Below are 142,193 nucleotides of genomic sequence, written 5' to 3' on the forward strand. Positions count from 1 at the left end.
TATTTTTGATTTTATTTATGTCTTATTGAAACAGTGTCTGGTGACTGATTTGGCCAGAGGAGGGCACCAAACATGTCTTTCACGCCGACAATAATGGATCTTTCAGAATCTACTGGCAAATACACAGTACATTCTCTCTATAACACCCTTTTTTATTGACATTAAATATATAGCAAATTGTTAACTGAATATAGATATTGAAACAATAAATGAAGGATAAATATTTGTTCAAATATGGATTATGCATGTTACTGTAGTAAGAAATCTCCACGCTATGAATTAGGCTACCCATGTTAACTTACTCTGTATCAAATGTCAAAGCGCTTGGAAACAAAGCACTTGAACATCTTCAGAGGGCCAAGTAAAAAAGATGACTGTCTTCTAATAGTATTCATACATGCACATGCATACATATTCATCACATATTTAATCAGAATAGTCAGAACCTGATGCCATGCTATGGAATAATTACTGTAACCATAGCCTACTCAATAATGCAATACATGAATGTTCCATTTTTACTTTCCTTCAGATTTATGATACTGAAAATAAAAAGCTTTCTTTGCCTGAAACATATGGCTTAGTCGAATTCACACAGAGTGCATAATGGCTGTCCTCCATGCAGAATGCCCATGCGACTGTTTGAGTGGATTAATCCACTTAATGACAAAGAATTATCAAACAAGCTCTGATTCCGACTGAGTCATTTCACGCACCTAGATATGACATATTCCATTTACAGTCTGTCTTGCAGAGCAAGGAGAGTAGTTCGTGTTGTGCCGAACTTTCCTCTAGTAAGTCACAAGACGGATCTGCAACTGCAATCGATGCACGAGCAGTTGATAAATAACATTCGTAATTTGCAATGGGGTACGCTGAGTGAAATCAATGTAAAGTAAAAATCGAAATATAGCTTTAGAAGCGCTCAACGCCAATCAGAAGACAGAGAGTATCTCCTGAGCCAATGGGAAGTAATTCTCCGCCCCATATAGGATGCATATTAATAAGCCCCAAACAAATAACGTAGGTGTTCGGGAAAACGCTCAGACTCACGGCACCATCAGTATTAACTTTACCTCAGTTCTCTTATTGCACGGTCCTCTAACTCTTCATCATGGTTGATGCCTTCTGTGCCACCTGGAAACTGGTCGACAGTGAAAACTTCGATGACTACATGAAAGCACTTGGTGAGTTTTTATAACTTTAAAAGTATAACCTAATAATAAGACAGTTTATTTATGACTTATATTTTATAAATGACATGATGTATGGTAGTTCGCATGATCACACCTCTTATTTCCTTTTCCCCTTCATTTCGCAGGTGTTGGTTTTGCAACAAGGCAGGTCGGAAATGTGACCAAACCAACCGTTATCATCTCAAAAGAGGGGGACAAAGTGGTCGTAAAAACCCAGAGTACTTTCAAGAACACTGAAATATCCTTCGAACTGGGGGAGGAGTTTGACGAGGCCACTGCAGATGACAGAAACTGTAAAGTAAGTGCTACAATGTGGGATTTATGGTCAAAATTGAGGATGTATGCACTGGACCCTACTTAGCTATAGGCTTTGGCAGTTGAAACAGCTCATATTTTTCACTGGGTTTGAGAAGCCTGTTACAGAGCCCAGTCCGAATTTGTAAGAGTAATATGATCTGGATTATGTTTTGGATGTTGTATGATTGTATGTATTGTATCTCTTGCTTGATAGAATAGCATTGCAATTATATGTAACTAGTTGGTGAGAGCAATATTCTGACCTATTTTGCCCGTCTGTTTGTAGTCCACTGTGAGCTTGGATGGCGATAAGCTTGAGCACGTTCAGAAGTGGGACGGCAAGGAGACCAAGTTTGTGAGAGAAATCAAGGATGGAAAATTGGTCATGGTAAGAGCCTTACTAAGTCAATTATGAAATGTGAATTCCTGGGTCATATGGATGATGAAACAAGGCGGTGGGGAAGCAAGCCCACTAGTACTAGTACTGGTGGAGAGGGTATTTCTATGCTGAAAGCCTTTATTCTGAAGAATAGTAGTATAGTTGTCAATGTGGAGACTGAAAATGAGTAAAGAACATTTTCATTGTCCTCATCAGTTCAGCATGATGACTGTAGTTATATATCTATTTTTTTTATGCAAGTTTGCAGGCTTACCTCTAATTGTCCATATTATGCATTTATCATATTACACAATTATCATATTAAATGATCATTTCTGGTGTGACCTGGTGGCATGTATTTAGCTAATAGAAACTGGAGTCTTATTTTTATCACCATAAAACAAGCAATATCTTACTTTGAATAATGATGAATGTTTATTTCCACTCTATTTCCTGTTTGATTTGCTCATTTCACAGTGATTTATTTGTTATTTGATCTGATCCACAGACTCTCACATTTGAAGACATTGTGGCGGTGCGTACCTATGAGAAGGCATGAGCTGGGAGACATCACTATTTAAATCATTTGAGTCCATTTTACTGGAAGACAGCCAATGTTATTATGATTTTTTTTTTACTGTATGCTGACCGTTGCACTTCATCCTTCCAAATGTTTTATGACATGGGCTGGAAATCTTTTTTTTTTAAAGACATTTTTATATACATTTCTTTCATGATAGATCATCCTTTTGTAAACATGTGTGAAACATGCTGAAATAAAAAATTAACTCAAAAAGTATATATTTTTTTACTCTATTATTTAAATGACTATTTGATACTCATTGACTACGCAATTTCCTCAAACTCAACATATTCACTCAGTCATCATATTCACTCACTCAAGGATTGAGCAAGTCTGTCCTGCATTGCTGGATGTTGTTCTCGTAGGTAAGATCCTATGTCGTAAGTGTCTGCCACAATGTATTCATTTTATGACTATTCGATGCAATGTATCAGCAGAAATCAAGCTCACATCCCTTGGAAGTCCATGTTGAAACAATGTTACAAAAAGGGCTTTGGCGTGTGTATGCCTGTGCCAAAGTCAAATATCATTTTAGTAGATCTGCGCCGAGGGACCTCCGCTTGACACTCTGAAATGTAAGCTATCTAAAGTGCTCCCGTGACCGCACTGTTTTCACATCCACGGAGCGAATAAAGCAGTCACATGACCGCCATACTTCCTGTTTGTATCTGCTGAGAGAACTTCGACGCATTTTCGCACACATTTTATGAGCTTAATGTGAGAGTATGGGCGTCGTGTCCCTTCTGGTTGGGCTGCTGTTCAACGGGCTGCTGATTTACGCAGCGCCTCTTGCACCTGTAAATAGCATTCACCTGCCAAGCATAGGTACATTGTTTATATGCGGTGATTGCACCAATGATTTATTTTTTAAGGTGATTGTTGAGCTGTCAACCATTATTGCATGTAAAATGAAAACAGTAAATGCGTTTTCAAAATGTGGTTGCCTTCTCAAAACATAAATAAACTCACCAGAAAAAGAAACATCTCTTTTTCAGGACCCTGTCTTTCAAAGATAATTCTTAAAAATCCAAATAACTTCACAGATCTTCATTGTAAAGGGTTGAACACTGTTTCCCATGCTTGTTCAATGAACCTTAAACAATTAATGAACATGCACCTGTGGAATGGTCTTTAAGACACTAACAGCTTACAGATGGTAGGCAATTAAGGTCACAATTATGAAAACTTAGGACACTAAAGAGGCCTTTCTACTGACTCTGAAAAACACAAAAAGAAAGATGCCCAGGGTCCCTGCTCATCTGCATGAACATGCAGAGGAGGCATTCTGCAGGAGGCATGAGGACTGCAGATGTGGCCAGGGCAATAAATTGCAATGTCCGTACTGTGAGACGCTTAAGACAGCGCTACAGGGAAACAGGACGGACAGCTGATCATCCTCGCAGTGGCAGACCACGTGTAACAACACCTGCACAAGATCAGTAGATCTGAACATCACACCTGCGGGACAGGTACAGGATGGCAACAACAACTGCCAGAATTACACCAGGAACGCACAATCCCTCCATCAGTGCTCAGACTGTCCGCAATAGGCTGAGCGAGGCTGGACTGAGGGCTTGTAGGCCTGTTGTAAGGCAGATCCTCACCAGACATCACCGGCAACAACGTCGCCTATGGGCACAAACCCACCATCGCTGGACCAGACAGAACTGGCAAAAAGTGCTCTTCACTGACGAGTCACGGTTTTGTCTCACCAGGGGTGATGGTCGGATTCACGTTTATCATCGAAGGAATGAGCATTACACCGAGGCCTGTACTCTGGAGTGGGGTCGATTTGGAGGGTCCGTCATGGTCTGGGGCGGTGTGTCACAGCATCATCGGACTGAGCTTGTTGTCATTGCAGGCAATCTCAACGCTGTGCGTTACAGGGAAGACATCATCCTCCCTCATGTGATACCCTTCCTGCAGGCTCATCCTGACATGACCCTCCAGCATGACAATGCCACCAGCCATACTGCTCGTTCTGTGCGTGATTTCCTGCAAGACAGGAATGTCAATGTTCTGCCATGGCCAGCAAAGAGCCTGGATCTCAATCCCATTGAGCACATCTGGGACCTGTTGGATTGGAGGGTGAGAGCTAGGGCCGTTCCCCCCAGAAATGTCTGGGAACTTGCAGGTGCCTCGGTGGAAGAGTGGGGTAACATCTCACAGCAAGAACTGGCAAATCTGGTGCAGTCCATGAGGTGAAGTACTTAATGCAGCTGGTGGCCAAACCAGATAGTGACTGTTACTTTTGATTTTGAACCCCCCTTTGTTCAGGGAAACATTATTCCATTTCTGTTAGTCACATGTCTGTGGAACTTGTTCAGTTTATGTCTCAGTTGTTGAACCTTATGTTCATACACTGTAAAAAATATTGTGCCTCTTTTACTCAAACAAATGTAGGTAACTATTTGCATCAGCTTTTTAAATAAATCCAACAAGGAGGATCTTTTAAGTATAATATACTTCGCTATTAGTGTATTACAAACTCAAATATGTTAAGTGCAAACAACTAACTGGATCTCAAAAATTCCTTTCATTCAACTTAATTTGATCAATTTCAGAACAGTTTTTTTTGTTTGACCTGCTTAAATCCTTCAAGTTCCCGAACTAATGTTATAAGTTTGATAAACTAAATGCAATCCGTTACAGAGCTAATATTGTACGTTTAATTTGCTGAATTTACTCACTATAGTAATTTATATTCTGTTTTATCTACAAATATTTTTGCTGACTTAAGGTACTCAGGTTAGTAAAATATATTTCATTTGGGTTCCTACTACTCAAATATGTACATTTGAAGTCGGAAGTTTACATGCACTAAGGTTGGAGTCTTTAAAACTCGTTTTTCAACCACTTCACAAATGTCTTGTTAACAAACAATAGTTTTGGCAAGTCGGTTAGGACATCTACTTTGTGCATGACACAAGTCATTTTTCCAACAATTGTTTACAGACTGATTATTTCACTTATAATTCACTGTATCACAATTCCAGTGGGTCAGCAGATTACATACACTAAGTTGACTGTGCCTTTAAACAGCTTGGAAAACTCCAGAAAATTATGTCATGGCGTTAGAAGCTTCTGATAGGCTAATTGACATCATTTGAGTCAATTGGAGGTGTACCTGTGAATGTATTTCAAGGCCCACCTTCAAACTCAGTGCCTCTTTGCTTGACATCATGGGAAAATCAAAAGAAATCAGCCAAGACCTCAGAAAAAAAATTGTAGACCTCCACAAGTCTGGTTCATCCTATTTCCAAACGCCTGAAGGTACCACGTTCATCTGTACAAACAATGGTACACAAGTATAAACACCATGGGACCACGTAGCCGTCATACTGCTCCTAGAGATGAACATACTTTGGTGCTAAAAGTGCAAATCAATCCCAGAACAAGAGCAAAGGACCTTGTGAAGATTCTGGAGGAAACAGGTACAAAAGTATCTATTTCCACAGTAAAACGAGTCCTATATCGACATAACCTGAAAGGCCGCTCAGCAAAGAAGAAGCCACTGCTCCAAAACCGCCATAAAAAAGCCAGACTATGCTTTGCAACTGCACATGGGGACAAAGATCGTACTTTTTGGAGAAATGTCCTCTGGTCTGATGAAACAAAAATAGAACTGTTTGGCCATAATGACCATTGTTATGTTTGGAGGAAAAGGGGAGGCTTGCAAGCCGAAGAGCACCATCCCAACCGTGAAGCACGGGGGTGTCAGCATCATGTTGTGGGGGTGCTTTGCTACAGGAAGTACTGGTGCACTCCACAAAATAGATGGCTTCATGAAGAAGAAAAATGTTGGATATATTGAAGCAACATCTCAAGACATCAGTCAGGAAGTTAAAGCTTGGTCACAAATGGGTCTTCCAAATGGACAATAACCCCAAGCATACTTCCAAAGTTGTGGCAAAATGGCTTAAGGACAACAGAGTCAAGGTATTGGAGTGGCCATCACAAAGCCCTGATCTCAATCCTATATAACATTTGTGGGCAGAACTGAAAAAGCGTGTGCGAGCAAGGAGGCCTACAAACCTGACTCAGTTCCACCAGCTCTCTCAGGAGGAATGGGCCAAAATTCACCCAACTTATTGTGGGAAGCTTATGGAAGGCTACCCAAAATGTTTGACCCAAGTTAAACAATTTAAAGGCAATGCTACCAAATACTAATTGAGTGTATGTAAACTTCTGTCCCACTGGGAATGTGATGAAAGAAATAAAAGCTGAAATAAATCATTCTCTCTGCAATTATTCTGACATTTCACATTTTTAAAATAAAGTGGTGATCCTAACTGACCTAAGACAGGGTTTTTTTACTAGGATTAAATGTCAGGAATTGTGAAAAACTGAGTTTAAATGTATTTGGCTAAAGTGTATGTAAACGTCCGACTTCAACTGTATTCACAAATATTCTTAAAAAGCTGATGCAAATAGTTACCTCAATATACTTGGGATAATTTACAAAAAATTCTTATTTCTATTCAAGGGAATTTGCATAAAGAAACAGTGTTCAACTTCGAACTTCCACACATTTATTTTGAATAAAATAAATGTTATCATTTTATCATTTCTTCAAACTTCAATCTCAAATTGCCCTTTAAACCCTACTTCTTAGACATTCATATTTTGTCATCTGTAAGCATTCTGGGTATAACTACACCTTGCCTCCTTAGGTAAAGTTACATCCGATAGCTTGCACCTGACTACAAATAATTATAGATCTTCACAACTGCATAAAGTTTAGGTGATAGTTTGGGATTAGCACTTTGACCTCACATCTTGTACAGTTTGGCAAATATTTTCTAGTGGTCTGTGTGCCCCTTAACAACAAAGCAATATTTTAACAGAAACGTAAATTAAAGATGTGTCTTAATAGACTTTACACAAAGCACAATATGAACTTTAGCTCAAATACAACCTCATTCAAACTGTTTTAGATTAATCAAAACATGGGTTTTCAAAACATACATGGAGTAAGTTGTTACAAAATATATGCCAAATTCTCCCTTAAAACCTGACTCCATATGCACATATTGTTTTGACAGGTGTAAGCATTCTGGGTATAGCTCCACCTTGCACCTGACAAATAATCTCAGATATCCACTAGTGCACATGGAGTAAATTTTAAAACAAAGCTGTTTTTTAAACAGGAATGAACAATGTCTCTTATGACTTCACCTGACAAAGAGCATCATGTAAACTGTAGCTCCTATACCACCTAGCAACTAGCTTTTCAGCTTACTGAGTAGGGTTTAGACCACAGTTTGTGAGTGGCCCTTTGAGAGTTCTACATTTACATTTACATTTTAGTCATTTAGCAGACGCTTTTATCCAGTGCAGTTTTTTTTTTTTTTGTACTGGCCCCCCGTGGGAATCGAACCCACAACCCTGGCGTTGCACACACCATGCTGGCGTTGCAAACACCATGCTCTAGATATCTCATAGATATCTTTAGATATCTCTGAAAACAAGTAACTTCATCTTTAGAGCTTGGACCCGTGGGGAGGTCCTGAGATCATCAAGTTCCAAGAATACTTTTTGTATAAATGTATATTTCAGTTCTTTGGGTACCTCAGATTTAAGCCATAGATGAGGCCCATAAGCAACGTGCAGGACTGTGTAACACTGGGAATACCAGCCAGGACCTCTGCTCCTTCGATGCAGATCCCATGCTCTATATTCTGGTGCAGATCCTTCACAGTGAACACATTCATCACATGCTGAACGAGGTCCTCTCGTATCATGGTGTTGTCAGCATCCTGAGTGAAACAATGAAGAAATAACAGACCTGCTATTACATTAACTGTGCAACTTGAGAGGAGAGGGAAACAAATGAAGATACCTGATTTAGAGATAAATAAGGATACAAAAATAAAAACCTTTACCTTGTATTCTGTGATAAGATCTTCAACCCTCTCACCGAGGTATATGATCAGGCCACGGATCACACTGTCTCTTCTTTCCTGGATGGTGTTGCACTGTAATATAATATTATACAAATAATTGCATTTAATACCGGCAACTAAATACATACAGTATAACCTATATACTGTTGTGAAGGTGTTACTGTGCATACCCTGTACAGAACTTCAAGGATTTTCTGCATGTCCGCCTTTACAGCACCTCCTTTTGGCTTAAACAAGTCAAAAAGTTTTGGTGTATATTCGTCCAGCTTCTGCATAAAGGTGGACTCAAGAGCAACAGTTGTAATTCTTCTGAACTCTTCCTTAATATGAGAGAGAGAGAGAAAACATCTTCTGAACAGATAAGTACTAAAGATGATCTGAGAGACAGATGCTATTGGGAAACCCCTCCCAAAGCATGTGCAGAGTGAGAATGTTCAGACTAATCTTTAATGCATATTGAATTGTAGGTTATAATATTAGGTCAAGACAGCAAAATATTTAAATCAATTTTTTACCTACATTGACTATTTTCATTCAGCTGTATTTTGTACCTGAGTGGGTTCAAACCGGGTTGGCCATCTTTCATTGAAGTCCTTCACAGGAAGGGCCTGAACAACATCTTGTCTTCGATATGAGAAGGTCTTTGCCATTTTGGCACTCACAATGTTGTGGTTGTCACGTATTTGTACTTGAATGCAGAAAAACTGCAGATCTTACATTGCATGTGCTGCCTGATCCCTACGGAATGAAGATAAAATCAATAATTTTTTTGTGTATACATAAGCACTACAAACGCTTTAAACATTATTACTTACACATCCCATATGCTATCTCGTTCTAAAATAAGGAAGACACACATTGTCAATACCTGCCTGGGTGACAACGCGTTATGTAAAACACTAATAGGACCCTATGAAATCCTTGTTCTTTTTTTCCCCAAATGCCGTTTTATTTTCCTGAATTCCATGTTAACTTTTTGTTGCCTAATGTGTTCAATCCATTTGGGTGATAAAAAAATACAGTATATATCTAATACCTATTATTCACACTAATGTTGGGTTACTGTAATAAAAATATCCTGTCTGAGGGGTACCGTGTATTCTGTTTACATTTCTGGATTCCGTCAGAGATTTCGGCATTGCGGAAATCATAGGGCCTTACAAGCCCTAATGTGAGCTACAATGACAACACAAAGACATTTGAATATATTTACATACCATGTCAATGTATTCTGGAAAATATGGCCATTCCAGAGGAGAAAGATCAAGACGAGGTCCATTGAGCTGTTCCAAGCACAATATAAGTTCAGAACTTGATCTAGCATGTCAGTCCAACATAATATGATATTATGAATATCATATTTTTAAGTTGATGGTTGTTACTTAGAAATATTTGTTCAAATTTAGCAGCATATTACCTTGGATTTTTATTTGTAAATGCCAGTCTTTTACAACACATATAAATTAAGTACTATATTCAAAAATGTAAGTAAAACCAGAAACCTATTATTTTAAGTAAAAATCATTGATTTTCTTTTGCAATATTTACTAAGCCCGTGGGTAATTTTTTAAAGTGTACAAATATTTACACCTCTACGGGCCACGGGGGCAGTATTGAGAATTTTGAAAGAAATATGTGCCCATTTTTAACTGCCTCCTACACCAACTCAGAAGCTAGGATATGCATATTATTAACACATTCGGATAGAAAACACTCTGAATTTTCTAAAACAGTTTGAATGGTGTCTGTAAGTATAACAAAACTCATATTGCAGGCAAAAACCTGTGAAAAATAGATTAAAAAAAAAGAGAATTTTGTGACTGTACTATTTAGTGTCATTGTTTTAAAGATACCACAGTGAGAAAGGATTCAGTTCGCAACTCCTACTGCTTCCACTAGATGTCAACGATCTTTAGAAAGTTGTTTGAAGCATCTGTGATAAATACACACCGAATTAGAAAGCTTACAAGTTGACACGTCATCACTTCATTTTTTGCGCCTGCGCATGAATCTGAGAAGAGTGCCTTTGTCATTATCGTTTATTCTAGACACTTGATAGGTTGTGTGAAAATATTACTGATGTCTACTGATGTTTCACGTTAAAAATGGAACAAAAGATTAGTGCTAAACAACGTTTGACATGTTTAAACAAACGTAAATAGATTATTTACTAGGTTTTCTTTAGTTTTTCGACGTGACTTTACACTGCCCACCTCATTTTGTGGGAGCCTACTGAACGCTAACTATTTGGACATAAATTATGAACTTTGTCAAAAGAAACCACATTTGTTCTGGACCTGGGATCTCTGGCAGCGCCTTCTGATGGAGATAATCAAAGGTAAGGGGATATTTAGAATGTTATTATCGATATTAGATGATGCTAATGCTAACGGTATAGCTTAGCTTAGCTTAGCATATAGCTTATTGTTGTTAGCATAGTACCCAGTTTATACAAAATGTGATTTCCCAGTAAAGTTATTTTGAGATCTGGCCCTTCGGTAGCAATTACGAGATGATAATATATTATTCTTTGAATGACAATATTATAATTTACCAATGTTTTCGAATAGTAATTCCGTGATTTGTAATGCTGGATTCACTGGGTGCATTCGAGCCGAAAAAAATTCTGAATTTCACCGCGACTGTAAATGCTGTTTTTGGATATAAATATGAACTTGATGGAACTAAAAATGCATGTATTGTATAACATAATGTCCTATGAGTGTCATCTGATGCAGATTGTCAAAGGTAAGTGCATAATTCTAGCTAGTTTTCTGTCTGTTGATGCCCTTCTTTGAATTGGCTAAACATTACACGCAGCTATTGTCAATGTACTCTCCTCACATAACCTAACTTTATGCATTCTCCGTAATGCCTCTGAAAATCGGACAGCGTGGTTAGATTTAGGAGATATATCTTTCAAATGGAGGAAAATAGTTGATTATTTGATTTTTTGAAATGATTACTCTTGCAGTTTTGAATTCCCCGCCATGGTCACATGACAATGAATCCCAATACCGGGATAAGATCGGGATAAGATCCTCAACAGGTGTTTAAGTTTGCTGAAAATAAACACACGCAGTTGACAGTGAGAGGATGTTTCTTTTTTTGCTGATTTTATATTTATCGAAACTATATTATACCATCAAAATTTCAAATACATTAACAAAAGAACATAACTGCCTGCAAAAAGATTAAGGCAAGCATAGGCTTGAGTCCAAGCAGACAGAACAGAATGTTTAAAAAAAATAAAATCCCAGTAGATCAACACATTTTATTTACAGTCGCTAAATCATGATGATCAAAATTGGAAGTACAAGTATTCAAATGTACAGAATTATGGGTAATTACAAAAATGTTAAGCATATTTTACCAAACTATTTAATATACATTCCAGCAGCATACCACCATGCATCCCACTGTGGGCTTGCTTCTGAAGCTAAGTAGGTTGTGTCCTGGTCAGTCCCTGGGTGGGAGACCAGATGCTGCTGGAAGGGGTTTTGGAGGGTCAGTAGGAGGCACCCTTTCCTCTGGTCTAAAAATGATAATTTCCCAATGCCCCAGTGCAGTGATTGGGGACATTGCCCTGTGTAGGGTGCTGTCTTTCAGATGGGACTTAAACGGGTGTCCTGACTCTCTGTGGTCACTAATGATCCCATGGCACTTATTGTATGAGTAGGGTTGTTAACCCTGGTGTACTGGCTAAATTCCCAATCTGGCCCTCATACCATCACGGTCACCTAATCATCCCCAGCTTACAATTGGCTCATTTATTCCCCAGGTTCTTGCTGTAAATGATCATGTGTTCTCAGTCAACTTAGCTGGTAAAATAAGGGGACTTTAATCAGTGTCATCACAATTTCATGTATTCAACACAAAGGCTGGTTTGCTTATAGTTTTGTAGACTTTCCATTGGTCCACAGAAACACCATCCACAATATAAATAAGGAAATGTCAATAGAATGGAGAAACCAATGATTTGAATGTATAGGCCTCAATCCACACACAAGCAAAGTTCTGTAATAGAAGGTAACAATGTTGAAGATAATGACTTAGGACTAACCCAACTTCATTCTCTACATCTCTGCCTGTCCGCAATATTGTAAAACATCATAACACAATTAGACAGCCCCCATTGCCTAGATCTATCCATGTATTGTACATGGTATGACACTGATATATCCTGATATATCCGGCCTGTTTGGCCCTGTCCGGGGGTATCATCGGATGGGGCCACAGTGTCTTCTGATCCCTCCTGTCTCAGCCTCCAGTATTTATGCTGCAGTAGTTTATGTGTCGGGGGGCTAGGGTCAGTCTGTTACATCTGGAGTATTCTCTTGTCTTATCCGGTGTCCTGTGTGAATGTAAATATGCTCTCTCTAATTCTCTTTCTTTCTTTCTCTCGGAGGACCTGAGCCCTAGGACTACCTGGCATGATGACTCCTTGCTGTCCCCAGTCCACCTGGCCATGCTGCTGCTCCAGTTTCAACTGTTCTGCCTGCGGCTACGGAACCCTGACCTGTTCACCGGACGTGCTTGTTGCACCCTCGACAATTACTATGATTATTATTATTTGACCATGCTGGTCATTTACGAACATTTTAACATCTTGACTATGTTCTGTTATAATATCCACCCGGCACAGCCAGAAGAGGACTGGCCACCCCTCATAGCCTGGTTCCTCTCTAGGTTTCTTCCTAGGTTTTTGGCCTTTCTCAGGAGTTTTTCCTAGGGAGTTTTTCCCAGCCACCGTGCTTCTTTCACATGCATTGCTTGCTGTTTGGGGTTTTAGGCTGGGTTTCTGTACAGCACTTTGAGATTTCAGCTGATGTACGAAGGGCTATATAAATAAATTTGATTTGATAGTGTGATTTAGAATTTTGTGTATTTGGCTTAAGCAGCAGGAGTCGCATGTCCCCATCCTGCCTGGTGTCAACGGTACAAGCTGGTGGCGGTGGTGTAATGGTGTGGGGAATGTTTCTGGTTAGGTCCCTTGATACCAATGAAGCAATGTTTGAACGCCACGCCTTGTAGAATCCATGCCCCAAATAATTCAGGATGTTCTGGAGTTAAAGGGGGGTCCGACCCGGTACTTGATGGGTTTACCTAATAAACTGGCCACTGAGTTGTGTTACCTATAGTTAATAAATCCTGACTAGCATGAATTACATAATCCCCTACATGTAATACAATAGATTGATATAACATGCCCAATAATATTTCAATTTCAGGGAGATTCAGGCACATCTTTGACCTGCATTTTGACCCCACCTACCATGTGACTGATGAATACACCAAAGTGTGTTTCTCCTCTAAGGGTGTCCCAGCCTCAAACCCTGGTCTTTTTGGAAACTTCATGTGTGACTCTACCAGCTCATCCTGTCAGCTTTCCAGCACATGAGACAAGTTGCCCCACAGCCAGAGTTTATGATCTGGACAAGGTTTGTAGCTTTCTATGGTATGGAAAACAACATGTGGTGTTAATGTGGATTTGTTTTCCTGTTTCATATACAACACTAATGGAGGAGTACCCTGTGCAACTTTTGAGAGGTTAAACAACTAACAAAAACATATTGCTTCCTCCTTCCTGTTATTGGATAACTAACAATGATATTGCCACTGATGGAATTGTTGTAAAATAAGCAACCAATCAGTGATTTGCTCACTGAAGTATGAACAATGTCTGTATAGTGTATCATCTTGAAACGGCTCTAGGCTGTGTCTCGACCCGAAATGCAATAAGCAATTTGCACAGCAGCCAAATAGGCCATAAATCATCCATACAATAACTTCTGCTGATATTAAAACCAAGTGCTATAAAGTCATTATGCCAACGTTCAACCAGTGGGGACAACTCCGCATCAGATAGGTGTGCATATGAATAAAGAGCAATGCATAGCAAAGGCTACTAAAAATGGACTAAATGCTATGCTAAGGCCTGAAAATGTGAATCACACATAACACGAAAGGACTTGTACTGCATGTGTATGGTGCTAAGCTAGTTTATTTCACAAATCTTCAGTTAATCGGTTAAGCCTGACATTTTATTGGCATGTATAATGCTTGTTAAGCATAATTAAGATGCTTTGGTGAAAGGCCCTGCCACTGCACCTAGATTCAAATGTGAAAAAAGACAACTCCTGGATTACAGGGATTTATGGGTAACACATTAGCAGATCTTTGTTTTATTTCATTAATTCTGCCCTGGGCTCTCTGTAATAAGTTATTGGAATGAGCTTATTCCTCTCTCCAGAGACAGCCCTCCACATGTCCCATCAGGGGAGCTGTCCACGGACGTGGTGATCCAAGTCATCAGCAACATGACTCAAACCATCAGGGAGTTCCTCCTAGACATGCCGGTGTACCCCGCCCTCGGGAACCACGACTACTGGCCCCAGGTATTCTATTTATTTGATGGGGTGGAGATGACCTGTGATGGATAGACATCTGGTTAAATGCTGACAGTGGTAGACACCCTGGTTCAAACCAGAGATTGTATCGGCATGTCTGAAAGATAAAGTTTCCTTCATGCATTTTTAGTGTGGGCAGCAGTTGATTGCCTATTTTACCTCTATAAGAATGTTTCTGTATATGAATGTTTTTTGTATATGTACTGTATTTTCAAGATCGTGTTAAACATTACTTTCAGGATCAACTTCTGACCTCCACCAATGATATTTACCAGGCTGCAGCCAAATTGTGAGAGCCTCGCTTGAACCCAGAAGCCCTTGTAACTCTGAGAGAAGGTAAGTTGCTTGTGTCATTACATGTTAGAACCACCTTTGGCAGCGATTACAGCTGTGAGTCTTTCTGGGTAAGTCTCTAAGAGCTTTCCACACCTGGATTGTGCAACATTTGACCATTTGTCACGTCTGTGTGTAGGAACGGACCAAGGCGCAGCGTGAATATCGTTCCACATCTTTTATTTAAATGTGAAACTTCGCAATACAAACAATAAACTATAAACAAACAACAAACAACAAACCGTGACGACAGAGGTGCAACATGCACTAACTCAAAATAATCTCCCACAAACAAAGGTGGGAAAAACAACTACTTAAATATGATCCCCAATTAGAGACAACGATGACCAGCTGCCTCTAATTGGGGATCATCCAACAAAAAAACCCATAGAAAAACAGAAACTAGAACCAAACAACATAGAAAAATTAAACTAGAATAAACCCCTCCAGTTACGCCCTGACCTACTCTACCATAGAAATTAAGAGCTCTCTATGGTCAGGACGTGACACCATTATTCTGTTCAAAATTCTTCAAGCTCTGTCATATTGGTTGTTGGTCATTGCTAGAAAAACTTTTTCAGGTCTTGCCATATATTTTCAAGCAGATTTCAGTCAAAACTGTGACTCGGCCATTAAGGAACATTCACTGTCTTCTTGGTAAGCAACTCCAGTGTAGATTTGGCCTTGTGTTTTAGGTTATTGTCCTACTGAAAGGTGAATTCATCTCCCAGTGTCTGGTGGAAAGCAGACTGAACCAGGTTTTCCTCTAGGATTTTGCCTGTGTTTAGCTCCATTCCGTTTCTTTTTTATCCTGAAAAACTCCCCAGTCCTTAACGATTACAAGCATACCCATAACATGATGCAGCCACCACTATGCTTGAAAATAAGGAGAGTGGTACTCAGGGATGTGTTGTGTTGGATTTGCCCCAAACATAACACTTTGTATTTAGGACAAGAAGTTAATTGCTTTGCCATATGTTTTGCAGTATTACTTTATTGCCTTGTTGCAGAAAACATGTATTCTGTACAGGCTTTCTTCTTCTCACTCTGTCAATTAGTTGAGTATTGTGGACTTACTACAATGTTGTTGATCCATCTGCAGTTTTCTCCTATCGCAGCCTTTAAACTCAAACTGTTTAAAAGTAACCATTGGCCTCATGGTGAAATCCCTGAGCGGTTTCCTTCCTCTCCAGCAACTGAGTTAGGAAAGACGCCAGTATCTTTGTAGTAACTCGGTGTATTGATACACCATCCAAAGTGTAATTAATAACTTCACCATGACCAAAGGGATATTCAATGTCTGCTTTTTAAATTTTTACCCATCTACCAATAGGTACCCTTCTTTGCGAGGCATTGGAAAAGCTCCCTGGTCTTTGTGGTTGAATCTGTGTTTAAAATTATCTGCTTGACTGAGGGATCTTACAGATAATTGTATGTGTGGGGTACAGAGATGAGTTAGTCAATCAAAGATCATATTAAACACTATTATTGCACACAGAGTGAGTCCATGCAACTTACTACGTGACTTGTTAAACACAATTTTACTCATGAACTTATTTAGGCTTGCCATAACAAAGGGGTTGAATACTTATTGACTCAAGACATTTTCAGCGTTTCATTTTTTTATAATAAAAAAAAGAAAAACATAATTACACTTTGACATTAAAGGGTATTGTGTGTAAGCCAGTGACAAAAAAATCTCAATTTAATCATTTTTAAATTTGGGCTGTAACACAATAAAATTTGGGAAAAAGTCAAGGGGTGTGAATACTTTCTGAATGCACTGTTTGACCTCTTGACCTTCTCCATTCTCTATGAGGATATTTCCAGGGTGTCCTGCAGCCAATGGAACTGTCCTGCTGGGTCACTCATATTCACCGTCACTTTATTGGGGATATAGTTTAGGATTGTGTTCAGGCTTATCAGTCGCACCTTGGGCTACACCAACTGAGAGTTCCTTCACAAAATGTATGTTTTAGTCATTTAGCAGATGCTCTTATCCAGAGCGAATTAAAGTAGTGAGTGTATACATTTTAATTTGTACTGGTCCCCCGTGGGAACTGAACACACAACCCTGGTGTTGCAAGTGTCATGCTCTGCCAACTGAGCCACACAGGACAATAAGTTGAAGATCAGGTAAGGTTATTGTGTGCTGGGTCAAGTTATTGTGAGTTTTACAATGGTTATCAATATGTAATGTTTATGGACATTAAAAACAATGCAAAAAATAATTGCAAAGTACCAAGAGGCCTGATCAGCAGGCCTAAAATGAGTTCTCTCATGCTTTAGCCAGACTCAGGGGGTTGAATACTTATCTAATCAAGATATATTAGCATTTTATTTTTCATTATTTTTTTAAATATTTTTTTACAAATGTTAGAATTTTTCTTCCGCTTTCACATTAGAGTATTTTGTGTAGATTGTTGACAAAAAAATGACAAATCAATTTTAATCCTACTTTGTAACACAACAAAATGTGGAAAAACTCAAGGGTTGTGAATACTTTCTGTAGGCACTGTAGCTACATGACTTAGTAGAAGGAATATGTCTAGCCAGGTGCTGAGGGCTTCCGAATAGTCCTGCATGGATTCTAAGCACCAGATGTCTGCTTATACAGGATATAACATGTAAGTATTTTTTAAAGTAAGGTTTGACTCCAAACCAGTCCCATCATGCCTAAGCATGCTGTTTCTCCTGTCATCCCTCCGTAGGTTGTCATTGCTCATGTTCCAGTGGGTTACTTGCCCTATGCCAGGAACACCACGGCCGTCAGAGAACTCTACAGTGAGAGACTTGTGAAGATAATTCGCAACTACAGGGAGATCATCTCAGGGTATTTCTATGGCCACACTCATAGAGACAGCGTAATGGTCTTGCAGGATCAGCAAGGTGAGTCACTGGATAGCGTCAAGACTCTGCGTTGGATAAGTGACTGTCATCAAGGAGTAACTAGTATTGATTAACTTATAGTATTGATAGCATTCGATAGTATTCAATAGATCATATGCTGTTAACTTAATCATAGCCTCTTTTGCAAAAGTGAATTTTTGTCTGGTAAGTGACTGGGTCATGATGAGGTTTGAACATTATTTTTATCTGTCATCAAATTCTGAACTCTACTTCCTACATACCGTATCATTGTGTGAAGGAGGCATCATACTCTAAGTGACCTTTTTTTTACCTTTCCAACTATAATGACGCGTTTAGATCGTGTTCAATTCCACCTCAAATTACTCAGACAATCGGCATCGACCAATGTGACTCATACACCTCCTGTGGGTTCAGTGTTATCCTGACTGTCGGTGTTGGCTAGAATCCCCACAGCCACAAAATTGCGTGTTTGTATAATTAGCTAGCTTAATGCAATGGAGGAGGAACTAAGGAATTAATGCCTTTAGCCATGTATTTATTTACCCAAATTATCATTTGTTTGCTTTGAAGGGGAGCCGGTTAATTCCCTGTTTGTCACACCGGCTGTTACTCCAATCAAAAGTGCAGAAGAGCCGTACTCCAACAACAGAGCCTTCCACATGTAGCACTATGACCCATAGGACTACGGGCTGCTGGTAAGTAGGGAATTCAGTTAACTTGTGAACCACCATTATCCAGGGGTTTGGGACAATCTACTTTCATTTGGAAATATCCATTCATTATGTATTATCATCCTTATGTCTAACATTAACCCTCTCAAGGTGATGTAGTTAAGCTGAACTTATTTCATGATTACCATGCAGAGACTGATTTCAGTTCTGCATTTTCACTTTCCCTCCTATTATTTTCACGAGGTCAGCACTGATCTGTCCTTGGCTTGGTTTATTAAAGTACAGTTTCAACAGAGCAATCCCAATGTGATTCTCGCTCATACAGCATAGAGCTCAGAGTAGCTTACATGTGATTTCAGCGTGCCCCAAAGACGGGAGCTCAAACATGTAACCGCCACAGTCAACAGTGGGAAGGCCCCAGCCTTTGAAAATTACTGTTAGTCTCTTTGTAGCTCTACTTCCTGGGGTAATCTGTTAAGAAAAGCAATGTGGAAAATACGAACGAATCAGAGACATCTTGACAACACTTTTTCAAATGGGGAGCATTCAGTCTCAACAACTTAACAAATCCCTAGACCAGGGTTCCCCAACTGGCGGTCATTTTGGGGGGAGGGAGCGGGGGGATTTTCATTGTTGGACATAAAAGACTGTAAAAAGCCCTTGAAATCAGCTCCAAATGATTATACATTTTGGAAGTCTATTCTCTAGTATTTCCACGCATAATAGAGAGAGAAACACGTGATCATATACAAATGCAAGCAAGGCTTGAAATCATTATGTTTTAGTCAAATATTATATTGGTTTGGGCTTCTTGCTGTCAATTTGCAGTCTACAAATGATTTGTAATTATGTTCCGGCCCCCCGACCATCCGCTCAAGAAAAAAATCGGCCCGCAGCTGAATCTAGTTGATGATCCCTGCCCTAGCAATGCTGTTCCTTCATGATTAATGGTGCTGTCATTCATAACAAATCTACTTCTAATCAAGGTACTCTCTCAGATCAAGGTTTTGGCTTTTCATGCTTTTGAAATAGTATTTTTTCTCTCTCTGAAGGATATTTGGCAGTACTACTTGAATCTCATCGAAGCCAACCAAGAAAAAAGATCTGACTGGAAACTTGAATACGTAATCACTGAACCATTTGGATTAAAGGATATTCAACCACACAGCTTGTTACAACTTGCCCTGAGTTTTGAAATGGGGCAAAGTGAAGCGTTTCAGAAGTATTTTGCCATTTTATGGTGAGCTATGATGATAACATTGTGTGTGATGGGGCCTGCAAGCTGACTCAGGTCTTTGCGGTGCAGTCCTTGGACTATACATCCTATTTCAAATGTATTGAAAAGGGACACTAAAACAGGGATATTTTTATTGTGAGCTACTGTAATGGAAAAATTCATGGATTTCATTAATGCTGTAGAGATATTTCATATGTTTTCACATGACCATGAAATATAAATGTATAATGTAATACTTTCAATTAAATGATGACAATTTAAGCATCTCTGAGGTCGAAATACGGACACGATACCAGATGATAATGTTGATGATTATATAATCGCAAAAGGCCAAATATTGTGTACAACATTTTTTGACCTCTTATTGATTTCTCTGTGACATGTTCAAATCAAAGAGAAATAGATCCCTAATTGCTAAGTACACTGTATGGTTATTGCTTTTAAAATGTCTGGCAGTTATTGAATAAACTGTAAACTGTGAATTGCTTTGCTTGCAGAATAAAGCAAATTGCCTCTAAGTGGAACTGTTGCACAAAAGGGGAGGGCATTTATGAGAAAAATGTTTTTTTATATTTCAATGCACTTGTTTATTTCCCAAAAATAAAAGATGGCACAACAATTTTCTCTACATTTGTAAGTTGTGATATTTTGTTCTCTGCGACACCATCAGTTTCTCATGTGCAGAGATCAAACTCTCTGGATCAAAGTGGCCCTAGTTGGGAGATTGTTTTTCCAGCTGTCATGCTACAGTTCTCCTCTTCACCTGCTCCCCAGTCCCCTCAATAGCTGTACTGTGAGAGAGGTTAACTCATGACCTCGCTGGAGAAAATGAAAAGCTAGCAAATGCCACTCTAGACCAAACCACTCCGCGGGGGATGGGAGATCAGACAGCCCCAACCCTATTCGGCCCTCTCCTCCTCTCCCCTTGTTCCCCGCTTCTCTCCCCCTCTCCCCACAGTCCAGAAGGACTATCTGCCCTTGCCTTTTGGATTTGGGGACGAAATCTTTTCACTCATATGCCCTCAACTGGGTTTAACATTGCATTCAGGGGCTGAGAGAGTCTGGGAGAGTCACAATGCCTGGTGGAAGGGACTGTGGAAATGAGGTTAGTGGTTGACATGGTGATAAAGACGACTCCGGGGTAACTGCAGCAGAACTCTGGCAGGCCTCACTAATGACTCTGTGATGCACTAATAAGCGTGAATTACTGGACTGCCAATCAGACGGGCTGGTTCCCCTCAAAGGACCAGCCACTGATGGAGCAAGCGAGAGAGAGCTGGGTCAATATTTGCCCTGTCGATGTGACTCTGTTTGAGACTAGAATGGGTCTCTTGCTCTTCAGTCTTCACTACCCGCAAGCCTCCCTGAGTTGTCCTGGGTTCAGGCCAGGCTTTAAACAACAGTATAAATCTATCAGGAGACTGTGATCTACCTGCAGTGGGCAGTAGAAGTGAATGCCTGGATTGGCCTCCTCCACACCACTTCTTATACATGGCCTTCAGAAAGTATTCACCCCACTTGACCTTTTCAACATTTTATTGTTACAATGTGGGATTAAAATGGATTTCATTCAAAAAAAAATGTCAATGAACTACACAAAATACTCCAATGTCAAAGTGGAAGAAAAATTCTAACATTTGTAAAAAAAAAAATAAAACATAACAAAAAAAACCTATCTTGATTACATAGGTATTCAACCCCCTATATCAATACATGTTAGCAACACGTTTGGTAGCGATTACAGCTGTGAGTCTTTTGGGGTAAGTCTCTTAAAAGCGTTCCACACCTGGATTGTGCAACATTTTCCCATTATTCTTTTAAACATTTTTCAAGCTCTGTCAAGTTGGTAGTTGATAATTGCTAAACAGCCATGTTCAAGTCTTGACAAAAGTTTTTCAAGCCGATTTAAATCAAAACTGTAACTAGGCCACTCAGGAAGATTTCATGTCGACTTGGTAATCAACTCCAGTGTATGTTTGGCCTTGTGTTTTAGGTTATTGTCCTGCTGAAAGGTGAATTTGTCTCCCAGTGTCTGTTGGAAAGCAGACAAAACCAGGTTTTCCTCTAGGATTTTGCCTGTGCTTAGCTCTATTCCATACATTTTTTCCCCCTAACAAACTCCCTAGTCCTTGCTGATGACAAGCATACCCACTCTATCAATTAGGTGAGTATTGTGGAGTAACTACAATGCTGTTGATCCATCCTCAGTTTTCTCCTGTCACAGCCATTAAACTCGCTAACTTTTTTAAAGTCACCATTGGGCTCATGGTGAAATCCCTGAGCGGTTCCTTCCTCTCCAGCAACTGAGTTAGGAAGGACGCCTGTATCTTTGTAGTGACTGGGTGTATTCATACACCATCCAAAGTGTAATTAATAACTTCACCATGCTCAAAGTGATATTCAATGTCTACTTTTTATTTGTACCCATCTACCTATTGGTTCTCTTCTTTGTGAGGCGTTGGAAAACCTCCCTGGTCTTTGTGGTTGAATCTGTGTTTAAAATGCACTGCTCGACTGAGGGGCATTACAGATAATTGTATGTGTGGGGTACGTACAGAGATTAGGTAGTCATTCAAAAATCATGTTAAACACTATTATTGTACACAGAGTGAGTCTATATACATTATTATGTGACTTGTTAAGTCAATTTTGAACTTATTTAGGATTGCCATAATAAAGGGGTTGAAAAATAAACAGAATTCCACTTTGACATTATGGGGTATTGTGTGTAGGCCAGTGTCCCAAAAAAATCTCAATTGAGTTATTTTTCAATTCAGGCTGTAACCCAACAATACGTGAAAAAAGTCAAAGGGTGTGAATTATTTCTGAAGGCACTGTAGACCCTCTGAAAAAATGCTTTGGGTAGGGTGGAACTGAGGTGAGAGAGGGATGTGGCTAAGCCCATTAAAGACACTTTCCTAACTATCAGCAGTATTCTAGGCATCTTATGAGAAGCGAGGCACATTTTCTCAGAAAGCCACCAAGCCTCTACATTTCAAACCAATAATCCACACAGACAATAATGACAGAAGGCCAAGCTCTTAAGCCTTAGTGGACTTAATACCATTATATACCCCCTCTGCCCTTTGTATCACCTTACAGAGTGATCTAGGGCGATACTAGGAACTCAACAGCCTGCCTTGCTTATGTAATGGAGAGTATTGCTATATATCTTTGTGATATCCGTGATGTAACATAAACAATCTATGTTTTAAGATGTAAAAACTCAGAACACAAGCTCGACATGTCCATGTTTCTCTGTCTGAATAGGATTTTGTTGAATTCCTTTTATCTGTACTGAGCTGTAGCCAATTAAGTGGGTAATAAGGCACGGTTAATGCTGTCACGTATGCTTAGGCCCTCTCTGCTTCCTGAAAACCTTAAGAGCTGTAGTTATGAGGTCAATGCGAGGGACCCCAGTAGGTCAAGTCTACGCTAAACACCAGCCCTCATTATGGTCAAGCAGACTGTGATCAGTCGCCGCTCCTCACAGCGCTTTTGTTCCTGCTGGCTGGGTTGATGCCGCAAAACATTCAATCTGTGGATTACTGTCAAGATTTTGTAACTGGGCAGGCCCCTGGGGAACTGGAATCTGTGGAATATGACTGTTAAATTCAAGGGATGGCGGCAGAGCAGAGAACACACACATGGCACAGCAAAAGTAGAGATTACAATTTCTTACTTTGATCAGGGAGGCTTTTATTCAACATGGAGAGCAAGGACACTATGTTAGCTAATAAGGGAGTGATACCTAGTCTTACTATCCCTAGGCTTAGAGCATCTGTTCGGTTACTTAGATTATCCAAGTCTTATCCAAGGCTTTGTTTAAAACGTTTTTAACAGCCAAACATCCTCTTTTCTGCCTCTTAAATTACTTTACCGTGCCCACACAGTCTTTCCATCTATGGCCATGGTGTTATGTGTTAGAGGCAGCTGTGCATTGTTTGTTGTCCCGTTTATCTTGGCTGTGTCTCTAAGACACTACAGGGTTGCGTTGTGGAGGAAAAGAGGGGTAGTAGCCAGTAATGAACATGTTCAGCCATTAAAAAGGGTCCTTTAGCTCAGATGGTAGAGCATGACACTTGTAACGCTAGGGTAGTGGGTTTGACTCCCAGGACCACCCCTATGTAAAATGTATGCAAGCATGACTGTAAGTCACTTTAGATAAAAGCATCTGCTAAATAGCATATGAATTATATATTATAATAATATATATATACATTACCAGTCAAAAGTTTGGACACACCTACTCAAAGACACGGCGGTTGGAACCAAAAATCTAAAATTTGGGCTCATCAGACCAAAGGACAGATTTCCACCGCTCTAATGTCCATTGTGTTTCTTGGCCCAAGCAAGTCTCTTCTTCTTATTGGTGTCTTTAAGTAGTCGTTTCTTTGCAGCAATTCGACTCTGAAGGCCTGATTCACACAGTTTCTTCTGAACAGTTGATGTTGAGATGTGTCTGTTACTTGAACTCTGTGAAGCATTTATTTGAGCTGCAATCTGTGGTGCAGTTACTTGACAATTTCTGAGGCTGGTAACTCTAATGAACTTATCCACTGCAGCAGAGGTAACTCTGGGTCTTCCATTCCTGTGGCGATCCTCATGAGAGCCAGTTTCATCACAGCGCTTGATGGTTTTTGCGACTGCACTTTAAGAAACTTTCAAAGTTCTTGAAATTTTCCGCACTGACTGACCTTCATGTCTTAAAGTAATGATTGACTGTCATTTCTCTTTGCTTATTTGAGCTGTTCTTGCCATAATATGGACTTGGTCTTTTACCAAATAGGGCTATCTTCTGTTTACCAACCCTACCTTGTCACAACACAACTGATTGGCTCAAACGCATTAAGAAGGAAAGAAATTCTCCAAATTAACTTTTAAAAGACACACATGTTCATTTAAATGCATTCCATGTGACTACCTCATGAAGCTGGTTTAGAGAATGCCAAGAGTGTGCAAAGTTGTCAAGGTAAAGGGTGGCTACTTTGAAGAATCTCAAATATAAAATATATTTGAATTTGTTTAACACTTTTTGGTTACTACATGATTCCATATGTGTTGTTTCATAGTTTTGATGTCTTCACTATTATTCTACAATGTAGAAAATAGTAAAATAAAGAAAAACCCTTGAATGAGTAGGTGTGTTATCTTTTGACTGGTACTGTATTTATATATTTTAAAAACTGTCCAGTAACAGTTGTGGTGCATGGTTGTAGTGTGCATGATAATTATGTGGAGGTGGTGTGTGAATGAGTCTCATACCCTAGGTGAATATTTCACACCTTCAGTCTAATGAAGAGACAAGTCGTCAGCCATTTTGGTGAAGAGTAGTGTGTATCAATGATACCTGTCCTCACACCCTCCTCTCTGTCACTTGATTTCAATGTCAGAATATCTGACATCGGGGCCTTACCTACTTTTTAAAAGGACTTTGGATGCGGCAACTAAAACCTAAAAGGATGCCATTTACATCACAGAATAGCCTAAATACCAGTGGGTCTATTCCTGCAACAAGTAATTTGTGCGTGTAGACAATGAATGATGTAACATTGTTGGATGATGTCAGTGTACATTGCAGACTCAGCTAAAATACAGCCACTTCCATTTAACTGTGCAGTAGGCCTATAGGCTCCTATTATAGCTAGTATAGCTTCAGGGCTGGGCAAGACCTATACAAACCCTTCAACCCTATGAGTCATGAGAAGTATTGTATTATATAAAGAGTAGATGATCCGGAGAGATACTTTTCAGTCACACCTCTCAATTGTGGGTCATCTTTAGGTTCTCCTTCCTCAATGCAAGGCCTTGGTGCTGAATCTGTGTCAACAAGGAGAGGAGTCATCTGGCCTGTTACTTCTAGTAACCCATCTCCCTAACCTAGCCCTGTAATCCTCCTGGGGGAAATGCCCTTGGTCTGTAAATATTGCTTACTGTAACTTCTGCTGACTGGCCAGTTCACTCTGTCTCACTCCCAGCTTTGTGTTTTTTCCCCCCAGAATGTAATTGAGAGTAATATTGTTGGCTTACAACAAGGCTCAACGCTGTTTTTCCTTCATCAAGTATGGACTTTGATTAATCCCTTTGTAACTTAACTCACAGAGAGGTTAAACGAAAAGACGCATGGGCATATAGTCCTTTTTTACATTAAAGGAGATTAGACATTTAAATTCAAATGTTCAGCGCTGTAAATTCACAGGAACAGCGTGTTTTACATTGTTTATATGTGGTGAAATGAAAGATAGCCATTGCTACTTCATCAAGCACTTAGTAAATCAAAAACCCTGTATAAAGTTTAATATCACTTTTGGCATGGCCAGATTCCCTTGTAGACAAACACGATGTTCTATTCATAGAGCGAACCTCATGTGGTGCTAGCTCTCACACCCTACTCCTTCTCATACAGAATATAAAGAGAGTGAGTGGCACAGATTTTCAAAGCCAAACTTATCACAGACAGCCATTGAGGGAGGCTTGGTGATTGTGCAATTCAGCCTGTTTCCCCAATATGGTGGTAAGAGAGGGTGTCTTGAAGGGGGAAAGGGGGGGGTGTCCTTTCGTCTCATGCTTCAGTGGCAATTTGTCAGCCAGCATGAATGGCCACCTTTATGAAGTCGGGGTTCAGATCTGATTGTACCCTGTCCTTTGTGGGCCGAGCATAGCCTGATCCCCATCAGCCAATGGGTATGCAGCTAGGGTATTACCTCACAGTCAGATGATGTCTATGGCAAGCACACTAAAAACTCCCTCTTTTCCCATTTGAGAGGAAGAAAGGCACTCTGGGAAAAGAATGGAACTCCATCAGGCCTTCCATGAGAACTTCTCTCTAGGAATACACAACAGAGTGTAGAGAGAACAAAAGACCCATTTCTGCAGGGACATATTTTACAAAGTGGCTTGTAGTAGTGAATGAGGGAGTGTTTAGAAGTGGGCCAAACATACAGGGAAAATCACCATTATGGTGACTACTGCCAATTAAAATGTACCCCACTGTGCTGGGGCTGGAGATTCTCTTATTACACTAGGGTTAACGTATTGTCTGCAGACACAGAGCTCTGATTGTGGAAGTGGGAAGTGTACTGTATGCGTGCAAGAGACAGTGGTCAGCAGAAATATACAAAACGAAAATAATGTAAATTAAGTTGTCATTTGGAAAGAATACAACTGACAGGATTTTTGCTTGACAGAGAGTGCGAATAGTTATTGAACCAATTTGTGCATTGTTATTGCTTCAATGGATTTAGACAAAAGTGAAGAACTGACACGATGTGATCATGACACTTTGTTTCCCCCAAAACATTTTGTGAGACTACGGACAGTAGCTGCATAGTTTTCAGCCTAACATCATCTGTGAACAAGATGATTGATATTAATTAATAATGACCTACAAACCATAGTAGAAATGACCAAATCCCTGATGAATGTGTATTGTCTTCTTGTGATTTGCATCCGTCTGGCATCCTATGTTTCCTTTCATAAATAACAGACTCAAATCTTAGGATCACGTTCCATCTACCCCCGCCCTGTGGCTTCATCTAAATATGTGAACAGAAGGACATTTTTGATTGATTGAAGGACAGTCAGTAATGACTTTCTAAAGACAGCCCGAAGCCAATTGTGTCTTTGCTGCACGTTTTCTCCCTTGGGGTTTATTCTTGGTTTGTGCTGGGCCTCAGTAGGCAGACTAGTTCAGGGTCAATGGGTTTGCCCAGGATGGAACAGGTTGGCCAAGGTCTTTGATCATAGTGGAGCCTGGGGGTCATGACCCCTTTTATTCCACATGATGACAACGGTACTGACCCATGATACTATGAATGCATCCCAAATGGTACCCTATTTCCTAATATGTGCACTACTTTTAACCAGGGCACACAGTAGTGCACTATGTAGGGACTAAGGTGCCATTTGGAAACACACATAGGCCAACAGATGACCCTTCCTGCAGCTTAGTGCACTGTCGGGCACAGCGCTGGTTAATTTCTAAAGGCAGGTTTGCTCATTGCATTTAGGCCCTGCTAACTGCCTTTTGAATTCTTGATGTTCACCTTTGTTACATGCATTAACCAGGCTAGTTCGATATGGATACGAACCATTGCTCTGAGAAACACTGTACAAATAGTACTTGAAATAATTCACAGTAGAAATCAGCGGCGGTCAGTTCCGTTTCAGATGAGGGAGGATGATTTTTTTCTTCATGAGGATGGCCTTATTTCTATTATAGCATATTGGATGACTGTCATTCATATTCCATTCACCCAGATAAATGTAACAGCGATAGGTTTAGGCTACTATATGATTCTCAAATTTTCCCTATACCCATCATGAGGTTGCTGCAACCTAGCCTATGAATGAAAGTTTACAACGTAGGTGCACACAGGTTGAGAGACAAATTTGATGTGACAGACAATGACACATGGACAGACCGGGACATTCAATACCGCCTTGCACACTCTTGCCTGCATCTAGCTGATATTGGGTGTAATCATTAGTCCAACAGTTCAAACGAGAGTTTCTATTGGACAAATTACGGTATGTTTATCCCCGTTTTGTTCCATTTGCTTCTGTTTAAGAAACACTTTTCAACAGAATCGGTGGAATGAATACACCCCTGATCCCTCGTAAACACAGTTCACAGTTTCATAGCAGCCACGTTGTATTCCTTCTCACATCTACAGTACGTTATGCACTCTCCTCCTTTCACCTCTTCCCTTTGCTTGTGGACTTCAGCTGTATGTGACCAGGCGAAAAAACCTTTCCAAGCCAAGCCGCTGCACACAGCCTACATCGTTGTCACCATATTAGCTAGTAAAGTAACGTCATAGTCAGCATAGCTAATAGAGCTAACGCGTTATGCAGTAACGTTACGGTGATGTAGTAACGTTACAGTGTACAGTCAGTAAGCAGTTACACCAGCGGGACACAGTGGCATTAAATTAGTCGAACCAAAAGCTTACCTTGACTTGGAAGAGTTCCAGTGTTGTATTGGATAGTCATAGCCAGCTAGCTAACATAGCATCCCTCTGTTTGAGCAGGGTGATTCAGTAGGATAAACTAGCTAGCTGCATTTGCTAGCTAAGTAAGTGAAACTGAAAGTTGAAAAGAAATTATGAAATCTATCTCTCTCTATTTCTGTCTTGCTTCTCCTTCATTTAGGAAGACATTAATTTGTTCAAAACTGTTCAATTATTTTCTTTCTCTCTCTTTTAGTCAACTACTCACCACATTTTATGCACTGCAGTGCTAGCTAGATGTAGCTTATGCTTTCAGTACTAGATTAATTTGATTGGGTGGACAACATGTCAGTTCATGCTACAAGAGCTCTAATAGGTTGGAGAACGTCCTCCGGAAATTGTCATAATTACTGTGTAAGTCCATGGAAGGACGTGAGAACCATGAGCCTCCTAGGTTTTATATTGAAGTCAATGTATCTAGAGGAGGATGAAAGCTAGTTGTCCTCCGGCTACATCATGGTGCTACCCTACAGAGTGCTGTTAAGGCTACTGTAGACCTTCTTTGCAAAATAGTGTGTTTTAATCAATTATTTGGTGACGTGATTAAATTTAGTATAATTTTATCTAAAAATTATACGTTTTTAAATGTTTTAACATTTTACATTTTTAGGAAATTCACTGAGGAGGATGGTCCTCCATTTCCTCATCTGGGGAGCCTCCACTGGTATAAATACTATTCTGATAACCTCAATATTATCCGGTTGACTTTCAATTCCTGAGATACTTTTTTACCCCACACTTACTTTACACTGTTGGATGCATGATACACTATATTGCCATCTTCATTGCTATGGCGTGATGAGCTAAATCTTGAATATGGGATTGTGCTGTTTATTGGAGAGGAAATGATGTGTGAAGGTTACCAGGGCATACTTTAACACAATCAGACCTGCCCCATGCATTCTGCTCATGTGGAAAATGGATGTCTGCTGACACCTCAGTTTTGACACAGACAATCAATATGATCTGACTATGACCTTACAGTCATTTGACCACTGTATTGACTGCACATATTACCGATACAGGCCAACAAAACTAAGATTCATGTAGTTTTCTACAATCAACCCACAGGCTAGGTTTAGTTTTAAACTGGCTATTAAAACCTTCATTATGATCATCTTTGGTGTTATCATATTATCATTCAAACTATGCAAACTATCCGTAGCTTCTGACCCAAAATGCAATAGGCTATGCACCTATGGCAAAGTGTGGTAGACTGTAAGATTAACTGCTACAACAGTGCCATCCTCTGGCATTGTATGTGCATTGCATCCTTCTGAAGAAAATCCTGCCAAAATGTTGCACTGATTGTGGAGTGCATGGGTAATCTGTTTATATGGTGGTGGTGTGCTTTTTACTTAATTACATAATTTGCTGTTGGAAACGTGTGATGTGACCAGACTGACATTTTAAATCAATTATAAGAATAACAATGTCAGGATGGTATGTGTATAGCTTGATGGAATTGAATGTCATTCCTCATATCATACCTAATGGCGATGTTCCCTCCAGCAAGGATTTTAACCCCTCTAATCTGCTCATTGGGCTCTGCACTGCGGCAGCCCTCTGCTCCAGCCTCTCCAACCTAGTGTGTGTGTGTGTGTGTGTGTGTGTGTGTGTGTGTGTGTGTGTGTGTGTGTGTGTGTGTGTGCTTCATTGAAAGAGCACCTTCCTAACAATAGCATACGTGATTCTGAGATAAATGTAGATATATTGACATATAACCTAAAAAAATAAAATCATAATGTTCCACAGAGATAACCATGGTGTACAAACAGATGTTTAGGCCTATAAGTTGTAACATAATCAGTGAACATAGCATTATTGGTCTCCTGGACCTGAGCCCAGTTATGACAAAATCCCTCAATTCGCAGATTATTAATTGAACCTGTTGCCACTGCTAACACCGTGAAGGCTGCGTTTGACCAGATGTAAAATAGTGAGATTGGGTCAGTCCTAAACCACGGGCCGGCTCGCCATATGGCGTGTAATTTATCATGACTTATACAGCAGTTCAAGCATATTGCTCCATCTGAACATTAGTGCACACGCAACGACCATATTAGCGACGCCCCTGGGCAAGCCTCCGATAAACCAACAACACGAGTCCATTAAGTGCCATCTGAATCACTGTCTGTCTGGACGAGCGAACACATCCGGCCTACTCCGCACTGGGAGCCAGCCATGTTGAACCCACTCACCCGTTTCTCCGAGCTTGCTGGAACAGGGAACTGGAAGGCTAAGAAGAAAAAAAAATGTTTTAAAGAAAATAATTCATGACAATTATCGAGATTCTTTAAACGGCACTTCTGGTAATTTGCTCCATTTTCAGTTGAAGGCTACGTGCTCCCATAACTTATTCAGAGATGGTTTTCTCTCTAACATCTGGCTATTGAGATAAGCTCTTGGGCATTGCCTTGATGGGCGCTCACCCGGTCTAATATTGAAGCAACACCAGACCAGTGGTTTTCACACAAACACGCCTGTGGACCAGCCAAGGTCAGAGGCTGAAGCCCCGGGCCTATGATGAATTTATGTAATTCATTAGCTTGACTGTAGAAAAATCACAACTCAAACCGAGAGCACTGTCTTTGCATTCAGACGTGCAATTGAATCACGCCACCACTTGATATTCGAGGTGAATAGCCTTACACTATGTATTTGTTTAAATCGTGTAGTTCACAAAATAGGCTAGTTTGCAACTCGTGGCATCTTGCCATGCAGGGGTGGTGTGCTTCACTCACACGTACATTTAGGTATGGAGAGTTCACAGCATGCCAAAGAGCGTCCATTGTCAAAATCTGACTGTGTTCAGGCCTAATGGTGCTGTGCTGTTTACTAAGTAGCCTGTTTCGTCTCACTACTGTATATTTGGGATGCTTTGATCTTTACATCTACACCCCAATGTAAACAACTAAAATAGTGTATGAGTTATCTTACATCGCCCTCATTTATACCAGTGAAACCAGTAGTTTCCAAATACCCGGCAGCGCTACTGCTGAGTCAACAAAGGCGCTGTCCGCTCACATGGTGCTGAAACCGCCATGGGCAGCACAAGAGTTCGGTCGCCGTGGTGACTAATTTAATGACACCTTTGCGATCACGCTCTGTAATATGTGTCTTCTTCCCCATTAAGAATGGTGTAAATATCTAACTTGTTTTAACTGAGAACTGCTCAAGACAAATAAAAAAAATTGGGGGGGGGAGATGGGGGTAATTTTATTCAAGCATAGCCTAATGTCATTCTGAATGCCATGCACCAATACAAATACTGCAAACTGAGTTTAACGTCATCTTAGGCTACCCATTTTCTAATCATGGAATCAACCGTCGAAAGATCAAATGACATTTTCACAGTGCGTGAGCGAGCTCCTCAAAATGACAGCTGCACCTTCGCAACAAAGGTCATTTCCTATGCAGGTCCGTCCATTCATTTGATTTCCTCCACACACCCGTCAGAACAGAATGTAATTATCGGCTGCCCATTTCCACCTCCCGCGGGAGTCTGTTTTTCCTCCCTTTCACGGTGCTCAGCAGTCAGTCAGTCAGTCCCCCTGCTCTCTCTGGCCCCTCGCGCTACATGACATTATGATCCACGCGCTGCGCCTTATCTCCCGCCACTTAGTCACCAGTGGCGGCTCGAGCTTGGGAGCAACTGAGTGACCGTCCCGCATACCCGATTGCTAACCAACACTGTGATTCACTAAACGAAATAACCAATTCATAAACCTCACACAAGCTTTGCAGAATGTGTGACTGAATCCGAAGAAAATACACAAGGTAATTAATAATTGGTTCCAGTTTTCGTGAATAGGAGAACGTTTGCTCAAACAACATGCAGGACCTATGATTATTCTCCAGGTTGGCAATTAGAATAGCCTACAGGCCTACACACGGAGCTCACTGGAAATCTCGTTGAACGTGGAATAGACGTTGAAATTACGTCTGTGCCCAGTGGGAGGTATACGCATCATTGTAAGGGCTCAAATCAGCAGCCACGATGCGGATGTTAGCTAAAAAAATCACATCGACTGGACCTCTGGCCACTAAGCCACGGGGTCCCTGTGTGTGTGTGTGTGTGTGTGTGTGTGTGTGTGTGCACCTGTGCGCATGCCAAGTCTTCCACATCAGTGTTCACCGTTGATTTTCGCTCTCAGAGCTTGACAGAATGTGGGCAAACGTGTAGCATATCTTTGTGATACATTTTTTTGGTCCAGGGGGAGAGAGCAACAAACGCAACAAATGCTGGACCGGACAGGTTGGTATATTCAGTTCAGCGGGCACCACAAGACAATTAATTTACCTTATTGAAACAAAGGCCATGTCGGGATGTTCCTGCAATCAGTTAAATAGATCTATCAAACCAATTGTGTCGTCTATTTGTAGCAACGTTGTATGCATTTTGATGCGAAGTATAACAATAATGAAACAACGTGGGAAAAAGTCATCAATGTGAGAATTGAGTATTTTTTCACCCAACTTTTCGTTGATTTCACGTTGAATTCGCGTTAGTTGAGGGAACATGTAAAGAGAAAGACAATTAACCAATAAGTCACGAGGACACTTATTTTTCCGTTCTAATTGTAGTCCATAGCCATAAGAAAATGTATAGCCTAATGCAGAATTGCCCCCCAATGCAAATGCTAAATGACATCAACATGATGGGACTGCATAGGTTGGCGGTCGTTTCAAACATGTATTTCATAAGCGACAGCACCAGAACAGCCTAAAATAAAATGAATAATGCACGCCACACAAAATGATGAGAGACAGATTGAGACGAGGATAGAGTAGAAATCAACATCAATTCGGATGTAAAATCAGAGTGAGGAGCCCATATGCGGTCGGGTAGCAGCCAGTGAGCAGGTGTTTGGGTGCGATGAATAGAGAGAGGAGAGTGGGTGATTCTCCCCCCTCCACCATGTGATGACGGTCAGACTGACTGTGTCACCGGAGCGATGGTTTTAGTCACTTTCAACAGCAACTAAACGGCAACAGTAGCACTTGACGTAAAGCCTCCACCACAGAACCGGAGCAGCACGGCGCTCAGAACAACGGGACATGAAGTTGGTCCAACATCCAAACAATTTGGTACCAAACACACAGAATGGAAATAGACTGCAGGCTGGATGGAGTGAGGATGTCGACGGAATATGTCGCCTTGATTCTTCGACTGTAATTTCTAGCAGTCGGTGACAGCATCTCTCTGATTTTGAATTGAGATGCTTTCGGTAAGGAGAGTTATGCCAAGAGTTGCTGCAGGGTGCCGCATTGCCTGCCCGCTTGGATAGTGTAATGCTTTTATGGTAATTGTAATATTGGTATTTTATGGTGGGGATGGACGATAATGGCTGTCTTACAGTTGTGTGTTTAGGCTTTCAACATAGACAGCAAACATATTTAGACCCATTTGGGAAGTCAGCCACAGCCAGTATTGTGACTGAACTGAGAGATATAAATGTCGACGTATGAAAAGAAACTTGGAAACAGAAGTCAAATGTACGGTACAGGTGGTAACCTAATGGAGCTGTCCAAAAAGTGAATACAGCCTATGTTGCTTGCACCTTCTATCATACTCAGGGAAGCAGGACGATATTTGAAGTCAGGCTATAATTTTAGGGTCCTGATTGAGAAGGTTCAATAGGCCTGAACGTGACGCATTCATTGTTGACGACTTTGGCTCTATCTACAGGAACATTTTACCTAACATTCAATATTGTCTGTGGACGTTGAAGCAAGAACGATGACTCACTTACAATCCGGCTTGTCCCCAGAAACACTGGAGAAAGCCAAGGTGGAGCTAAAGGAGAACCCCGACACTGCACATCAGGACATTCAGGAGGTGAGGGACATGATTATCACGCGCCCAGACATTGGCTTTCTTAGGACAGACGATGCTTTCATCCTACGCTTTCTCAGAGCTCGGAAATTTAACCATTTCGAGGCGTTCCGCCTCTTGGCCCAGTATTTTGAGTATCGTCAGCAAAATCTGGATATGTTCAAAAACCTCAAAGCAACCGATCCGGGCATCAAGCAAGCTCTCAAAGACGGATTTCCGGGGGTGTTGACCAACTTGGACAGATATGGCAGGAAAATACTGATTCTCTTCGCTGCTAACTGGGACCAGAGCAGGTAATGTCCGTCTGATATTAGGGAGCTGTCTTTTCAGAACTACTCTTACACCACTTGACAGTTTGCTTGCTGTCGACCCTCTATTTATTTTTCACAAATCTGTGTTATTGGCTTTGTTAGAGCCTAGTCTTATGAACATAACCGAAACATAATCCCCACAAACTGAACTATGAACCCAAAGGCAATCCCTGTCAGTATCATGGATGTAGGCCAGGCCAGGCAATGAGAAAGCCAGGCCAGGCCAGGCTGCACAGACCAGTAGAAATTATATCATCACCCCACTAGTGAATGTTGAATTTAAGGACTAAATCAGATACAGTCAAATTACTTTATTGCAGAGATTTGACTTTAGGGGCCCACTCATGTGATCTCCATAGTCACAATGACAATTACATGAGTCATTTAAAACAGCCTTTTCAGACCTCATGCAATAGCAGGATGTGATGAACAAGCAAAATACCATCAGGAATGGCCATTAACTTAATCAATAACAGCACTCACACAAGTCAAATTGTCTCTCCAATCTGATTCTCTGTATTACTCTCCTGAATGAAAATGGTAAAGAGTCACTTTCTGTATATAATGCCAAACAAGGGTATGCTGGTTACATTTCATTTTAACTGGAATTACAGCACTAAGATTATTTGGTACATTTGTTATTACGTAATAATTACACAATAATCACTTAATGACCACTTTGTCTTATGTTTGTAATCTAGGCTACTTAGAAAAGTCCCCTAATGCTTTTTCTCACATCTATAGGTATACATTTGTGGACATACTGCGAGCTATTCTGTTGTCGCTGGAGTCCATGATAGAAGATCCAGAGTTACAGGTGAATGGATTTGTCCTGATCATCGACTGGAGCAACTTCACATTCAAGCAAGCCTCCAAACTAACACCGAGTATGCTGAGACTGGCCATAGAAGGTCTACAGGTAACAGTCTCGACATTTTTCTAACCCTTCTCTTGGCTGGCCTCCACATCACTCAGATTAAGTTCTTAGCTACTTTTGACACTTGTCTCCATTTACTGAGATTACCCAGATCACTCCTAATTTACATGGGTTTGCTACATTTTAATCATCTTAGTCAAGCCTGCCACAGGGATCTTGTCCTCTTGGGATTTTGAATACACCAGACACTTGTCGGGTGCTGCATTTATGAAGTGCAGATCTCCGTTGTTCTTACGGAAGCATAGCGCTACTGTTGCTAGTTTATATGCGTTGAACATTAGAGACAGGCTCCATTTCAACCCGCTTACCCCACATGGTCCTGCGTACCTACTGGAGAAGGTGGACACGTCTCGGGAATCTTCACCAGAACCTGTTTCTGATCAACTATCTCATCGTTCTCTTGGTTATGCGACAAACTCTTCAAATGTAAAAGCACTTTCCACTCAACAATCACTCTTCTGTACTCTCAGAAACGACTTTACAATCAAAGACTTGCATAAGAAAGAAATCATTAAATTCATATTTTGATTGCTGGCTCTGTTGTAGGCCTGTGATAGAGACTCAAATTTGAACAGCATTCCTTTGACCCGGTTCAATCCTTTCTAATGGAAGAGAAAAATACAAGCTCTCTGGCCGAGTGGATCCTTTGGTAGCTGGCCAACTAAAATAGAAATATGATGTGGAGCCTAAGCCTATAGCCTAATAACCAAATGCATACAGACATTTATCTGAACGTCCTTGTGAATGTCAGCCAATTCCTCTTGTAACCCATTATTCAAATTCCAGTGTATGAAAAGTTTAGATAGGCTAGCTGTGTAGCCCGTGTAGCTGTGTATAATGTACCATGTAGAGCACAGGCAGTTATCATCAGAGAGGTTTGTTGACTGAATAGCAATGGAGGACCATGACGAGGCCGTTGCACATTCCATTGCTTCTCCAGACACAGAATAGACTGTGAATAATTGATCACTGCTATTGGTATCTCAGTCTCCCAATGTGCCCGCTACCAAATCATGCGGGAACACGCTTGAATGGAAAACAAAAGAAAACACACAGAAACATTGTACAACTAATGGAATCAGCCACATTTTCCTCCCTGTCTGAGTCGGAGACTGAAAAGCCCCAACTGAATCTGTTTCCATTCGATCGAGTTTATACTTCATCTACAGTATTTCATATATGTTCATCAGCTCTACAATAGTAGGTACTTCATAAGGTATATAGGATATTATTACATGGTATGGTATACCACTATGGATTTTCCACCTCAGACACAATATGTGACCCCTCTTCTCATAATGCTAACGCCAGAGAGAAAAGCTTCTCCTATTGTAATCAATAGTGGTGACATCCTATCTGTGAGCCCACTTGACACTGAGCACTGCGAGTATCTCTGGGTGTTGCAGCCCCCTGGTGGGTTTTGTAATGATATTAAGGGTCTCGTGTGTCACTATGCCTGTCAGTAAGGGCAGAAGCACTTTCAACATTAGGGTTTCATTCTCAGCTGAGGTTAACACTCGTTGCCTGTATGGTTATTGATTTTTGAAAATACCAAGACATGTCAAGATGTTGTTTTTGTTCATATTATGTTGTGAAGGTCATGTAGTAGCTGATGATCTATCCATCTTACATATCATTGGTACTTGTGACAGGTGCAGCTCACTGTTCGCTGCCCACCAGGGTGCGTGTGTGTTGCTATGTGTGCGTATTTGCGTGCGTGTGTGCGTGCGTGTGTGATCTTCAGGATCTTGGTTCAGGTTGTTTATAATTTCCTGGCAGTACATTTGTTATTGCACGTGGGTGGTGTGTTCAGAATACCATGAAGAATTTCAACACTACTGACAACAATGAAAACCGTTTAACGCTACCGCTGGCAACAATGAAAAACACTCTGCTGGCAGTTTTTTTGGAAGATTCTGAAGCTGAACAGAAAAATGGAAATTCAAAGAAAAGCTGAAGATAGCCCATAAGGATATTTCAACTGTGTGGTAATTGAGTTCCTTATTCCCGAACTGACAGTCACATCTATTGTTGTTGGAATGGCTAATACACAGAGCACAAACTCCAGTAGAGATTTCATTGTGTATTGGCAAAAGAGGCAAAAGAAATGAATACTTGTTCAGTGCGCAGACATTCTTGGCAAATCAATTCCAAGAAAAACAAATGCTTGGAATGAGTAGAACACATCATGCTGGCCTTGGTTTCCCCAAGCTATACTTTGTTATCTTAGAGCCTCTGATGTTTCCTTTTGCTCCCTCTCTCTCTGTCTTACCGATGCCTTTTGTCCCTATCAGTCTAGAGAAATAACTTGTGTTCAGCAGCCAATCACAACAGACCAGTCCTCCCCATCCCACCCCACAATGAGTTTCCTTGGCAACCTGTCCATCCGCCATGCTATGTACTCTCCAGATGGGCTGTGCTGCTAGATGAGAGAAAAACACTTCTGCCATTCTCCCTCAGTGTGGGTGATGATGTGTACATTGTTTCTGTGGGTTTTAGACAGAGTGGGGGATGAATCTATTTTTCAACCTATTTACATTAAAGATCCAATGCAGCTTTTTTTTTTTATATCTCAATATCAAATCATCTCTGGGTAACAATTAAGTAACTTAGTGTGATTGAGTTAAATTAAAAAGGTCAAAAAGAGAAAAAAAATTGCTTCTTAGCAAATAGCAATTTCTGTCTGGGCGTGTGGAGGGGAAAATGGAAAACTAGCTGTTATTGGCAGAGAGGTTTGGAACTGTCTTTCTGATTGGTCTATTAACTAATTTACCACCTGGTGATGTCACCAGTCAGGCCAAAACTCAATCCCAACAAAACAGGCTGTAATTTCAGGCATTCTTTTCAAACAGCTCTTACACTAGAATGACATGATCATTTTCATAATGTCACAGTATTATTCAAACCGCATAGTGTGCAAATATATATAAAACACAGGGAAATCAAGTTTTTGACTGCACTGAGCCTTTAACCTAATTCTGCAGATGTAGGGTTGTAGTCAGTCCCTCTGTCGATTTGGCCTGTTTCTCCATAATTATGCAACATGGTGCAATGGTGCTAATTCACATCTTAAAAGGTGACAGTTTATACCCATTCAGCCAGGCTCAATCCATCAGTTTTAATTATATATGAGGGCAACACATTTTTCAAAAGCCCTTGTGCAACAAGATTTAATGTGGCCAAATTCTCATTACTTTTAATAATGATAGTAGGACATTGTCAGTGAAATAATTGGAACTGCGAGATGTTCATGCTTGGAGCTATCTTCAGAGCTCAGTTTATTAGCACTCTATAAAGTATTCATACTGCACTGACATTTTTTTTCAAATACGTAGAAAGATGAATTTCCCAAATGTGTTCTTTTTCTGCATATAGCTAATAGACTTGTTTCAGTAGCAGCAGACAAGCGTGTTTTGTGCATTGAGGCCCGACATTATACGCTGTTCTGTCTGAGGCTTGGGATTAGGACAGTACTTTTGTGAAGTGATGTAGTATAAATAGGTTTTCTGGCTCTATGCTTGAGAATGAAAGTGCTGGATAATTTGATGGATTTTGACCACAAGGTTTATTCGATTTTTTTTGTTGTTGCTGGGATTTAACTTGGGTTTTGCCTAATCTAGGAATGCCCTTGCGACTTGTTCGATTGACAAAAAGATGTTATCTCTGTATGTGTCTTTTCCACTTGTTATCTAACATCCATATCCCTCAGATTGCATATCTATTAGCTGTCCAGTCAGAGTCTCTCATCTATCAATGCTCTTCTACATATTGTAGCTACTGTACACATTATGTGTAGGTAGTACTTCAGGGAGAAAAAAACCTTTTCCTAGACAAATGCTTCTTACAATCCACTGAGAAAAAGAAAGAAGACATGTTTTTGTATTGGTCAGTATCCTTAGCCAACTCAGTGATTCTGTATTGTTTGAATGGAAGCTATGAAGGTTTGATTCATCCATAGCCAGTAATGTCATTACAGATCGATGAAATACCCACAGAGCTTTGAAGGGGTTAAACAAAGTGTCCGTCCTTTTCTACTGAAGTGGTGAAAAGGCCAGCAGAAGAATACTGACCGGATCCTAATGCCATTCTATGAATACCTCACTGAGCTCTGATGTACTGTATCCCATCGACTGCATATTTTATTAAGCCCACCCACAGGCTGGATGAGTTGAAAGCAGTAAACCGCTCAACATGGTTCTCCAAGCTTGTCGATAACGCAGGGATCTCGCTCTATTGTATTTATGTCGTATGGAATCCAGTCATGAACTAGAGCCTTTCCTATGCGTTTATCTCCACAGTCAAAGTATACCCAAAAGCTGTGAAAATGGATTTTACCCTCCCTCTGTCAAGTCTGGACTTTTATCGAGGGCAAGAAGTCTGTATAATATTCACATATTCGCGCCGTTAACACATTTAGTGTGATTCAGAAGAAGAGAACCTTTCGTCATGAGAGGTCAGGGATTATTCAATGCTGTGATCAACAGTGCATTACACACATGTAACAAGTCCAAACAAAGTACTCCCTCCATCTGGCTGTCTGACTGACTCCCATCTGGATGTTCAGCTCCACTGGCTCCTATCCCACAGCCCCATCCAGGAGACTCTCGGCTGGCTGAGGAAACAGCAGCACACATACCTGGGAACGAGGGGCAGAGGAATACGAATTGTTAGTCTGCTTTCCTCAGATTCCGATTCACTCTGGAGTTGTGTTGTTGTTTCTCCTGCAGCAGAACTGTGCCGGTCTGGTCTGCAACAGGATTGGACTAGCCAATGAGTGGAGCTTCATCCCTCACTCGCACTGCTAAGTAAAGCAGGCCGTATCTGGCTGGTGCAGATAAAGTGTCTCCTGCTATTGACGTGACCTATCGTTTGTGACTGTGTCTCTCCTTTCTGCTCTTTATTACCATGACTAAATGTGTTAATTCCAGGGTGTATCTCTTCAAAGAAAGCAGAGAATGTGCAATGGTTTTGTCAATTTAAATGTACTTTAACGTGGCTCTCAATCAAAAGCCTTCCCCGAGGATAATGCTGCTGCTTACTGTAATCTGCTTTTAAACTAGTGCACATGAAGAGGTTTGATTCCGGTAAAGAGATATAACAAAGTAGCATCTTCACTTCAGGCTACGTTTCCTTTTTAAAAAGGGCTCTGCTATATGTACGTTTTATTTTTTTCATTTTCACCGCAGGATGAGTTCACTCATCCTTTATCAATGACTCCTGACAGGAGCAGAGCAGAATTTAGAGAGCTCGTCAAGCCAGGAAAAGATGGGCTCATCAGCTTCTAAAAAAAGAACGGGGAGACATGAGAGCCGCATGCCGTAATGTTCAACATCGACAGTAGCGGAAGAAGCCCAGATTGAAAAATCAAATATGATTTACATATTATAGGCTATCAGTGGCGTTTTTAGCATGTAAATCTTGTTTTTTGGGGGGCTCAAAACAGGTGGGGCTCTGCCAAGATCAAATGATAGTCACTGTTGCAATCGGCTAATCAGCAGGTTTTGGTAGACAAATAACATGTCATCAGTGTATACCGTTGACTCCTTGTGGAACAACACAGTTTGTGTCACGGTTGTCGTAGGAATGAGCGGACCAAAGTGCAGCGTGTGTGTCGTTCCACATCTTATTTAATCTGTGAAACTATGCAATACATAAATAAACTGAATAAACACAATAACAAACCGTGACACAGGTGAAACAAACACTACTAAAAAATAATCTCCCACAAACCCAGGTGGAAAAAACCCCTACTTAAGTATGATCTCCAATTAGAGACAACGAGGACCAGCTGCCTCTAATTGGAGATCATCCCAAACAAACCAACATAGAAATACAAAAACTAGAACATAACAACATAGAAATAGAAAACATAGAATAAACCCCCCTGTCACGCCCTGACCTACTCTACCATAGAAAATAACAGCTTACCATGGTCAGGACGTGACAGTTTGTAAGCTCCTCATTCTGGGATTTTGCCAGTATGTGTTCATCAATGTTCACTGATGAGTTTGACAGCTTGGCTTTATAGGCTTCTATTGCCATAAATGGCTCTTTGCAATGCAAGGGAATGTCCCATCAGCAGTCGATGCCAGATGGACTCCCCTTGAACCTCAGCTCTAGTCTCTAGCTTAAGTTGCTTGGGAAAATCTGCGATGTAATATCAGGAAACTTCTAGATATCCAACAAAAGGACATCAGGAGGCTAAGCTGTGACATCACAGCCACTAAGAGATCAAAGGATCATTTAGCTATTTGATTAAGAATTTTAAGACCCCTTGAAGTATAAAAAAAACAAACAAAAGAAGTTATTTGATGAAAAATGATTTTTGACCTTACTGCTATTAGCCCATACAATCGCACTGAAAAACAGATTCACTACATGGAACAACAGATATGAAATAACACATATGGAATCATGTAGTAACCAATGAAGTGATAAATATACACTACCGTTCAAAAATTTGGGGTCACTTAGAAATGTCCTTTTTTCTGTCCATTAAAATAACATCAAATTGATCAGAAATACGGTGTAGACATTGTTAATGTTGTAAATGACTATTGATTTTTTATGTAATATCTACATAGGCTTACAGATGCCCATTAACAGCAACCATCACTCCTGTGTTCCAATAGCATGTTGTGTTAGCTAATCCAAGTTTATAATTTTAAAAGGCTAATTGATCATTAGAAAACCCTTTTGCAATTATGTTAGCACAGCTGAAAACTGTTGTTCTAATTAAAAAAGCAATAAAACTGGCCTTCTTTAGACTAGTTGAGTATCTGGAGCATCAGCATTTGTGGGTTCAATTACAGGCTCAAAATGGCCAGAAACAAAGACCTTTCTTCTGAAACTCGTCAGTCTATTCTTGTTATAAGAAATGAAGGCTATTCCATGCGAGAAATTGTCTAGAAACTAAAGATCTTATACAAAGCTGTATACTACTCCCTTCACAGAACAGCGCAAACTGACTCTAACCAGGATAGAAAGAGGAGTTGCTCAGCTGAGCAAGAGGACAAGTACATTAGAGTCTCTAGTTTGAGAAACAGACGCTTCACAAGTCCTCAACTGGCAGCTTCATTAAATAGTACCCGCAAAACACAAGTCTCAACGTCAACAATGAAGAGGCGCCTCCTGGATGAAGATATTAAGATATTAAGATTGGCAAAATAACACAGACACTGGACAGAGGAAGATTGGAATAAAGTGTTATGGACAGACAAATCTAAGTTTGAGGTGTTCGAATCACAAAGAAGAACATTCGTGAGACGCAGAAAAAATGAAAAGATGCTGGAGGAGTGCTTGACACCATCTGTCAAGCATGGTGGAGGCAATGTAATGGTCTGGGGGTGCTTTGGTGGTGGTAAAGTGGGAGATTTGTACAGGGTAAAAGGGGTCTTGAAGAAGGAAGGCTGTCACTCCATTTTGCAACACCATGTCATACCCTGTGGATGGAGCTTAATTGGAGCCAATTTCCTCCTGCAACAGGACAGTGACCCAAAGCACAGCTCCAAACTATGCAAGAACTATTTAGGGAAGAAGCGGTCAGCTGGTATTCTGTCTATAATGGAGTGGCCAGCACAGTCACTAGATCTCAACACTATTGAGCTGTTGTGGGAGCAGCTTGACCGTATGGTACGTAAGAAGTGCCCATCAGGCCAATCCAACTTATGGGAGGTTCTTCAGGAAGCATGGGGTGAAATCTCTTCAGATTACCTCAACAAATTGACAACTAGAATGCCAAAGGTCTGCAAGGCTGTAATTGCTGCAAATGGAGGATTCTTTGAAGAAAGCAAAGTTTGAAGGACACAATTATTATTTCAATTAAAAGTAATTATTTATAAACTTGTCAACGTCTTGACTATATTTCCTATTCATTTTGCAACCCAATTCATGTATGTTTTCATGGAAAACAAGGACATTTCTAAGTGACCCCAAACTTATGAACAGTAGTGTATTTTATATTTGAGATTCTTCAAAGCAGCCACCCTTTACCTTGATGACAGCTTTGCACACTCTTGGAATTCTCTCAACCAGCTTCACCTGGAATGCTTTTCCAATAGTCTTGAAGAAGTTCCCACATATGCTGAGCACTTGTTGGTTGCTTTTCCTTCACTCTGCATTCCAACTCATCCCAAACCATCTCAATTAGGTTGAGGTCGGGTGATTGTGGAGGCCAGGTCATCTGATGCAGCACTCCATCACTCTCCTCTTGGTCAAATAGCCCTTACACAGCCTGGAGGTGTGTTGGGTCATTGTCCTGTTGAAAACAATTGATAGTCCCACTAAGCGTAAACCAGATGGGATGGCGTACAGCTGCAGAATGCTGTGGTAGCCATGTGGGTTAAATGTGTCTTGCATTCTAAATAAATAACTAGCAGTGTCATCTGCAAAGCACTGCAACATCATCACACCTCCTCATCCATGCTTTACGGTGGGAACCACACATGTAGAGATCATTCATTCACCTACTCTGTGTCTCACAAAGACACGGCGGTTGGAACCAAAAATCTCAAATTTGTACTCATCAAACCAAAGGACAGACTTCCACCGGTCTAATGTCCATTGCTCATGTTTCTTGGCCCAATCAAGTCTCTTCTTCTTATTGGTGTCCTTTTGTAGTGGTTTCTTTGCTGCAATTCAACCATCATTCACTCAGTCTCCTCTGAACAGTTGATGTTGAGATGTGTCTGTTACTTGAACTCCGTGAAGCATTTTTTGGGGCTACAATTTCTGAGGCTGGTAACTTTAATGAACGTATCCTCTGCAGCAGAGGTAACTCTGGGTCTTCTTTTTCTGTGGTGGTCCTCATGAGAGCCAGTTTCATCATAGCGCTTAATGGTTTTTGCGACTGCACTTAAAGAAACTTTCTAAGTTCTTGACATTTTTTGTATTCACTGACCTTCATGTCTTAAAGTAATGATGGACTGTCGTTTCTTTTTGCTTATTTGAGCTGTTCTTTCCATAGTAGGGACTTGCGCTATCTTCTGTATACCACCCCTACCTTGTCACAACACAACTGATTGGCTCAAACGCATTAAGGAAGGAAAGAAATTCCTCAAATTAACTTTAAAAAGGCACACCTGTTAATTGAAATGAATTCTAGGTGACTACTTTATGAAGCTGGTTGAGAGAATGCTAAGAGTACGCAAAGCTGTCATCAAGGCAAAGGGTGGCTACCTTGAAGAATCTCAAATATAATATATATTTTGATTTGTTTATTTTGATTTGTTTAACACTTTTTTGGTTACTACTTGATTCCATATGTGTTATTTCATAGTTTTGTTGTCTTCACTATTATTCTACAACGTAGAAAATAGTAAAAATAAAGAAAAACCCTTGAATGAGTAGGTGTGTCCAAACTTTCGACTGGTACTGTACGTGTTTGTGAGAGTCTCGTCTTTCTTCGAGGGGCCATAATAGTTTTATAGGCCAAACCGTTCGGATGCTCCAGACAATTTTGTGAGAAGACCGATTTTCGGGACCTCTCATAGTCTGACAAACACCGCTCTAGCTCTGTCACCTTTCACCGCAGATGCGGAAGTGCCACGTCGGCAGATGTGGTGGATTGCGACGCATCCAATGCAGATATCTCTAGCTTAAACTGATGGATGTTATGGGGATCATTTTATTATGCCAATTAGATTCCCGCGTATGCGAACATCCATCTTAGGTGGCTAATGTCACTTGAAACGGATCAGCTAAAAAAAGCAGATGACATCCAAACATCTGAAGCCAACAGCACGGAACATGAACAGATGATCACAGTTGGGCTTCATGCTCTCACAATTTTGGAGGTTGTCCTCCCCAAATTAAGCAGCAGCAGAAGTATCTTGTAGTCTGAATAAATAAATAAATAAGGGCGGAGATGGTTTCTATTCTTCCCCCTTCCCCCTTTCTCATTCCCCCTTTCTCATTCCCCCAACATCACACTAGGGGTACAGATCAATCCCCTTCCACTACCAACAACCAGAGGAAGACAGAGCCTCCATCATGTATTCTGATTTGTGTTTCATGTATAATGCAGATGGCGCCTTCATCCTAGTCAAAGCTGTCGGATGGATCACAAAGCAGGAGGGACGAATATTAGGCAGGCTGATGCTGCTCTCAGGAACATACTCCAGGCTGTGGCAGCCTGGGAGATTTGGCCGGGTGAGGCGACTCGGACCTCTGCCCTATTCCTGTCCACTGTCAGCTGTCTCTGTTCGTTGGTGTCAGATCTTGTGCCAGAAAACTGTGAGCGGCTCCGCTGGTGCCAGACTCTGGACCGCCCGGTGTCCTTGCAGCCAGGCCAAGGGACACTAACCCAGCTGTTCAGCATCACCGTGGTGACAGAGGCTGTCCATTTCTGAGACAGAAAGAGGCCTTAAAGCTCAGTTCTGTCATTTTTGCCATCAAAGTACATGACTCTTTTCTCTCTCAGACACATGCTAGCCACACTGAAGGCGATGACGAGTATCCTGAACAAACAATGGACTCTTAACACCCTGATCCCTGTGATCACAGTACCTGTGTGTAAAAGGATTAAGGTGTAAGGATCCTTCTGTTTGGGCTTCCAGGACTACATGTGCACATGAAGCCGTTAATGTCCTGTTTTAAAAAAGAACAGCCATCTGCTTATCTGCAAACTTTCTAAAAATCCATATGCATAGCCAAGAGGCAAGATCTATCTCCCACGGCAAGAACACCCTCTGGCACTTCAACTTGTTGTCTGAAAGTGTGATAGAAAGAATTAGTATCCCCTGTATCTGTATTGCGATATGAGTTGATTGCCGGGCTTAGTCAGTGGAGGTGTACATTCTGCTCGGCAGAAAGGCAGAGCACGGCTTGCGTTAATGAAGAATTAACAGCGTGGGAGGGGAAAAACTCCATAATGACAGTCATGTCTGTGATCTTAAATGTCGAGCCTGATGAATATGGATGAATAACGGACAGATTTAAGAGGGAGAGCTGCAGTAAGCTAGCGACACCATCATTCACTACCCTCATTAGCTAATTAGAATGATACCGGTCACCATTACACCAGTCTTAAACCTCAGTAAAGTCTTCAGAACAAATGGAAACCACACTTACATATGAAACTGAGCCATTAGCAATTCGTTAAATGTTATGTGAGACTATTGTGTATTTTGAGGTGATTTCCTGCTCCAGCGGGCCCTGTGTGGCCAGAGTTTCCCCCAGGCTGTGTCACTAGGTTACATGGTGTACTCTGGGTGTTCCTCCTGTGTCCACCTCACAGACAATCCCCTAAATCATCAGATTACTCATTTACATAAATGTTTCCCCAGAGATCCAGTTATGGTGCTCGCCAGCCAACCCTGTTATATCAGGATATAATCTCAGCATACTCCCTGGGTCCACATTATGACATAGAGATTAGACCATTATGAGAATAGTGTCCAACCTATGAGAAATGCCCTGGCTGCCAGTCTCCAACCTGCATGGCAATGCAACATTGGCCAGAAGACAACAGCACTGAACAATCCAATGTTAATTCAATATACAGTAGCTAGTAAAATAAATGGACTGGGTGATTTTCGATGAGCAACATTAACATAATCCCAATATGCAAACCCGTCAAGATGATGGAAAAGGGAATGGAAAAATCACTTAATGATGTTCAATTTACATTCTACATAACAATGTTCAAATCCACTCTCATTAAAACATACTCTCCTCTGACATACTGTGATTTGAATAGAATAAAATTAACAAATCAAAATTAAGTTAGTAACCATACCAACAGGCAGAATAGTGAGTGTATTTGTGTTCTTTGTTGCCCACAGGACAGCTTCCCTGCCAGGTTCGGAGGAATCCATTTTGTGAACCAGCCGTGGTACATCCACGCCCTTTACACCGTCATACGCCCCTTTCTGAAGGACAAGACGAGAAAACGGGTAGGAGGAGAGTTTGTTGTTGAGGGAACATAATGAAAAATATTTTCGACAGAGACCACCGGGTCAACTGTGTTGCTGTACAGTATAACCAATGAATGTATGTCCAATGTGTTCAGCGTCATTTATGGTAGCCTTCTGAATAGCCGTGGTCATATAAACAGTGTTCAGGTCAGCTTTTCACAATAGCGAACCTATCCTCTCTAACATACTTTTGCATGCTGTTAGACTGTATATGCTCATTTATCTATCTGTGTCAATGTTGTGTTGTTGTTATGTCCATCCCTCTGCAGATCTTCATGCATGGGAACAACTTGAACAGCCTTCACCAGCTCATGCACCCTGAGATCCTGCCCTCTGAGCTGGGTGGGATGATGCCCCCCTACGACATGGGCACCTGGGCCCGCACCCTTCTGGAGCATGCCTATGACGAGGAGACCGAGTACTGCCCCGAGTCCTACACCCTGTCTGTCAAAGACCTGGAGAAAGACCTGTCTCCCAGAGCCATGAAGAGGTCCGTCTAGACTCATGTTATTCGCGTGTGTCAGTGTGATAGATTGTGTGTTGTGTCTTCATACGAGATAAAAGTAGAGGTGTCTTCTAAGAAACGGACGTGTTAGTCTGTCATAGCTGATGCGTTTTCTTCCAGGTGTATCATAAAGTACTGTATATGGCTCATGTAATAACCACAGAAATAGGGCAGAAATTGGACATAACTAGGGATTCCTAGACCTATAAGATACATGGAAAACACATTATTGATTTTCTACAGTTGGAGTAATCCTTCATTAAATTGCACAACACGGGAGTAAAGAGCACAGATATCTTTATTCTGGTTTGTGTGTTGTGTGCTAAAGGCCTCTCACCAACATTATTCAGGGGGGTAGCTCTTAGACATAAGCATAGGAAATTGTATACTTGGATATTATAATATGTATTCACTATTCAAAATGCGAAACCTATTCAGAGAAATTGTTCTCAGTGTTTCGTTCAGGTGAGTGGTTTAGTTTCTGAGATCCTCCATGGCAGATAGTTTTGTATGTTTTACAGAAATAATAAGTTAGGCATGGTGACATTAGTTTGCCTTTGTGACAGTCCCTTGTCTCAGGTGAGTTTCTTCAGGGCTGTCTCTACCCACTTACTGGCTCATGAAATGAGCATTAGGCAAAATGGATGAAAATGATGCTCTGATCTGCACTCAATGGAGTGCGCTAGCTACCGCGCTAGCTACCTTCTGGAGCATGAACAGAAGTGATGGAGTTTTACCTTCGGCAATAAGCTCAGTTCCACTCCTGCTGCCACGCACAACCCTCTGACTGAACCTGTATAGACATATGACATTGTCATGAAGGCCTTCTTGCCTTGAGAATATTAGGCTATCCAATGTCCTTTTGTCCTTTTTTTCCCAAGAACCATGTCAATTTCTTGTGTGTGTGTGTGTGTGTGTGTGTGTGTGTGTGTGTGTGTGTGTGTGTGTGTGTGTGTGTGTGTGTGTGTGTGTGTGTGTGTGTGTGTGTGTGTGTGTGTGTGTGTGTGTGTGTGTGTGTGTGTGTGACTGAAGGAGAGAAAATACATGCTCTTCCCCCATGCATAGCACAGTATCCTTTGTAAAAAAAAACATGTTTTGGTTCAGCAGATTCTTATCAGTGAAATGTACTGTCAATGACATTTCTGCTTACCAAGACAATACACTGACGCAGCAGTCAAAGCAATGAGAGATAAGGTACTGTATGGGATTTTCATTGATTCATGAAGGACATAAAAGCATTTAATAATATCTTTATTCCTATTGTTACCTAAGCCCTCTTTTACCCTGATCTGGCCTGTATCTGTGACAGAAGCATTTGATTGGTGTATCATAGCATCTTGGTCAGAGGCCTGATATATGGTGAACGTAATGCTGTAAATCACCTGCAGCCATATGATCTGAAGGGACTTATTTTAGTCGGGGCTTTCAGCTCCCCTCTTTACGCTGCGATTTATACACCAACGTTGCCTTATCCATTACTTGATTTAAAAAATAGCAAAATTGGCTATGAGTCACTGTTGGAGAACCATATGCTCTGAATGATGAGCCACAGTATCATGGCCACCCCCATAATGACACAGCCATACTGAACTGTATGACTGTGATGTGTGTGTGTGAGTGGTGGACTGACTCCAAGGCAGATCTGTTTTACGTCACTGTTCACTGCTGCAGTAATTACATAGGTCCCTGCTAGCAGCAGCAGCTTTATGAACTTCTAAATGTTAAGCTCACTGAGGCTGACAGGATCCTACTAGTTACTATTCCAAAGGCTATTTGAGCCCCTGTGGAAATACTGTACAATCATCTCTTTTATTTTGTTTGTGGGTGTTTTTTTTTGCCACAGGTGATTGAAGCTCTGGTTGTTTTCTTAGTAATCCTCATCAGTCATATGAATGTTTGTCCGTCACGGCAGACACAGGAGACCAACCTGTACCAGACTTCCGCATGACGAATGATCACTCCGGTTCCCCCAAATGCAGCTTAGGTTTCTATTGGAGAAATACATCCGAAATAGGTTCGAGCAGTGTCTGAGGGTGACATTTTGTGATCAAATGACCTTTTCGGGCTCATGTACTATACAAGACAACAACATTTCTAGGGGAAGATAATTTTTTATGTTTCGTTTGCACGTGCACGTGTGTGTGCGTTTTTGTGTTTTGGGGTATTGCACGTGACCCGAGGCCTCCTAAAATAATTTATGCTGGGGGGATTTTGGGATGCATTTATGAAACCAATCGTCTATGACCTTGTATGATTCCTTTGTGTGCTACCTGCTCTGCAGGATGCAAGGGTTCTCTGGTGCTCGCACCTTTGCATCCCATTCCTTTGTACTAGGTGAGAAGTCCTCAGTGATAGTGCTTCAATGAACACAGGCCTCTCTGATGCCAGTCATCTTTTATTCATATCCACAGGTCCCAGTCGGTGGTGGAGCCCGGAGTGCTTAAACGGACAGAAAAAGTGAAGAGCGAGGAGGAGAACATGCAGCCGCTGCTCTCGCTGGACTAAAGTACGGCTCGACAACACAAGCAGACCAAGAAACATTCGCCCTCAGACAAAAAGACAGACAGAGGGGAGAGAATTCCCATGCTCCCTCAAACAAACAAAAAGAACACAGAGACATAGCGATGCGAGGGAAGAGATTGGAGCACGAGGAGAACCTCTTCTAGCATCATAAAGACGGGCAAAGCCGGCATTTTGAGAGATATTTCTAAAAACAAAAAGGGAAGAGAAGCTAATGGTGGAGGTCCAAATGTTATTGTCAAGTGCCAATTCAAAACTGTAAATACACTTCTGATCTAAACACTAGGAGGATGGTGGAGTCGTTGTGACAAGAAAACATGCAAAGACTACTGTTAATATTCTGTATGTGCTTCTCGTGAAATATTTTGTGATAAAAGTGGTACCACAGGAAGTTGATGGGAAATCACGCTTAAAGGGGATTGGAAGCTGGGGGCTTTTGGCACAGTATTTAACATTTCCAAACCGGCAAGTGCAGCTCGGGATTTGTTCTAATAATGTTTTATTTTTATTTTTTACATTTAACCTTTATTTAACTAGGCAAGTCAGTTAAGAACAAATTCTTATTCACAATGAAGGCCTACCGGGATCAGTGAGTTAACTGCCAGTAACCATGAAAACATGACAAATGTCTCATATTTTGAAATGATTTAGTATCAGCTATTGGTTCAGCTCAGAAGAGGTAACAGTGTTGTTGCTGAGTCATGTGATTCCAAAAATGTGTTTCTATTCAAGGATTATCTTGAAGCGATCTGTTTCAATAGGAGAGATGTTGCCCACCACAGCACACACCTACTTGAAAACCAATTTAGATACACTATTTAAAAGATATAGATATTATTTTCCTCATATCTTATTTTAGGATGCTGGAAGTTAAGATACAGTATAATGTATACTTATTTATATATGATATCAAGCTTTTGTGATGACTGCAGGGATACAGTCAGTTTATGCCACTGTGTGATCTTCCGTTGCTCGCTCCTTTGTTTCTCCCCTGCATGGCGGTGAAGCTCGAGGCAGTGTTCAGCTCTGGAGCCTCTGAGCCCTGACACAGTGCTGCCTTCCTGCTATGTCACTAACATGGATTCACTCTGGCGTGGCTGCCTGGCTGCCCAGAACTAGGCCAGACAGATCGACAGTCCTAATACCCAGTGATCACATGGTCCAGGCAATATCATCTCCAGCTCGATGACTGAGGGACTCAGCTGCTGCAGACCCAGGAACCTCTTTGGTTTCTTTGGTGAAGTGAGGGCGCCGTAACAGCTTGTCAGTGTTACCCAGTCTGTCTGTAGTGGCCGTTAGCTAGCGATGTGTGAGAGGCGTTGCAATAACCCGATAGCTGAACAAGGGTATTGTTATCTGAAGCCTCATTGATCGGATGCTGCTGTCTATGTGTTTCCCCCTGGTTTAAAGTATTTCATGTTTTTGTGTGATGTTCATCAGTATTTTAAGGCATCCGTGACTCGTTTGTCCTGTGCACTATTCGAATATGTTTAGCATTTGTAATATTCTTCGAACTATTTTCATGTATGCAGACTTGCCATTTCAACCAAAGCCCCCCTTTGACAAAACAACGTCTTTATTGTATAATGCTTTACTTCATCCATGGCTTGAAGGTACAGTAACGACTTCTTATGACAGTTAATAATTGTTAATGAATTGAATGCATATTATTGCTTTGAGTTAATCCTTTGGTTTCATGTTTCCGTGTCAATTTGATTGTATATACACTACCGTTCAAAAGTTTGGGGTCACTTAGAAATGTCCTTGTTTTTGAAAGAAAAGCAAATTTTTTGTCCATTAAAATAACATCAAATTGAGCCGAAATACAGTGTAGCCATTGTTAATGCTGTAAATGACTATTGTAGCTGGAAACGGCAGATTTTTAATGGAATATCTACATAGGCGTACAGAGGCCCATTATCAGCAACCATCACTCCTGTGTTCCAATTGCACGTTGTGTTAGCTAATCCAAGTTTAGCATTTTAAAAGGCTAATTGATCATTAGAAAACCCATTTGAAATTATGTTAGCACAGCTGAAAACTGTTGTGCTGATTAAAGAAGCACTTTCTTCTGAAACTCGTCAGTCTATTCTTGTTCTGAGAAATGAAGACTATTCCATGCGAGAAATTGCCAAGAAACTGAAGATCTCGTACAACGCTGTGTATTACTTCCTTCACAGAACAGCGCAAACTGTCTCTAACCAGAATAGAATGAGGAGTGGGAGGCCCCGGTGCACAACTGAGCAAGAGAACAAGTACATTAGAGTGTCTAGTTTGAGAAACAGACGCCTCACAAGTCCTCAACTGTCAGCTTCATTAAATAGTACCCGCAAAACACCAGTCTCAACGTCAACATGAAAAGGCAACTCCGGGATGCTGGCCTTCTAGGCAGAGCTGCAAAGAAAAAGCCATATATCAGACTGGGCAACAAAAATAAAAGATTAAGATGGGCAAAAGAACACAGACACTGGACAGAGGAACTTGGATTAGCTAACACAACGTGCCATTGGAACACAGGATTGATGGTTGCTGATAATGGGCCTCTGTACGCCTATGTAGATATTCCATAAAAACAATCTGCTGTTTCCAGCTACAATAGTCATTTACAACATTAACAATGTCTACAATGTATTTTGGATCAATTTGATGTTATTTTAATGGACAAAAAATTTGCTTTTCCTTCAAAAACAAGGACATTTTTAAGTGACCCCAAACCTTTGAACGGTGGTGTACATATAGGAACAGATAAGAGAGAAACTTAAATTAGAAGTCTTGTCAAATCACAGATTATTCAAAGCGGACGTGTTGGGAAGAGTGTTTAATGTTTAAATGTCCTTAAAAACAACTTGCTGAATTCAATTATGTAAATGAATCAAACATGAGCAACCAATAAATATGGACACACAGGTTGGTATCACTCTGCCCTCTTATTTACCTGTTTTGCACTCCTGTATACTGCATACTATGTTTACGTCGAATGAATATCCTAAAATGGAAAGCCATACTCCTGACGCACACCAATTCCAGCTCTGCAGTAAGGCATAAGAGTGTGAGCCAAACAGTGTCAAGACCAAGGTAATGCTGAAGGTGAAACTGACCTTGTATTTATAGGCACTTTTCTTAGACGGACCTCTGCTGTTGAAGTATGAGTTGCAGACCACTGAACTGGATACATTATGATAACAGCAGGTAACTGAGAGACCTTCAAAGCGTTCAGTAAGCAGGTCACATTCAAACGAGAGCACCTTCACTAAACACATGTGTATTGGCAAATTTGCCGATGAATACATGAAAAGCTCTGAAAGATATCAAAAGCTGTGGGATCAGGGTAATTGGTCGGGTGGAAAATTACCTCAGAGTACCTCTAGGCCGCGTTTCAGCAAAATACAAGCGGCTGGTGTCTGTGTAGAGAGCTAATATGAGGAATTGTCGCAGCAGAAGGATTTTTCCATCCCGACCTACAAACCAAATCAAATCAAATTGTATTGGTCTGATACACATATTTAGCAGATGTTATTGCGGGTGTAGCGGAACACTTGTGTTCCTAGCTCCAACAGTGCAGTAGTATCTAACAGTGCGGTGGTATCTAAAAACGGTAGTGGTATCTAACAACGATTCTCAACAATACAAACAAATCTAAAAGTAAAATAATGGAATTAAGAAATAAATAAATATTAGATTGAGCTATGTCGGAGTGGCATTGACTAAAATACAGTAGAATAGAATACAGTATATACATATGAGATGAGTAAAGCAGTATGTGAACATTATTTAAACATGATTAAAGTGGCCAGTGATTCCAAGTCTATGTATATAGGGCAGCACCCTCTAAGGTGCAGGGTTGTGTAATACGGCTAGTGATGACTATTTAACAGTCTGATGGCCTTAAGATAGAAGCTGTTTTTCAGTCTCTCGTTCCCAGCTTTGATGCACCTGTACTGATCACGCCATCTGGATGATAGCGGGGTGAACAGGCTGTGGCTCGAGTGGTTAATGTCCTGGATCATTTTTTTGGCCTTCCTGTGATATTGAGTGCTGTAGGTGTCCTGGAGGGCAGGTAGTTTGCCCCCGGTGATGCGTTGGGCAGACCGCACCACCCTCTGGAGAGACCTGCGGATGCGAGCGGTGCAGTTTCTATACCAGGGGAGTGATACAGCCCGACAGGATGCTCTCGATTGTGTATCTGTAAAAGTTTGTCAGGGTTTTGGGTGACAAGACAAATTTCTTCAGCCTCCTGAAGTTGAGCCATACTGAGCCACCCTGGGTTTACTGCAGTGTGTGTGAAGAAGAGGACACACCTCAATCCCTTACTGAACACACACAGCAGCAAACCCACCAGCTTTTTGAATTATTTATTGAGAAAGTCATCGTTATTCCCTCCCACATGACCATCACGGTGCAGTCTGTTTGGCTAGTTGGTTCACCCAGTCAGAGCAGGACCATACTGACTAAGACAACAGACTTGGTGTGATTTATGATTTCACACGGGTTTCTCCACCTTGACTGAGTCTACTGGTCTTCCGCATTGACTTCAATCTATCAATGTAGCACTCTTTCTTCTATAGCTGTGTCACTCTGCTGAGAGCGTGAGGAGCCAGAGGTAGAATCAACAGCTTCCATATTGCCTTACCTTGCCCTGGTCCACTCCCAGACAGTCTCTTATGGAGATTGGAGGTCTAATCCTGGCCTGAGGTGGCCTCTGTGAGCTGCCTGCCTGCCGCCTGCGTGTTTAGGCTGTTGATGCTGGAGGGAGTTGTGTTGTGGAGGATGCTGTGGCCAAATAGGCAGAGATGAATCACACCTCTTTAACTCAGGTCTCTTACTCACCATCACACGCATGAGACTCACCCACTCTGACAACATGGCAAGGAGCAATATTCTCTTTAATGTCTCTGTCTGCACAGTGGTTATATCAGGAATTCAAACAACCCCCACAGCATCCTTGATTTCACTCTGTTTTTACCCAAAACTCCCCTGTAGCTCCAAACCTAAAACAACAAGCGGTTGTTTTTTTTGGATGTCCCTTGTATTATTTATTGCAAGAGATGGCATTACCGAGCGTGAGGCACGTTGTACTAATTTAGTGCTCTGGCTGACCCAGATCTCCTGGCTCATCAGCTGACGATGAGGCCTAGCGTGGCTCTCTCTCTTTGTGGTACCCTGTTACTGTAGCTCAGGTAGCATAGGGACCTCAGGACCAACATCTCTCCTCTGCTTTTGGATTTGATTTATTTCGCAGCTGTAGAACCATGGAGAATTAAGCATTTACAGTAAATAGTGTACTGCTTTTAGGGGACAGAAAAGATTCATTAAAGTAACATGGTTTTAGCAGGAAACCCATGTAAGAGAGAGATTGACTCACTGGATTCTATTTTTGTTCCCTGCCCTGTCCTGAGCAGATTCGATTCCATTAGATTTATGAATGGCCCAGGCGTGGGCTGGGCTGACTGACTCATCTTGTTGGGCCAGTTTGGGAGGAGCCTTGAGAGAAAATAGAAAGGACGGACCTAATAATCAAATTATACAGTACCACTAAGGTCCTTTGGCATACAGTAGTCTCCACTCATACAGTATCTGTGGAACTGACTCAATGTTAAGAACAGCACTTATCTGCACTGCATGATATTTAGGCAAACACACCTCAAGTACTCTGTCTTATTTGTAGTTCCCCTCTCAGGCCTGGGAATGGAATATACACCGTCCTGGGAGTCTTAAAGGCTGCCTAGCTGGTAAAGTGTCATAAAAACCCAGCAGCAATTGATGGAAGCACTCTACAGCAGCACATAAGGTTACCTGCTTCATAACTGGGGGGAAAAAAAGCAATAAAAATGTCAGGTAGGATTATCCCTCTGTTGCAGAAACAGTATTATTGTTGCTGTTTTATTCCCTTAATATTAGTCCCTGTCTATAAGGACTGCTGTTACACAGGGAAGATGGACATAAGAGGATTGAACCTAAACAACAGTCTTTATAGTCACTGTTGTGCCTAAGGTTCAGATAACTTTGTTGTTGGGTGGCATGACAATGTGCTGTGCAGAATACAACAGTTTAAGGACAGATTACTGAAGATTTGCTAACGCTAGTTAGAAACTGTGCTAACGCTAGTTAGAAACTGTGCTAACGCTAGTTAATAACAGTGCTAACGCTAGTTAGAAACTGTGCTAACGCTAGTTAATAACAGTGCTAACGCTAGTTAGAAACTGTGCTAACGCTAGTTAATAACAGTGCTAACGCTAGTTAGCAGCTTCCTTCGAACTGAACACAGATTCACAAAAAATGTATCCATGAGTTCATCTGACTCTGGGGAAGTAGGTAAAAGGGACCTCATTGCCAAAATCCCAAACTATCCCTTCCATGACTAGAAGATATTAAAGACATCTATATCTATAATATGAAGAAAGCCCATACCAAAAATAAAACACCAAGACCTTTAAAATGTTAACATGTTTACTCAACTTGTAACGCTAACATTGCATTGCCATGTGTAGTCCAGAGCCACATTTTGCTTAAAGTACTGTGTACTAAAAACTAAACAAGGTTGACAAAAAAAAAGAAGTCAAGAGAACATTGTTCTGAAAACAAAACAAAGAAACAAAAAAATAAGAATTCATATAAATACTGTAACGCTATATAAGTACTGTATTACCAGTTGGTTTATGCTCCATGTACAACATACTTAAATAATGTGCTGTTGTTTAAATAAGAGTTTGGACTTCGTTAAAACTGTTCAAAAACTACAACTACATCATAAGAACAGTATCATTAAACATATCAGTCACATCCTGTTGTGATTAACTGCAGGACAGAGTTACAGCAGAGCAGGGAGAAAGTTTAGCAATAGTCTCACAAAGTAGCATTAGAGCACTGACAAGGTAACCCAGGGTAAAGGGCTATCAAAAAGGAATAGCCCAAAATAAAAAATGTCCTTTGTGTATTTTTGGCAAGAAAATGTAACTAAATTGAAATGAGTCTTTGGGAACATATCTAATATTGTTGCTGTTACATAAGGTGGAGAGTTTGTTTTCCTCTGTGCATGTCAGGAAATCAACAGAGCGTACACATCTCATAGCAACGCAATCTATATCCATCCATTACATGTAGCTCAACTGATGTCTGACAGGTCTGTTAATAGCTAATATTTCAAGTCCTACAGTAGTGCTACAAGTCCTACAGTACTCACCAGAGTGTTGCTGAAAACAAGGGACAATAACTCCAAAATGTGTTGTCTTTGTTCAAATGACAGTCATGCATAATACAGGCAATTAACAAAACTGAATCATCTTAAAGAACAAAACAACCCAAAACATATTTCAATTCTGAATAATGTTTTTGAAATTACATTGTTACAGCTCACATAATCGGCACATACTCAGTGCTTATTAATCATGTATATCTGAGATCTGTACTCTGTCAAGACATTCCACAAGTGAATAAATTCACTGAAATGTGCCAGCGGCACTGGTGTAAATCAAGTAAACTTAAGGTATTAAAACCTCATACGGTACGGTTGTCTTTGCCGTTGCTTTGTTATACCTAGTGACTGGGAAAGGTATGATGATACGACCAAGCTCATAATGAAAGAGCAGTTAACCAACAAGTACTTTCCATCACCAGTAAACAAGTTTCCCTGACAAAAAAATACAAGAATAGAAAGGTAAGACATAGTTATAATTATGAAAAAATATTATTCACTGCTGTTGTTGTTGATGTTTATCGCTGATGAGTGTATCTCATGGTGGGGGGACTCTGCCCCCCAGCCATTAGTCAGATCCACAGAAAACAACACACAGCACACAGCAGCATTTCCTCTGGTGGAACAGGAAATGGAGCTCTGGAACTTCAAAGTCAAGTTTATTTTATTCTCTGGCCTACTTCTCAATACTTTGTCGAGCTGTTGTTGCTGACTGTGGATGCACGTGTCTTGGGAACAAGACAGTTTACTGTACCACTGCAAATTGTATGGATAGATAGTAGATAGATACCATACAGCGGGCTGAGACAGCTACAGTCAAAACAAAGTCATTGCTCAGCCTTTACGCTCAGGCTTTCACAGTATGGGCTCTCAAGTCACCATGTATTGTCTAAACAGTTGAAGTCGGAAGTTTACATACACTTTAGCCAAATACATTTAAACTCAGTTTTTCACAATTCCTGACATTTAATCCTAGTAAAAATTCCCTGTTTTAGGTCAGTTAGGATCACCACTTTATTTTAAGACTGTGAAATGTCAGAATAATAGTAGAGAAAATGAATTATTTCAGCTTTTATTTCTTTCATCACATTCCCAATGGGTCAGAAGTTTACATACACTCAATTAGTATTTTGTAGCATTGCCTTTAAATTGTTTAACTTGGGTCAAACATTTCGGATAGCCTTCCACAAGCTTCCCACAATAAGCTTGAATTATGAATTTTGGCCCATTCCCCCTGACAGAGCTGGTGGAACTGAGTCAGGTTTGTAGGCCTCCTTGCTCGCACACGCTTTTTCAGTTCTGCCCACAAATTTTCTATGGGATTGAGGTCAGGGCTTTGTGATGGCCACTCCAATAACTTGACTTTGTTGTCCTTAAGCCATTTTGCCACAACTTTGGAAGTATGCTTGGGGTCATTGTCCATTTGGAAGACCCATTTGTGACCAAGTTTTAACTTCCTGACTGATGTCTTGAGATGTTGCTTCAATATATCCACATAATTTTCCTTCCCCATGATGCCATCTATTTTGTGAAGTGCATCAATCCCTCCTGCAGCAAAGCAACCCCACAACATGATGCTGCCACCCCCGTGCTTCACGGTTGGGATGGTGTTCTTTGGCTTGCAAGCCTCCTCCTTTTTCCTCCAAACATAACGATGGTCATTTTGGCCAAACAGTTCTATTTTTGTTTCATCAGACCAGAGGACATTTCTCCAAAAAGTACGATCTTTGTCCCCATGTGCAGTTGCAAAGCGTAGTCTGGCTTTTTTATGGCGGTTTTGGAGCAGTGGTTTCTTCCTTTCTGAGCAGCCTTTCAGGTCATGTCGATATAGGACTAGTTGTACTGTGGATATAGATACTTTTGTACCTGTTTCCTCCAGCATCTTCACAAGGTACTTTGCTGTTGTTCTGGGATTGATTTGCACTTTTAGCACCAAAGTATGTTCATCTCTAGGAGACAGAACGCGTCTCCTTCCTGAGCGGTATGACGGCTGCGTGGTCCCATGGTGTTTATACTTGCGTACAATTGTTTGTACAGATGAATGTGGTACCTTCAGGCATTTGGAAATTGCTTCCAAGGATGAACCAGACTTGTGGAGGTCTACAATTCTTTTTCTGAGGTCTTGGCTGATTTCTTTGGATTTTCCCATGATGTCAAGCAAAGAGGCACTGAGTTTGAAGGTAGACCTTGAATTACATCCACAAGTACACCTACAATTGACTCAAATGATGTCAATTAGCCAATCAGAAGCTTCTAAAGCCATTGCATAATTTTCTGGAATTTTCCAAGCTGTTTAAAGGCACAGTCAACTAAGTGTATGTAAACTTCTGACTCACTGGAATTGTGATACAGTGAATTAATTATAAGTGAAATAATCTGTCTGTAAACAATTGTTGGAAAAATTACTTGGGTCATGCACAAAGTAGATGTACTAACCGACTTGCCAAAACTATAGTTTGTTAACAAGAAATGTGTGGAGTGGTTGAAAAACAAGTTTTAATGACTCCAACCTAAGTGTATGTAAACTTCTGACTTCAACTGTACTTATCGTCCCTTCTGTTGTAGCGAGGACATCTAAGCTCAGATCCAATAGTTTCTTTCACATGGTCTTGAAACATGGACTCCTGACACCAAGTCTCGAGTTGAGTAAGAAAACAGTAAAATGCTGGGCTCAGCTCAGCAACACCATTATCAGAATAAGGCTCACCTACTTGAAAATGCAGTGCCCTCCTTATTGAGACAGTGAAGCAAGTACTTGCAAGTAGTTAATATCTGGTCCCATATTCACAGCACACAATGACTACATTAAGTTTGTAAATCTACAAATTTATTGGATGCATTTGCTGTTTGTTTTGGTTGTGTTTCAGATTATTTTGTACCTAATAGAAATGAATGGTAAATAATGTATTGTGTCATTTTGGAGTCACTTTTATTGTGATTGAGAATACGTGGATGTGTGGATGCTGCCATGTGGAAGCTGCCATATTACGGATAATCCTGAATCAATCGTGAATAATGATGAGTGAGAAAGTTACAGACGCACAAAAATTATAACCTCCACTGTTATTGGTAATGGTGAGAGGTTAGCATGTCTTGGGGGTATGATATTTTTGTGTTTGTAACTTTTTGTCTGTAACTCGCTCATAATTTCACGATTCATAAAAAAGTATCCGTAATCATATGGTACCATCTACATTGATGTATAAGTGTTAAGGAACATTTTCTATTCTTATTTACAATAAAAGGGACTGCAAAATGTCACTATACATTATTTACCATTAATTTCTATTGGGCACAAAATAATCTGAAACACAACCAAACAAACAGCAAATGCATCCAACAAGTTTGTAGATTCACAAGCTTGATGTGGTCATTGCGTGCTATGAATATAGGACAAAATACTTACATTTGTACCACTTTGTCCCAATACTTTTGCTCACCTAAAATGGGGGGACTATGCACAAAAAGTGCTGTAATTTCTAAACGGTTCAACCAATATGGATGAAAATACCCTCAAATTAAAGCTCTCAGTCAGCACTTTAACCTCATTGTCACTGTTCGATTTCAAATCCAAACCTTTGTAGTACAGAGCCAAAATAAGAAACAAATGCTTCACTGTCCCAATAATTATGGAGGGCACTGTATATCAGCAGTTGGCTGCTGCGCATAGAAGCAAGCGCTATGATAGGAACATGACAGGATGATGAAGTCACCCACACCTACAGTGGGCTCCAAAATTACTGGCACCCCTGACTAGCAATGCACAAACAATACTTTAAAAAATATAAACAATAGAATTATGGAGATAAACTCAAAATACCAACATGTGAGAAATACTGTACTTTATTAATGTTTCAATGGAACCCACCAAAATCATACAATTATTTCATACAAAATACATTTCACCAAAATCAAGGTTTCATAATTATTGGCACTCCTCATTTAGTACTTAGTGCCACCACCTCTGGCAAGGATAACAGCATGGTCTTTTCCTGTGATGTTTGACAAGGTTAAGGAACACATCTGGAGGGATTTTGGACCATTCCTCTATGCAGATCCGTTCAAGACCCTTCATATTCTTGGGTTTGCGCTTATCAACTGCCCTCTTCAACTCAGCCCACAGGTTTTCGATTGGATTGAGGTCTGGCGACTGAGATGGCCATGGCAGAACATTGATTTTGTTGTCACAGAACCATTTCTGTGTGGATCTTGAGGTATGTTTTGGGTCATTGTCTTGTTGGAAAGTCCACATACGGCCAAGTCCCAGCCTTCTGGCAGAGGCAACCAGATTGCAGCCAAAATTGCCTGATGCTTGGTGGAATTCATTATGCCATCAATCTTAACCAGTGCCTCTGGGCCTCTGGAATTAAAACAGCCCCAAAACATCACTGACCCACCACCATATTTCACTGTGGGTATGAGGTGCCTTTCCTTGTATGTGTAACCGATGTGAAATGGCTAGTTAGTTAGCGGTGGTGCGCGCTAATAGCGTTTCAATCAGTGACGTCACTCGCTCTGAGACTTGAAGTAGGGTTTCCCCTTGCGTTGCAAGGGCCGCGGCTTTTGTGGCGCGATGGGTAACGATGCTTCGTGGGGTGTCAGTTGTTGATGTGTGCAAGGGTCCCTGGTTCGAGCCCAGGTTGGGGCGAAGAGAGGGACTGAACCTACACTGTTACATTGATGCTGTTGACCCGGATCATTGGTTGCTGCGGAAAAGGAGGAGGTCAAAGGGGGGGTGAGTGTAACCCATGTGAAATGGCTAGTTAGTTAGCGGTGGTGCGCGCTAATAGCATTTCAATCAGTGACGTCACTCGCTCTGAGACTTGAAGTAGGGTTTCCCCTTGCGTTGCAAGGGCAGTGGCTTTTGTGGCGCGATGGGTAACGATGCTTCGTGGGTGTCAGTTGTTGATGTGTGCAAGGGTCCCTGGTTCAAGCCAGGGTTTGGGCGAAGAGAGGGACTGAACCTACACTGTTACATATGCATCTCTGTTTCGACGCCAATCATGCTGATGCTGTATTTAACCAAAACGTTCAATTTTGGTCTCATCTGACCAGAGCACCTTCCAATCATAATTTAAATGATGTTTGGCAAACTCCAAGCGCTTGCGTCTGTGTCTTGCGGTCATTAAGGGCTTCTTCTGGCAACCCTTCCAAAGAGCCTGTGGTTGTGGAGGTGGCGTCTGATGGTGCTTTTCTTTCACAGTGATTCTTGGGGATTTTGTTGCTTCTCTCACAATCCTCCTCCCTATCCTGGGGGACAAAATGCATTGCGTCCTCTACCCGTGAGGTTTTCGACTGTTCAATATCAATATTTTATAATTACCCTGACAGTGCTTAGTGGTATATTCAATCGTTTGTGGATCTTCTTGTAGCCATTACCAGATTTATGAAGATCTACAACTATCTGTCCCATTTGAACTGCCAGTTCTTTTCTTTTCTTCATGGTGTTGGATGACAAAAGGATATTGTCACGTCCTGACCATAGTGAGTGTTATTTTCTATGGTAGATTAGGTCAGGGCGTGACAGGGGGTGTTTGTCTGGTTTTTGTATGTCTATGTTTTGGTTCTAGGTTTGTATTTCTATGTTGGTGTTATTTGGCATGACCTCCAATTAGAGGCAGCAGGTTGTCGTTGTCTCTAATTGGAGGTCCTATTTAAGTTTAGGTTTGTCCCACAGGTGTTTGTGGGTGATTGTTCTTCGTGAGGTTTATGTTCCTCCAGCGTCACGGTTTGTTGTTTTGTATTTACTTAAAGTGTTAATTGTTGCATTCGGTTTCACTGATTTTGATAAAACATGTGGAACTACGAAAACGCTGCATCTTGGTCCGCTCATTCAAACAGCCGTGACAGATATTGCATGCGTGTTACCTCTTTTTTATACCCTAGTGAAAAAGGAAGTGATGTAATGGCTCAATATAGATAAACTTAAATAAGTGGAATTTAATTCCTGGTTTAATTTTGGTAGATGTTATTTACAATAACATTTAAGGGTGCCAATAATTGTGAAACCTTGATTTGGAGGACATTGATTTTTAATTAAATCAATAACTTATTTTGGTGGGTTCCATTGAAACATTAATAAAGTACAGTATTTTTCACATGTTGGTACTTTGAGTTTGTCTCTATAATTATATTGTTTATATTTTTTAAGTATTGTTTGTGCATTGCCAGTAAGGGGTGCCAGTCATTTTGGATCCCACTGTATATATCACAGGATAACATCATAACACCATCTCACGATAATCCTTGTTGGTCATAAAAAAACCGTGTGGACAGTCATTGACTTGACCTCCTCTAGTGTTGCATTCTCATTACACACACACTCCTCAGAGGAAGAGAGCGAGAGAGAGAGAGAGAGAGAGAAAGAGGTTCTTTTGGTTAACAACGGGAGCTCCCATGAATAATTCTACCATACTCAATATCCCACAATCCTTTACCGACATGCCAAGCAGCAAAATACAAGCTGATGCAGTTATTTACATGGAAGCAACACATTAAACATACAATACATAAAACAACATCACAGTGTAAGTAGTGAGTGATAAGGCAATGTTCATGTGTGTATGCAGATCTGGGCAGATGCATACAGTAGGTGTTAGCATGCCTGTGAACCATATTTTATAACTTCTGACAATGAGTGGACACGTTTACTGTAGGTGAAAACTCCTTGTCATCTTCGTAAGGGGGACTACATTTGAACTTTTTTTCATTACCTAATGATATTATGTCTGAATCTAAAATATATATTAGGGCCATTTTTAGGCAAAAACAAATATCTATCCTCTTTCTTGACCAAACTACGATGCACAAAGCGACACAATTAAAAATATATATTTTCTGAAGATCTTCCCCACTGGGCACAGACGTCAGTTCAACGTCTAGTTTTGATTTACATTTGGTTGAATTGTCAACTAATGGGAATTCAACTTGAAATCAATGACAAATGTCACCATGTCATTAGACTTAGGTTAAAAGTTGGGTGAAAAGAATATGAAATGCCTTTACGTCGATTACTTAATCTAATCAGTTTTCCACGTTGATTCCACAATCTTCACATCTATTGTTTGGGTTGAAATTACGCGGAAACAACGTTCATTCAACCTGTTTTTGCCCAGTGGTTCATTGTTTATTTGTGGTATCTTTTGTACTCTGGATTTGATGCGCAACTTCTACAATAGTGTCTCAAAATATGGTTTAGGATTTCCTGACACAGGTAAGGCACAGAGTGCAATATTAGCAGGGTATGACACACATCTACAGAAACCTACAAACATGGACATGTTCGGCCAAAGCCAAACATTGTTCATTTGTTATTGCATAGCATTTTCAGTGAGATACCTTAACCAAATAGAATGAAAACATGAAATAAAACTCCTAACTCCATTTATATCCGAGTGCCACAGATGGCCCAAAAATCAATGTACAGGCAAGTATTGCAATCATTAACTTGATGAATGTTGTGATGTAACAAAAATAATGATGTGAAGTAACCATTCAACAAACGTAAACTACAAGATGTAATATCAAGATGTACATTATATACAGTACATTGACTAAATTACAAATTAAATGCATGTGTACATTTCATTTGGTTAAAATGTACAGAAATGATCAATTCCATTTGCTGCTGAAGGTGATGTATTCATAACTTACACTCCTTTCATAATAAATACATCTACAGAAAAACATAGATCACAAAGAACTCAACACTGAGCGATACACTCTTAGAAAAAAAGGTGTAATCTAGAACCTAAAAGGGTTATTCGGCTGTCCCCATGGAATAATCCTTTGAAGAACCCTTGTTGGTTCCAGGTAGAACCATTTTGGTTCCAAGTATAACCCATGTAGAACCCTGTCCGCAGAGGGTCCTACATGGAACCCAAAATGGTTCTACTTGGAACCAAAAACGGTTTTACCTGGAACCAAAAAGGGTTCTCTTATTGGGACAGCCAAAGATCCCTTTTGTAACTGTTTTTCTAAGAGTGTTGAAAAAACAGCAAAGCCATATCTAAAGGAAAGGAATTTAGGGACTTAGAAACTCACGGGAGCTCGACCGGTCATAGAAAAAATAAATACTGTACTGTCCATCCATCCTTCCCCTTTAGTTCCTGATTGTCCTCCGTTTTCAATGAGAAGCCAGTGGACCAGCAGTAAATACAAGCAGCGCCACCTGCTGGTTAAGGTTGAAGAGCAGACTGAGATGAGGGAGCAGCATAGGGGTGAGGAGCTAGTCTACTGTCCCACTGCTCGGGCTTTCTGCTGCTGCACCTGCTGCATCATCATGGACTGCATGGCTGGGCTCATCGACACAGGGGTCACGCCAGGGGTGGGAGGTAGCAAAGGGTAGTTGGCACTCTTTCCACCAATAAAAACACACTGCAAGACTGTTTGACCTGTAAGATACAATGAGGAAAAATAAGGAATAAATTAAGGATTTGTTATTTTTGCATGTGTTTGTATAACAGGAAGAAGAAGCATGATGCTGTGGCCAGTGACACTTTTCTTCAGTTTTCAATATCTTGAAAACTGCTGACATGCAAAACATTTTGGGACTGTATCAACAGTGGACTAATTAAACAAATACCAAAAGACCGTTTTTGAGTGGAGTTTCCCTTTAAGATGGACAGAACTTTCTCCATCAGTCATCTTACCCGACGTCTTCTTCTTGTCCGTGGCACTCTCCTCAGTCTGAGAATCCTCTGACGTGGGATAAGAACACAGAGAATCAGAGATAGAACATGTATGAGAGTGAGAGGACAAAGACTATCTCAAGGTACCCAATTTATATATTCTCCTTGTATAAATACACAATGTGATGTCTCTCTCTTCCCCCTACTGTAGATTTAATATATCCATTACAGAGAATATTAAGGGAATTTCAAAGCAGACCCTTTCAACCCCAATGGGACTTATCCAGCCCCGTGGAGACTACGGGGATGCAGGGAATGTGTGCAGCTGTGCTGACATGAGAAAGGCTCACTCTCCTGGGGAATTCTGATCAGAAAGTCTACAGTAGTCTACTGGGAAAAATGGACTGTGAATTTCAATGATACAGATGACCTTAAAAACTACTGTGATGAATGAAGAAAGGAGAATCATTTCCCCATTAGAAAGATACGTTTTAAATGTTGTTAATCTAATCAAATATGACACAGGGTTTTTGTTTGGTCCTTAGGGAGAAAAACAGAGAATCCACAGCATAAATCCAAATCGCAACACTAGCTGACCTGTTGCTAAATAAGGAAAATGTGGCTAAATGCTGGAACCTTGGATACTCTTAACTAATAAGATGAATGCATTAACATCACAATTACCTCAGGAAGGAGAGCTGTTACCATAGTAAAAATAAAGAAAAACGCTTGAATGAGTAGGTGTCTCCAAACTTTTGACTGGCACTGCATATCAAAGAACATGACATATTATTTTTAAATATATCATCATATATTTAAAACCCATATATAAACGTGACAAACATTTTTAAATATATGATCTTATATTTTAATAACATATATAAGTCCCCCCCCTTGTTAAATGCATTTAATGCATTTATTGCTTTGAAATATATTCCAGAAACATTTTAGTTCTTTAAATGGCATATATTTATAAACAATACATACATTTACATGTAGGAATAAATTATTTTCTAATTGCATTTAGTGTTAAGCAAAAGTGTGATTACTTTGTTGTTTCTTGTATCTACTGTATATGATACTAGACTATTGTAGGTTTATGTAGGTTTAGGACTATTGTAGGTTTATGATTTGTGATGTATAAGTTTTAAAAACACACAAAAACCAATCTAAGAATGAATGTTTATTTTTGTACACTATAGTTGTGGCTGCCCATAAGGTTATGGAATCACATTGTATTTATTAAACATGGTTTAGATGTTGTTGTTTTAATCCATGACTGTATATCGTTGAAATCCACGTTCATTTGGGCCCGAGTCCTTCAAGGATTTCCTTTGGGTATTGTTCATGCCTTTTGCCACCAGCAGGAGGCGGGAGAGCACAGTGGTTTGTGTCCCCCCTCCCCTCAACAACACTCGAAGAAGTGACAACTAACCATTTCTCTTCCTGTCTCTTTTTCTTTGTTCTCTTAAACAGATACAGTGCATTTGGAAAGTATTCAGACCCCGTGACTTTTTTCACATTTTGTTACGTTATAACCTTATTCTAAAATGGATTACATAGTTTCCCCCCCTCATCAATCTACACACAATACCCCATAATGACAAAGCTAAAACAGTTATTTTGCACATAAAAAAACCTGAAATATCACATTTACATAAGTATTCAGACCCTTTACTCAGTACTTTGTTGAAGCACTGTTGGCAGCGATTACAGCCTCAAGTCTTCTTGGATATGGCACACCTGTATTTGGGGAGTTTCTCCCATTCTTCTCTGCAGATCCTCTGTCAGGTTGGATGGGGAGCGTCGCTGCACAGCTATTTTCAGGTCACTCCAGAGATGTTTGATCTGGGTTCAAGTCCGGGCTCTGGCTGGGCCACTCAAGGACATTCAGAGACTTGTCCCAAAGCCACTCCTGCATTGTTTTGGCTGTGTGCTTAGGGTCGTTGGAAGACGAACCTTCATCCCTGCCTGAGGTCCTGAGTGCTCTGGAGCAGGTTTTCATCAAGGATCTCTCTGTACTTTGCTCGGTTCATATTTCCATCGATCCTGACTAGTCTTCCAGTCCCTGCCACTGAAAAACATCCCCACAGCATGATGCTGTTACCACCATGCTGCACCATAGGGATGGTGCCAGGTTTCCTCCAGATGTGAAGCTTGGCATTCAGGCCAAAGAGTTTAATCTTGGTTTTATCAGACCAGAGAATCTTGTTTCTCATGGTCTGAGAGGCCTTTAGGTGCCTTTTGGCAAACTCCAAGTGGGCTGTAATGTGAGGAGCGGCTTCCGTCTGGCCACTCTACCATAAAGGCCTGATTGGTGGAGTGCTGCCGAAATGATTGTCCTTCTCGAAGGTTCTCCCATCTCCACAGAGGAACTCTGGAGTTCTGTCAGAGTGACCATTGGCTTCTTGGTCACCTCCCTGACCAAGGCCCTTCTCCCCTGTTTGCTCATTTTAATAAATGTGCAAAGATTTCTAAAACCTGTTTTCGCTTTGTCATTATGGGGTGTTGTGTGTAGAATTGTTTTATTTAATGAATTTTAGATTAAGACTGTAACGTAACAAAATGTGGAAAAAGTCAAGAGGTCTGAATACTTTCCGAATGTACTTTATGTGGTCACCGACAGAAGGGCGAACCCAGACACATCACAGGGTCTATAAAGCTGAAGCATCAGTTTAGAATGTTTTCTCACCACCAAATATGGTAGTGAGAGGAAGTCCAGTTGCGCGTAGTGGGAGAGGATGGAGCTAGGTGAAACTGGGCCGACATTCTGCTCATATACGGATAACAGGCGTTGTGTTGGAGATACATCGCCTGTGAAAAGAGGCTACTAGGAAGGGGCTAGGTTCACCCAAACCAACACTGTTTCGGATGGGAATGTCCATTTTACTCATTCCAATTCTATGCGACAATGGCTGTGGTACAGTATGTCTATGTATGTATTATCTGTAGTGTTGTACAGATAAGCCAGAGTCCGTCCCTAATCTTACTTCATTTGCACACACTGTATATAGACTTTTCTATTGTGTTATTAATTTGTTTACTCCATGTGTAGCTCTGCGTTGTTGTTTGTGTCGCGCTGTTTTGTTTTATCTTGGCCAGGGTCGCAGTTGTAAATGAGAACTTGTTCTCAACTGGCCTACCTGGTTAAATAAAGGTGAAATAAAAAATACATTATCTTCAGAACTAACTCCAATTTGAATATCCGGCTGTGTCATTATGACTTTGGAGAATTATTTATGACACACTTATTTCATTTGAAAAAATTCTAGGTGGCAAAGCTAAAAGGGGAGAAGACTGGGAGAGAAAGTGAAAAAGGTACTGCAATAACTGGCGAGTAGTTTTTATGTTCATCCATTTCAAAAGAGCATTTGACAGTGTGCGGGTATAGTCATGATATTTTTAAAAGACTATCCCTCATGGCATGCTAACTTCAATAATCTCCAAACTGTACGCAGAGATATACATGGTATTCCTGAGTTCATCTCTGGGTAAGTAGAAAAACGACCCAAATCTTGAAATCTGTCAGTATCCCTTTAAAAATTAATACCCCATAACAGGTTGGGGTCAATTTCTATTTAATATAAGTCAAGATGATAAAAGGATAGTTAACTTTTTTTACACCTTATAGTCAGATGGCTAACAAAAAAAACACACATTTGACCAAGTTAAATGTTTGTGGCTAAATCCCCTCAAGTTAATAGTGACTCTTTAAACAACTTTGAATTATGGATTACAGTTCCTACTGGCCCATAGACTACTTTCAGGGTAAGGAACCATCTGACTGGCTATATGGTGTAAACAAGTGAACTATTCCTTAATTGAATTTACAAGTCAATCATTGTAAATAGGGCATTAATGGTCAAGGATTTCTTATTAAACTGAATCTTTTCACATTGATGTATGAGCCCAAACCCAACCCCTAACTGTTCTATGTTCTCTTTATTTTGCATTTCTTTCTTTCTGCCCACAGATGCTGTCATGAAGTGCTTCCCGGATGCAACAAAGGGACAAGCGGGAACGGCTTAAAACAGTAAAACGGCTGAATTGAGAAGCGATGAGAGAAAACATTTAATGTATAGGATTAAATTAGGTTTGTGTTATGTGTCGTTTTTTTCTAATGTTTTATTACCTAGAATCACTGAAATAATGCTCCTGAAACATATATGTTAACATGTATTGTTAACATGTATTGTGACATATAAGGGACATTAATGTAATAAACATTTCAATACTATGGGTCACACATATATGTCGTTTCTCTTTGCTTATTTGAGCTGTTCTTGCCATAATATGGACTTGGTCTTTTATCAAATAGGGCTATATTCTGTATACCAGCCCTACCCTGTCACAACACAACCGATTGGCTCAAACTCATAAAGGAAAGAAATTCCACAAATTAACTTTTAACAAGGCACACCTGTTAATTGAAATGCATTCCAGATGACTACCTCATGAAGCTGGTTGAGAGAATGCCAAGAGTGCGCAAAGCTGTCACCAAGGCAAAGGGTGGCTACTTTGAAGAATCTCAAATATAATATAGATTTTGATTTGTTTAACCCTTTTTTGGTTAATACATGATTACATATGTGTTATTTCATAGTTTTGATGTTGTCACTATTATTCTACAATGTAGAACATAGTCAAAATAAAGAAAAACCCTGGAATGAGTAGGTGTGTCCAAACTTTTGACTGGTACTGTATGTGAATATAAGGCAGAAATATATGTCACATATATGAAAAGGGCCAATTCTTGTATATTTCAACATATACTGTATGAGACATACACTACCGTTCAAAAGTTTGGGGTTACATTTTTGTCCATTAAAATAACATCAAATTGATCAGAAATACAGTGTAGACATTGTTAATGTTGTAAATGACTATTGTAGCTGGAAACAGATGCCTCACAAGTCCTCAGCTGGCAGCTTCATTAAATAGTACCCGCAAAACACCAGTCTCAACGTCAACAGCAGTGAAGAGACGACAGAGTTGCAAAGAAAAGCCATATCTCAGACTGGCCAATAAAAAGACAATATTAAGATGGGCAAAATAACACAGGCACTGGGCAGAGGAACTCTGCCTAGAAGGCCAGCCTCCCGGAGTCGCCTCTTCACTGTTGACGTTGAGACTGGTGTTTGTGGGTACTATTTAATGAAGATGCCACTTATATGTGTGGATACATATAGAAGCATATATGGGCATATATGTTTCCACCATATACAGTATGCCCATATAAAACATATAAGAAATATACATGGTACGTATGCTGTACTGTATGTTTGTTTACCATAACCTAAGTGTAGAGAGAGGGAAGGTCATGGCAGGGAACATAAGCATGACGACAACCCTTATTTAAAAGAAAGCAACTTCTGCTCGATCAGGTCTTAAAATATATGTAAATCAGTCAGTTTTGCTATAATATTATACATACAGTACATGTAGTATGGCTTAAGGTTCAGGGTGCGGCAAATCACACAGGACGTGAGGAGAGAGTGACTTGGAAGATGGGTCAGGAAGGGATGGGACTAGAATATCAAGAATCCACTGGTTCACTCAATAGAACATCCCCCTAATGTCTTTAATGCATTTGGTTTAAAATCCAGACAGTGTTATTACTATTTATCAGTAGGCATAATCTCTCTCAATAACTAAATGCTGGCTCCGCGAACAGTGTTTAATAGCACATCATCAACACGATTAATTTACTCCCAATAAATCACCACAGTAATGCATTTGGTTTAAAATCCAGAAAGTGTTATTACTATTTATCAGTAGGCATAATCTCTCTCAATAACTAAATGCTGGCTCCGCGAACAGTGTTTAATAGCACATCATCAACACGATTAATTTACTCCCAATAAATCACCACAGAGCAATTAACAGTAGAGAGAGAATCCTATTCTCTTTGAGTTGACTATTGGAGTGGACGATATAGCTAATACCTTAGTCCTGAGTAGAAGCTAAAGAAGATTCTGCCACAATCTCTAGAAATGGTAAACATATGATCATTTTAATGTGAAATTGCAAGGGAAACTGTTGCTATGGTAGCTAATTAATAAAAATCATATTTGCATATGATCAAGATTACATCAATTGTATAAATGATGTGTAAATATAACAAAAATCACGTATATATGATTCCCACTTCCAGACTACTGTAGCAGTAAATGTTTTATGCATTACATTTGGATTTTACTAGTCTGGGACCACACACTGAGATAATCCTAAATAGTAAATGCATCAGACATAAAAAAAAACATTGGGTTAGACAGAGCACCACCATGCTACATCCGTATCTCTCATTTGAATCAAGCACAGGCACAAGGTATTGGTATTTACTCACTTGCTTTACCAGGGGTCTTTACTTCTTTTTCTGAAATCATAGGGGGGAAAAAATCAAGCATAAATAATCAAAAGAAATCAATAATGTATGAACTGTTTGAGGAAAGGTATCATTTGATACTTTGAGCCAACATACCTTGAGCCTCTTTCACAGCTTTCTTCTCAGTCTTCTCAGCCTTCTCAGTCTTCTCAGCCATCTCAGCCTTCTTAGTCTTCTCAGCCTTCTCAGCCTTCGCAGTCTTCTCAATCTTCTTAGTCTTCTCAGTCTTCTCAGCCTTCTCAGCCTTCTCAGTCTTCTCAGTCTTCTCAGCCTTCTCAGTCTTCTCAGTCTTCTCAGCCTTCTCAGTCTTCTCAGCCTTCTCAGCCTTCTCAGCCTTCTCAGCCTTCTCAGTCTTTTCAGCCTTCTCAGCCTTCTCAGTCTTCTCAGCCTTAGCTTTATCTATGAGAAGATACAAATGCCATTTAACCTGTTCTTCAAACTCTGCTTATAATCTGAAATGTTTTCTCTTCAAACTTATAACACAAAGTGACATGGCTGTAATTGCAGTTTTGCCATGCATAAACGTCCTCTCTAATGAGTGACGAGAGACTGGTTTTATTTTTCATGTGTTGTTTGTTCCGGGAAAATGTACATAATGATTGATGTGAAAGAGAACCATGCAACGCTTATTCAAAACAGATCTGTGCTGTTGAGTACCCAAAGTAATTCTGCCGGGCCTTTGTCTAAAGCCATGGCGTTTGACAGATCCAATTTCTTCTTGTCAACTAGTGTTTTGTGTTTAATAAGCATGAGAAAGTTAACTGATGCTGGCATGTAGTCAACCTATCACTATAATACTATACCATTATGCGTGGCTTGCTATTCAATAAAAATGTGCCGCTTTACAAAACACTATAATAGAGAAAAAGAGGGCATCCAGTGATTAGAATATGACATTTACAAGGCTGATCCATTGACAAGGAGCTCCTCAACAAAAACAATGAATAATAAAAAAATAAAAAACATTTGATGGTGCTATTTAGCATGACAGGTGTATTCAAACCCTTGAAACCACTCCTTTGTGGCTTCTCCAGTTTTATGCAAGATAAGGAAAGCATTAAGCCCTACATGGATTCACGTGGTAAACAAACAAAAGACAGGAATTGACCTGCTTATCAAAACAAAGGACATGTCTTGCTTCGGGATCGAATATTTACTTAGAGGTTTAGTGGGCTGGGCAGTCTTCACAGAATGTGTAGCTTTAGCTTTGGCTGAAAGAAAAAATAAACCATAAGTACATTTACAATAATAATACAGTAATACATTTACAAGCATTTAGTGTATGCCGGGATTAGATAAAGGTTTTGCACCATATACATTATTCAGCAACAATGCATTATTCAACTGTAGTTATGTAAACAGCTTTTGAATTAGTTGAAATTTGAACAAGTCATTCGCAAACAGCGAACACGTCTCGTCGTTAACACGTCTCGTCAATAGAACTTGGAGAATTAACTATGCACGCTGTAAACAATTCTAGTCTTTTACGTATTTATGTCAAGGAGGGACTGAAATGGCATGGAAAAACTCAATTCTGCGTCACAATCTATTGATTGATCACTCTAGTTGGCCTGAGGTCATTAATTAAATTGAGCCATTTGCCTCAGGTTTATTGATTAAAAGTCTTGGTAGCCGCACTTTGATATAGGCTGCATTTCACATGGTCAATACCAGATTTCCACTTTTCCTCAGCTCAGTTCATTACTGGAATCTAGTGTTGTTGGCCTGGCAATGAAAGGATGCAGCCCATCCCAAATATCCCATAGCTAGAAGATGATGCTTAGTCAAACAAGGACTGTAATATCTGATCGCTCTATTGGAAGATAAAAGGAGATGCTGTTTGTAGTTGTGTAAACAGATATACCGCGTATACATTGCTATGGTAACTAGGTTTGATAACATCTAATCCTTTTTTTTAATTCAATAGCGGCATACATTTGCACTGAAAACTTTTTACCATCCTGAAAATGTATTAAAAAATGCCCCCCCCCAAAAATGACATCACATTTTTGGGAGTGGCCCACCATTGCTAAATGAATATAGGGGAAACACTGGAGCTGTGCATTACTAACAGTGCTAGAGTATATGCTACAGTATATATACTGTACTATATGTTCGTTTACCATACCCTAAGTGCAGAGGGTAGGACTACAACCCCTATTTAAAAGAAAGTAACTGGTGCTCAATCAGGTCTTAAAAGATATGTAAATCAGTTAATTTTGCTTAAATATTATACATACATTACATGAAGATAGCCATCATATTGACAATAAGGACTAAGCATTGCTTAAGGTTCAGTGTGCACTGTGAGGCAAATTACACAGGACGCGAGAAGAGAGTAACTGGGAAGATGGGTCAGGAAGGGATGGGACTAGAATATAAAGAATCCACTGGTTCACTCAATAGAACATCTCTCTGATGGAATCTAGTGTTGTTGGCCTGTGCAATAAGACGCTGCAGCCCATCCCAAATACCCCATACGCTAAAGGATGAGGCTTAGTCAAATAAGGACTGTAATATCTGATCACTCTATTGAAAGATAAAAGAAGAGTCTGTTTGTAGTTGTGTAAACAGATACGGTATTCTGCGTAAATGTTGCTATGGTAGCTAGCTTTCATAAGATCTAATCCGTTTTTAATTCAATAGCAGCATCTATTCAAACTAGATCATAGCATTTAAATACTTATATATGAACAGAACTCACCGTCTGATGTCTTCTCATCCTTCACCTTGTCTTCTTCTTATGCAAGGAGGAAAGATGTATATGAGTGACATGTACTCTAATCTAGCTGTGAAAATGTCAAACAGTAGGAACATGCCAATCTTAGCAGTCATCGGGTCCATCTATATTACAAATCCAAATAGATGTTCGTCTTTTATAAAAACTGTTTGAAGATGTTACATTACACATACTCTACGCATACTCTTTCCCTGACCTTGTGTGGGAACGTATAAATCAGGTTCAGTGCTGTACAATGGATTGCCTGCGGTGCAGTAAGACATACAATAGGAATCTGGGTTTTGACCCCAATAAGAATCCAATCAAAGAAACACCACAGATAAAATGTTCCTTCATAGCTACCTGTTTTGCCTACACAACATTCTACAATAACACCAACATGTGACCCTTTACAAGGTAAGTTTCAGCATAAAGCTCTATAAAACAATGCAAAGGGGACTTTTTAAATTCATCTTTGGGTGGTGCAAACAGCTTCAGGGTAAAGCAAAGCTTTTGAGAATCTCACAAAGCTACCAGGTTCTTTCTTTGGAATTAGACAAGGGAGTTAAACCGTTGAAATTAGTTCTTCATTCTAATGAAAATAGATTCATCAGTTATGCAAAAGGATATGCAATACCCAGATAACACCCCTTTTCACCCTACTGTATGGCTATCATCAATGTAGTCAAAACACAGCAAAGCCATATATCGTTAACCATGCTTGTTTTGTTTTCACAGATGTCCCAGTGTTTGTGTTTGATTTTAGGGTTCAAGTCCTTGAAGGAAGTTACTGTACATCTGGAGTGAAGTTCTTCCAAACCCATTACCCAAGTCAGTAAATCAGCACTTTGCTCTACCATGCAGACAAACCGCAGGCGATATACAGGGAGGTAATTCAGAGAGGGATCCTACGGTAATGGTCTAGATACAGGGAGGAAATTAGGCATTGGGTGGAAGGAGCAGAACATATGCTGATTGTAGACTAAAAAGAAATGTCAGGTAAACATTTGAACCCTACATTTAACTGCTCAGGAGAGTGTGGAGACAATCAGGGTGCTTGTATGAGAGACTCAATCCTACATACATGACCTGATCGCTCCATGCTCCGCAGAACACGTATTCAGTTATTTAGTATGCTGGATTTCAGAGGTTGTTTATACTTGTTTAGCCAATACAATAATTGAGTGAGTAAATAAACCCATCCATGTTGTGGGCCTCGGCGAAGGGTTGCTATAGTAACGTGATGGAGGGTTGTGTATGTGATGATGGTATTCACCAACAGAGGAAATGGAACAGCACAATCTTATTAACATCCAGAGATAGCTGGAAGAAATACTGGCTGTATTAGAGATGTTGCAGCATCCTTCTGAAGGATTTTGCAAGTGACATATTATATATTGTGTACAAAACCAAGCTCCCACTCTGCTAATAGGCATCATCCTTTAGGTTTCATAACCATTAGGTGCTAGAGTACATAATGGGAGAGAGCTGTTAAACCGCTGTAGGTCCAGGTCACAAGCGCACCCTCCTGTTTCAGCTGTTTAAAAAGGGATACTTCAGGATTTTGACAACTTCCCCAGAGTCAGATGAATTAGCGGGTACCATTTTTATATCTCTGTGTCCGGTATGAAGGAAGTTCGCCAGCCAATGCTAACTAGCATTAGCGCAATGACTGGAAGTCTATGGGTATCTGCTCGCAACTACCTCTAACTTCCCTTGAAGTGTTAACCTGTTTGTTTAAAAAAAAACTCTAAAGTCCACTCGAAGCATAGTCAACTCATACTTACTTTGTTTCTCTGCCGCTTTCGGTTTCTGTTTTGCTGATGGGAAGAAGTTTTTATTAATATAACACGCAGTAAAAATGCAAAAGGAAAACAGTGAAAGACATAATACTCAGTTTCTGCTCTACACACTAATAGATAGGAGTGATGCACTTTACTGTACCTGCTTCAGGTGCGTTAGTTAGCTTCTCCTTCATCGCAGGACCTAAAAGTGTGAGAACAGTTAGACAGCCTGATTCCAATTTTCATTGTATCCAACTGAAAAGAATCTGTATTTAGTGTGAAAAACATTTCAATTGCTGTGTGGTTACCTTTTTTTGTAGATATGGGTCTTATAGCGACAACTCTTGCGGTGGCTTTGACCATTGGCACCACTACATTTGTGTGGTTACCTTTCCTCATAGTGGGGACTCTTGGAGTGGTTTTTTCTTTAGGGGGCTCGGGTTCTAAAACAACTAGTGCAGAGATTCTATTATTTATTACATTACATACTAATAAAACAAAAAGATAATAAGGCTCCTGATTGAACAAGTCAATTAAGCCAAGCAGGATGCAGGAAGCGCTATACCATTCTTTACAAGCGACCATTTGGCTTTGGCTTTCGCAGTAGACGGTTCCGATAGAAACAATACATGTAATACGTGTTTAACTGCAATTCATAGTGAGCATTTACTCAAGTTAACATTTGTGAAATACAGTATTACCTTTCTTGGTAGTGGGTGTGGTTGTCTTGCTAGTGGTTGCCTTGACTTTTTCTTTGGAGATTGCAGGCTCTAAAACCATAATATATCCACACTTAGAACATATATTCATTTGTTGACTGGAATAACTTGATCTAAGTTGATGTTACCTTTCTTTGTAGGAGTTATTTTGTCCTTGCCTTTTTCCACAGGATCTGAGACAAAGGAAAATAAAAAATTTGCTCATCATTCAAAATACAGTATTCATACCGTTGCTCTGAGAACCCCATAGCAGCGACATATATTTGTTACCTTTCTTGGCAGCTGTTGTTTTAGCTTTATCTTTGGAAACAACAACCTCTGAAACTAAGAACACAGACCAAAAACTTCAACTCACCCACTGAACAACTCTAAAAGGTAAACAAAAATAAAATGTCTGTGTATACATATTACAACATCCACTGAAATACCTTTCTTTGTTGTGGAAGGTTTTGTCTTTTCTTCAGAGACAACAGCTTCTGGAATGAAAATATCATGTCAACATTTTCAAAGAAAAGTCAAGTACGCAGCATGTTATTAATAATTTACTACCAAAATCTGTACCTTTCTTTACAACAGCTGGTTTGACCTTCCCGTTGGACACCACAAGTTCTAGAATACAAGGAAAGAAAAATAAACTATCTAACTGTATTTAAATACAGAAAGCAATGATCCCGTTCAATTGTACAAATTCTTACCTTGCTTCTTAACTTTTCCTTTAGGAGACTCTGGAAATAAATCAATGATTGACAAAATATAAGTAGAAAATCTGATCGATGTGTGTCTGCTATGGTGTAATACTTATAAGCAGCTATCTTACCTTTACATGAAGTACCTTCTAACACTGAAACTCTTACCATGGAGTTCATTTACATAACAAGTACTGAACATATACAGTTTTCAGTTAGTGTGAAGGATGATTTGGTATGTAGAGAGTCTCTTACCCGTCTTTGAGGCAGCTGCCTTGGTCTTTTCCTTTGGAACTAAGAGTAAAGAAGAATATGTTCCGATCAGACATGAACAAGTTACATAAGTGTATCCCTTTGAATCAACACAATATGTTCGTACCCTTCTTTGTGGAGGCAGCCTTTTCTTTGGGAGCCTGTGGTTCTTCAATGGCAAAAACAGTCTGTTAAGAGTTTCCTTTCAAGCACAGTACCAAGGGTCAATAAATAAAAAATATGCCATTGAATATGAGCATTTTAATTTACATGGAGAGAATAGAAGCATTGTTTCTATCTGTGTGGAAAAGTAATATTCATATTATTTGCAAGCACTCTGTCCCATTAGAGAAAGATGACCTAGTTCCAACATCAGCTACTAAGTTAGAGCTTAAGTTCTGAGAATAATTACCTTGAGTCGATGGAGCTGGTGCAGGTCCAGGTACTGGTTCAGCTGGTTGAACTGGAGCTGTTGGTTGAGCTGGTGCTGGTTGAGCTGGTTGAACTGGAGCTGTTGGATGAGCTGGTTGAGCTGGTGCTGGTTGAACTGGAGGAGCTTGATAAATTGGAGGAGCTTGATAAACTTGATAAGCTGGAGGAGCTTGATAAAACGGCTGCGCTGGATGAGCTGTTGGAATGGGCAGTGGAGATGATGAAAAAAAGTTGTAAATTCAAATGGACCCAGATGACATATCTCATCATGTATTATGTTACTCTAGATAAGATCAAACAGGTTAGCTAGTTAAAATTGTACGTGACGACAAGGAGACAAAAGTAGCTGAGGTGGTGCGCAACACGGGACTAAACCAGGGATGTTAAATAATGTTAAACAGCAAGAAAACAGATCAGTTAGACTTCTATGTACAACACCTTTTCATTGCGTACTTGGTAACCATGTACTGTACTTAAATGGTACTGAAGTTATAAAATATGGTGCACAAAAACGAATTCATGTGACAGAATGTAATTGAAAATAATAAAGGGCTTTTACATGTATTTTTTGTAATCACAAGATCTTTGAGGTGAGAAGCACCAGACATAAGGACGTAAGGACATACAGTAAACAGAGGCTATGAAGCAAATAACTCTCAGCCCTAGTAACTAGGGCCTGGAAGTTTTCCTGGTCTAGTCATATGGTCAGGAGAAACTCCTCGCCCAAATAACAACACAGAGCTCTGCAAAACAAAATGTCAGGCACGTTTAAATATTGTTAATGTTGACATCAAATGCCTGATTGGCAAGAATTAAAATAATACCAAATACCTGTCATGGGTGTAGGTGGAAATGGATTGTCTGTGAATATATGATGCACTGGAAGATAAATAGAATCAACACCTTTTCAGTCAAGTTTGAGAAGGATATATTACACTGGACATGTACAGGACTGTATTATACTGCAATAGAAGAGTGACATGCAGTATACAGAAAAACAAACACCACTGATATTGTACAGTATATTCAAGAGGTGCTTTAGAGCCTTAGTGTATACTTACAGTACCAGCCAGGAGATGATGATGGCCAGTAGACTGGTGTGGGTTGACAGGCGGGAACTGCAACATAGAACAACGCACATTCATACAGAACCTACATACGTTATAATATGTTTAATGCATTCAAGAACCTGTTGCTTGAAAGAACGCTTTATTAAAGTATATGTTAGAAAAACGACATGCTCAAAAGGTGGTCCAATTCGTATCTACTGCATGTTCCCGCTCATTTCTTGCATGTTGTCTTGTGCTGCTGCATTGTGTCCTAAGATGACACAGTGCTACCGCATCTAAATGTTTTATCTCTACAAATGTACCTGGCGGAGGTGCAGGTGCAGGTGCAGGCACCCCAGCATCTACATGTTGAGACTCTGCAACGTGATAAAAAAAGAGGTGTTGGGACAAACACAACACAAGTACCTTTACAGAAGGACTGTTAAAACCACGGTGTGATTATTGCATGACTGAGTTACCTTCCTTTGTGGCCTTCGCTTCCTTTTTAAGTCTTAGTTCTAAGGAGGGAAAGGGAAACAGTACGGTACAATGGGGTTACATCTGATAGGTGACTTTGAAGTCTTTTTCCACCTCAGCCGCTGTAAAGACCTTCATCTCCCCACTAGGAGAACTGATGAATGGCGGTAGGCACTGAGAAAGAATACCTTTTAATCATCGAATATACTTTTTCCTCCATCTAACTACACAGAAGTATGTACTGTTCTGCAGTGTACTGCCAAAGGACATTGAAGAAGATTTGAATATATGTTTACATATACACGGCTAAGTCATTCATCTTGGGCTTGTACTGTATTTCAGAATGTCTTACCTCTCTTCCTGATCGCTGCTTCTAATTCCAATTTCCTTGCAGCCTCTGGTTAAATGACATAGTTGGAGTTACAGAGATTCAGCCACACATGCAAAGTGATCTTAGAATATTTACATTTATTCATTGTTTCGTTTTGTTTTGTTTTATTCAAACAACTTGCAAACAGCTTTTCCCTGTTATTCATTTGAAATGCAGCAATATAGTAGGCTATTGCATAAGGTCACTTGCCGTTCATCTTCTAGACATTTTTCATCTGCTATTTCAGAGACGTGATAATGAGCTGCAAATGGAGATGATTCCTACCTCTCCTTTTTGGCTTCTCAACTGGCCTGCACATGTCACGCTCTTTACGGCAGAAAAGGGGGGAAATCAATCATGAATACATGTCATTGATGTTCTTCTCATATATCGAGCAACTATTACTTTCAGCAGGTTTCGTCCTTACCTAATATTCTGTATGATCAACACTCAAATACACAGTAAAAGTACAGAAAACACGTAGTTGTCACACAGTACCTCTCTTAGCTCTCACTACTGGTTCCTTTTTAGGGGGCTCTGAAAATGAACGCAGAATACATAAGGGAACATTCTATCCACATTCTTGCTTAGCACTGTAGTTGCATGCCAAAGATGGACGCCAGCTTTTTGAGAACACGTTCAGGCATGTATAGCTGTTTTATAATAAAACCATATTGTATTAAAAAATATATGAAAATGAAAAATGTGTGAACATTTAAATAGCTTAGATCAACATTGGCATTATTATATTGAACAGCTAACTACTTATGTCAAATGTAGCAAAGAGGTGAAGCAGATAAACCATCAAGAATATACAATTACATTTTTGTTCCATCTTTAACTTTGAAAAGATACCCGATCGAACCGGAAGAGAATGAAAGACACTCCACCAGTATAAAGATCAACAGATTTGCACTAAAATTGAATTGGTTCATCTGTCCCCTCTAGTCTCTATGCTACTTTCAAAGCTACTTTCAAAGCAACATGACATCTCAGCTTCACAACACATGCTCTTCCTGTCGGGAGTGGCCATTTTAACTGTGGATGAGAAAATTGGTAGTCAAACAAGTCACAAAGTTGAGTTTTGAAAAATGATATTATTAATACATTTTAAATTAGGCTCGGACTCAGCAAACATATAATATGAATGTGTTACAGACCAGTGTTAAATTTTGATTGTCTTTAACCTTTTATCTTACTCTGAAAAAGGTAGTTTCAGACAAGCAATAGGACACTTGAGATCCTACAAAGTCAACAACTCAGAGTGCATACTTTATCATGCAATGCTCATATAATGTGCCTTTCTAGCATAGCGCTATCAAACAGAAAACACATCGACACAATGTACAGATATAGACATACTGTATCCATCACCAATGTAGATTTGCCTCTTTTCAAACAGCAGGGGCCAGCATTGTGCCTATTGCAGCAAGCTTCAATACTGCCATGCACTCTGAGGTCTCAACGTACTTCCAGTTACAAACATGTTATTAAGACAAAAACACACTACATCTGAACACTTCAAGTGAAATCTTACAAAAACATGCAAAAACGTGAGACCAGCGTCACTGGTACATATCATTTACAGCATACATGGATGCTTCACAGTTTATAGTACTTTCCAGCGGGCATTCGAGCGATCTTTTGGTTACTGGTCCAACGCTCTAACCGCTAGGCTACCAGCCGCCCTACACAATGTTACACATTGAGAGTTACATATTGAGAGTGCTGCTCTGGGCCTGTTAAGTGCTTTGCATTCCTGTTCCTCTACTTCTATATAAGCTCTTACTTCAACAGCGACCAACACCCTCCGTAAGGGAGCAAGAAGAGATACACTACTGTGTTGCTATTCCTAACCACACGAAGGATAAAGTGACTCTAGCATACCTTCCCTGGCTAATTCCCTCCTGACACTTTTAGCTATATGTCACAGATATACCGTCCATTAGTGAAATGCACCCTAATGCATGGCTTCTCTAAACCTTTCCACTAGATGGCGACTTTGAGAAGCAAAACCAAGGAAACACCAACCACAACGCAATATGAAGTCACCGAGGATTGTCATTACTGAACTTGAAATATATGTTTGGTAGAAACACTGCAAGTTGTAACAATGGACAATGAGAGTCAGTATGTCAACAACACCACAACACCACCATCAACAACACCATTTAAGCCACAAATGGAACTTACAACACGGATATCGTCCAACCAACGTTTTAATAAGTATTGCCAATAGACTCGTAAGTCAGAAACAGATGTTAAGTCTACTACACATAAGATCCTCTCAAAGTCAGAGGATACTTCCTGCCATTTGTAAAGCTTCTCTCTACAGCCAGTTCTACGTTCAAGATGAATTCAAGACTAAAGCAATGCAGAAAGAATCACTCCAATATTTGGCATATAAAAATGCATCTGGCCCATAGGGGAACACAGCCCTTACTATGAGAAATAAGGTCAGCCGAAGGTACGGTAAAGATAAAAAGGGGTTAGTAATGAATGGCTCTCACTTCTCCACAACCATGCATGATATTGATCTATTATCGGTATATAAATACCTTTCCCCTCCGTTGGCTCACTTTTGGCCTCTTTGGGCTTGGACGAATGCATACAAGGGCACACTACTGTAAAATGGAATGCATAGCTTTAAGACTACATAGAGACTACATAGAGCGGAATAGATCATTGAAATGTGCAATTCCCTATTTATAATTGTTTCTTTTTCACTTATATTCAGATCATTACAGACCAGGCTGCTCTGATATACCTTGTTCTGCAGGAGGAGCAGCTTGCTTGACCTTCAGTTCTGAAAAAGAAGTAGATTTACTGATCAATACTAATAAATATATAACCAGCAAAATGGTCTGCTATACTAAATCCTCTTCGAAATGATCAATCAATGTAAATGTAAGGTGGAACTCTTTTTCTTTGATGTCACACAGATATCACCTCATAAAAGACCTGTGGTGATATGCTTCAAGAACAGGGGGAAAGAAAAGGAAGGTGAATCACAGACAATTAATATAATTAATTATTCAACCAAGAGGGAGATTTTTGTTTTCTTGGAAAATCAATATTCATTAAAAAAAAAAGTGCTTTTCAGAGCTAACAATAAGCATGCTTCCTTCTGTAAAAGTCAGAGCTCCTGTAGCGTTTACATTATGCATTCATAAATCAAAAGGTTATGACTGGAATTAATTTGAAAAGTGGAGACAGTAAGTCACAGGATGCGAATATGACAGGTTTATTAGAAATCTGGATTGCTTGAATTTGTCAGAATTAATGTGACACATTTTGATTAAACGGCAACCTTTCACTGGAGAGATGAGATCTTCACAGCAAACCTATCTGGCTGAAACTAGTGGCACATGACAAAGCTGCAGATAACAGAGAAAAGAATGGTGGTTACCATAGCGTTTGAGGCCATATGCTTCATTTGGGAAATACAATTTAAGGATACCGCAATACTTCCAGTTTGTGTAAATCCAAATGTCATGCTACAGAAATCAAATCTGGAGCTGCTTCTCAGATGCTTTCGGGGGACATTGAGAGTGATCTCATTGGAAAGATTTTAGCCCCAAAACGATACTACTCAACCATGTGGTCAAATACATGATCAGCGGGGAAGGACATATTTAAAAATACGGAGGTTTGATGGTTTCAGTCTTCTGTGAACTATACTTTCGTAGTTTGAACAGGCGCGCTAGAGAACAAACTGCGTACGTCCTCATCATCAACAGGTAAATGCTTTATGGCTGTAGGACAAAACAGGACAAATGAAACTATAAGATCATGTCACGATCACTGATCCGTTACACTATATACTCATGTATCTGTTTGCTGTTTGTTTACTAGTTTACCTTTCTATCATATTAAAATATATGTTACTACACAAACTGTAGTTCGGAACATTGTCCTTCTTTCTCAACCAGCTACAAACACAACAGAACATCTAGTGTACAATAGACGCGCAGTTGATGGAAACTTTTTTCCATTCCAGTTTAAGTAGAGCCTTTTGCAAGACATGACAAAAATAAACAGTTATCAACAAATGCTGTTTCGAACCTTTAAGGTCAAACCACTTCACGAGACAGAAGAAAAATTGAAAGTTCCACAGACATTAAAGGGGAATGGAAACACTTCAGGAAGTAAATCTAAGCAAGAGATGTATTCAATCCACTAATGCTAAACATGTTAGCTGGTGTTCTGAATCCTAGTGTTTCCATTCCCCTTTAACATAATACTTTTTGTCGTGGCAAGGTGTCCTCGGATTCTGAAGAGAATGAATAACTCCTACAGTACACTGTAAGTGGGCATCTGTACTTAGTTTAGAAGAGTATTGTGTAGCCTATAGGACTGATTGGTATACAAAATGATCGAAATGTACGAAATGCATGTAAGCTAACTTTGTGCATGCGAACACTACAGCTGACAAAGTCAACAAGTGCATAAACAGAACACTATTCAATAAATACATCTTTACAAAGCCCATGTCTGCCACATCAGAATGGACAGTGAATCCATACTAGTTTGATGATATCATGTTTCTAAGACAGTAGCAGGGGCAAAGGGGAGTTGTTCCTCTCAGGCTAGCCTACAGGCGCTCCTGTAAGGAAGTCCACTGTGTGGATTCAGAACCTAGGTTCCCATCTACTGCATGTTGGAGGAAATAGGACAGGGGTTCCCCACCTTTTTCTGCTCCACAAATTGATGTAAAAAAAAAAAAATCATGGGACCCCAATTAATATGTTATTTTGCCTGTTATCCCCGTGTGTTTATATTTACTCAATACTAGTCTAGGTCCAGCTGTAATCTAGCAGTGTTTAAGAATTATACATTTTCTCAGGGGACCCCATTTTAATATCAGGGAACCACACATAGGGTCCCGATCCCAAGTCTGGGAACCACTAAAATAGCGTATGGACAATTCCACGTTAACAGAATGATGCTAATACTCCGATTTTTCACTTTCAAATGTATGTCAAACAAAAACCAATGATTGCACAGACTATACAACTCTACTGACAATGTTACAAAAACATATTTACTTGAAGAGCAGTGCAGACACAAAGTTTGATAACATAAGGACGGGTCGTGTTGTTTGCGCTGTCATTCTGTTACAAAACGTTTCATCTGCACTGCTCTTCAAGTAAATGTGTCCAATTTTCTGTGGAATTTCTCAAAAGTCGTCCTTGTGCATAGAGTTGTATAGTTTGTTTAACCTTGCAATCATTGGTTTTTGTTTGGCGTACATTTTAAAGTGAAAAAGCTAAGTCATCATTCCGTTACCGTGGAATTGCTCGTATTGCTGTGGAATGGCCTTGTGGTTGTGAATCAGTGACAATAACAAATACTGTGGCGGTATGGATGACGCTCTATGGCTTTTCAATTATTCAGATGTTTAGCTGAATGCAAAATGTGGTCATGCTAACACAGAAGTCTGCTAGCAAGCTCTGTTGAAAACCAAAAATATCTTTATCAAATGTCAGAATTCGACATCCTTACACGTCCTACTTGACTATGTCATTCAAAATAGCTCTAGGAAGCAATACCATTGACCTAAAATATAATGAGAGGCATGGCATTATATCACCATCTAATAGCGAGGAGCAAGGGTTTGCATCAAAGGCCATCATGATTTCCCTCTCATACTGTAGACGATCCTGTCCTGCCGCTCCATAGGGACTCTGGCTCTAAGTGTACCTCCTCCCGATAGAGACTATCGGAGAGTGAAGATGATGGTCTTTCATGCAAACACTTGTTCATCGCTATTAGATGACGGTGGCTCCTGTACAATCATAGGAAATTGTCCCCAGCCTATTAGATGTTTAGGTATATACCTCGGAGCCACTACGGCCCTTAGCTTTGTGGGAGCTGCACTGTCATTTCCAGTTGCACTCCCATATGATACCCGAGGTAATCTGTGTATCTCTTTTACTCTTGAAACCCAGAGGAATCTATACATTTCCATTCCAGTCACATCACATTTCCCTCCTATTGCAGATCAGTTCATTCACAGCGTGTCTCCAAATGTAAACAGAAATGGGAATGGCAATCCCCAAACATTGAGAATGGAATTATATCTTGGCTGTGTGATGAGTGTCCTGAATGTCAAATCACAATGAAACAAATATGCTGCAGTGGTTGTGGATGGCTCAGCTGTTCTGTTTAAATGTGACCATGGCCATTCTGTATGGGGTCCGGTATCACTGGAGGGAAAAACATCTGCCAAGCCTCTTAGTGTAAGCATGGCACATCAAGCAGCAAAAATATTCCTTTGATCACAACTCAACCGTATAAAAATGATGATCGTTCTCACTGCTACCAGGTCAGATAATATGGAATGTCAAGCTGAATGCATAGATTCTATATCATTCTGATAAAGGTTTGATTGAAGTCTTTGTGAGGGGATCATTTTGTGGTCATATTTGAATTAGCCTATTTGAATGTTGTTGACCATTTTGCAAATCTATTAAAGTAAACGTACAGAAAGAGTAAACATCCTTCTCCATGCATTTTTTTTCTCTCCATAAGATGATTCAGCAATAGAGATGGAGTGCTGAACTAAAGCTGTAAGGGTAAAGTTAAAGAAATTCAAAGCCAGACCACTGTTATTGATCAGGTCTCTGAGGTAGTTAGTGGCACAGCCTGTGACACAGTCTTCTGTGCAGACATGCCAACCACCAGACATATATTTCATATTGATAGAAAAGAACAGATGGGAGAATGAGTAATGTAGAAGATGGAGAGAGATCAAAGAATTGGCCTAAAGCCTTTCTCTCCACTCCCACCTCCCTGCTCCTCCTACTCTACTCCCTCGTTCCCTCTATTCAAGCACTCTGACTGTACACTGTCAACTCTGTTCAATATCTGTAAAGCAATTAATTGAACACGTGACATAGATCAATCGCTATGGAACATGACACTTTTCTCTTCTTCGACCTATTTCTTATCTCTTCTCATCCTGTGTCTAACATCAACCCCCTTCTTTTTATTTACCTTCGGCTGCAGGTTCTACCTCCTCGGGTTTGGGCTCTGCTGTCCCTTCCTCCACTACCTTCTCTTCCAGAGCTTCCTCTATTGTCAGCTCTGGTTCAGCAGATGGTTCCTCAGTCTCCTCCTCCTCCGGTGTTTCTGAAAGGATGATCTCTGAGAATATATTCACAGCCGGAGCTAAATAGTTTTGCCAGGATTCAATGCATCAATGCAGAACCAAACTTATCGTTAGGGGATATTATCCAGCTTTTGTAAGGGTCATTTCGACTTTCAATGAATAATATGCTACTGACAACAGTAGGTTACATAACATTTGGTACACGTTTGACCTCCACGAGTGAGGAAAGCTTGAAACGATGGTTCATTTGCATCTGCGATCTCCTCTGTCTTTCCCTCCTATACGTCACTCTCTTTAGCCTCTTCAGAAGGTGGGGTTACTTTTCTTCAATGGGCGGTGTTACTGTAATGCATGCAATTAGTCATATTAGAAAATCAAATCGGGGGCCTCCCAAGTGGCGCAGCGGATGAATGGCATCTTGGATGAATGGATGAATGGCATCTTGGATGAATGGCATCTTTTGGCAATAAATATCATGATGGCTTCAATATGAATAGACTAACCTATGAGCACTGGTACATTGCATGATAACGTTTAACTCTAGGGTAGGGGGCAGTATTTTCACGGCCGGATAAAAAACGTACCCGATTTAAACTGGTTACTACTCTTGCGCAGAAATGAGAATATGCATATAATTGGTAGATTTCGATAGCAAACACTCTAAAGTTTATAAAACTGTTTGAATGGTGTCTGTGAGTATAACAGAACTCATATGGCAGGCCAAAACCTGAGAAGATTCCATACAGGAAGTGCCCTCTCTGACCATTTCTTGTGCTTCTGTGGCATCTCTGTCGAAAATACAGGATCTCTGCTGTAACGTGACAATTTCTAAGGCTCCCATAGGCTCTCTGAAGGCGCCAGAAAATGGAATGAGATCTCTGCTGTCTCTGGGCTAGGTACAGGAGCGCTGTTTGTGAGTGGTCAGGCTGGTGGCTCAGAGACAGGAGATGCGCGGCCCCGAGAAGTGGCCATGTTTTTCTTTCAGCCTTTGAACGAAAACAACATCGCCCGATTGGAATATTATCGCTATTTTACGAGAAAAATAGCATAATAATTGATTTTAAACAGCGTTTGACATGCTTCGAAGTACGGTAATGGAATATTTGGAATTTTTGTGTCACGACATGCGTCCGCGCGTCACCGTTCGGATAGGGACCTGAACGCACGGACAAAACAGAGGATATTTGAACATAACTATGGATTATTTTGAACCAAAACAACATTTGTGGTTGAAGTAGAAGTCCTGGGAGTGCATTCTGACGAAGAACAGCAAAGGTAATCCAATTTTTCTTATAGTAATTCTGAGTTTAGTGAATGCCAAACTTGGTGGGTGTCAAATTAGCTAGCCCGTGATGGCGAGCTATCTACTCAGAATATTGCAAAATGTGCTTTTGCCGAAAAGCTATTTTAAAATCTGACACCGCGATTGCATAAAGGAGTTCTGTATCTATACTTCTTGAAATAATTGTTATGTATTTTGTAAGAGTAATTTAGTAAATTCACCGGAAGTTTTCGGTGTGTTTGCTAGTTCTGAACGTCACATGCTAATGTAAAAAGCTGTTTTTTGATATAAATATGAACTTGATTGAACAAAACATGCATGTATTGTATAACATAATGTCCTAGGAGTGTCATCTGATGAAGATCATCAAAGGTTAGTGCTGCATTTAGCTGTGGTTTTGGTGACATTATATGCTAGCTTGAAAAATGGGTGTGTGATTATTTCTGGCTGGGTACTCTCTGACATAATCTAATGTTTTGCTTTCGTTGTAAAGCCTTTTTGAAATCGGACAATGTGGTTAGATTAACGAGAGTCTTGTCTTTAAAATGGTGTAAAATAGTCATATGTTTGAGAAATTGAAGTTATAGCATTTTTAAGGTTTTTGAATTTCGCGCCACTCGATTCCACTGGCTGTTGACTAGGTGGGACGATTTCGTCCCACATACCCGAGAGAGGTTATAGCCAAAAGTATTTAGATAACAAATTTGAGGTTCAACATTTCTACAAAGAGGGAAGAAACTAAGTATCTTTACTCAAGCCAGCGTCACTAGTAATATACTACTGCTATAGTACTACAAACCTTTACACTATTAGTAACTATTAGACTATTACTAACTATTAAACTATTACACTATTACTAACTATTACACTCTTACTAACTATTAAACTATTACTAACTATTACACTATTACTAACTATTACACTATTACTAACTATTACACTATTACTAACTATTAATTATTACTAACTATTACACTATTACTAACTATTACACTATTACTAACTATTAAACTATTACACTATTACTAACTATTACACTCTTACTAACTATTAAACTATTACACTATTACTAACTATTACACTCTTACTAACTATTAAGCTATTACTAACTATTACACTATTACTAACTATTACACTATTACTAACTATTACACTATTACTAACTATTAATTATTACTAACTATTACACTATTACTAACTATTACACTATTACTAACTATTAAATTATTACTAACTATTACACTATTACTAACTATTAAAGCTAGACTACGGGGACATATTAGTGAAATCTGTGCCTGTGGTGAGTAATTATGATAAACAAATATGATATAAGATAATCGATTATAAATGCATTTCAATTTCAAAAATCATGAGTAAAATACTATTGTTTCTACAACACCTACTACATACACCGCCAACTTCAACTGCTGGAGTAAAAAATAGCTAGCCACAGAAGCTTGGTGAGTGGCAAGTTCACACATGAAAGCTGACTCTGGAACCCCCTGCCTTACAGGGGTACTGGGCTGGCAACCCTACAGAGCAACAGCAGCTGCTATCCTCTGATCTACACAGCATGAATACAGGGATTTCTATCAGAACCCCCAGAACATGCATGGCCACACACATCTCCTCACCTGATGTAATTAATACTCATGTCTTGGTGGGTTCGCTGCCAAACCTAACCAGTGTATCATCTTGAAATACGTCCAAAGAAGACTTTTTCCGATTTATCTAAACCAGAACATAAAGAAATGTGTGCCACGAACAGTGGTAGTAAAGTACCCATTGTCATACTTGAGTAAAGGTAAAGATACCTTAATAGAACATGACTCAAGTAAAAGTGAAAGTCTCCCAGTAAAATACTACTTGAGAAAAGTCTAAAAGTATTTGGTTTTAAGTGTCAAAGTAAATGTAATTGCTAAAATATACTTAAGTATCAAAAGTAGAACTCATTTCAAATTCCTTATATCAAGCAAACCAGACGTCACTATTTTTTATGTTGTACATTTTTTACGGTTAGCCAGGGGCACACTCCAACACTCAGACATAATTTACAAATGAAGCATTTGTGTTTGTTTAGTGAGTCCACCAGATCAGAGAAAGAAGGGATGACCAGGGATGTTCTCTTGATAAGTGGGTGAACTAGACCATTTTCCTGTCCTGCTAAGCACTTTTGGGTCTTAGGAAAAATGTATGGAGTAAAATGTACATTATTTTCTTCAAAATATGAATAGTAAAGTAAAGATACCCCAAAAAACGACTTAAGTAGTACTTTGAAGTATTTTTACTTAAGTACTTTACACCACTGGTCACGAAAACAATAATGTGTTATAATTTCTACTGTTATGTTGTGGTGGCTAATCAGCCTGATATTGGGAAAAATACAATCTACACAGGCCCTGTTACAGAGGGAGAAAGAATCCCATTACCCAGGCAACCTTGTGGTTGCCATTGAAATGTAAAATTTCATTATGCACTGAGGAACAGAAGATCATATTTTGTTTTTACTGTATCTACCTGGGCCACTCTGGTTGACAATAACAAAATGATTATACTCATTAATTGTACTATTGTATCACTGTATTCATACGTCTTCCATCCTTCCATCATGAGGCTTCCTTACAATCTTTATATTATCTGTGTCAAATATCATAATTTAATATAATTTTAAATATCATGGGCAGTCTTTAGGTGACAATTAATGCTAAATATATCAATATGATTGAAGGCCTTGATACCAGGAACAAGATGTATTCATTATTGGACTAACACCATGATAAATCACCAACCACCACTCATGGATAAAAAAATATATATTTTTGCGATGCTGTATAATGTGACAGTAACTCTAAGAAAGCTTTTGTTTTAAGACTGTTCTATTATGGATCAGTAAATAGTGTGTAATATACAGACACATTTTAATGCTTATCTATATTGTATATCAGACTTCAGTCCGGTACTAATCATGAATGGTAATATCAATAATGTACCCTGTGAAACAGACAGCTAGTTTTAATTCTGACCAGTTAGTTGATAAAAAATGTATTAATGATATTATCTTTCTCATTTACTACACAGGTATAAGGGTTATGCATGATGATGAAACATCAGTGTAATGAAAGTTATTGGTCAATACCTGTCAAAAGAAGGTCATCAATGTCATCATCATCATCGTCATCATCCTTGGATAGATCATCTTCTTCAGGTGCTGAACTATGAAAGGCTTCTGTTGTGATTTTATTATCCTCATCGTCATCTTCTTTGCCGATCTCTTCAGCTGAATCCTTCACCTCATCCTCATCATCATCATCATCATCTTCTGTGTCATCAGAAATGTCTGCGACATCTCTAGCAGTCTCTCCTGAATCCTCGACTGTTTTGTCATCGTCATCGTCATCAACGACGGCACCATTGTCCTCACTGACTTTGCCATCATCGTCATCATCAGTGTCCTCTAAATCTGTAGAGTCATCAGTTGTATCCTCAACTAATGTGTCTGAGATATCAATATCCTCACTATCAGCAAGATCAACTTTGATATCATCATCGTCATCTTCTAGGTCAATGGGTTTAGTATCGTCATGTGTTTGGTCAACATCTATGCTATGATCTTCTTCATCAACATCATCATCATCAGCAGCAGTCGAAACAGGAGCATGATCTGTGGCTTCATCACTGGCAGCAGCAGGACCAGCTACAGCATTTTCATCCGCTTCCTTATCATCATCATCATCATCAGTGGAAGCAGCAGCAGCATCACTGACATCCTCATCTGTAATTGCTTCAGTTTCATCTTCAGCTATGGTGTCATCCTCCTCTCCATCATCTCCAGCAGAGGTTTCTGTCTCTGTGTCATCAACATCAATCAGAATGGGGCCCTCATCCTCATCAATCTCAGCAATGACCTCTGCAGCAGCTTCATCTTCACCTTCATTTTCCTCTGCCACCTCATCAGCTGCAGCAGCCTCTTCCTCCTCCTCCTCCTCCTCATCATCATCAGCCTGTGGAGTAGCCTCTTCCTCCTCATCATCATCCTCCTCATCATCAGCCTGTGGAACAGCCTCTTCCTCCTCCTCCTCATCATCAGCCTGTGGAGTAGCCTCTTCCTCCTCCTCATCATCATCCTCCTCATCATCAGCCTCTGAAGCCACCTCTTCGTCCTCATCATCATCTTCTTCAGTCGCTGCAGCAGAGTCCTCTTCATCTGCTTCATCATCATCATCATCGTCATCATCATCATCATCATCATCATCTACCTCGGCCTCAGCTGCTGCTTCCTCTTCCTCATCCTCTTCCTCCTCTTCTTCCTCCTCTTCCCCTTCCTCATCCTCATCATCTTCTTCCTCATCTTCATCCTCTTCTTCCGTATCCTCATCCTCTCCATCCTCTTCCTCATCTTCCACTTCATCTACATCATCTTCTTCTTCCTCTTCCTCCTCCTCCTCCTCCTCCTCCTCCTCTACTTCCACAACTGGTTCCTTTTCCTCTGCAAACATCCCTGCAACTACAGAATTAACAGCGTAAAAGTGACATTCAGTGCAGTGGGCCGTAACCAAAAAGGTAACAATAATGCCTATAATTCATTCTTTTCAAGACAACACAACACACTGCAACACAATTAACACAATATCTTTATTGTGTACTCATAATGCTTACACCTGACAAGCTGCTCTCTGCTCACCTGAGCCATATACACCTAGTAGTGAGTTTACAATACATGAATATCTCAGTGTGTATGTGCTGTGCTACCATTATCATTATTCCATATCATGAATATGGCCAATATAATGCTTTCTCTACATTACTGTACATTGCAGCAGTGGCGTAAACATAATGACAGTGTTCCGTGCATGACACCTCAAAGACTGACTCCATACAAAATGACAAATGCATATATAGTTATACTTGCAGATGTTGACTTGTTTGAGGAAAATAATAGTTTAGAAATGGTCAATTCACAAAGAGTAATTCTGTCAGTGAAGAGTTGTTATTTTCTGTGGTAGTGAGGGAGAATACTCTCATGGTTATGAACCTGATGTTGGGTATGAAAAGCAATCCAAAACGTTTAAAACCCCAGACCAAAAACCCCCCAGAACAGAACAAAACCAAACAATACAAAGTCCTGTCAAGAATTAAAGCAGCAAACAGCAGTAGAAAACAAATAACAAAGCCTCCTCCCAAGACCGTTTTAGTAAAGAGCTGAGGGTTGGGGCTGGAGAAATCTCATCATTCTCAAATTCATAGACAGAGCTATGTGTGCAAGGACTGACCATCCATGGCGGGGGTTCTACTAAACTATATGGAATTGTTTTAAGAAGGTCATGCCAAGGATAATTTTGATATTTCACTTCGAATTTTAAGACCCCTTGAAGTATCAAAAATAAATATTATGGCTTACTGCTTTTAGCCCATACAAACGCACTGAATAACCGATTCACTACATGGAACAACAGATAGCCCCCAAAAACTATCAAAAGGAAGTTTGTTCTGAAGTGTCTGTCCTATATCTGAGAGGTATAAGAAAGATCAGATATATTTTTGGCATGTATTTAACCCCTTATTTATGCACTAAACAGATATCTCTAGCTTTAGCTGTTGGATTGTTATGGGGATTTTTTTTAATGCTAATTAGATTTACGCAGGGGCATGGACATCAACCTTTGGGGGGTTTAACCATGTTTTGAGGCAATATAGTGTTTGTTTACATTTATAGTGTTTTCTTTACATGTTCTTTGTTTACAAACATTGGCGGAAAAACAAGCTTATATTTTAGGTTCTGACGGGGTACAACAGTAAAAACAGCAACAAGGTGTGAACGTTCCTTTGCAAGAATCAGGTGTCGTCCCCTGATCAAGCCGGGAACTCCTCAAAAATCTCCTGGGGACCATGACAGAACGTTCTCAGAGAATCCTATTAATGTCCTTGAGGACATCCCCGGAACAAACTGTGTACCAGAAAAAAAACATCCAGGGGACCATGACAGAACGATCTAAGAGCGTCATATAAACGTCCATGGGGACATCCCCGGAACTAACCAGGTAGTAGACAAAAACATCCAGGGGACCATGACAAAATGTTCTAAGAGCGTCATATAAACGTCCATGGGGACATCCCCGGAACTAACCAGGTAGTAGACAAAAACATCCAGGGGACCATGACAAAATGTTCTAAGAACGTCCTATAAACATCATTGGGGACTTCCTCGGAACAAATCGGGAACTAGACAAAACCTCCACAGGACCATGACACAACGTCGCGAAGACGTTAGGCGGCCATTTCATAATGTCCTAGGGACGTCCTAAAGACTCATTATTGTTTGCAGGGCAGTACGCACATTGAAACACGTGTTTACAAGATGCAGTATTGGTGAATTCATGCTCACACAAATTAGTTGTGTTCTTAATTAATACTATTTGTACCATAGTACTACCAAATAATAAAATATATTGAGAGAAACTGTAGTGGTCTATTTAACAACTGCAATCGACTACGACAGTTGAAATGTGTATTCACGGAATTTTATTGTACTACTACAAAATCAACATCTAGAAGACATGTAATGACCATATATTACAGTGGTCATGAATTTAGGCAACTGGACAAGCTGTCTAGAATAGCTTCTGGGAGTATAATTACGGTGTCTGGGAAGAAATAGAGCCAGCAGTTACACACAGGTACAGGCTAGTAATATCACATTACATAGCAATTATTGACAGGACAGCACCCATTTTCCAAAAGTTGCTCCGGCGACAGCGCAAATAACCACTTACATCATGCAGCAAAATGCCTCACTCCCATCAAAAAGATGTATCAATCATCATCACATGCCTGATGTTATTTCCTGACAAATTTGTTTACAATATGAGCATCATATAAAGAACAGGAGGGCACAGACCTTGTTTTCTGGACGGTAGGAATGCAGCTATGAGGTCGGAAGGAAGGGGATTCCAACAGCAAGAGGTTAGAACACAAAAAATGTTAAAACACAATCCACGTTCCTTCACAAGTACACAACGTGTGACTATGGATACAAAGTTAAAGTACTGTAAGTAGCCAAGTTAATACGATGGTATGTGGAGGAAAAGTAAGCATTTTAGCAAAGCCACAAAACATCAAAATCATTTGTTAGCACTGCGCAATAGCATGATTAGAGTGATAACCATTGAGTGTGCTTACCGGTTTATGTATTTGTTACGTTGTTATTCTAGTTGATCTACATTAGATCTAATGAAGTTTACATATAGTAAACATCTACATGTATGTTTACCTATAAACATGGAAAGCATGGCCATGGTACCTTCAGCCTCAACTTGTTCCTCTTCAACAAACCATCGTATATCTTTTGGGACGGTTTTACAGTTAAGTACCAAGATGAACATCCATAAAATATCACACTCCACAAAATCTACCCCATTAACCTCAGCCTGAATCACCTTTTCAAGTCCTAAAACTTGGAACAGCTAACCTACATTAATCAATGTTGAAATGTTTAAATTTGATTAGGTCATAAAAAACAAAAACACGCATAATTTCATTAGTCAATCTTTTATTTTGCTTGTGTGTTTTGTCAATGATGTGAGGGCTTCTAAAGAGTGTGAGGGGAATGGCAGAGTGTAGATAAGCGGTGGGAAAAAAGCAATGGAATGGTTTCAAAATACCATAGAGCAGGATAGAAGGGCAGAATCCTTAGGCATTAGACAGCAGTATGTTAAGAGAGATTTAGGCCTACATTCTGTTAGGGTCTCTGGCACAGCCAAGCATGTACAGCATATCTTACCCTACAAATGTAGGATCTTAATACGAGCCAGCTTGCTACAGCAGGATCCTGCAGCAACCGGAAATGTGAATTATTATGTGGATTATAATTCATGGACATTTTTGTAGGGATCGAAAATCAAGTCTGAAATTTCAAAGTGGAAATTTCAAACTTCAGAAGCCTTTTTAAACCACAAATACACTACAAGTTTTAAAATGTCCTGCATTGCAGGAAAGTTCTCCTGCAACTGGGCGATCGAATTAAGATCCTACATCTGTACAGCAGATTACAAATGGTGTAGGTCTTGTAGGTCTGACTCCATGCAGTGACCCTGCATTTCAGCTACAGGTTACGGAGTTGACTAATCGCGCGGCACGTCTAAGCTCTTGCTGAAAGAAACAAGGCTTTCACTTCTAAAGCGTCATTAGTGGCCCGGATTAGTGAATTTTGTTATCTCAGGTCATGCGGACGCCTGCTAAACTCTAAAGCCAAGCCCCTCGTCCTCGCAATAACCTGTGGCTTTGTGTCAGTCCTTTAATTAAGGAAACAGGATGTAGAGTAGCAGGCAGAAGATTTAGCGTTTATATTGACTGACAATAGCACTATAGCCAGGAAGTGTTTCTCGACAAAGAGGTGTTTTCCTTTCCCTAACAGCTGTGGCGTACAGAGCATGAAGGAGACAGCTTCTATAATACATTGATGAATAAGTAAACGGCAAAATTAATAGATGCATGAATACAAACCTTTTTTCTTAACCGGATGTAGCTCACCTAAATAGCAGATGGGCGAAAAAGATGTCAGCTTAACAAAGGAACCAACCAAATAGATCTTGTGAAACATTGATGAAGGTAGAATCAATTATGAATGTGGATCAGAGTGGAAGAAAGGTTTTTCTTCCGCTGCAGGCAGCTTATTCTCAACTCTTAAAAATCACTAAGGAGCTAAAGAGTACAAGTCAACTCAATGAAAGGCGGCACTGTAGGCTACACAACAACAGCAACAACAGCTAGCAGGCTACATTTGTTTACTATGCCTCTCAGAGCAAAGGTGGATTTAGTGAAACGATAGGACTAGTCAGCCATTCTTCAAAGGAGATTTTAAAATACACCAACCTCGTTTGTGCTAAACCGGCACTAGCTGTGAATAGCAGATATTCACGTTATGATAAAAAAAAAAAATTCTCTCAGAAGTTAAGTGAGAGGAAAATGTTCATTCTCCAGGGTGTGTTTGATGTTTTGGGGATGTGTTTGAGATATAGCTCCTTTCAAAGCACATTAGCCCGAGGGATAAAGTTTCCAGGTTGTGTAAATAAATTAAAGCAACAAATAATATTTGAAAGCTTATCCTGAGGCCAGGGAAGAAATGTATTTAATAATTTCTTATTTAGTGCTATGATTCTCTATTAGGAAGTTGGCATTGCTTTGGTGTCATAACCTGGAAACTATACTGTGCCCTGAGAGTGGTTAGAGTGGCTAGGCTACAGTGAGACAGCGTGCCTGTTTTAGAGTAGCTACTCTAAAGTGAGACCGAAATAGTCTCTGCTCTTTGAGTCGTAACTCACAGACAGCTGTCAAACCGCCAGGCAGGTCAGCATCTTTCTGCATTAGTCCACTGAGCTATGCATAGCCATTGTGGGACGACCATTCCCTCTTGCTTTCTCTCTTTCTCTATTATCTCCCTTTGTCTTGCACCTCCACCCCTCCACAGACTCCCTCTCTCCATCATTTAACAGGGAGCAGAGGTCACAGTTATGTGTGTGTGTGCGTGTGCGTGTGTGCGTGTGTGTGTGTGTGTTTGCGTGTGTGCGTGCGTGTATGTGAGTGCAATATGACTGAGGCAAGGAGGGATGCAGAGTCTGTCTGACAGACACCTTTGGATGATAAGCTACTGTCATACTGAATGTATACAATACAGTATGTTCATTTGTATTGTTAATGAACTCAAATGTGCATTATATGCCTGTTTCCTAATACATGTTTTTACCCAATACCTACTGTACCTTTTACATTTTAATGCACTCTATTGGCCTAGGCAGAAGGTCACTGCTCTAAGGCCAGAGGTACTGTTGATCCCCAGATGGCATAATACTATCATCTGAAATACCATCCTTATGGAAGTGACCTAATAACAGTGTGTGTGCATCCTGGTAATGAATGGCATATGGTATGATTTATAAAAACAACAATAATGCAGCAGCTGCCTGTATAAAGTTAGTCCATCTGTGTAGGTTTTAATTGATTCACTCGAGCTCTAATTTCATGTGTGTGTTCATATTAAAACTACATTGGTTTCTTCATTGGGACTGAAATCAGTGCCTAAATTCTGCGTTCCCTTTACTGCACAACAAATGTAAGTTACATTTATTTGCCTACGTTAATATTCTGTACTGTGATTCAGTTATGGCTGCTGTGGGCCTACCGTATGTGTGGTGCTGCTGCTAAATTGACTTAATACATTTGCTTTGCCAAATCACACTGATGTGCGTTTATTCCTCTGCCACAAATCATTACTGTTTAGCAGGAAGTTTGTCCCTGAACTGTAGTACAGTAGTTGTCCTCCGCACTGTGGTATGCTTAGAGCTCCTCTTATAAAAGTAAATCGCTAGGTTGTCATTGTAATTGAATACCTGATGTCAAGTTGCCTTCCTGTTTCAATAAGGCTGGTAAAAATGCATTTAATACCCAGCTGAATCTTAGGCTTAACTAAGGAATTGAGATTAGCATCTTGGCTATATCAGATATCCTTCAGCTAACATAGTGTAAACTGTATGAGCTGATGCTGTTGTGGAAGACACTACATGGACTGCTGAGTATAATGTCGATAATGATGGTTTGGAGCAAGCTTGGAGATGAGATGTGCACATTAAAGTGAGCGTGGCGAGCACAGTGGGTGGTGAAAAGACACAAGCACTGGATTGATGAGAGAGAGAGGTGATTTCTGCTTTCTTTGGATGACTTTATTTTCTTTCTTTTTTTTTAGAACAGTCACACACAAATGTGGTACAGGAGTTAAAGGTATCACGCTGCAGGTCGAGAGCCTTGTTCTTCCGCTTCAAAATCCTTCTGCGTGAAAGGCTGGAAAACAGTGTCCCGTTCTTTAGTTTGGAGTTCGGATTTGGGAATGAGTGTCACCTCCTACGTTTCTGTCATTAGCTTGTACAGGGTGGACGTGGTGCTGTATTTAATGTTACAATACATCATCTACTATGAGATATGATAAACAGTTTCGGGTTGATATGTGCGGTATACACAGTCGCGTGTTGAGTGTTTATTAAACCACAAGCTAGCCTTGGAAAGAAGCTTGGCTGTGGTTCACAGGTTCTCAATCTGCCAGACTTATCCAGCATCACACCCTAAGCCATATAGACTTAAGGGCTAAATTGTTACAGCGGAGCCATTAACTGAATATGTGAACCTATAGAGGTGAAATGGTGGAAGTGAAATGGTATAAATCAAACAGCTTGACGCCGAATGTGGCATGACCTGCCATGTGACTCGTCAAGTCACAGTGGGTCAGCCCTTTCTTTCTTTTTGAAATACCATGGTGGTTTGTTTATTATGTTACTGTTGCTGCTGTTGTTTGATCTATTATTAGGGTAGCTCAAGAGACAACTTGTGAAATATACCTTCAATTTCCTCCTCCTCGGGTGCTACCAGGCTGGAGACAAAGGCCAGAAGCAGTTTGCCCCAGTCAGTGGACTCCTCCACCGCCACGTTCACCACTTTCATGGGGTCCGAGCTGATATGCTGAATGCTTCCTGAGAGTGTGGTGAACAGGCTGTGTGAGCCGAGGTTTAATAGCATAATATATCCAGCATGCATTTACATACACCCTTTCTCTACACACACACTTAAACCTGGACCAAAAGACTTAAGGAATACCTAATTAATTACCGCCGCATTATATTATACACGACAAAAACAGTAATTTGACAATATGCTGTCCTTAATCTTTCAAATGCAATCACACTGTACACCGTTCAAATGTTCTGCACTTAGAGAACAATACGAGAACAGGCAAATCACAGCAACGGAATTTATACCCAGAAACAAATTCAGCAATAGAGACTATAGATATGAAGATGAATGTGTACATGACTATTAACTATAGCTTGGAACTAATAAACTATAACCAGTGTGATGTAGTATAACATATCCTCTGTCCATCCATGGTCCAATGGGTAACTTCACATGTCTGCTGGAGTATACGGTGTAGACCACCACCTGTTGCGCCACTCTTTACAGCTTTCTGCTGTGCAGTGCAGGCAAACCGCGTGAGACAGACGTTTCCATTTCGTCAGAGGCAGAGACATACAGAAGGCAAAAGGCATCCATGGCAGGTAAACATGCAACACACTACAGGACATGTCAGACACAGCTGCCAGCGTAGTGTACCCCAGCACTGTGTTAGTGACAACTCTCAGCAGAATATGACTGACTGGTCTTTAGAGAGATTGCTCTTTAGACTCTTTAGTGCTCTTTAGTGCTCAATTATCAAAGTAGCATTACTGATATTCAGAAGAGAGTGATTCTTAGTTATTTAATCCATAGTAGTGTTGAATCAGACCGAGTGGGTTAAGGAAACACGGTTGATATAGCCACATTCAACAAAGGAACATTTTGGTTCCTGGAAATGAAAATATTCATGTGGGAATTAATTGTCTATGCAATTCTGAAGAAATAGATGTTTCCGCTAAAGACAAAATCTAAAGGCTTATTTCAAATGTATCCAAAGGTATTTATCATAACATGAGTTAATGGACTGATTACTTGCTATATTAGTCGCTTATAATCAATTGTATTATCTTTAATTTTATTCAATTAATTTGTTTTATCTTCTCCTTTAAAGTTAGTTGCTACAGTATGTCAATCCAAACTCACTAAGGGCCTCAGAGGCCTCTAATCAGCACGACAAAGTTAAAAGCGTAGTATAATGGCTTGCCTCTAGACCTTCCTGCATCCTTAATTACTTTCCTGACAGCGGGAGGTGGGGAGACCCCTGTTAGGAGGAGAGGTACATAAGCAGTGGCACAGGGACAGGGACAGTGAACAGTCTCCATCACATGCACATGATCAATGCGGGGAGAACAGACTCCAGAGTGATGCATTCTGGGAGGAAGAACCGGACAGTCTTACCACAAGAAACAATGGCACAGAGACACAATTACTCACGATTCACAAACACCGTATGGCGACAGAAGAATTCAACGTCATCACAGAGACGTTCATCACAATGGAAACAAAGATCGGCATGGCCGTAGTGTAGAGAACACATCAACATACAAACAGTAAACACCCATAGTGCAATAGGAGTGAGAAACAGGACAGAACAGCAACATGCTGTGCTCTAACTATAGCAAACACAGTATGTCTTTCACTCTTTATTGAATCTGCTATAACAACAAGTTCTTCCTCTGTGCTTGGCATGTTTTCATTTGAAATGTATTCTCATTGACTTGATTAATTTGTTCCAATAAATAATGTGCAATAACATAATGCTGTGATTTGAAGCAGTACATCAAAATTCATGGCATTGAGTAACAATGTGAAATTGACTCCAACTAGGAATACTAATGAAATACTGATTAATTCAGTGGCATTTGTTTGATTGGCACTTCAACCTACGTCATAAAGCAGAACAAATATATCCCTCAATGCTTGTGCATTTGAACCCTTCACATTGTCCTCTATCTACACTGATTCCTGGCATGGAGACTGCAACTAAATCCACAGAATTAAATTACATATTAACCTGAAAGAAGTGGTAAAGAAGGCAAGGGAGTTGGGAGTGGAAAGGGAATCAACCCTCCAAACTAAGTCCCTCATTATGGAAAGGCTCTGTGGATTGTTCCAAAACACTTTGGAGGGTTTAGTTTAGAGAAGCCAGTGAAGTGTGGGTGGCAGTATAACTAGCACCATGTCACCTGGCAACACATTCATTCCTGTATTCAGGAGGTCTCTGACACTACGTCCGTCAGGCTCCAGTTTGCAGGTGTCCCTCTTTAGCAGGAAGTTGAAGGAGCTAATGAAGCACTGTTTTCCCTCTCTCTCGCTCCCTCTCCTCCCTCTCTCTCTCATTCTCCTCCCTTTCGCTCTCCCTATCCTCCCCTGCCTCTCCCTCCCCCTCTCCCTCCACCCCCTCTCTCTAACGGGAAGCAATGGAGGCATGGCAATAGAATTGATTCAACTCCAATTGGACGCCTCCCAGGCTATGCAGTGCACATCAAGGGGAATTCCATTTCCTCACAGCCAGCACTCTGCCCATTGTTCCAAAATGTTGGTTTAGTATTTAATTTTCACAGTGTCGCCCTTTATTGAAATGTCATGGTGGGAAAAATTGCATCTTATTAAAAGTGCAATTTTAATACCCATTTGCTGTCCAACTAAATGGTTGTGTAATGGGCAGGTTCGTAATTTCACATTTTCCAATTTCTCAGGGCAGACAGCCTTTTGCTTCACACATCTATTAGTTTGTGACCTTGTTGAAGTCATTTAGCATTTTCCCTGTTACTGTACCTCTTTACGTGTTTAAAAAGTAAAGTATTTAATGAGGGTGGGGATGAAAAGGGGATGGAATAAGACATCTGCTGTCACTAACCACCGTCTACAAAAATACAAAACATTTAATAATACAAATTCCAAAACTCCATGTTGTATATGCACTTGGGTCCAGTACTATAAATATTTGAAATGATGAGTGACAGGTACTCTAGCTATTCCCGTAAATTCCACTGTCTCTGGCAGTCTCCTTTCTGACAGTGAGGGGTTCAAATGAACAGAGAGGACCAGTCTAAGAAAGGGCGTCCAGCTACACAGCCATCCCTCATAGAGAGAGACAGAGTGATACTGCTCAGTATCCTACAGGGGACCTGGCGCTATATATAGCTACCCGATTCTTAAAAGCAAGAACATGAGACTTTCTTTCGGTATTACTGTGTGGTCTTAGAAACCAATTTACCAACCCTTTCGATTGGAACAGATTGATACCTGATAGATAATTTACTTATTTTTAAGATACATGTTGGTTACATACATTTACTGTGGTGCAGATTACACATTGTCCTCAAAGATTGTGGCTTCAAAGGCCATTTCCTTATATATGTCACGTCCTGACCATAGTAAGATGTTATTTTCTATGGTAGAGTAGGTCAGGGCGTGACAGGGGGTGTTTTGTGTATTTCTATGTTTTCTATTTCTATGTTCTTAGGTTCTAGTTTTTGTATTTCTATGTTGGTTTGTTTGGGATTATCTCCAATTAGAGGCAGCTGGTCCTCCTTGTCTCTAATTGGAGATCATACTTAAGTAGGGGTGTTTCTACCTGGGTTTTGTGGGTGATTATTTTTGAGTAGTGTTTGTTTCTCCTCTGCGTCACGGTTTGTTGTTTTGTTTATTCAGTTTATTGATGTATTGCATAATTTCACAGATTAAATAAAATGTGGAACGACACACACGCTGCACTTTGGTCTTCTCCTTTTGACAACCGTGACAATATAAGATTTATATCATATGGGTATTTACATTATACTGTACGTGTTTGTTCTTTTTTGGAAATCTAGTAATTTATTAATATGTACTTAGCTCCTGTTTTTCCTTTCAAGGGTTTATCCATGGTGCCATGGTTTTGTGTGGTGATTATCACCCTCCCATTCCACATGTGTTGTCCTGGTGCCATACAGTATCCCCTGGTATATTCTTAGCTAACCATAACCCCCCTTTTCCTAATCTAATTTAGGGATCCGTGACCCCAGTCCTTTTGCTATCAATGAATACGTCTACTGTTTAATACATTGGTCAAGGGTATAGTTTAGCTACAGTCTGACTTCTACACCTAATAAAGACTCTTGTATTGTTATGACTCGGCTGAGAGGATTTGATAGAAACGGCCACAGCGTCAAATTCCTTCCCATGATTCCATGTGGAATGGTTCAGGAGGTCAGGAGGTCATTCCTCCGTAGATGACCTTCGGTATTGGCCACATTCAATGCTCAGTAGTATGCATTGTAGAGGAAATCTATATCTCTCCTTGCAGGCTTATCTGCAACATAGAATATTCAATTATAAATATTAAAGCACATCAGATTTGTGTATCCTTCTCAAAAGCAGAACTCAATCAAAGAGAAAGGCATTCTCCATGGCCAGCAGGAGTTATTACTCAATACCACACAGTTAATAACACCAACACAAGCTGATATGCTCTCAATGTGTCATTATTGATGTTAGCATCAAGGCATTGTGTATAAATTGAGACGGGAAAGGCAACGAAAGTTAACATAGGCCGGATGCATGGGAGCGATTGGCACACAAGTAATTGGGATCATGTTGCCAGGAAATATGGCTAAATAACACTGTCAAATAAATCAGACTAAAAAGCTAATGTCTGACCACTTGACAGTAAGATAATAGTGATTTCAGGCAGTACTTGACTTGGGCAGAAGCTCACCTGAACTGAGTACTGGCACCTCAAATATTCTTCTGCTTGAGTTCTTGCACCTCTTATCGAATATTATCTCAAAAATATTGAGGAATTCCTGCAACTAAATATAAACGGTACCAGCACCCAAAATGAGTACCGGCACCTATTTCAGTCCAAGTCAAGCACTGATTTCAGGTGAATGTAATGGTTATTTTTCCTATAATCGTGGTGGCCTATTTTGCTCAATTATGTAAGGGCACAAAAAAACATGCAACACTGAAATTGATGCGCCATTCTTTACAGCTTTCTATTGAATAGCACTTCCAATTTTGGACTTGGGCATTCCAAAACAGCTTAACTTGGCACAAAACATTCTAGTACGTACTGTGATAGAGCCTCAATACATTCTAAAGCTTTCTGGTTATGTAATAATTGGTCAAATTAAATTGGCTGCCGCAGGAAATGCTACAGCCAACTTAAAATAGTACAGTTAGCTACAGCACATTCATCACAAATGAGCACTTCATACACTAAACACATTTCACTGGACATCAAGTAATGCCTGAAAACATACATGGGCGCACGCACACACACACACACACACACACACACACACACACACACACACACACACACACACACACACACACACACACACATTAATACATTTCTTGTAATGAATGTTACTTTAATGTTACACACTACGGCATTACACACTACGGCGTTATTATAGTATGTTTTGTTAAACTACAAACAAACAAAAAGGTAAATAGTAGCTAGTTAAATGACACATCAAGTGACTACTAAATAGGCTGTATACCTTTCCAATCACAAAGCAGCAATAAGTCAGTTCAGTGAATTATTTATCATAGAAGCTATGGCCCTAAACTATTCCCATAGGGGGATTATGGTTGACTTTATGAACGTATGTACAATTATGGTTGGCATCAGAGTTACCATCAGAATGGACACACTGTATCTCTGTATTACCGTGAGATTTATTAGGCAAAATAGTCCACTTCAACTGCGATAATCTACTAGTGTGAAAAAGGTGTACAGACTCACTTAGTACCAGACGTAACCTGTCCAGCCTTGAATGAACCAGAATCAACACTTGATGGACCATGTGTCCATGAATCCATTATTGCGTAGCATCAAGGCACCACAACACTGACTGGAGTGTGTGACAATTGCTCCCTGTCAGCAATTAAAGCATGCAGGTTGTTAGTAGCAGAGCGGAAGCGAACACACAGATGGGTATGAGCACTACACTGCAGGCAGAGAGTCTTTACCAGGTGGCAAACAGGGGTCGTCACAGTATAATGTATGATCTTTTTATTGGATGGGAACAGGATGGCACATGGGGATGGACAGGGTGAAAAGAGGAGGAAACTAGATTAGAAATGAGAGAGTGAACGCCGCTACGGAACTCTAGTGAATAACTACAGGGAGTGAGGTGCATGTGATTTCCGTGACTTTGGGTTGGTAGACTAGACTCCACGCCCCCAAAGTACGTCAGCCTTCAACGACTATCGTGACTTGTGAGTTAATCGGATCTACAGTACGTGACAATGGTGGCCACTTTTGAAGTTTGCTTCAAAAATGTACGTGCAAGGTCTTAAATGGAAGACCTTTTACATGAAATGAAATGCGAATGGCATATGACATGAAAATGGAGAAAGAATCCATGTACACCAATGACAATTTCTCTCACGTACTGATCCACATCGGCAAACAGCAAACTCTCAAACACTGAAAATTGTCATTGTACAACTTTATTTTTAAACCACAAAATCACACTGAAAACAACTTTAAAGAACACAATACATTACACATTCCCTCTACAGAGAGTTTCACCATTACGTCTGCAACAGTTGTAATGAACTATATCAATCATAATTCTGTGATACAATAACATCCCTACTGACTGAAGCAATGTATCTCAAAACTAATCTACCAGTAAATCTATTTGGCTATTTGACTCAAAGCTGTTTGACTGGGAGAGAGGCATGGCTAATTCTGCCAAACCCTCTCAGCAACTGCTGCAGATAGGGCCCAGGCCCAGTAAACTGCAATGCTATGCCCTATCTATCTTTGTCACTGTCAGTACTATTAGTAACCAGACAATGAGCTCCTGGCTACCCTGAGAGCCCACACGCCGTTGGATAAAGTAGTGCCAGCCTGGAAACAACAAGCTACTGGGCCTTATCGCTTTCACTGAGCTCGCTGCATTCTCTTATCGCCTGTTTTAGCCATTATCTATGAACTTGTTTCACCCAAGCTAAAGGTTAAGGCTAAATTATTAATCAAACCTTAGAAGAGGTGCTATTTACACTACATGACAAAAGTATGTGGACACCTGCTCATCGAACATCTCATTTTAGAATCATGGGTATTATTAGGGAGTTGCCCCCCCCACCCCTTTGCTGTTATAACAGCCTCCACTCTTCTTGGAACATTGCTGCAGGGACTTGCTTCCATTCAGCCATAAGCATTAGTGAGGTTGGGAACTGATGTTGGGTGATTAGGCCTGGCTCGCAGTCGGCGTTCTAATTCATTCCAAAGGTTTTCAATGGGGTTGAGGTCAGGGCTCTGTGCAGGCCAGTCAAGTTTTCCCACACCAATCTCAAAAAACCATTTCTGTATGGACCTCGCTTTGTGTACTCGGGCATTGTCATGCTGAAACAGGAAAGGGCCTTCCTCAAACTGTTGCCACAAAGTTGGAAGCACAGAATCGTCTGGAATGTCATTGTATGCTGTAGCGATTTATCTTCACTCGAACTAGCACGAACCATGAAAAATAGCCCCAGACCATAATTCCTACTCCGCCAAACTTTACAGTTGACACTATGCATTTGGGCAGGTAGAGTTCTCCTGGCATCCGCCAAACCCAGATTCGTCTGTCAGATGGTGAAGCGTGATTCATCACTCCAGAGAACCTGTTTCCACTGCTCCAGAGTCCAATGGCGGTGAGCTTTACATCACTCCAGCTAACGCTTGGCATTGCGCATGGTGATCTTAGGCTTGTGTGCGGCTGCTCGGCCATGGTAGTGAGTGTTGCAACCGAGGACAGACAATTTCTATCACTCTGTGGTCCCGTTCTGTGAGCTGGTGTGGCCTACCATTTCGTGGCTGAGCCATAGTTGCTCCTATACCTTTCCACTTCACAATAACAGCACTTACAGTTGACCGGGTCAGCTCTAGCAGGGCAGAAATTTGACGAACTGACTTGTTGGAAAGGTGGCATCCTATGATGGTGCCACGTTGAAAGTCACTGTGCTCTTCAGTAAAGGCCATTCTACTGCCAATGCTTGTCTATGGAGATTGCATGGCTATGTGCTCGATTTTATACACCTGTCAGCAACAGGTTTGGCTGAAATAGCCGAATCCACTAATTTAAGGGGTATCCACATACTTTTGTATAAATAGTATAAAATTGGATCAAATCTATATCCACATCATTAAAAACCAGAGTCTAAACGACCAAGATTACTCAACGCATGATGCATCACATAAACTACTGCCCCTTTTCATCCTAATGAGCCCAAACAAGGAAAAAGGAAGCCTAGCTCTAACCTACCGAGGCCTATGAAGTATCAGGTAGAAAGCAAAAACGAAACCCAAACACAGATAAGTAACATCCCAATGCATGGTGGTAGGAACAGTATAGGAGGAAAGGAAAGGTTCAGGACTTACCTGTGAGGCCCTTGTAGTCCATCAGGTCAAACATGACGATGGCCACACAAGACCAGGTGACGACCAGGGCTACGACCAGGATCCAGGCCATAGGGGAACTGAAGGTGGTGTACAGGTCGTCAGTTGCGGTCCTCTTGGTCACCCTGGCTTGGGGGTGTCCTGCCTCTCCATTTTTGCTCTCAATGACCATGGTTGTGGTGAAGGATTGCGCTGGAAGAAAGGACAAAAGATAGGTTGTTGGCCTGATGCTGAACCAACCATAAAGGCCCAGTGAAGGGTTAGTTCATGAATAGACTGCACTGAGACAAGTTTTGACAGGGGAATAGCTATACACTGAAGGTACTACACTGTATGGTACACAGTGTCAAAGGAATCCATATAATTTTTTGTGTGGAATGTGTTGTCTCTGTGATCTTTTGACTTAGCCATCAAAGAGCTCTCTCTCTAAATGAATATAAATCTCTGTAGCGTGGCAATTTGATTTGATGTTAAATGGAGAGAGATGGGCTGGCCATGCTTCCTTACAAACACAGCAAATGACCTTTATGTGCGGAATTCATTTTACAAGGCTGCTCATCGATTTACCAGAATGTGGCAGACTAGGTCAGAATAAGCCATTGATTCTTGTGAAGGTGCAATAGTTAGAATGCAGTGTTCAGTCTCTAAAACGTTATCTGCTGCTTTTATACTGTGAAATCAGGTCGGTGCAAATCAGACAGAAGCTGTTGCTGGTGGCATGGGTCTCTGGTGTGTTTTCTTAGACGGCCCATGACAGAGATAGTATCTGACGGAAATGCTCCTCCAGCCCCCATGATTTTTGTGTGTTGCATGTTTATGAATGTATGTATGTCGTCAGTGTGAAAGAGAGAGAAAAAGAAAGATAGAAAGAGAATAAGTGCATGTGTGTATTCGCCCAGCATGGCTCAGGCCACCTGTTGGATGTCTTCACCATGGCCTGCACCCTGTTGTCAGCAATGGGGGATTATGGGTCCCCATGTCCCCTCAATCTGTTGACTCAAGAGGCTCTGCAGACAAACACCATATGCCCTGCTTCTTCTCACTTTGATTCAACAAAATACAATACATACTGTCATACTGCGACTAGTACAGTGTGTGTGTGTGTGTGAGCGTGTGCGTGTGTGTGTGTGTGTGTGTTTATGTATGTGCATTTGAGTGTGTTTGTCAGGGTTACAGTAATGGCATTTACAGAGTTGTATTATTCTGGAATCCAGGAGTAGTGGAGTGGGGATAGTGATGGAATGCATCACGCAGATATGCTGTGCTGTAAAAAATAAAATGTACGCTTCAACACATCTACTTTACCTCTCTCCTGATCTGTTGCTGCCTGAAGTTGACGTCAATGTCATGGGAACCCTAAGTAGTTCTCCATGACAACTAATCTCAGGACAGTAATTGAGAGCCAGTAATACAGTCTGATAGAGTCAGCCAACAAAACACTGATATGATCTTATCCTCTCCTGGGTGCCCTCAAAATATACTCTGATTCACTTCTGGGTCTATTTGAATTACTGTTGAATAGAGGTTTTACACCCAGGCTCATGTTGGTTTCAAATCAAGCCTTTCTTATTGGAACTGGCGTGTAAGACTGAGGGAAAACAATGTACATCAGACAGAATCGTTAAGTTTGATTCCCAAAAGTAAGATAACGTCAAGTTTTCTCAGTTGTAACAGCGATGATGGATGTGGATTGTGCACGTGAAGTGCAAGATACTTAAAGCCGTGCTGACGTCACAAGTGTTTCAAGGCTGCATAGCAAATAGTCAATTATGCAGTCATGATATCCACTATTTTTCAGAAGCTTCTAAATTGTCTGCAGAACTATGTCACGTTTTTAAACATTTAAAATGACAAATGAAATGACCTATAATAAGGAAGTAAAATGTAATGACATACTTAGACTTGTGTAGATACTGTACCTTCGACTCCCTCAGTCATGGCAGTTTGAAAATGTAATTTCAGCAACAGAGTTGTGTTGAAGAAAATACATGCAGCTCCTCAGGGCTAATCCTGTTTGAGTCCTGATCGTCAAGGAGAGGATGGGACCATGCAAAGAGACCCTAAATATATTACACCTGGTGTCAGGACTGGATGTTTAATCCCCCCTAAAGAATCACAATTTAAAATATATCAAAGTGTCATAGTCTCAGGGTCTCTGAAGAGGTTCAGTTAATGTCCAGGAAGAGAGCAAAAAGTCGAGGGAAAAGGTTCCAGGGCCGGCCAGTGGAGAGTTCGGGATCCAGCCTAAAAGTTTCCCCTGCCCATGATTGGTTTAGATCAGGAAGCATAGGACGGGACAGGGGCTTCAAGGTAACCTTAACCCAGGCTATTCTGCTCTGCCTGCCCGGGTTATTCTTAGAGCTAGCCGCACCAGCTGCATTCTGCTTTGCCTTTTTAGGCTGGGGGCGTGACCCCCTCCAACAGACCTGTGCTGTCATCGAGTAGGGTAGCAGAGGGGGCATCAGCACTGCTCTCCTGCACTGCCGTATCCATCTGCTGGCCTGGGACTGGGACTGACAGAGACGTCACATCACTGACAGTGGAGGAAAATGGCCACAGGCAGGAGCTGTTCATCTGGCCTACAGACCTCTATTAGCCTGGCCTTGGTGCCAGACTGATAGCAGCCAAAGTGGGTGCAGCCAAAGTGCCATGTTTACCTTGTGTTTACTTTTGTGAACATGGAATACAAGATAATGCTTCCCAGCATTACCTGTCAAGAGCTGTGCCCATATTCTTATCTGAGTGCCAGCCAGTCTGGTCAGTCAGTGCCCACTCACTAGGTACCTAGTCAACATACTTAGGCATGGTTATTCCAATTATTCCTGGATTATCTTTACAGCCGTAAAGCCAAAGCATATCTGATGTGATTGCTGGAATATAACCACCTACATTGTATGAATCTCAGATTCATGAACCTCTCAAAACATGAATCAAAATCACCACAGAAATCCATGAAAATTGATGCTGCTGTTTGATTTTGTCCTTTAAATCCCCCACAAGGAAGAGTATTGCATGTTTAAAATGTAATGCAGTTGACCTCAGTGGAAGAAATTCAATGAATTTTCACCACCCTCCTTTCTTGGAAACCGCACACCTCTGCTGAGAAGCCTTTCTGACAAGCTAAAGCAGTTGGACTGCTGACTAATCCATGAACCTACATAAAGGGTTGAAAAGACACATTTCATCTGAGGATATTAGTAGCCTACAGTACTGAGTTTGGGTAATCCAAAAGTTACGTTGCTGCAAACAAATTGACAGGTTACTATTCTAAACAAAAATATAAATGCATCATGCAACAATTTCAAAGATTTTACTGAGTTACAGTTCATATAAGGAAATCAGTCAATTGAAATAAATTCATTAGGCTCTAATCTATGGATTTCATATGACTGTGAATACAGATATGCATATGTTGGTCACAGATACACTATATATACAAAGATTAGATTTGATCCCATTTTATACTATTTATACAAAAGTATGTGGACACGCCTTCAAATTCGTGGATTCGGCTATTGCAGGTGTATAAAATCGAGCACATCGCCATGCAATCTCCATAGCACGTTAGCAGTATAATGGCCTCAGTGAAGAGCTCAGTGACTTTCAACGTGTCACCGTCATAGGACGTCACCTTTCCAACAAGTCAGTTTGTCAAATTTCTGGTTATGGATCTAATCATTCATTCAGCAGAAATGACTGTGCATCACACAACACTCTGCAAATATGACCAGTAGGCCTTTGTTTGAAAAGCAAGCTGATTTGATGTTTGAGTTTGCCAGAATATAAACACTTTCAACAATCAGAATGAGAGGGTTATAAAATGTAGGTTGATGCATTTTCTACAAATCCTCAGGCTGGAGCTAAACATATGATAAAGATACTGTACCTTAAAAAAAAGGTGTGGATCTGAAAATCAGTCAGTATCTTGTATGACCACCATTTGCCTCATGCAGCGCGACACATCTCCTTCGCATAGAGTTGATCACGCTGTTGATTGTGGCCTACGGAATGTTGTCCCACTTCTCTTCAATGGCTTTGTGAAGTTTCTGGATATTGGCGGGAACTGGAACACACTGTCGTACACGTTGATCCAGAGCATCCCGAACGCGCTCAATGGGTGACATGTCTGGTGAGTATGCAGGCCATGGAAGAACTGGGACATTTTCAGCTTTCAGGAATTGTGAACAGATCCTTGTGATATGGAGCTGTGAATTATCATGCTGAAATATGAGGTGATGGCGGCAGATAAATGGCACGACAATGGGCCTCATTACCTCATCACAGTATCTCTGTGCAATTGTGTTCGTTGCCCTTATCTTATGCCTGCCCATACCATAACCCCACCGCCAACATGTGTCACTAAGTAAACAATGTTGACACCAGCAAACCGCTCGCCCACATGGCGCTATACACGTGGTCTGCATCTGTGAGGCAGGTTGGATGTGCTGCCAAATTCTCTAAAATGACGTTGGAGGTGGCTTATGGTAGAGAAATTAACATACAATTTTGCTGGCAACAGCTCTGATAGACATTCCTATAGTCAGCATGCCAATTGCACGTGCCCCCAAAACTTGAGATATCTGTGGCATTGTGTTCTGTGACAAAACTGCACCTTTAAGCGGGGCCTTTTATTGTCCCCAGTACAAGGTGCACCTGTGTAATGATCATACTTTTTAATCAGCTTCTTGATATGCCACACCTGTCAGGTGGATGGCAGGTGTTATCTTGGCAAAGGAGAAATACTCACTAACAGGGATGTAAACAAATTTGAGCAAAGATTTTCACATTTCTGGGATCTTTTATTTCAGCTCATGAAACATGGAACCAACACTTTACATGTTGCGTTTATATTTTCGTTCAGTGTAGTAACTGTAAGGGATTACATTTAGAAAGTAACCTACCAACCCTGAGTATCCTATGAGCTTTATACAAAGAGATGGAAATATGTCTACTTTTGTGATCTTCATGACATTCTATCTTTTGATTAGGATGTGCAGGCATTCTTACGAGACAAATAAAATGGAACGTTGTTTTTCCTCCATAACTAGTAACAGTCATTACATTGGCAGCACAGCACAGGCAGCTTCCAATGGGATAAAACAGAGAGGGCTGCTGATGAAATCGTGTGCAATCAGGGGAAAAACCCTCACCCTGCAGAGCGTGCCACACACTGATGTGTGTGGCACACGCAGACGTTCACAGTCCCTGCCTTTCTTACAGATCTACTATGACACCTTTAGGGCATCATTACAACACAAAACCTCAAAAGTGTTAAAAAAAAACATTTGAGAACTATAAATCATGTACTGGTAGTGATAGACCCCAACTGTATAGCCTTTTGGTATGACTTCTTGCCTATAGAGATTGTGCAAGTCTATCTAGGTCATTATTTTCACAGCTCAATCAGTCTTCGAGCATAATATAATATATAATGTAAACTCTGTCTCCATTGCTGCCATACATGAGTTTTATAGAAGCTGGAATTTCGAAGAAATTCATGAAAGAAATGGATGATGCAAACATTGCAAACATGGAAGGATAGTAGTAAGCCCCCCCAAAAATGAAAGCTAGAAGTGAGGCTAATAATAATGGTGTATGAACTGATCCTGAAATGACTTTACATGCAGACCTCAATGAATGATTTTGAGTGGCATATCAGGCTAATAATATAGAGCTAAGAACTGAGAATTATATTAGCCTGGAGCTATTTTACAAGCAAACCCCTCAATGACTGATGAGCGACAGAAACAATTGGCTACCTGAACATTTGAGATGAAGCGAATACAAGTAGCGAAAGGCATTGAGATGTGTTTCGATCTGGACGGTACAATAAAGACATTGCATCATTTCAGTGCTTTCTGTCAAGTTGCACAGAATTTACTCTGAGATGCTATCATTAAAGGACAAAGCAAAGAGCTTGCCATCGTCACATATGTAAGGCACTAAAAGTCCTTCTGTTGATCAGCGTGCTATTACTAACCTAGCATTGTATGAAGCCCCAGCAATGAGATGCTCATGAGTCCTCGACAGAAAGAAAACTACATCCAATGGCAGCTAGAAAGAGACACGTTACCTTCTACAGCTGTTTAAGCTGTAAGCACTGTTTACTTCCACATTCATTCGCTTTTCTGAGTTTGTGTGGATGAAGCATAATGTTAGACACCTAACTGATCAAGTAAAATGGCATCTGGAGCTCTGCTGCTAATGTAGTCATTAATACTTAATGGCAGCAGGCCTCAAGTGCAGGAACTACTCACGCTAAATGACCATTATAGAGAAAGGGGTCAAGACAAGACGATACAAAAGCAACTGTTGATGTACAATTGACACCACAATGACATCTAATGATGTTGTTGTGCATTAGCATAGCAGACACATAAACAATGCTCCAAATGTGTTGGGCCACAGTTTTGCTATGTCAAACCAAATCATTATTTTGTCCTGTCAGCTTTAAGTGGCCATCTGGATTCACGCTGCAAAAAAGTAGCAACCAAATTTAGCGCTACAGGGAAACATCTGAAAACACAAAGGGCCAACTGCACTCTCAGACAACAATAAGGCTATGGATCAATGGAATCATTCAGTAGAAATGACTGTGTATCACATAACACTCTGTAAAAAAGACCAAGGGGGAGGCCTTTGTTTGAAAAGCAAGCTGATTTGATGGAGTTTGCCAGAATAAAACACTTTCAACAATCAGATTGAGAGGGTTATAAAATGTGGGTTGATGCATTTTCTGCTTTATGACAATTTTTTCCAATATCTTTCAATGTACAGGCCTTTTTGAAGACTGTGCCCTACAGGTCCTCAGGCTGGAGCTCAACATATGGTAAACATACACTATATATACAAAAGTATGTGGACACATCGTCAAATTAATGCATTCGGCTATTTCAGCCACACCCTTTGACAGGTGTATAAAATTAGGCACACCGCCATGCAATCTCCATAGACAAACATTGTCAGTAGAATTGCCTTACTGAAGAGCTCGGAGACTTTCAAAGTGGCTCCGTCATAGGATGCCACCTTTCTGACAAGTCAGTTCGTCAAATTTCTGCCCTACTAAAGCTCAAACGGTCAACTGTAAGTGCTGTTATTGTGAATTATACAACGGGTGGGTCTAATCCTGAATGCTGATTGGTTAAAACCACATTCCAGCCGGTCTATTCCACAAGTTACCACAGGCTAAATCTATGATGTTAAAATGCCTATTTACTCTGTTGCATCTGACTGCGCAATCCACTGTCTCATCAGCCCAGCCAGGCAATTTATAAACTTGATCTCCACTATAAAAAGCATCTAGACATTATCACACATTTCTTTTAGACTAACATTTGGTTTTCAACAGCGGAGATTTGTATAAACCTTGCTGTCTGTCTTTCTGACATTTGCAACATTGTTTCAATATTCAAATTCAATCTCCAGCTGTCCCATAGTAATGAATGAGTCGGGACGAGACAGACAGGCAGGCAGCGTTTCTCAGACAGTCGAAATCATGAATCAGCTGGCATCATTTTTATGAAGATATACAAAGAAATGTCAATTCAAAAAAGGTAAAACTAAACAAAGTGCAGCTAGTTTGCTGTCTTTCCAGCTTCAGTTTGAATTGTGTTGTTAGCTGTGCTGTTGGCTAGCTCCTCTGAACAACAGTGTCCTGACGAGTGAGCACATTTTCTATGCCAGGCGAGATAGCTCGTTGTTATGGAAGTATTCAAATAAATGTCACTAGAAAAAAGCTTAAACAAATGCAAATGCAACTAATTTGCTGTTATTCTGGCTTTTTGATGTGACTGTAAGTTAGCCATAGTTGGCTAGCTAGCAAGCAATGGAACATTTAGAATGAACGACTGGGTCGCGTCCATAGATACAGAACAAAAAGACTGAATGACTGGGTCGCGTCTCTGGCAACCTATAGAACGAACAACCAGCCGGCTTGGGTAACAACCCTAGATTTGTGTCGGGACTATATCTTGTGGAAGGAGGAAATAGTATGAATAAATTAATATGTAAATCATTATTTAAATATGTTGGTAACCCGTTGTATAAAAGTGATAATGTCCTCGAAACCGGTGTTTGGAGGATATATTGGCACGGTTTGCCTAACAATACCAGCTTCGAGGGCATTAACACTTAAGTGGAAATCTCTAGGAGCAACAATGGCTCAGCCGCAAAGTGGTAGGCCACACAAGCTCACAGAACGGAACCACCGAGTGCTGAAGCGCGTAGCACGTAAAAATCATCTGTCCTCAATTGCAACACTCACTACTGAGTTTCAAACTGCTTCTAGAAGCAATGTCAGCACAAGAACTGTTCAATGACATTCTGTGCTTCCAACTTTGTGGCAACAATTTGGGGAAGGCCCTTTCCTGTTTGAGCATCACAGTGCCCCCATGCACAAAGCAAGGTCCATACAGAAATGGTTTGTCAAGATTTGTGTGGAAGAACTTGACTGACCTACACAGAGTCCTAACCTCAACCCCATCAAACACCTTGGGATGAATTGGATAGCTGACTGGTCGTGCAGTGTATTATGTACACTGCAGGGGCTTTTATCAAGTCATGCTCAGAATACAAAGTGCACATTCACTTGATGTATGCCTGACAGAATACGGTTTCTAACGGCTACAAGTAGAAAGACTAAGCTCAGATCACATTCAAATGGGTGAGTGCGATGATCTATTCTTTGGTTTGATGTATTCTTGTTCTTCGGGTGACGCTTATCCAGAATAATTCATGTGCCTCATGCTTGTCTAACTCTAATGTTGTTACCTCGTTATGCAGGTCTCGTTCACAGGAGTAATCCATAAAAACCTGTCCTCGGAGCCAAGGGAATATCAATAGTGACTCAACTGGGATTTCAACCATAGCCCCCTCGGGTGCTGCCTGCTCGATCACAGCCAGTCCATCACACTAAAGGCTACAATAAAACAGCTCCAAATACAATTCAAGAGATTGGGATCATAAGGTTCTATCTGCATTTTTGTCAAAATGTAGTTATTGACATAGCCTTGTTCTCTTCAATGTTCTCTACCTATATTGCACTCTAAATACCCAGTTTGTGTTGTTAAGTTCAAAAGAATACAAGCTCAAATTGCTGACACCATTCAAAACAATGAGGGTTTGGAACTTTAAAGCTTTTTGAAGATAGAAACTTAAAGTTCCAAGCTCTCGATTTGCAGATAGAAACATATAGTCCCAAGCTCTTGATTTGGCAAAAAGACCCCTTTTTGAATCCCGGCCCAAAAATCTATAGTTAGTGATAATTACGCATGAAAACAACTAACTGGCCGGCATGGTACACCATCTCTCTCACTCTCTCTCTCTTCCTGACCAGTGCTGAGAAAGGTGACCCAGAGTTAGGCTAATTTACAGGCAGTGGGCACCCCAAAAGGCACTGGGCACTGCTGATGTCAGCCACATAACATCATAGTTACACTCCAACATGCACCACTTATGTCACGCCCTGACCTGAGAGAGACGGTTTATTTCTCTATTTTGTTAGGTCAGGGTGTGGGGTGGGCATTCTATGTTTTTGTATTTCTTTGTTTTGGGCCGAGTATGGTTCCAAATCAGAGGCAGGTGTCTATCGTTGTCTCTGATTAGGAATCATACTTAGGCAGCCTGTTCCCCACCTGTGTTTGTGGGTTATTGTTATTTCTGTGTGTGTACGGCACAGTGCGTTACGTTTCTTGCTGCGTACCTGTTTATTGTTTTGGTTCGGTTTTCTTCTATAAAGATGTGGAATTACCAGCACGCTGCGCCTTGGCTCCTATATGACAGGGAATTTGAAGATAGTGAACGTGACAGAATAACCCACCACAAGAAGGCCAAGCAGCGTGCGCTGACTGGGAGGACGAGCTGGACGGGGGAGAATCAACAACAGAAGCCCGAGAGGCAGCGGCAAAAAAAAAATTGGGGGGGGCACATGGGGAGATTGGCGTGGTCGGAGTTGAGACCTGAGCCAACTCCCCGTGCTTACCATGGAGAGAGAGTGACCGAGCAAGCACCGTATTATGCGGTGATGCGCACTGTGTCGCTGGTGCGCACTCACAGCCCGGTGCGCTCGGTGCAAGCTCCTCACAGTTGCCATGCTAGAGTTGGCTGTCAGCCAGGAAGAAGTGTGCCGGCTCAGCGTGTCTGGTCTCCAGTGCGTCTCTACGGCCCAAGTTATCCTGGACCTGCTCTACGCACGGTACCCCCGTTCACCAGCGCAGCACAGTTCGTCCTGTGCCAGCGTCCTGCCCTTGCTGGGCTACAGTGACCATCCAGCCAGGACGTGGTGTGCCAGCCCTGAGCTCCAGACCTCTGGTGCGCCTCAACGGCCCAGTGTGCCCTGTGCCTGCTCTGCGCACCCAGTCTCCTGTGCGTCTCCCCAGTCTGGTGAGACCGGTTCCAGCTCCCCGTAGGAAGCCTCCAGTGATGATCAATGGTCCGAAACCTCCAGCGATAATCCATGGCACGAAGCCTCCAGTGATGATCCATGCCCCAGAGCCTGTAGTGTTAATCCATGGCACGAAGCCTCCAGTGATGATCCATGGCCCGGAGCCTGTAGGGATGATCCATGGCACGAAGCCTCCAGTGATGATCCATGGCCCGGAGTCTGTAGGGATGATCCATGGCACGAAGCCTCCAGTGATAATCCATGGCACAAAGCCTCCAGTGATGATCCATGGCGCGGAACCAGTAGTGATGATCCATGGCACGGAGCCTGCAGCAAAGGTCCCCCGTCCGGAACCTACAGAGACGCTCTCCAGTCCGGAGCCTCCAGCGACGCTCTCCAGTCCGGAGCCTCCAGCAACGCTCCTCAGCCCGGAGCCTCCAGCGACGCTCCTCAGCCCGGAGCCTCCAGCGACGGTCGGCAGTTCAGAGCCTCCGACGTTGATCAACGGTCTGGTTCCTCCGGCGACACAGAAGCGGGGGGATCAGTGGGCAGAGTGGGGGCTACGCCCCAAACCAGAGCCGCCACGAAGAATAGATGCCCACCCGGACCCTCCCCTATAGGTTCAGGTTTGCGGCCGGGAGTCCGCACCTTTGGGGGGGGGGGGTACTGTCACGCCCTGACCTGAGAGAGACGGTTTATTTCTCTATTTTGTTAGGTCAGGGTGTGGGGTGGGCATTCTATGTTTTTGTATTTCTTTGTTTTGGGCCGAGTATGGTTCCTAATCAGAGGCAGGTGTCTATCGTTGTCTCCGATTAGGAATCATACTTAGACAGCCTGTTCCCCACCTGTGTTTGTGGGTTATTGTTATTTCTGTGTGTGTACGGCACAGTGCGTTACGTTTCTTGCTGCGTACCTGTTTATTGTTTTGGTTCGGTTTTCTTCTATAAAGATGTGGAATTACTGGCACGCTGCGCCTTGGCTCCTATATGACAGGGAATTTGAAGATAGTGAACGTGACAACTTAGCAGTAGTCTCATGTGTCCCTGTGTTGAGGACCTCTACATTACTGGTAATAGTACATTGTTTTTCGGCACCTGCACCCTTTTATTTATTATTAAAACCAGCAGTTCAAAGGAGCCATAAAGGATGTCAGGTTGTAAATGCTGCCGGTTTTCACCCTCCTTCATGCCAAGTACCACAACTTCTCCACGGATTTGAGAGCAGACTAGAGTTTTTTAATTAACTTAAAAAATTTACATTCTTAAACCCTTACCGTGTACCTATGTTTGTCCTCTGTTTGTGCGTGCCTTTCTTTGTATGCTGAAATCTGTACTTTTTATAAAAAGTTAATCAAATACAACTACTGACTGTTTCCTCATTGCTGTTGCTCTACGATGGCAACTCAGCACGAATACGCATGTGCCAATTGAATCTCAACAAGGAAACAGTCGGTGGATGTATTTGATTAACGTTTTATTAAAAAGTATGGATTTCAGTAAACAAAGGCACGCAACAACAGAAGACAAACGTATATACACCGTAAGGATTTAAATGTACATTTTTAAGTAACGACGGATAGCGACTCAAAGGAGTCCTTTAAAAAAAACTCTAGTCTCTGCTCAACTCCGTTGAGGTACTTGGCTACCCGCCTTCCATCTCTTTGGCAGCTTTCAATGGGGGAGGAAGGCTTCCCTCAGGGCAGGGAGATCCTGCTGCTTCTGCTCAAAACATCCAGTTGCATGAAATACATTAGTCGCAAAGTAAACAAGGTTATTATTCTTGAGATGTGCAGACGTGAAAACTCTGGGCTAATTGCTGAGGGTGTGCATACACACAGTGTTATTAATGACGTCACAAGCTGGTGATGATGAGAGGAGAGAGAGAAACAGAACCACAGATATGTGAGTAGTAACCAAGTTGTCAAACCAGGTGTAGTACGAGGCTGTTCTCATATCCCACCGGATGAGGAACGTAATTTGGGGCGAAAACAAACCGATTCCCCATTCATCTCTTCATGTGTGGTGTGTGTCTCCTCCATGTTCATCAGCCTCATCTTCTTGAGACAGAACATCAGGGAGGTGTTGTTAAGGAATTGGAATATGCTGATCTCATCTCACACTGCCCTCAATGTTGCTGCTACTGCTGCTGCTGCTACAGCCTGCAACAACACACAGGCTGGGAATAATAAGGCCATGTTAGGCTGGTTTCCACAGCCACCACGTTCTGTCTGTGGGCTGCTTCCATTTGGCCATCAGCCTGCATGTCCCAAGGGTTTATGGCTGCTGAAGTCAAACCAAACCCAGCTTTCCTATAACACCTGCTACCATCCAGATTCTCACTGAGTGGGTGACAGTCTGACTGTCGAGAGTGGCAAAGTAAACATACATTCACACATGCAGACCCACACACAAACGTATGCATGCAATTTATAAACGCAGTGTATCTGTGAAGGCCTAATTTACAATTTCTGTCAAGGACTTGATCCAGGTAGGCCACCATTTAAATGGCACTTCAATTTTAGGCATGAGTGCAGCTAGCCCAATAATGGACCAAAAGAGCCTAATGTTACACCTTAGAGTCCAAAGGACCTTACATGTTCTGTTGAGAGACGAATTAGCTTTGGCAGTTTTACAGGCTTTTGTGTTTCCATTTCATATTTTGAGGTTGGACGTTAGCACGTGGGGCGCACCGATTGGTGTCACCTTGTTAGTCAGTATGTGTTACACCAGTGTTGGCTTGTCCATCTCGTTAGATGGAAGGTGTTTCACCTGTGCTGACCTAGGTGATATTTAAGAGTGGCTGGCCCAGTGCTTCAGTTGTCTTGAGAGATGTGGAGGGTTAACACCTTTAGTTAGCGCTCCCTATTTGAGTTCTAGAAGAACAATCCTTTATATGATCTTCCCTATTTATGTTTTGCTCCGCTTTTTGGTTTGCTTCCTGTCTTTAAGATTGGTGTGGGTTTTTCTTTTGTTTGCCTTAACTTGGGCAAATGTATGGTGGGTGTCTTTTAGGTACCGGTTGTTGTTGCTAGTCAACTTTCAGTGGACACCCCCATGTGTCTTCCAGAACCCCTCCTAAAACCCAACCTGTTTCGTTTTGGTTCTCATTGCAGTGGAAGCTGCTGAGGGGAGGACGGCTCATAATAATGGCCGGAAAGGAGCAAATGGAATGGCATCTAACACATGGAATCCGTGTTTGATGTATTTGATGTCATTCTACTCATTACATTCCAGCCATTACCAAGAACCCATTCTCAATTAAGGTGCCACCAACCTCGTGTGTCAGTGACTCTTTGTTAGTTTCCCCTTCTGTTTGAGCGACATGTTTTGGTTTTCTTGCCAGGGAACGTAACAGGCAGCAAAAACAGCCAAATACTCCATCTAAATGTGACTCAATTCTCAATTGCGGTATGGTTCTGGAAACACAAAGCCCTCTACTTTCATAACAAATCAAAATAATTTCACAAATTAACAATGTACAGTGTTAATGTTTTAATTGGTTTTAACACAGTTGCCTCGAACAGTATTTTTCAGTGACAACATGTTTGTGGCGTTCGTCTTCCGTTTACACACAAGTGTTCGAGAGACACAGATTAGCCTCTGTCTTCTGTCTGTTTCCTGTAAATAAGCACTGTAACATGGAAATATGGCTGTATGAGAACCATAACCCTATAAAAGGTGTGTAGTGATTTAAAGTATTTCTTTCTTCTGTCTATGGTGTTAAGAATGAACAAAAATTTAGGAGAGAGGACCAGACTTGAATGCAATAGTTGCCTTGAACGCAGGTCCCTACTAAAGTGGTAATGGCCTCAGAGCCGGTGTTTTGAGGATTTATTGGCATGTGCCATTATATTCTCCAAACACTGGCTTTGAGGGCATTATCACTTTTATACAACGGGTTACCAACATATTCAAATAATGATTTACATATTTTCATTAAAAACATTATTTTGGGGGCCTCCCAAGTGGTGCAGCGGTCTAAGGCACTGCACCGCAGTGCTAGATGTGTTACTACAGACCTGGGTTCATTCCCGGGCTGTACCATAACCGGCCATGGTCGGGAGTCCCATAGGATGGCACACAATTGGCCCAGCATCCATTACAGCAGTGGCTCATCCCCTCCACCAGTGACAAACTCCATCTTCGCCTCCGGTCCCACTGGTCCTGTGACCGCTGCAGTGCCTCACCTTCTTCTCTGCCAGCGACAACAGCTCAGCCAGCTATATGTTCCTGCTCCTCCAACTGTGGCTCTGCCCCTGTTCCTCACAGCTGTGACCTCTCAGTTCAGTGAGCCAATTGCCTCAATGTTCCAGTTTTCACTGCCCGCCCTGTCCTCCGGCTCACCATTCCCTCTCGACGGCCACCCTGGCTCTTCCTTCACCCAACACCCTCCACTTCGCATCCATTCTCTTCCTCGCTTCACCATTAGATCCAACAAAGTCCCGCAGGCCATGTGACCACTGCTGATCCTCATTTTCTACCTACATCCCTTTTCATTATGTCAGATATCACTATCCTCAACAAATATATCTTCACCATCAAACACAGTAAACTGATCAGTTTAGCAGAACCACAAGTCTACCGGTTCCAGCTATCTAACCTCAGCCCTTACCAACCACTCACCTACTTCCTACAGCTCAGACAATCTCAACATGCCTTTCTATCCGATCCACTGTTCATAACTAAATCTGGTTTCATCGCCTCGCCGATGGTTCCATTCCCATCTGAGACAAATACTATCACTGTATGGCAATCATGTTGATCAATTCTCCTGACCTGGCCTCCCGAGTGGTGCAGTGGTCTAAGGCACTGCATTGCAGTGCTTGAGGTGTCACTACAGACCCGGGTTCGATCCCAGGCTGTGTCACAACCGGCCGTGACCGGGAGTCCCATAGGGTGGCGCACAATTGGCCCAGCGTTGTCCGGGTTAGGGGAGGGTTTGGCCGGGGGGGGGCTTTACTTGGCTCATTGTGCTCTAGCAACTCCTTGTGGCGGGCCGGGCGCCTGCAGGCTGACTTCGGATGTCAGTTGAACGCTGTTTCCTCTGACACATTGGTGCTTCTGGTCTAAGCGGGCAGGTGTTGAGAAGCTCGGTTTGGCGGGTCATGTTTCGGGAGGACGCATGACTTGACCTTCGCATCTACTAAGCCCGTTGGGGAGTTGCAAGATTGCAATTGAATATCTTGAAAAAGGGGGTAAAATATAGAACAAAACCTATTAATAAATGAATTGATCAGTAAATAAAAATGTGTTTGTGCATGTGAGAGTTGGGCTATATGGAAGAGATTACTGAGTAGTTTTGTTCATCAGGCTGACCACCAGTCTTTGCTTGAAGTCATTGAGGGATGATATTCTGGCAATGTGAAGATAAGAATTCCAGAGTATGGTACCTCTGTATCTGATAGAGAATTGACTATGTGAGGTGTGGCATTGGGGAGGGTGAAGGTTATTGCAGTGTCTTGAGTTGTATATATGTATTTCAGAATTAACCTGGAAAATTCCATTGAAGGGTTTAGGTAAACTGTCTGGGAGGTATGAGTATTAGTAGATGAAAGTGCGTAATTGGTGTACATTAATGTCATAAATAGACAAGATATTGAGTTTCTTAAACAAAGATGCAGATGGAGCCAGGTAATTAGAGGAGGTAGCTAGTCTTGTAAATGTATTTTGTATGAGGAGGAATTTGTGTAGGTAGGAGGCATATGGACTGGTCCAGACAATATTACAGTAAATGTAGCTATAGTGTATATAGTTAGGAAGCAAGCCTGATGAACCAAACCACAAATCTTTCTGATACCAACAGATTTCATCACTTTGATTCAGACAAATTGATATGATCTTTCCAGGATAACTTTTCCTCAATTAGAATCTAATGGTTGTGACTTGTTCCATTTCATTCCCACCAATTGAGATTCTGTCTCTTTTCTTTTACAATATTTCTTATTCTTACTAGTGAAAACAATAAAGTAGCATTTTTTAAAAACATTTAAAAGAATTTGTTTATCTGGAACCAGTCAGACAATTAGCCCATGCCTGAGTTGGCTTTATTAATTAGTGAATTAACATTTTTGTGATTAAAATAAAATTGGTAACATCAGCAAAAAGAATGGGAAGGACTGTACAGTGGAAGACACAGCAGCAATGTAATTGATATATATTTGGAATAATAAAGGTCCAATTATCAAACCCTGTGGCACGTCACAGGATATTTTGGCCCTGGTAGATGCACAACCATTTGCATAAACAAATTGTTCTCTATCATAAACATCACTAAATAACCAATTATATGTATAATCATGAAAAAAACGTAATTTAGTTTAGAAAGTCATATTTCATGATCAACCGTGTTAAACACTTTGGATAAATAAATAAAAATTCCAAGAGCGTACTCATTGTTGTTCAGGACTGTAAAGATTTTATCCACAAGTTGCAAAAGAGCCATATCTGTGGAGTAGTTTTTACAAAAATCACACTGGTTCTCATATAGAATAGTGTTGATTTTAAACATTCTCTTATACACCGATTTTTCTAGGATTTTAGAAAAACGTGGTAGTACAGATATTGGGCGATAATTTGTAAAATATCTTGGGTCCCCAGATTATTAAATGGGGATAACTTTTTCAAATCAATTTTCAAATATTTAGGAACAATACCAGTTTGCATAGATTTGGCGAAGATATACGTTAGAGCCTCAGTAATCGAGGAAGACACTGATTTCACCAAAGAGGCCCAATCTCATTATGACCTGCTGCTGATTATCTTTTAAGTTTTACCTCCATCACCTCCATTAATTCAGAAGGATCAAACTGAAACAGAGAAGGGAAATGTCCCTTAATGTCCCTCAATCAGTTTTCCTTCAATATTTATTTGACAGAGGAACCCACATTCGCAAAAAAGTTATTAAATTCATATGAAATATCATCAGGATTGCTATAGATCTTATTTTCAACAAGACATTGAGATGGGATAGTTGTAGATGCCTTTTTCTTATTCAACAGTTGATTGATGATTTTCCAAGTTGACTTTATATTATTTAAGGATTCTTGTAATTTGTCAGTAAAATATAGATTTTGATATCCGAAGCAGGTGAGTAAATTTTGTTCTTATACTTTTTGTAATTAGCAGAATTCAGGAGAGAGGGATTTGTGAGAAACTTTTAATACAACTTGTTTTTTTTTCACTGAAGATTTTGAGACTGGTTGTAAACCAAGGTTACCAGAACCCATCTGCTGCTCTTTTATGTGATTTAACTAAGGGAAAGTAGTGGTGAAATGCAGTATTGAAAGATGTGAGAAGTCTGGTAAGCAGACTCCACATCGGCCTGATTTATAAAAACTTTCCCATGAAATATCAACATCTCAAAGCACTCACAAATACTAATCCTTTCCATCTGTTCATTTCCAGCTGTCAAAGAGACATTGGAAAGTAGCCAGAAATGTTAGTAGGATCTCACTTTTAAATAAGTTTGTTATAATCACCCAATAGAAAACACATTTTATTTTCATTATTAATCAAAGGCAGTTAACCCACTGTTCCCCGGTAGGCCATCATTGTAATTAAGAATTTGTTCTTAACTGACTTGCCTGGTTAAATGAATGTTAAATAAAACAAATTAAAACATTAAAAACAAATCCAAGGTTGATGCAAGGATATCAAAGAAACTTCCAATGTCAGTATCGGGTGGCCAATAGATGCATCCAATTACCACTTTTTTCGACCAAAAAATGAACAGGAGGGAATTTCTTTGAAAAAAAAATGAAACATCAATGTTATCAGATATAAGTGATAATAATTTTAAACGTTTAATGAACAAAAATGGACACTCCTCCTCCCACTCTTGATGTTCTAGAGTGGTGAACAGCATTGTAAGGAGACATGTCATAAAATGGTTGTCTCTTCAGTCAACCATGTTTCTGAAAGGGTAACACTGGAAAATTCATGATTGGGAGAAGACGGATAATGAACAAGGTGGTCACGATTTTTAGGAAGAATGCGAACGTTCAAATGAAAGGTAGAAAATAAGCTTGTCTTGGAATTAGATAAACTACTATACAGGTTGTTACATGCTTAACACTTTTATCGTAATCTCAAGTAACAGACTTATCGCTGGTAAATTTCAGGAAACAAATTCCTCAGCAATCTACACACAATAACCCATAATGACAAAGAGAAAACAGGTTTTTAGAATTCTTTGCAAATCTATTAAAAACAAAAAACAGAATTATAATAATTATTCAGACCCTTTGCTACGAGACTCGAAATTGAGCTCAGGTGCATCCTGTTTCCATTGATCAGCCTTGATGTTTCTACAACTTGATTGGAGTCCACCTGTGGTAAATTCAATTGATTGGACATGATTTGGAAAGGCAAACACCTGTCTATATAAGGTCCCACAGTTGACAGTGCATTTCAGAGCAAAAACCAAGCCATGAGGTTGAAGGAATTGTCCGTAGAGCTGCGAGACATGATTGTGTTTAGGCACAGACCTGGGGAAGGGTACCAAAACATTTTTCCAGCATTCAAGGTCCCCAAGAACACAGTGGCCTCCATCATTCAGAAATGGAAGAAGTTTGGAATCACCAAGACTCTTCCTAGAGCTGACCGCCTGGCCAAACTGAGCAATCGGGGGAGAAGGGCCTTGGTCAGGAAGGTGACCAAGAACCCGATGGTCACTCTGACAGAGCTCCAGAGTGCCTCTGTGGAGATGGGAGAACCTTCCAGAAGGACAACCATCTCTGCAACACTCCACCAATCAGGCCTTCATGGTAGAGTGGCCAGACGGAAGCCACTCCTTAGTAAAAGGCACGTGACATCCCGCTTGGAGATTGCCAAAAGGCACCTAAAGACTTTCAGACCATGAGTAACAAGATTCTCTGGTCTGATGAAAACAAGATTGAACTATTTGGTCTGAATGCCAAGCTTCACGTCACAAATACAGGTGTGCCAAGCTTGAAGCGTCATACCCAAGAAGACTCAAGGCTATAATTGCTGCCTTAGGTGCTTCAACAAAGTACTGCGTAAAGGGTCTGAATACTTATATAAACCAAGAAGGAGAGTGATGGAGCACTACATCAGATGACCTGGCCTCCAAAATCACCCGACCTCAACCCAATTGAGATGGTTTGGGATGAGTTGGACCGCAGAGTGAAGTAACAGCAGCCAACAAGGGCTCGGCATATGTGGAACCTCCTTCAAGACTGTTGGAAAAGCATTCCAGGTGAAGCTGGTTGAGAGAATGCCAAGAGAGTGCAAAGCTGTCATCAAGGCAAAGGGTGGCTACTTTGAAGAATCTCAAATATATTTTGATTTGTTTAACCCATTTTTGGTTACTACATCATTCCATATGTGATATTTCATAGTTGTGATGTCTTCACTATTATTCTACAATGTAGAAAATGGTAAAAATAAAGAAAAACCCTTGAATGAGTAGGTGTGTCCAAACCTTTGACTGGTACTGTATATCTTTCAACAATGCCGTGATGTTTAACATACAACTTCAATCTATCTAATCAAACAGAATCCACAGATTGTGAGTTGAAGATAAATGCTTTTACTAAGAGTATTAGTATATTAGTAATTGACTGATCAGGTCTCTCCAGATCTCCCAACAATGCTATGTCTAGGGTCAATTTTAGATAAAGGTTATGTTTTTTCAGCCATTCCTGAACCTGAGACCAGAAACATGTTACCTGAGGGAAATACCAAAACAAATGGTCTATTGGTTCTGTATCCTCACAACAAAATCTGCAGAACAAAATTTTGTTGGTGGCAAGAATTCTGTACAATAATTTTAGCTGAAAAGCACGAAGTCTTGAATCTTGCATCATCTTATATATCAACTCATACACTCTGTACCATGGAATTGGTACATCAAAAATCTCTTCCCAACTATTTTGCAATCTGAATGGCACAGTTGTCAACATCCTATTTATGCTATTTTTATTCCTCTGCTGGTTTTGATACTTTATATTGGGCAGAAAGACCAGTTCCCTACCTCCTCTCGCTGCCACCTGCCTCTTCCATTTTTGGGGTAATGCTGTAATCAATCGGTTGTAATCTTGGATTGAGCAGACCTTCCCATACAATTCTGATAACTCCATGAAAAACATAACTCTACCATAGCAATTTACAATTTCATTTTTCATAACTACAGGTATTTTATCAATCAGCACATTTGAGTTCAGCCATAATATTTGTTGTAATTTTTTCAGGGGGATGAAATTGAAATTGTAACCAGCCCTGCAATGCTTGTTTGAAAAAGAGAAATACATTGAAAAAGGTTTCATTTTCAATTTATCTGCACAAAGGCAAAAAGATAATTTCTGAACAATGGATGAGCTTTTCTTAGGGTTCAAGTAAAACGTTTGTGTAAGTGAAGATTTTAGAGAGAGGTTTAGTGATTTTATATTTAATAATATCAGCCCACCCAGTTCATATTCATTATATAGATAGGCACACTTTATCTTGTCCGTTTCAGCGTCCCAGATAGAGCAAAATAGTTTTTGCTTATATGATTTGAAAAGTTAATCATCAGGAGTAGGCAGCACCATAAGTAAGTGAGTAAACTGAGATATGACTAAGGAGTTAATCAGTGCAATTGTTCCATAAAAGACAGGTATTTACCTCTGCATGCTTGAAGGATCTTGTCTATTTTTACTAGTTTTCTATTGAAATTCATTGTGGAGAGCTCATTTATATCTTTTGTGATATGAATACCAAGTATGTCTACTTCACCGTCAGCCCATTTTATAGGTAAACTGCAGGGTAATGTAAAAGTTGTATTTTTTAAAGATCCAATACATAATATTGTACACTTACCATAATTACGTTTTAGTCCAGAGATTCCAGAAAAGTTATCTAGATCTTCAATGAGACGTTGCAGGGATCTAGCTTGACTCATCAGCATACATGGGCACACTTGTTTTTAAGCCTTGGATTTCTAATCCTCTAATGTTGTTATTTGATCTGATTTTAATAGCTAGCATTTCAATGGCCATAATGAATGGATATGGTGACAGTGAACACCCTTGTTTAACTGCTCTTGACAATTCAAAACTCTCTGAGAAGTAGCCGCTATTTACTATTTTACACCTCGGGTTGCTATACATTGGAGATAATATACATCTAAGAAGCCAGGGCTGGATTTTGATATGTTTCATGTTGCATTTATAAATAAAAGAGCTTTTCAAAATCCAGGCCTGGCTTCTTAGAGGTTTCATGTTGTTCTATTATTTCTAGTAGTTGTCGTTTATTATCTCCAATGTATCGTCCATGGATCAGGACGAACAATACCTGGTAAAACATTTTTAATTCTGAGTGCTATTCATTTCATTAGTATTTTTGCAACACAAGTTTGAAGTTTAAGAGGCCTCCAGTTTTTTTTAGATAGACTGTATCTTTATATTTGCCATCAGGGTCTTGTTTTAGTAATAGTGAAATCAGACCTTCCTGCTGAGTACCTGACAGGCTACCATTTCTATAGGAGTAGTTAAAAAAGCTAATAATAGAGCTTTTAGTATATCAAAAAAGGCATGATATACCTCTACCAGTATGCCATCAAGCCCTGGGGTTTAATAGCCTCAAAAAGTTATTCCTCCGTAATTTGGCCTTTTCTCTGATCTTTTTGTACATTTGTTTTTGTTTTATTATTTGAAAAGAATTCCTTACAATAATAGTTGTTCAGAGGGTGAGGATGAGATGGAAAAGAAAATATCTGCTTAAAATATTTATCTACCTTTTTTTAAATATAATTTGTAGAATCATAGATGACTATCTTTAGTAGCGAGTTTCTGCAAATTCTTTTTGGTAGCATTCCTGTGTTGGAGATTCCGGAAGAATTTGGTGCATTTTTCTCCATATTCCATCCAGTTTCATTATTTTTGTAATAGATTACATTAGATCATTCTTAAATAAGTTCCTCCGGTTTGTTTTGTTTTTCCTCTAACTTATTTTGTATCTCTGTAGTACTGTTTTTATTGCTATCTACCTGTACCATTAGTTCATGTATTTCGCTTGTTAGTCTTGTCTCTTTAGACAGAAACTGCTTTATTTTTTTATATTGAATTGAATGACCTCTGAAGGTACATTTTAAAGGTATCCCAAACAAGAAGGAGATTTTCTGGAACCTATATTGTACTGGAAAAATTCAGTTATAAATAATGTTGTCTTAGTTCAAAATAAGTTGTCCTACAGACTTTTGCTAACATTTCCAATATCCCTGTCCACGTGGAAATTCTGTAAGAGTTATGTGAAGGCCAATCAGATGATTATCTGATCACATTCTCTCTCCTATCAATTATTTTTTAACCTTTGATGCAAGCGAGAAAGAGACAAGAAAGTAGTCAAGCCGACTAGCTTGATTAAGTCTCCTCCATGTATATCTCACTAGATCAGGTTTTTTTAGTCTCCAAATATCTACCATTTGTAATGTGTACATAATATTTGGGATTTCCTCAATGGCACAATGATGATAGTTTGTAGTGATTTTCTTTACGGTCCATTGAGGTACTTCAGTTTCTTGCAAATTTCTCGCATGGAATAGCCTTCATTTCTCAGAACAAGAATAGATTGATGAGTTTCAGAAGAAAGTACTTTGTTTCTGGCCATTTTGAGCCTATAATCGAACCCACAAATGCTGATGCTCCAGATCCTCAACTAGTCTAAAAAAGTCTCGTTGTATTGCTTCTTTAATCAGAACAACAGTTTTCAGCTGTACTAACATAACTGCAAAAGGGTTTTCTAATGATCAATTAGCCTTTTAAAATGATAAACTTGGATTAACTAACACAATGTGCCATTGGAACACAGGAGTGATGTTTGCTGATAATGGGCCTCTGTACGCCTACAGTATGTAGATATTCCATAAAACATCTGCTGTTTCCAGCTACAATAGTCATTTGCAACATTAACAATGTCTACACTGTATTTCTGATCAATTTTAGGTTATTTTAACGGACAAAAAATGTGCTTTTCTTTCAAAAACAAGGAAATGTCTAAGTGACCGGTAGTGTACGGTAGAGTACTTAACACGGTAGTGTACTTAACACGGTAGTGTACTCTCCCACCATAATGATTTGATCATTAGTTGCCTCTAAGTTCAATATATTGGTATACATATTTTTGAAGTAGTATGGATCATCTTGATTTGGACCATATAGATTAATGAGCCAAATCTGTTTTTCATCCACTTTCATTTTCAAAAGGATCCTGGCAGATCAACATTTTTGTTAATTAATATCATCACACCTTTTGAGATCTTTTGTCCATGATAGAAAATTATTTCACCACCCCATTCCTTTTTCCATGAGTTTCCTGTAAATAGTATATGTTATATTCCTTTTATTTTAGCCATATAAAGACTGATCTTCTTTTTTTAATGGTATGCTAAGCTGTTAATTATAACTGGCTATACTTACCATAACTAGATACTATTCTCAGTCTAAATTGACCATAATACATGATAATGGAATCAGATTGAAGATGTATTGTCAAATTCCTTTCACACTAATTCTCTATCATCCTCAGTCAAAGTGGATTTTCACTAATCTACACATTGATATAGAATAGATTATTATTTTGTGCATGTTCATTTATACAGTATATTCAACATGTCCCCCCCTATGCAAATAGTCTGGGAAGCCATTTGATTAGCTGTTGTTTTATCTACATAGCCTCTGGCCCCATAACGCACAAATGAAATTCGTGGTACTTTTAATAACCATTTTTTCTCACCTGTTTGAAAGAATAGTTTCTGAAAATACCTATATTTCCACTATAGAGAGTCATTTATTCACCTCTAAACAGATAGAAGTGTCACGATTCCCACCGACGGTGGCGCCCCCTCCTGCTCGGGTGGCGCTCGGCGGTTGTCGTCAACCGGCCTATTAGCTGCCACTGATTCCCTTTTTTGGTTTTCCCTTGTTTTGGTTTTGTGCACCTGTGGTTCGTTTGGTTAATTAGCGGGGCTATTTATTTTAGCTGGTCCGCTTCCGTGTTGTGCGGGATTGTTTTGTTGCTGACGGCTCATGTTCGTGTCGGCGCTGTGTTACGCCGTGAGTGTTTTCTCCCCTGTGTTTGGGAGTATTTGTTTGATGTGTGAGTGTAAATTAAATACGCCACTACCCTGTGCTCGCTGCTTCCTGTGCCTCATTCCTTCACCACGACTACCAAACCGTTACAAGAAGAGAATGATTCACTTCCAGGAACTCACTCTTTTTTTTCCTATTTTGAATCAGCTTTCTGTCCCTCTCATTGTTGAAATTTTGAACCACATTTTTATTTAACAATTGCTTCTGGTGCTATCTATAAGATCTGGAAGGCGGCGCATGTCCTCCTCCTTCACAATGGCGGAGATCCTTCTGACCTAGATAACAATCGCTCAATTTCTAAACTATCTTGCCTTGCAAAAATATTAAAATCACTGGCAAATGCTCAGCTAAGAACTTTTTAAACTTAAAATTACTGTATATTCTTAATGTGAACCAGTCTAGTTTTAGACCTAGACATAGCACTGTTTAAGCAGCTACGCTTGTCTTAAAGAACGTGTTAAATTGCTTAGATCGTAGGAATCACTGTGCTGCCATATTTATAGACCTAGCCAAGGCCTTTGATACTGTCGACCATCCCCTACTCATTCAAAGGTTGTCTGAAATGGGCCTCGACCAGGCATCTTGCAAGTGGTTTGGGAACTCTCTCTCAGACAGTGCACAAGTTGTGCTTTCTGATGGTGTTAAGTTACTTCGCTATTACTAAAGGTGTCCCGGAGGGGTCGATTTTGGGACCTGTCCTCTTTATATAAGTAATAATGGTCTATCTGCAAAAACTTCTAACATTCCTCTGTATGCAGATGACACTTATGTACACTATTCCCCTACTGCTGACCAGGCTATGCTAGAGCTGCAATCAGATTTTGCTGCTTTGCAGAAAGCCCTTGTTTATTTAAAATTGGTACTAAATGCAGGAAAAACTAAATGTAAGTTTTCTAAATCTCGTAGAAGTATTTCAGATGGTTATACACATTTATGCATTGGATGGTTCTCTCGTCGAGCATATTCTTGCCAATAAATATCTGGGCTTTTGGATTGACAAAAAAAAAGGATATAAAAAAAACATATGGATGAGCTAGTTAAGAAGCAGAGATTTAAAGGCTTCTTTTATAGAAATAGATCATGCCTCTCCCTAAACAGCAGGAAACAGGTTGTACAGGCAACGTTCCTGCCAGCTCTTGATTATCGTGACACCATTTATTAGAATGCAGCAGCCACTACTCTAAAACCCTTGGATGCAGTGGACATTAGCGCGCTTCGCTTTATCACAGGTGACAGGTTTAATACTCATCACTGTATCCTTTATCAGAAGGTCGGCTGGACCTTTTTGAATTCCAATAGATCACTTTAATTTCTCCCTTTTTTGTTTACAAAGTTCTCCTGCACAAGCTTCCAACATGTGTCACTTCTCTGTTAAAGTATAAATATTTGAGGCACTATTCCCGCTCACAGGGTTGATTAACTCACATGTCCCTCATGTCTCTACCAAGCTAGGTAAATCAGCCTTTAGTTTTAACGCCCCCCATGTTCTGAATAATTTACAATCCTTATTGCATCTTGATTCCCCGTTGCCAATTTGGCAGTTTAGAACGCTGATGAGGAATGAATTCACTTAGGTTTGTGAGCGTTTTGGTTGATTGCAATAATTTATTTGTGTTGTTGAAATGTAGTGTATTAGTTTCATTTTTGTTGTTGCTGTTTTATTGAATCATCATGCTGATTTGTGAATTGTTTGTTCTCAGGGCACAAATGAGAATGAGACGCTGGTCTCAAATTGGGCATCCCTGAATAATATTATTTTATTTTATTTAACTAGGCAAGTGGGTTAAGAACAAAATGACAGCCTACCCCGGCCAAACCCTCCCCGTACCCGGATGACGCTGGGCCAATTGTGCGCCACCCTACGGGACTCCTGATCACGGCTGGTTGTGATACAGCCCGGGATTGAACCCGGGTCTGTAGTGACACCTCTAGCACTGTGATGCAGTGACTTAGACCGCTGCACAACTTGAGAGGCATGAAAAAAGAAAATAACACATGCCTATGGTGGAGACGTTAGGATTTTTCTGGACAGGGCCTAACTATACTGGCCCAATAAGCACGTCTTAGAGATATCCTTTATTTGGACAGTGGTTAGTTAGAGTGTTTGACATTGTTGCCGGTGGCCTGGGTTCGAGACCTGGTAGAGGAATCAACCTGCTTTCACATTCTTAGCAATATATGGAAATGTCCTTATTTGGCAACAGTTACAACACACATATCTGAACTAATTAAAATGAGTTTGTCAATTACTCATGTTTGTTCTACATTGTATATCAAACCTAGGCCACTAGCACCAATGACAAATGCTCTAACCAGAGAAAATGTAGCCCCACCTCCCTGGGCACTTGAGTAGATCTGAAAAAACTAGATAGGTGTAAGGCTGTAAACAATAGGGTGAATGCACCTTGAAGTAAACCTCAGCTCTGTTGAAAGTACACTCAAGAAACACTTCGAATGATAATAGTGATTCAGGAGTATCATTAAAACGGGTTAACATGCCCAACCAACATTAGACAGCTGTACTGAATGCCCTTAGATCCCTGAAATAAGTAAATCAAATCAAATCAATTATGGAAATGTCCAGACTAACCGATAAATAACACAGACATGGTGGCACACCATGAATCAAGAGGTTGTGAATTAAAATCCCAGGTGAGGACTGTTGAATAATAATTACTGTATAAATTAGCATGCACAATGTAATCATGTATGTCAAAGTGTGTAAAATATGTACAATGAAAACACTACGTTAAAAGCACTGTGTGCAATTATCCCTAACCTTGCCAGCAGACAAAAAGCTATGAATAGATCAGTGGTTCATGAAGCAGGGCTTTGATTCGCTCTGCAACAGTAAAAAAGTGTGATGTGTAGTGAAACCCTTTTTGTTTTTGGAACGTTTCTTTGGTCCCTTCAAGCGATGTCCTGACAACTGATGAAACTTGTCTAGAACATTCATATCTTATATTCTGAAAACATGGCAACCATGTTCTGTGTATGTTTGGTGGGACATTGATAGAATATTCTCCCAACCCGCAGAAAACTGGACACATTTAATGTTCATGCAACGTTCCCATGAAACATGTCTAGAACATGAATATGGTATATTCTGAGAACGTGGTAACCATGTTCTTGGTATGTTTTGTTTGACATTAAGAGATTGTTCACCTAACTAACACCAAAACATGCTAGAAAGGTTCTCAGAAGGTTTATGCTAAATAGAATGTTCCCCTAACTAACGGAAAACTGGTCACTCAAACATTAGGTGAACATTTCGGTTAACATTACAAAAACGTTCTCTCTCCCTAGAATTGTTAGCGAGGTAGAGGTTTGCTTTATGTTTAATTTAATTGAATATAGTTGTTTATTTTGTTTGTGTTCTTGTCGTGCTTCCACCGGCCAGTCATGTACTCTGTGGTGCGTCCCAAAGTGCACCCGAATGAGCCAGTATTAGTGACAAAGGTGACATTGCAGCCCGCAATTCGTGCGTTCCTGCATAGGGGGTGTTCAAACTCTTTATGCTTCTATTGGTCCATTTTGAAGCTAGGACTGTACGCTACTAAGTTAGCTACTAATGTTATCACATTATAAACGCTACCCTATAAATACTGGCTATGCTGATGAGGTAACATTATAATAATTACTAACGATTATAATGTTACCTCGTGAGCACAGCATCATGTCTCTCCTATTCCTTTACTATTAGCAAGCATGTGAAATGTCATTCGCCTATTAACTTCATCCTATGAGCATGACAGACTAAGGCAATTTCACCACGCTTGCTGATTAACCTATGGGCTCACTCATGCAATAATCACTTTCCTTTATTTCAAGCAATGGGCATTAATCTAGGGGAGGATTTATATGTCAACTCAAACCTTGTGTTTTGCAGCAACAGTCTTCCAACCTCCACCACTAACGGAAGGACGGTCACTGCCGAGCACTGTAGGTTAGTGGTTGAAGATATCCCTATAGTGATGTGGGGGCTGTGCTTTGGCAAAGTGGGTGGGGTTATATCCTGCCTGTTTGGCCCTGTCCGGGGGTATCGTCAAACAGGGCCACAGTGTCTCATGACCCCTCCTGTCTCAGCCTCCAATATTGATGCTGCTATAGTTTATGTGTCGGGGGGCTAGGGTCAGTCTGTTATATCTGGAGTATTTCTCCTGTCTCATCCGGTGTCCTGTGTGAATTTAAGTATGCTCCCTCTCTCGTTCTCTCTCTCTTTTCTCGGAGGACCTGAGCCCTAGGACCATGCCTCTGGACTGCCTGGCCTGATGACTCCTTGCTATCCCCAGTCCACCTGGTCCTGCTGCTGCTCCAGTTTCAACTGTTCTGCCTGCGGCTATGGAACACTGACCTGTTCACTGGACGTGCTACCTTGTCCCGGACCTGCTGTTTTGGACTCTCTCTCTCTTCCGCACCTGCTGTCTCTAATGCTGAATGATCGGCTATGAAAAGCCAACTGACATTTACTCCTGAGGTGCTGACCTGTTGCACCCTCTACAACCACTGTGATTATTATTATCTGACCCTGCTGGTTATCTATGAACATTTGAACATCTTGGCCATGTACTGTTATAATTTCCACCCAGCACAGCCAGAAGAAGACTGGTCACCCCTCAGAGCCTGGTTCCTCTCTAGGTTTCTTCCTAGGTTCTGGCCTTTCTATGGAGTTTTTCCTAGCCACCATGCTTCTACATCTGCATTGCTTGCTGTTTCGGGTTTTAGGCTGGGTTTCTGTGCAGCACTTTGTGACATCGGCTGATGTAAAAATGGCTTTAGAAATACATTTGATTGATTGATTGATTGACTATCCTGCAGATCTGTTAACTTTACAGGGAGGACAAGCAGGGGCGAAGGACATGGTGGACTAGCAAGCTGCGCGCTTCACTCTTCGGTTTTGTTTAGAATTAGGCACAAGTGATGCTAATTTGTGAATATTGTTGTTATGAGTAGGCCTACTCAAAGGTGTATATATGGTAAAAGGATGTTTATCCTAGTTTATGAATGCTTTAAATTAGCGATTATATATTACGGTATGGTGAACCAGTTTGCATCATTTTACGTGTGCAATTAGATTGGTCCCCTTAGATTGCGAGCTAGTTGCTAGGCTCCAGAAGACGTTCTCTCCCCCTAGAATTGTTAGCTGGGTAGAGGTTTGCTTTATGTTTAATTCCATTTATTATACGTTGGATCCATCAGAACTTAGTCGGATCGAGAATATAAAGGGTTCTGAGTTTTGATCAACGCTGGGAGTAGCCTAATATTTAGATGTTGACCCGTAATTGATTTTCTTAATTGTGTACTACTGTGTATATATTTAAAGATACATAAAAAAAATACCTAGGTCTGGACCTCGCTGACTTCATACAGTATGTAGTTAGGGCCATGCACTGTACACAGTTAACACATTTGTGGTGTCCATCTTCAGTTCACACGCAGGTGTTTGGAGAAGAAGATAGCTAATTAGCACAGATAGTCGACTTTGTCTTCCGTTTGTTTTCCGTAAACAAGCGCTGTAACATGGAAATATGGCCGTGTGGGAACCTTAACCCGTGTGTAGTCATTTAACCTTCAGTTTTTGGAAAATGATCTCTCGCTGATTTGAAAGATATGTTCCTTATGTTATCGCAAGCAATGCGTATTAACGTTTAGAGCAAGCGTTGGGCTCTTAACAAAACACCCCCGTCCAGAATAGGCACTTAAAACCTGTTGGGGCTACGGGTTAGCAATGAACCTTGAGACGGGATTGCTAGCAAGGCTGGAAATTCAAAACATCAAAAATGTAATAATTTCAATTTCTCAAACAATCAACTATTTTACACCATTTAAAAGATAAACATCTCCTTAATCTAACCACATTGTTCGATTTTCAAAGAGGCTTTACGGCAAAAGCATAAAGTTAGATTATGTTAGGACAGTACATAGCCACAAAAGTACAAACATCCATTTTCAATTCAAGGTCAGGCGTCACCAAAAGCAGAAACCAGCTAAAATTATGCACACCCTTTGACAATCTCCATCAGATGACACTCCTAGGACATTATGTTATACAATACATGCATTTTTTGTTCCATCAAGTTCATATTTATATCCAAAAACAGCATTTTACAGTAGCGGTGAAATTCAGATTTTTTTCTTCTCTGAAATGCTTCCGGTGAACAACGTTACAATTTTCAAAATTACTATTCGAAAACATTGGTAAATTATAATATTGTCATTCAAATAATTATAGTTTAACATTTCGTAAATGCTACTGTCTTGCCAGATTTCAAAATAACTTTACTGGGAAATCACAAGTTGCAATAAACCGGGTGCTGTGCTAAGAACAATAAGCTAGGCTATATAGGTTAGCATCATCTTGTAACCATGTAATATCAATAATACTATCGTCAATAATCCCTTACCTTTGATTATCTTCATCCATTGGCACTTCCAGGAATCCCAGGTCCACAACAAATGTGGTTTCTTTTGACAAAGTTCATAATTGATGTCCAAATAACTCCAAGTTGTTCCATGTTGTTAGCGCTTCGGTGGCTACTAAAAAGTAGCGCGGGGGGGATGTGAAGTCACGGCGAAAAGTTAAAAAAGTTACAAAAATAATCTATTTACGTTCGTTCAAACATGTCAAACGTTGTTTAGCATCAATCTTTAGAGCCATTTTTAACGTGAAACATCAGTAATGTTTCAACCCGACCTCTCCTATGTCTAGATTAACGTTTTTGAAAAATGTCTCGTGTCTCATGATTGCGCAGGTGCAGGCAATAATGGAAGTGACGACATCCCAGGGACGTCAACTTCACTGCATTCTTATTTGCTCTCTGTTCATCATAGACGCTTCAAACAACTTTATAAAGATCGCTGACATCTAGTGGAAGCCGTAGGAGTTGCGAAATTAATCCTTTCTCACTGTGGTATCTATAAAACAATGACTAAAAAAAAATAGTACAGCCACAAAATTATTTTTTCTCTCAGGTTTTCTCAGGTTTTTGCCTGCCATATGAGTTGTGTTATACTTACAGACACCATTCAAACAGTTTTAGAGTGTTTTCTATCCAAATCTGGTAATAATATGCATATCCTAGCTTCTGAGTTGATGTAGGTGGCAGTTAAAAATGGGCACATATTTTTTCCAAAATTCTCAATACTGCCCCCGTAGCCCGTAGAGGTTATTAAAATCAAATCAAATCAAATCAAATCAAATTAAGGTAGTTAGCATATATGAACTCAACTCAGATATAAACCTTGAATGACACACCTGTCTCGATCAATGAGAAGATTTGAAATAGGCAAGATGGCGGCGTAAATATTGTTGGATTACTTCACGGAGCGATTGTTTTTTTTTACATTTAATAATGGAGCATTTTCTCAATTCAAACAAAGCACTTGCAACTAGCCATAGAAGTTTAGAAGACATTTATTGTCTGGGGCAGCAGGTAGCCTAGTCGTTAGAGCGTTGGGCCAGTAACTGAAAGGTTGCAAGATCAAATCCAAGAGCTAACAAGGTAATGTTACAAATCTGTCGTTCTGCCCCTGAACAAGGCAGTTAACCCACTGTTCCTAGCCCGTCATTGTAAATAAGAATTTGTTCTTAACTGACTTGCCTAGTTAAATAAAGGTAACAACAATTGTTGGGTATTAACAAGTGAAGTTTGGTAAAATGTTCTGCTTTACACTACCTAAGTAATAATGCCTATCAGCCAGCTGGAACAGAAGTAATGGTCTGACTAGGCAATATTTTTAATACACTGTAGCTAATTGAGCCTAGGTCTGTGATGGAAAAAACTGGATGGATTAGATGCGCCTAAACCAAAAGGGGGCACTCGGCCACCCAA

At 40.4% G+C, this 142,193-nt stretch overlaps 3 protein-coding genes and 1 pseudogene across 4 annotated transcripts; 3 read left to right on the forward strand and 1 right to left on the reverse strand.

The window, feature by feature from the left end:
• The first annotated feature begins 1,014 nt into the window (after window positions 1–1,014).
• On the forward strand, window positions 1,015–2,671 carry fabp7b (fatty acid binding protein 7, brain, b). The gene is made up of 4 exons (XM_029752253.1): window positions 1,015–1,187; window positions 1,322–1,494; window positions 1,780–1,881; window positions 2,381–2,671. The coding sequence occupies exons 1-4, from the start codon at window positions 1,115–1,117 to the stop codon at window positions 2,429–2,431; spliced, it is 399 nt and encodes a 132-aa protein (XP_029608113.1). The 5' UTR covers window positions 1,015–1,114; the 3' UTR covers window positions 2,432–2,671.
• A 10,862-nt stretch (window positions 2,672–13,533) lies between these two features.
• LOC115191656 (acid sphingomyelinase-like phosphodiesterase 3a) lies at window positions 13,534–20,511 on the forward strand (annotated as a pseudogene).
• Window positions 20,512–33,709: 13,198 nt separating this feature from the next.
• Window positions 33,710–52,688, forward strand: LOC115193558 (clavesin-2-like). 2 transcript variants are annotated; one of them, XM_029752303.1, is made up of 6 exons: window positions 33,711–34,200; window positions 34,669–35,026; window positions 35,789–35,963; window positions 47,765–47,875; window positions 48,166–48,386; window positions 50,813–52,688. In XM_029752303.1, exons 2-6 carry the CDS (start codon window positions 34,746–34,748, stop codon window positions 50,904–50,906), a joined length of 882 nt encoding a protein of 293 aa, XP_029608163.1. In that variant the 5' UTR covers window positions 33,711–34,200; window positions 34,669–34,745; the 3' UTR covers window positions 50,907–52,688. The 2 variants fall into 2 exon arrangements, with proteins under 2 accessions (XP_029608154.1, XP_029608163.1); XM_029752294.1 differs by having other exon boundaries at window positions 33,710–35,026.
• An 11,842-nt stretch (window positions 52,689–64,530) lies between these two features.
• trdn (triadin) lies at window positions 64,531–112,270 on the reverse strand. The gene is made up of 37 exons (XM_029749622.1): window positions 111,814–112,270; window positions 109,877–110,086; window positions 107,473–107,511; window positions 102,710–102,766; window positions 101,394–101,525; window positions 98,512–98,538; window positions 97,280–97,351; window positions 96,908–96,934; window positions 93,149–94,516; window positions 88,616–88,765; window positions 84,384–84,422; window positions 84,175–84,240; window positions 82,115–82,153; window positions 81,902–81,943; window positions 81,599–81,643; window positions 81,249–81,287; window positions 81,093–81,146; window positions 80,782–80,838; window positions 80,552–80,599; window positions 79,701–79,916; window positions 79,416–79,457; window positions 79,292–79,330; window positions 79,046–79,075; window positions 78,912–78,959; window positions 78,779–78,826; window positions 78,621–78,674; window positions 78,479–78,523; window positions 78,333–78,401; window positions 77,940–78,083; window positions 77,792–77,833; window positions 77,635–77,667; window positions 75,833–75,868; window positions 74,286–74,339; window positions 73,225–73,527; window positions 73,090–73,119; window positions 66,765–66,812; window positions 64,531–66,506 (listed from the first exon to the last, which is right to left on the reverse strand). The coding sequence occupies exons 1-37, from the start codon at window positions 111,830–111,832 to the stop codon at window positions 66,346–66,348; spliced, it is 3,972 nt and encodes a 1,323-aa protein (XP_029605482.1). The 5' UTR covers window positions 111,833–112,270; the 3' UTR covers window positions 64,531–66,345.
• Between the last annotated feature and the right edge of the window lie 29,923 nt (window positions 112,271–142,193).

The sequence above is a fragment of the Salmo trutta genome, chromosome 1 (genome assembly GCF_901001165.1).
Source record: "Salmo trutta chromosome 1, fSalTru1.1, whole genome shotgun sequence".
NCBI classification, from domain to species: domain Eukaryota; kingdom Metazoa; phylum Chordata; class Actinopteri; order Salmoniformes; family Salmonidae; genus Salmo; species Salmo trutta.

Excerpts from the sequence above, each read along its gene's own strand:
- trdn (XM_029749622.1), bottom strand. Across the intron at positions 81,944-82,114 it reads AGTAGTGAGAGCTAAGAGAG|AGCGTGACATGTGCAGGCCA; the intron begins GTACTGTGTGAC and ends TCTGCCGTAAAG. Across the intron at positions 79,917-80,551 it reads TCCACCTACACCCATGACAG|CTCATCCAGCGCAGCCGTTT; the intron begins GTATTTGGTATT and ends CCATTCCAACAG.
- fabp7b (XM_029752253.1), top strand. The coding sequence starts at position 1,115 with ATGGTTGATGCCTTCTGTGCCACCTGGAAACTGGTCGACAGTGAAAAC. Across the intron at positions 1,188-1,321 it reads TGACTACATGAAAGCACTTG|GTGTTGGTTTTGCAACAAGG; the intron begins GTGAGTTTTTAT and ends TTCATTTCGCAG. Across the intron at positions 1,882-2,380 it reads AGGATGGAAAATTGGTCATG|ACTCTCACATTTGAAGACAT; the intron begins GTAAGAGCCTTA and ends TCTGATCCACAG.
- LOC115193558 (XM_029752294.1), top strand. The coding sequence starts at position 34,638 with ATGACTCACTTACAATCCGGCTTGTCCCCAGAAACACTGGAGAAAGCC. Across the intron at positions 35,027-35,788 it reads GCTAACTGGGACCAGAGCAG|GTATACATTTGTGGACATAC; the intron begins GTAATGTCCGTC and ends TCACATCTATAG. Across the intron at positions 48,387-50,812 it reads TCTCCCAGAGCCATGAAGAG|GTCCCAGTCGGTGGTGGAGC; the intron begins GTCCGTCTAGAC and ends TCATATCCACAG.